Here is a 144,179-nt window from a genome sequence, read left to right on the forward strand (position 1 = left end):
GACTGGGTGTTGTACTATCATCATCATCATCATCATCATCATCATCATTATCATCATCGACTGCAGGTCGGCGAAATGGCGTCCAATTGAAAAACCGACTCTCGGCAAACGGCCTGCCCGGCGGCAGGCCCTAGCCATACGATTAAGTAAATGAAAACCACAAAATCTCAATAATGTTGAGATCTGATGAGTCTGTTGGCCAGAAGACATGTGACAATTCATCCTCGTGCTCACAAAATCAGTCCTGAACGACGGGATCTTTATGACACAGCGTCATCATGGGGCAACGAACATTCAACAATGGGATGGATGTGACCTCCCAAAACGTCAGATAATCCATGACAGTAATGCTACCTTGCAAATTAACCATGAGGCCTACGGGACACGATGCTATGGTTGCCAAAATCATGTTCCAACCCTCGCCACGTTTCTCTCTTGGTGGCAAGCATACGCGGAAGTTGTAACCAATGCACAACAAATCTCATCCGACCAAATTACTTCCTACCATGACTTCACAGTCCAGTTTGTGTACCACGTTTTCCCGTGCACAGTGACGAACATTTAATTTGTTATGAATCGTAGATTAAAACTGAGGAAATTGCAAAAAGGTGAGAATTTAAGGGTGTGGGACATGGATAAACTGAAAGAAGCAGAGGTTGTAGAGTGTTTCAGATAGATCATTAGGAGACAATTGACAAGAATGGGGAAAAATGCATTACAAGAAGAATGGGTAGCTTTGAGAGATGAAATAGTAAAGGCCGCAGAGGATCAAGTAGGTAAATAGACGAGGGCTAGTAGAAATCCTTGGATAACAAGAGAGATATTGAATTTAGTTGCTGAAAGGAGAAAATATTAAAATGCAGTAAATGAAGCACGCAAAAAGGAATACAGACGTCTCATAAATGAGATTGACATGAAGCGCAAAATGACTAAGCAAGGATGGCTAGAGGACACATGTAAGGATGTACAGGCGTATACCACTAGGGATAAGACAGATACAGCCTACAGGAAAATTAAAGAGATCTTTGGAGAAAAGGGAACCACTTGTATGAATATCAAGAGCACAGACGGAAAACCAGCAAAAGCAAAGAAGGGAAGGCAGAAAGATGGAAAGAGTATATAGAGGGCCTATGCAAGGGCGATGTAGTTGAGGGCAATATTATGAAAATGGAAGAGGACGTAGATGAAGATGAAACTGGAGACATTATACTCCGTGAAGAGTTTGACAGAGCACTGAAAGACCTCAATCGAAATTAGGTCCTGGGAGCAGACAACATTCCATTAGAACTACTGACAGTCTTGGGAGAGCCAGGCGTAACAAAACTCTACCATCTAGTGAGCAAGATGTATGAGACAGGCGAAATATCCTCAGACTTCAAGAAGAATATAATAATTCCAATCCCAAAGAAAGCAGATGATGACAGGTGTGAAAATTACCGAACTATCAGTTTAATAAGTCATGGCTGCAAAATACTAACACGAATTCTTTATAGACGAATGGAAAAACTAGTAAAAGCCGAACTTGGGGAAGACCAGTTTGGCTTCCGTGGAAATGTTGGAACACGTGAGGCAATACTGACCATATGACTTATCTTAGTAGATAGCTTAAGGAAAAGCAAACCTATGTTGCCAGCATTTGTAGACTAAGAAAAAGATTTTGACAGTGCTGACTGAAATACTCTCTTTCAAATTCTGAAGGTGGCACGGGTAAAATACAGGGAGCGAAAAGCTATTTACAATTTGTACAGAAACCAGATGGCAGTTATATGAATCGAGGGGCATGAAAGTGAACCAGTGGTTGTAGCCTATCCCCGACGATATTCAATCTGTATATTGAGCAAGCAGTGAAGGATACAAAAGAAAAATTGGGAATAGGAGTCAAAATCCACAGAGAAGAAATAAAAACTTTGAGGGTCGACGTTGACACTGTAATTCTGTCAGAGACAGCAAAGGACCTGGAAGAGCAGTTGAACTGAAGGGGCAGTGTCTTGAAAGGAGGATATAAGACGAACATCACGAAAGTAAAATGAGGATAATGAAATGGAGTCAATTTAAATCAGGTGACGCTGAGGGAATTAGATTAGAAAATGAGACACTTGAAAAGGTAGATGAGTTTTGCTATTTGGGGAGCAAAATAACTGATGATGGTCGAAGTAGAGAGGATATATAATGTAGACTGGCAATGGCAAGGAAAGCGTTTCTGAAGAAGAGAAATTTGTTAACATCGAGTATAGATTTAAGTGTAAGGAAGTCGTTTCTGAAAGTATTTGTATGGAGTGTAGCCATGTATGGAAGTGAAACGTGGACTATAAATAGTTTAGACAAGAAGAGAATAGAAGCTTTCGAAATGTGGTGCCACAGAAGACTGCTGAAGACTAGATGGGTAGATCACGTAACTAATGAGGAGGTATTGAATAGAATTGGGCAGAAGAGAAATTTGTGGCACAACTTGACTAGAAGAAGGGATCGGTTGGTAGGGCATATTCTGAGGCATCAAGGGATCACCAATTTAGCATTGGAGGGCAGCGTGGAGGGTAAAAATCGTAGAGGAAGATCTAGAGATGAATACATTAAGTAGGTTCAGTAGAGTCTAGGTTGTAGTTGTTACTCGAAGATGATGAAGCTTGCACAGGATAGGTTAGCATGGAGAGCTGCATCAAAGTAGTCTCCGGTCTGAAGACCACAGCAGCAGCAGCAGCAGCAGCAGCAGCAACCGTCGTAACTATGATGACGTTCGACACGGGTGGCAAAGTCAGGCCTGTTTATAGCTAGTGTGTGTGCTGCTGAGCTAGCTGGCCCAGACGGTTTTCTTAATAAGTTTCCATAACTACTTCACAAGAATGTCCGTACCACCTGCAATGAACCCATAGAGGTCGCAGTCTTAATCGGTAAGTTCAAGTCGCCATAAACTACAGGAATACTGCATGATTTGGTCATTTCTGTGCTACTGAACGCAGGCTATCTCTGAAAGATTCTGAAACTGTTCTGGTGGAATGTGGTGGCTGGTAATCCATCTATGCATTACGAACCACAGTCCTACCTGAGGCGGTATGCCCTGATCATCCTACCGTCTCTGAAATGACTAACCCAGCTATTTATAAGGAGGCGAACACTTTAGCGGTGAGACAAGACGAGGAGTATCTCCAGGGATTTGGCATTATCCACGTAAACAAACGTTGCCAGAGATGAAGTAAGTGACGAGTGACAGACGAAAATCATGGCACTGACAGATAGAACCCGAGAGATTTTGTTCCTTGTCGTGGCCCTTAACCGTACATATACACTGAAGCGCCAGAGAAACTGGTATACGCATACATATTCACATACAGAGATGTGTGAATAGGCAGAATACGGCCCCGGGGCTATTACAAATGATTGAATCGATTTCATAAATTCACTGTAGCTCCATTCATTGACATATGGTCACGACACACTACAGATACGCAGAAAAACGCATAAAGTTTTGTTCGGCTGAAGCCGCACTTCAGGTTTCAGCTGCCGGAGCGCTCGAGAGCGCAGTGAGACAAAATGGCGACAGGAGCCGAGAAAGCGTATGTCGTGCTTGAAATGCACTCACATCAGTCAGTCGTAACAGTGCAACGACACTTCAGGACGAAGTTAAACAAATATCCACCAACTGCTAACTCCATTCGGCGATGGTATGCGCAGTTTAAAGCTTCTGGATGCCTCTGTAAGGGGAAATCAACGGGTCGGCCTGCAGTGAGCGAAGAAACGGTTGAACGCGTGCGGGCAAGTTTCACGCGTAGCCCGCGGAAGTCGACGAATAAAGCAAGCAGGGAGCTAAACGTACCACAGCCGACGGTTTGGAAAATCTTACGGAAAAGGCTAAAGCAGAAGCCTTACCGTTTACAATTGCTACAAGCCCTGACACCCGATGACAAAGTCAAACGCTTTGAATTTTCGCCGCGGTTGCAACAGCTCGTGGAAGAGGATGCGTTCAGTGCGAAACTTGTTTTTAGTGATGAAGCAACATTTTTTCTTCATGGTGAAGTGAACAGACACAATGTGCGAATCTGGGCGGTAGAGAACCCTCACGCATTCGTGCAGCAAATTCGCAATTCACCAAAAGTTAACGTGTTTTGTGCAATCTCACGGTTTAAAGTTTACGGCCCCTTTTTCTTCTGCGAAAAAAAAGTTACAGGACACGTGTATCTGGACATGCTGGAAAATTGGCTCATGCCACAACTGGAGACCGACAGCGCCGACTTCATCTTTCAACAGGATGGTGCTCCACCGCACTTCCATCATGATGTTCGGCATTTCTTAAACAGGAGATTGGAAAACCGATGGATCGGTCGTGGTGGAGATCATGATCAGCAATTCATGTCATGGCCTCCACGCTCTCCTGACTTAACCCCATGCGATTTCCTTCCGTGGGGTTATGTGAAAGATTCAGTGTTTAAACCTCCTCTGCCAAGAAACGTGCCAGAACTGCGAGCTCGCATCAACGATGCTTTCGAACTCATTGATGGGGACATGCTGCGCCGAGTGTGGGAGGAACTTGATTATCGGCTTGATGTCTGCCGAATCACTAAAGGGGTACATATCGAACATTTGTGAATGCTTAAAAAAACTTTTTGAGTTTTTGTATGTGTGTGCAAAGCGTTGTGAAAATATCTCAAATAATAAAGTTATCGTAGAGCTGTGAAATCGCTTCAATCATTTGTAATAACCCTGTACAGAGATGTGTGAATAGGCAGAATACGGCCCTGCGGTCGGCAGTGCCTATATAAGGCAACAAGCGTCTGGCACAGCTGTTAGATCGGTTACCGGCGTTTCAAGATTTAAGTGACTTTGAACATGGTGTTATAGTCGGCGCACGAACGATGGGACACAACATCTCCGAGGTGCCAATAAAGTGGAGATTTTCCCGCATGACCATTTCACGAATGTCCCGTGAATATCAGGAATCCGGTAAAACATCAAATCTCCGACATCGCTGCGGCCGAAAAAGATCCAGTAAGAACTAGACCGAGGACGAGTGAAGAGAATCCTTCAACGTGACAGAAGTGCTACCCCTCCGCAAATTGCTGCAGATGTAAATGCTGGCTCATCAGCTAGTGTCAGCGCGCAAATCATTCAATGATAGATCATGGGTTTTCGGAGCCGACGGCACACTGGTGTACCCTCGATAACTGCACGACACAAAGCTTTACGCCTCGCCTGGGCCCATCAACACCGATACTAGATTGTTGATGACTGGAAACATATTCCCTGGTCGGATGAGTCTCGTTTCAAATTGTATGGGGTGGAAGGACGTGTACAAATAGGGAGACAACCTCGTGAATCCATGGAGCCTGCATGTCATCAGGGGACCGTTCAAGCTGGAGGAGGCGCTGGAATGGTGTGGGGCGTGTGCAGTTGTGTTATGGGACTCTTGATACTTCTTGATACGACTCTCATGGGTGACACGCACTTAAGTATCCTGTCTGATCACCTGCATCTATTGATGTCCATTGTGCATTCAGACGGACTTTGGCAACTCCAGCAGGGTTGGGTTGGGTTGGGTTGGGTTGTTTGTGGGAAGAGACCAAACTGCGAGGTCATCGGTCTCGTCGGATCAGGGAAGGTCGGGGAAGGAAGTCGGCCGTGCCCTTTCAGAGGAACCATCCCGGCATTTGCCTGGGGCGATTTAGGGAAATCACGGAAAACCTAAATCAGGATGGCCGTACGCGGGATTGAACCGTCGTCCTCCCGAATGCGAGTCCAGTGTGCTAACCACTGCGCCACCTCGGTCGGTACTCCAGCAGGAAAATGTGGCATCACAGAAGTCCACAATGTCTGCAGAGTGCCTCCAGGAGCACTCTTGAGTGTAAACACTTCCGCTAGGCACCAGACTCCCCACACATTATTGGGCGTATATGGAATGCTTTGGAACGTGCTGTTCAGAAGAGATCTCCACCCCCTCGTACTGTTACGGATGTATGTACAGCCCTGCAGGTTTCATTGTGTCACTTCTCGACATCACCACTTCAGACATTAGTCGAGTCCATGCCAAGTCGCGTTGCAGCACTTCCGCGCTCTCGCGAGGTCCCTACACGATATTAGACAGGGGTATCAGTTTCTTATACTTTTCAGTGTATTTTGTTGAAGTCGTCAAACTTTTGAGCACGCGCATAGCTGTCATACTGTATACAGTTTCACCAACTTGACTCTACAAATATAAAATTCCTGACCTGGTCTGCGCTATGTTTACAAGATTACAAAATTTGAACGCAGCTGTTCTCCTGCCCACACAATGCTGTCTTCTGCAAACGCTGGATTTTGTTTCCTCTATCTCTCTCGTGGTGTAAAAAGCGCAAAATAATGAAACTTTTGATAACTTGTGCGATGTAACTGGAAACTGCAAAGTAGCACACCAGGGCAATCTCAGTGCAGCGTGAATCGGGCGTTGTCTGCTTCCCCCTCCACCACCACCACCCAAAACGTGCAGGGGCAGCGAGGCTGAGATGGGCGGTAGAAATGGCTGGTGAACTGCCGGCAACTTTGGGGCCTGCACGTGACAGAAATACCAGCCGAGGGTTTGTGGAGGCGCTTGTGGACGGGGGGGGGGGGGGGGGGAGACTGGAGAGGGGGGCGGGAGGGGTGCGGCAGAAATCGCGGGGGTTCATAACTGCACCCCGTGTGTCAGGGCGCAGATGGGCGAAAATAGCCCCGCCACGCCCTCCCTCGATAAGCGACGATAGCCGTTCTAACAGCGGGCGAGGTGCCAACACGTGCCGATCCTGCCAGTGCACCACGCTCAACTGGTTGACTTTTTATACACTCCTGGAAATTGAAATAAGAACACCGTGAATTCATTGTCCCAGGAAGGGGAAACTTTATTGACACATTCCTGGGGTCACATACATCACATGATCACACTGACAGAACCACAGGCACATAGACACAGGCAACAGAGCATGCACAATGTCGGCACTAGTACAGTGTATATCCACCTTTCGCAGCAATGCAGGCTGCTATTCTCCCATGGGGACGATCGTAGAGATGCTGGATGTAGTCCTGTGGAACGGCTTGCCATGCCATTTCCACCTGGCGCCTCAGTTGGACCAGCGTTCGTGCTGGACGTGCAGACCGCGTCAGACGACGCTTCATCCAGTCCCACACATGCTCAATGGGGGACAGATCCGGAGATCTTGCTGGCCAGGGTAGTTGACTTACACCTTCTAGAGCACGTTGGGTAGCACGGGATACATGCGGACGTGCATTGTCCTGTTGGAACAGCAAGTTCCCTTGCCGGTCTAGGAATGGTAGAACGATGGGTTCGATGACGGTTTGGATGTACCGTGCACTATTCAGTGTCCCCTCGACGATCACCAGTGGTGTACGGCCAGTGTAGGAGACCGCTCCCCACACCATGATGCCGGGTGTTGGCCCTGTGTGCCTCGGTCGTATGCAGTCCTGATTGTGGCGCTCACCTGCACGGCGCCAAACACGCATACGACCATCATTGGCACCAAGGCAGAAGCGACTCTCATCGCTGAAGACGACACGTCTCCATTCGTCCCTCCATTCACGCCTGTCGCGACACCACTGGAGGTGGGCTGCACGATGTTGGGGCGTGAGCGGAAGACAGCCTAACGGTGTGCGGGACCGTAGCCCAGCTTCATGGAGACGGTTGCGAATGGTCCTCGCCGATACCCCAGGAGCAACAGTGTCCCTAATTTGCTGGGAAGTGGCGGTGCGGTCCCCTACGGCACTGCGTAGGATCCTACGGTCTTGGCGTGCATCCGTGCGTCGCTGCGGTCCGTTCCCAGGTCGACGGGCACGTGCACCTTCCGCCGACCACTGGCGACAACATCGATGTACTGTGGAGACCTCACGCCCCACGTGTTGAGCAATTCGGCGGTACGTCCACCCGGCCTCCCGCATGCCCACCATACGCCCTCGCTCAAAGTCCGTCAACTGCACATACGGTTCACGTCCACGCTGTCGCGGCATGCTACCAGTGTTAAAGACTGCGATGGAGCTCCGTATGCCACGACAACTGGCTAACACTGACGGCGGCGGTGCACAAATGCTGCGCAGCTAGCGCCATTCGACGGCCAACACCGCGGTTCCTGGTGTGTCCGCTGTGCCGTGCGTGTGATCATTGTTTGTACAGCCCTCTCGCAGTGTCCGGAGCAAGTATGGTGGGTCTGACACACCGGTGTCAATGTGTTCTTTTTTCCATTTCCAGGAGTGTAGATCAACGTTTAGGATATCTCGTGAAGCTCGACATGGTCGAGGTATGGAGCACGCAGTCTGAACTTTCAATACGAATTTCATTTGTCGTGATGACAAGGCACAGTTATGATTACCAGTTTAGGTTCCTGATCAGCTGTCTTAAGGGCCTTTTGAAACTGGATTACTATTGCTAACCAAACCCAAGAATTCTTGAACTGGTAAATCCATGCGAATAGTGAAAGGCAAAGGTCCCGAGTTCGAGTCTCGGTCGGGCACACAGTTTTAATCTGCCAGGAAGTTTCATATCAGCGCACACTCCGCTGCAGAGTGAGAATATCATTCTGGAAACATGCGAATAGTGTTTGCGAACACCGAAACCGTTTGGTAAGGTAAAGCAAAAGCCTGGGGTTTCTAGAAAATGAACTGAGCCCTGACAGCAAATTCTTCTACAGAAAATCGTATCTTGAGCTCTAAATTATATTGATAATAGTGACAATAAGAGATCATTTCAGTTCATTTGTGGTAGCACATAAATAGGAAGGAGTAAGTTTAATTTAACACGTATCAGCATATTAAGAACAGAAAAGAGATCTGATAACCAACCAAGGAGAACAACGACTTATTCGAATTTTACTTATTTGATTTATTTTAATATGGATTCATTTACTCAGTTTGCTGTAAGGACAGGTCGCTTACTATAAAGAATGCATAACGACATGACTATGCCTCACCAATCTAGACACAATTAAAAGCAGGTGATAAAACATGGAGCTAGAAGAGAGAGAAATATCCTCTGTAATGTATTCTCTATTTTTTTGTATTACTCGTTTGTATTTTATTATTTTAAACGAAGAGCAACTACCGTCAAGAGGTCCAAGAATCAAATGGTTCAAATGGCTCTGAGCACTATGGGACTTAACATCTGAGGTCATCAGTCACTTAGAACTACTTAAACCTAAGTAACCTAAGGACATCACACTCATCCATGCCCGAGTCAGGAGTCGAACCTGCGACCGTAGCAGCAGCGCGGTTCAGGACTGAAGCGCCTAGAACGGCCACAACGGCCGACGTCCACAATCGATAGTCGTTGAATACCCCAGTTTTTTTTTCCTGAGATGGCAAAATCTGTATATGGTGTCCACTTAACATCGTGAAGGGAAATTAGAAGCTATATTATAAATCTAGGCAGCAGAATCGACACGCAAGCCACCAAAGCAGCATGCAATAGAATGCTTGCAGCAAGCTGGTAGCCAAGCGATATTTGTTTATTTGGTTGTTTGGTTACCAACTGAAACTTATCCACTCTCTCGTAAACCGAGCGAGGTGGCGCAGTGGTTAGCACACTGGACTCGCATTCGGGAGGACGACGGTTCAATCCCGCGTCCGGCCATTCTGATTTAGGTTTTCCGTGATTTCTCTAAATCGCTCGAGGCAAATGCCGGGATGGTTCCTTTGAAAGGGCACGGTCGACTTCCTTCCCCGTCCTTCTCTAAACCGATGAGACCGATGACCTCGCTGTTTTGTCTCTTCCCCAAACAACCCAACCCACTCTCTCGTAAAATATTCATAGTTACCGCCCACCTGCTCTTCTTCTTCTTCTTCTTCTTCTTCTTTACTACTTCACAGTATAGGCAAATTGCCCTTTCCACCTTCAGTCCAAATTATTTCGTAATTTTCACCGCTTCTTCATCTCTTCGTTTTGTACTCTTGTATTGGATTTGAATGTGATCTCTCGGCTTTTCTGTTTTTTGTGGTCTCTGAAATTCCTCCTGTTTCCTTCTACTACTTCGCCAGTTTTAACTGATTTGTTCTTTTTCAAAACATACCACAGCCCAATCAAAAAAGAAAAAGTTTTGGTGACCGCTAAAACCTTTAGGATGTAATCCGAATTGTTTTCAGCAGCGTAAGAACGTAGACGTTTTGAAACGAAACTTCCGGTGACTAATGATTTCTTTCCACGTATGCGCTGTCCGAGTCACAATGACGTCACCACCTATCAAAAACCTGGATATTCACCTTTTGCAGCGCGGATTGCTGCGAGAGGTGTAAGAAGAGTGTCAATGATGGTCTGGAAGATACGGAAAGGGACTTGGAGCAACGCCGACTCCAGTTCCGTGTCCAGGTGCGCTACGATTCTCGGTTGAGGACCGATGGCGCGAACAGCCTGATCGAGGTGGTCCCACACATTCCCGACTCTGCTTAAATCCGGGATGTTTAGTCGCCAGGGGAGTACGGTGCACTCACACTGGTAATCTTCAAACCATGCACGTACACCGCGAGCAGTGTGACGCTTTGCATTGTCCTGCTGGTAGATGCCATGGCGCCGAGGAGAACCAAATTCCGTGTAGGGGTGGATATGGTCCTCAAGGATAGATGCATACTTGTGCTGATCCTGTGTGCTATCCAGAATGACAAGATCACACAGGGAATTCCACTAAAATATTTGCCAGATCATAACACTACCTCATCTGGTCTGGACCCTTCCGGTGATTGTTGCACGGTGTTTGCTTTCAGACGTTTCACGCCGCACCCGCCAACGGCCTTTATCCAATGGAGCATAAATCGCGATTCATCTGAAAAGAAGTACTTGTCGCCATGTAAGGTGTCAGGCAAAACCAACACCTCCCATGAAAACCCTGACATGATAAGGAAATCCAGTAGTATGTCACATAGCTCCGAATAAATCGTAACATTAAATTAACCAAAGTAATACGAGTAACGAGTGAGCAAATGTAATACCACAGACTAACACAATAATGCCTAAATGCATGTCATACCTTCCCACCGTGAGACAGACGCAGTTCCGAGAGGAGAAACGAGAACAGAAGCCGAGAGCAGAACCGTGTTAAGCTGGAAGGCCCTACGATAAGGGACGGACGGACACCCACGTCGCCAGCTAACCGCTACCACCACATCACCCGAGAGTTCTTAGCGTGAGACTTTTTCGCGTCTCTGTTACGTTAGGACCACCCCCCAGCCCATGTTAAAAGATAGAGCCCTCCAGAAGAACAGTATAGATCATACGATAACGCTAAAAGGACCACACCAGCTGCAAGTTTCAGCGTGAGACGTTTCGCATCTCTGTTACGTTGCAAACTTTAAAAACATTGCCCCACCACGAAAAGTATTACGTTTCTCATTGGATAGACAGAATTTTTGTAGGCGGAGCTTACGGTTAACATTGAGACCCTGATTGGTCAGATGAAAACACACCCAGATAGTTTTTTTTTAAAGCAACTTCGGTAAATTGTAGTAACGAGAAGTTAGAGACTTGCTTCCGAGAGGGCGAGCTGGACAGAGCTGCGCCGGCCGCCGCCCCCTGACGAACACCGACAAGGTAATGAACGCACGCGATGCCACATTTTTGAGCGCATAAGGCTTCACTCAGAACTGCAGAAGTCTCATCTGTTACATCCCCTTTACGTAATACTAGTGTCGGTCGTCAATTAAAGCTCATGGTGTTCACATTTGCCACTTGAAGTAAAAATCTGAAACGCGATGATTGTTCTGTTATATAGTTAGTGAGAAGCCACATCAGCAACTGTAATATACGACAAGTTAGGTAAGTAATTAAAGATAATTGAGGGTCACTGTAGACCATTTTGATAGTTTTCTCTCTTGTGAAACTTAATTTAAACCTAGATTATAGATGTGATATGGCATAGGTCATCCTTCGATCCATTGTAGAACTTGGAAACCCATTCAGGGAATATTCATTCACATTTTTGTTGAACGCAGTTGGTTTTTACCATCCCGTATTAAAACATTTCCTTTTATCAATAGTGCAATTTATAAACGATGTTTTGTGAGTAGAATAAAATTTCCAATGGTAAACTTAACTGCTTTTTCGACGTTATTTCACCAGCTAACTAAAAATAGGAAAGCCTTGAACCCCTTCCACTAAATTTAGTTAGTATTAAGATTCTTTTACAGGGAGTGCAGTGGAGCTGACGCTGAAATCATTAAGTATTTGGTTATATCATCGCTAGTCTCACTGAACTCTTCTGAATTCTACATGTCATGTGTGGTCTGGCGTCTCCTTACCAGCAACAGGTCCCAGGTTCAAACTAGTCAATTCCCTAAAAAACACGCTCAGAGCGTCGTTGCGCGAAAGTGGTAGTGTGACACGATATAGAACAAACAGACACCACGCAGAATGTTTAGAGCCACTCCGTGGACATTAGTGGCGTGCAAATTACAGCCTTTGTCGCCAATGATCAGCAGTCAGGCGCCTGCTGCAGAGATATATACCAGCAATGTTCGCTGAACAGTTGATCAGTAGAAGCCGTTGGCAGCCCCTTGGTTCACTTGGGCGGTAGGTTGCTCAACGGCTCCACGCGTATTCACCCGTGCACATCTAGCCAGGCATCTTTCACTCATGTCATCTATCGTGTGTCGGGCACAAAGTTGCCGCAGTGCCTGTTTCGGATAGCGTCGTTTTGCCGTGCACGGTATGCTTTAACCTGGTGGTACGTTGACGGTTTACAAACTTTCACCCTTGGCCCGAAAGTCAATTATCACATCGTTTTCGGCATCAGATTAATTGCCCCGTTTCGGCATTACGAGGACGACCGCACTATTCTTCCTAGTCTCCACAACACGGTCTATGAACCCTCCACTGATGGTGTTGCCACCCGCCGTCTGTGACTGGTTATCGCACGTTGCCGCCGAAAAGAGGCAATGGTCACATTAGTGTGATGGTACTGAAACCTGATTAGTAAGTACTCAGAGAGCGCACGGGGTAAGGTTATGGTTGTGGATGGGGCCGTAAACTATTACTGTGGGTTGCCCAATCAAACACACAAGCCGGACGGGGTGGCCGACCCGTTCTAGGCGCTACAGTCTGGAACCCCGCGACCGCTACGGTCGCAGATTCCAATCCTGCCTCGGGCATGGATGTGTGTGGTGTCCTTAGGTTAGTTAGGTTTAAGTAGTTGTAAGTTCTAGGGGACTGATGATCTCAGAAGTTCAGTCCCATAGTGCTCTGAGCCATTTGAACCATTAGCCAAACACACAACTTTATTTTTCTGAGAACCACTTATTTACCCATTGCTTTAAAACATCACAATTAGACAATACGGCTGAAAGAAAACTTGAGATGCCTACTGAGATGAAGGGCCAAAACCACACCAGAAGAAGAACAGCTGAAGGCCTCAGTTAGAAATCAAATGCAATTAAAAAATAGAAGGTAAAATTAATAAAAACGTGGAATTGTAAGCAATTAGCGGCTGAAGCCCTACACTACACGTCTGAAGGACAACTACAATTAAAATGCATTAATAACCAATTTTTTAACCAAGAAATTTCTTTTTCAACTTAAAACAGAACGGCCGAAAGCCTAATTAAAGAAATATTAACTTATTGCATGGCTGAATGCCACAAACAAATTGAAACAACGGCTACAGGCATGACCAACAAGTCAGACAAAAGATTTAAAATAAACCTCTTCCTTCTTATAAAAATATTTTCCTTTAAAAATACACATGGCTGAAGGGGTTCACGTAAATCCTCGGCTGAAGGCCACATATAACACATCAAACAACTAATGGCTTAGGATCTGGATTACAAACAATAAAAATACACATGGCTGAAGGGGTTCACGTAAATCCTCGGCTGAAGGCCACATATAACACATCAAACAACTAATGGCTTAGGATCTGGATTACAAACAATTTCAGATAGAAAAAATTTTAGGGAAAAACTATACATTTTTTTCTTATAGTTGAAGTTTCATAACAGGTTAACTGATCACTCAACTTCAGCGTCCAGGTTCGGTGGGCAACGAACTTTGTTGCTCATGAAGCTAGTGGTTCACGATCCGACAGCGCGTGCACGCCGCCAGTGGTACCAGCCTGGCCTCGCGCCACGGAGACTTTCTCGCTGCTCCGTCCCAACCGACTGATAACCACCACCACCACCACCACCACCACCACCACCACCCGGAAATACGAGGTGCATTCAAGTTCTAAATCCTCCGATTTTTTTTCTAATTAACTACTCACCCGAAATCGATGAAACTGGCGTTACTTCTCGACGTAATCGCCCTGCAGACGTACACATTTTTCACAGCGCTGACGTCATGATTCCATGGCAGCGGCGAAGGCTTCTTTAGGAGTCTGTTTTGACCACTGGAAAATAGCTGAGGCAATAGCAGCACGGCTCGTGAATGTGCGGCCACGGAGAGTGTCTTTCACTGTTGGAAAAAGCCAAAAGTCACTAGGAGCCAGGTCAGGTGAGTAGGGAGCATGAGGAATCACTTCAGAGTTGTTATCACGAAGAAACTGTTGCGTAACGTTAACTCGATGTGCGGGTGAGTTGTCTTGGTGAAACAGCACACGCGCAGCCCTTCCCGGACGTTTTTGTTGCAGTGCACGAATGAATTTGTTCTTCAAAACATTTTCGTAGGATGCACCTGTTACCGTAGTGCCCTTTGGAACGCAATGGGTAAGGATTACGCCCTCGCTGTCCCAGAACATGGACACCATCACTTTTTCAGCACTGGCGGTTACCCGAAATTTTTTTGGTGGCGGTGAATCTGTGTGCTTCCATTGAGCTGACTGGCGCTTTGTTTCTGGATTGAAAAATGGCATCCACGTCTCATCCATTGTCACAACCGACGAAAAGAAAGTCCCAATCGTCCTGTCGTTATGCATCAACATTGCTCGGCAACAAGCCACACGGGCAGCCGTGTGGTCGTCCGTCAGCATTCGTGGCATCCACCTGGATGACACTTTTCGCATTTTCAGGTCGTCATGCAGGATTGTGTGCACAGAACCCACAGAAATGCCAACTCTGGAGGCGATCTGTTCAACAGTTATTCGGCGATGCCCCAAAACAATTCTCTCCACTTTCTCGATCGTGTCGTCAGACCAGCTTGTGCGAGCCCGAGGTTGTTTCGGTTTGTTGTCACACGATGTTCTGCCTTCATTAAACTGTCGCACCCACGAACGCACTTTCGACACATCCATAACTCCATCACCACATGTCTCCTTCGACTGTCGATGAATTTCAATTGGTTTCACACCACGCAAATTCAGAAAACGAATGATTACACGCTGTTCAAGTAAGGAAAACGTCGCAATTTTAAGTATTTAAAACAGTTCTCATTCTCGCCGCTGGCGGTAAAATTCCATCTGCCGTTCGGTGCTGCCATCTCTGGGACGTATTGACAATGAACGCGGCCTCATTTTAAAACAATGCGCATGTTTCTATCTCTTTCCAGTCCGGAGAAAAGAAATCGGAGGCCTTACAACTTGAATGCACCCCGTACTAGTAATCACACCAAAGATAGTACAACAGTACTAGTATCGATAAGCGCTGCTGCTGCTGCTGCTGCTGTCATTCAAGGAGGGAAGCCAGCAACTTCGTTACGCCAGTAAGTAAGGAAGAAACAAGACTCCACACGATGTGACAAAATGCCAAAGAACAAACGGCATGAACATGAGCTGCACACGGCTCAGTACCTTGTACAAAGGACGTACTAAATGTTTTTCACAGTCATCTCTAATTTTTGATATTTTTTGCAGGAGGAGGAGGAGTAAGTTGGTATATAAAAGTATTTTCTTTTATTCTCAGGTGAGCCATAATGGACCACGAAATAGATGTCAGGTTGAGAAACGGCCGGTGACGGGATGCCTCTTCAAGGCTGGCGATGACTCTGCAACATCGATTCACAGTAAGTTGCTCCCCGTTTATGGGGAGGACACAGTGGATCGCAGCAGTATCCAGCGGTGGTTGCAGAGGTTTAAAGAAGGTCATTTCTCTCTCCTCGTCAATCCACGATAACGTATACCATCGACGGCAGTGAGTGATGTGAATAAGGAAACCATTGGTCAAATCATCCAAAATGAAAAATGTGTAACGACACGACAGCCTGCTGAAATGACTCGTTTGTCATTGGGTGGTGTGGTATCACTGGTACAGTCACTAGGGTACAGGAAAGTCTGTGCACGTTGGGTGCGTAGATTACTGACAAGAGAAATGAGAACGCTGAGGAAGGATGAGTATGAGGGTCCCTTGAAGACCTTTACTGAAGAGTGGAAACAGTGTTTTGATGGCGTCATTACCCAGGATGAAACATGGTTGTTTTTGTCCGAACCTGAGAGCAAAACCCAACCCATGGAGTGGCGTCATCCGGGTTCCCCTCGGAAGTAGAAACCAAGACTTCCGCGAACAGCAGGCCAAATGGGGTTAGCCTCCTTCTTCTGGGATCAGTGTGGTGTCATTTTCATTGACTGTTTGGAACCTGGCTCCACAATTAACCGGGACCGTTACCGTTTGTCACTGGACAAGCTGCGCCATACCATCAAGACACACAGACCACAGCTCCAGGGTCAGTCCATCAGACTACACCATGACAATTCCAAACCCCAGACTGTCCTCATGACGCAGGTGAAAATCAGAAAAATGGGTTGCAAAGTTGTCCGTCATCCTTTATAGAGTCCGGACTTGGCTTCGTCTGCTTATTACCTCTTTGGTCGTCTGAAGGCCCACATGCACGGTAAAACATTTCATAGTGAGAAAGACCTTATTTCCCGTGTCAAGCGATGGTGTAAAAGTCAATCCCCAGAATTTGGCCAAAGTGCATTTATATCGTGGATAGATCGTTGAGCCACATGCGTCACAGTTGACGAAGGCTACATTGAGTAGGCTAAAGGTATAGCTAAATGTTCCAAGTATGTTCACAAAAAATTTTATTCTCCTCTTGCAAAAAATAAAAAAAAGAGACGACTGTGCAAAACGTAATTAACGCCCTTTGTATAAATGAGTCAAAAATTATGACTAGCAGTCATCACGAGATTGAATGCCGGCCTCTGGCATTGAGGCCGGGAGGAGCGGTAAGGAAAGTCAATACGAAGAGTACTTGTAAAGAGTTGAAATAAGGCGTAATTTATTTAATTTTTTCGAAATAATTTCCGCCACGTTCAACACACCTCTCCATCCTTCGAAATCATCCCCTAAAATATTTCTACCAAGTTTCTGTAAGGAGTAAGACACACTCGTTGTCCCTAGTTCTCAGGACGTTCTCGTCACTTGAAAACTGCACTCCTTCCGGCTTCATTCTGAAATGCGGGAACCGTTCAGTGTTACAAGGAGCAATGTCTGGACTGTAACGAGGGCGCTCAAGAAGTTTCGGTCCCGTACCCCGCAAATATTTGGTGCATGTTTTGGCGCGGAGAGCTGGAGCGTTTTTGTGATGGAGGAACCAAGTGTCCATTCTTGAATTCGGTCGCAGGTTCTTCAAAGATTGGATGATTTTGGGCAGCTACTGCTCAGTGTACCACACAGCTGTGACTGCCTTCTGTTTGTCCAAAACAAAACAGCTATTTTGTCCTCTTTACTGATCGGGACTTTCCGACAGCTACCCGTGTCTCATCATCTTCAAAGACCAAAGTTTTGCTCTGAGTGTTAGTCGGCATGTAATAATACACTCCTGGAAATGGAAAAAAGAACACATTGACACCGGTGTGTCAGACCCACCATACTTGCTCCGGACACTGCGAGAGGGCTGTACAAGCAATGATCACACGCACGGCACAGCGGACACACCAGGAACCGCGATGTTGGCCGTCGAATGGCGCTAGCTGCGCAGCATTTGTGCACCGCCGCCGTCAGTGTCAGCCAGTTTGCCGTGGCATACGGAGCTCCATCGCAGTCTTTAACACTGGTAGCATGCCGCGACAGCGTGGACGTGAACCGTATGTGCAGTTGACGGACTTTGAGCGAGGGCGTATAGTGGCCATGCGGGAGGCCGGGTGGACGTACCGCCGAATTGCTCAACACGTGGGGCGTGAGGTCTCCACAGTACATCGATGTTGTCGCCAGTGGTCGGCGGAAGGTGCAAGTGCCCGTCGACCTGGGACCGGACCGCAGCGACGCACGGATGCACGCCAAGACCGTAGGATCCTACGCAGTGCCGTAGGGGACCGCACCGCCACTTCCCAGCAAATTAGGGACACTGTTGCTCCTGGGGTATCGGCGAGGACCATTCGCAACCGTCTCCATGAAGCTGGGCTACGGTCCCGCACACCGTTAGGCCGTCTTCCGCTCACGCCCCAACATCGTGCAGCCCGCCTCCAGTGGTGTCACGACAGGCGTGAATGGAGGGACGAATGGAGACGTGTCGTCTTCAGCGATGAGAGTCGCTTCTGCCTTGGTGCCAATGATGGTCGTACGCGTGTTTGGCGCCGTGCAGGTGAACGCCACAATCAGGACTGCATACGACCGAGGCACACAGGGCCAACACCCGGCATCATGGTGTGGGGAGCGATCTCCTACACTGGCCGTACACCACTGGTGATCGTCGAGGGGACACTGAATAGTGCACGGTACATCCACACCGTCATCGAACCCATCGCTCTACCATTCCTAGACCGGCAAGGGAACTTGCTGTTCCAACAGGACAATGCACGTCCGCATGTATCCCGTGCCACCCAACGTGCTCTAGAAGGTGTAAGTCAACTACCCTGGCCAGCAAGATCTCCGGATCTGTCCCCCATTGAGCATGTTTGGGACTGGATGAAGCGTCGTCTCACGCGGTCTGCACGTCCAGCACGAACGCTGGTCCAACAGAGGCGCCAGGTGGAAATGGCATGGCAAGCCGTTCCACAGGACTACATCCAGCATCTCTACGATCGTCTCCATGGGAGAATAGCAGCCTGCATTGCTGCGAAAGGTGGATATACACTGTACTAGTGCCGACATTGTGCATGCTCTGTTGCCTGTGTCTATGTGCCTGTGGTTCTGTCAGTGTGATCATGTGATGTATCTGACCCCAGGAATGTGTCAATAAAGTTTCCCCTTCCTGGGACAATGAACTCACGGTGTTCTTATTTCAATTTCCAGGAGTGTAGTACAGCCAAGTCTGGTCACCTGTCACGATGTTATTCACATACTGAGGTTGTCCCTTAGAAACTGTCTTTAACATCACGTCGTGTCATCCGCTCTTCCGTCAATCTGCGCGGCGCCCCGAGACAAGAAAGTTTCCACACTTGCGAATGATTATGTAGAATGGAACGAATTACTGACGCGTTTAGCCTAGTGTATCGTTTATCTGCTTTTAGGTCACTCGCCTGTCTTTGTCGAGCGTTTTCCTCTCTGCATTAATATTAACCTCCGTAACTGATGATCGTGGCGTTCCTGTCGTCTTATCGTCCTCCAGAGTGAATTTCCTCTCTGGAATTTTCTTTACCACATGAATGTAGTTGTACGATGTGGCCGCACGTCAGCGAATGCAAGAGTCATTTCTTTAAACCACTGGTCTATCTTTAAACCACGCTTAGGGGCCAAGTTTTGAAAACTTTGTAATTTAGTCATTTATTTTTTATTTTAAAATTTCGAAAAACATTTGTTGGTTTCAATGAACTCATCTACCAAGTTCCGTAAGTATTTCAAATTTTTCAGTCAAACTTAAACCAAAAATTTAAGTTTTGAGTCTTGTATGACACTTCACTAATGATTGTCATATTACGTATTTTCAGTTTCAATACCCAAATTACAGATCAATATCTCTTTAAAAAGTATGTCGCAAGCAACAGTCAACAACAATTACCAAAATTTACATTTTTAAAATTTTTTGTTCAGTGGGCGTAAACTGAACCCTCCTTGGCAGTACACGCTACTGGAAGTGCGTTGACGTAGCTTAGAACGTGCTAAAAGATATGTTCATGTTCAAGAAACTACTATAGTTGGAGTCACGAGTGATGGGAGTCGAGTTTAGGCTTGTTCAGCGCACCTACGTCACGTGTTCCCTGGCAGCCAATGAGCGACCAGGAGTGCTCAGAGCGCTCTCCTGTGAATGCCGTTGCTAATGCGAACATTAAAAGCGATCTTAGCGAGTTGCTTAGTGAATTTCGATTCCATTTGTTGCGAGTTTTCATCTGTGATCGTGGTAGTAAGTAAAACTATAATTTCTGCATAAGCAATAGGGCGCCATAATTCGCAGGATATACGCTTTTTTCAACAGAAGCAAGTGTAACTTCAGGTATGCCCCAGGGCAGCATAATAGGTCCGCTGCTTTTATGATTTACATAAACGATCTGGTTGATGGTATTGACAGCGGCATTAGACTGTTTGCCAATGATGCTGAAGTCTGCAGGAAAGTAGTATCACACGAAAGTTGTGAAGAAATCAATGAGGATTTGCAGAAAATTAATGGGTGGTGTGATGACTGGCATTTATCTCTCAATATTAGTAAGTGTAACCTCTTGGCGAAAATCCCCATTAATGTACGAGTGCAAAATAAATGCCCAGACTTTGGAAGCGGTAACATCCGCCGACTATCTGGGTGTGACTATTTGAGATGATCTCGAATGGAACGATCAGATTACAGAAGTAAAGCATAAAGCTAACTGTAGATTTTGGTTTATTGGTAGAATCCTGAAGCGATGCAGTCCTTCAACAAAGAAAATTGCTTACAATACGTTACTTCGTCCAGTCTTAATGTTCGTCTGTGTGGGACCCTTACCAGTTGGGTCTCATTCAAAAGATTGAGAAGGTCCAATGAAGAGCGGCAATATTCGTGACTGGTACATTTAGCAATAGCGAGAGCATTACAAATGTCATACAAAGTTTTAAGTGGGACACACTTGCAGAAAGACGAGGCGCTAAACGGCTGCTTAGTAGGTTTCGAAATCCGATCTTCGCCGAGGATGTAGAGCATATATTATTACCACCAACTTTCAAATCGCGCAATGATCACCATTCAAAGAAAAGGAAAATTAGAGCTCGTACTGAGCCGTTCAGACAGTCGTTTTTCCCTCGCGCGATCCGCGAGTGGAACAGAGGGGGAAATTATGACTTTGGCGCTAATTGTGCCCTCCGCCACACACTGATTGATGGCTAGCGGAGTATATATGTAGATGTAGACGCGGAAAGCACACGCTTGCACGTACCGCTTCTGTTTCTTCGAATCGTCAACAACGAAAACCCGTCCGTTTCTCGACATCCGCGAACCGCCATAGTTCAAAAAATGTTTCATATCGCTCTGAGCACTATCGGACTTAACATCTGAGGTCATCAGTCCCCTAGATTTACGAGGTGCATTCAAGTTCTAAGGCCTCCGATTTTTTTTCTAATTAACTACTCACCCGAAATCGATGAAACTGGCGTTACTTCTCGATGTAAATGCCCTGCAGACGTACACATTTTTCACAACGCTCACGCCATGATTCCATGGCAGCGGCGAAGGCTTCTTTAGGAGTCTATTTTGACCACTGGAAAATAGCTGAGGCAATAGCAGCACGGCTGCTGTATGTGCCGCCACGGAGAGTGTCTTTCATTGCTGGAAAAAGCCAAAGTCACTAGGTGCCAGGGCAGGTGAGTAAGGAGCATGAGGAATCACTTCAAAGTTGTTATCACGAAGAAACTGTTGCGTAACGTTAGCTCGATGTGCGGGTGCATTGTCTTGGTGAAACAGCACACACGCAGCCCTTCCCGGACAATTTTGTTGCAGTGCAGGAAGGAATTTGTTCTTCAAAACATTTTCGTAGGATGCACATGTTCCGTAGTGCCCTTTGGAACGCAATGGCTAAGGATTACGCCCTCGCTGTCCCAGAACATGGACACCATCATTTTTTCAGCACTGGCGGTTACCCGAAATTTTTTTGGTGGCGGTGAATCTGTGTGCTTCCATTGAGCTGACTGGCGCTTTGTTTCTGGATTGAAAAATGGCATCCACGTCTCATCCATTGTCACAACCGACGAAAAGAAAGTCCCATTCATGCTGTCGTTGCGTTGCGCGTCAACATTGCTTGGCAACATGCCACACGGGCAGCCATGTGGTCGTCCGTCAGCATTCGTGGCACCCACCTGGATGACACTTTTCGCATTTTCAGGTCGTCATGCAGGATTGTGTGCACAGAACCCACAGAAATGCCAACTCTGGAGGCGATCTGTTCAACAGTCATTCGGCGATCCCCCAAAACAATTCTCTCCACTTTCTCGATCGTGTCGTCAGACCGGATTGTGCGAGCCCGAGGTTGTTTCGGTTTGTTGTCACACGATATTCTGCCTTCATTAAACTGTCGCACCCACGAACGTACTTTCGACACATCCATAACTCCATCACCACATGTCTCCTTCAACTGTCGATGAATTTCAATTGGTTTCACACCACGCAAATTCAGAAAACGAATGATTGCACGCTGTTGAAGTAAGGAAAACGTCACCATTTTAAGTATTTAAAACAGTTCTCATTCGGGCCGCTGGCAGTAAAATTCCATCTGCCGTACGGTGCAGCCATCTCTGGGACGTATTGACAATGAACGTGGCCTTTTAAAACAATGCGCATGTTTCTATCTTTTTCCAGTCCGGAGAAAAAAAATCGGAGCTCCTAGAACTTGAATGCACCTCGTAGAACTAAGTAACCTGAGGGCATGACACACATCCATGCCCAAGGCAGGATTCGTACCTGGAACCGTAGCGGTCGTGCAGTTCTAGACTGTAGCGCCTAGAGCCGCTCGGCCACAGTGGCCGGCCCTCCATAGTTCGTTAATCAGACAATAACGCATCTATACATCTTTAGAAAGTATGTTCTTTATGTAAGTCAACAACAAGTAACTAATTTTGTATTTTTCCTTAATTTCTTAGGGTGGGCATTAAGTACCCCTCCTTGACTGACCCTTGGTAATGCACGTTATGGAAAATACATTGGTATCGCTAGAGCGAATATATCGCTTCGCATTCACGGGTTGAGCATGTTCTCAAAGTGTACGCATCTTCAGCCCCATTTGGTGATGAAGTGGGCGAATCCCTTACTATCCGCGCACTTGTGCAAAGTAAGGGAAGCAACAACAGACACTGTTGAGCACAATGGCCGTGTAATAGCCGCGTCAGGTGATACGCAAGTGCGGCGTCGGAGCGCGCTGCAAAAAGCCAGCCCCCTCAGGCCTCCTCCGCGCTGTGAACTTTCGCCACAGGATTGTCGCCGTGAATGGGCTAATAATTACGGTCTGCGGGGGCGGGCGCCTGCCCCCTGGGGGCGGCGGGGGCGGCAGCACAAACAGCGCCAAATGAGCGCCCGCCGCCTCCCGGGGTCCCGACTTCGTTAGGCGGTGTTTTCAGCGCGCCTTTTGTCCGCCATATTTCTCTCCCCTCCCCCTCAACCCCTAGACACCCCGGGGGGTTTTGCGGCGCCCTCCCCTCTCGCCGCCTCTGTTGTTCCCGTTCCTCCACTCCACTCCGCCCTAAGTGGAAGACAATACGGCGGAGTGCTGCAGAGAATTCTCCAGCAGCCCTTTTCCATTCGGCGGCGACACCGAACAAGTGTTTCTGAGAGACGGAATCGCGCCGCCCGCACGCCGATGACTTACTCACCTACTTTCCGGCTCTCCACTGTGTTAGCCGACGACTTATGCCGTGATCCTGGTTGGCATGTCGTGTCTAGTCTACATAATGGAGCGTTCAGATAGGACGTTCGAGTATTTTATGGCAATATTTGGCCCCTACAACGTTGCTGTCAATATTGCTGCAGTGTGACTGCAACAGTCTGTAATTTTGTGGTATGCTTAGGCAATATTGCTGATGTTGCAGCCGAGGGGTTGCCGTTGTTTTCCGCCAAAAATATATCTTATTGCAGGGCAGTATGTGTCGCTTCCATTGCCTGTAAATGCCCCCCTCTCGCTTCCACCTTTGTTTTCTTACTTCTCTCAGTGACAGCGCTGAGGTCACTTCACTCAGAGACAAACAACATTGTTTCCCTTATGTTCGCAAGTCTGTGTGACCAAATACTGTGGTGTCACCGCCAGACACCACACTTGCTAGGTGGTAGCCTTTAAATCGGCCGCGGTCCGTTAGTATACGTCGGACCCGCGTGTCGCCACTGTCAGTGATTGCAGACCGAGCGCCGCCACACGGCAGGTCTAGTCTAGAGAGACTCCCTAGCACTCGCCCCAGTTGTATAGCCGACTTTGATAGCGATGGTTCACTGTCCACTTACACACTCATTTGCATAGCCTTCAGCTACGTCATTTGCTACGACCTAGCAAGGCGCCATATTCAGTTACTATAATTACTATCTTCAAGAATGTATTCTGAACAGATAATACTGTGAATCATGTACCGTCAAGAGCGACGTTCATCATTAATGAATTAAAGTTGAGTATCAAACTTGTTACGTCCGCTTTCTGTCCTGTTCCAGACCTCACATCAGTATAGTTCTTCCTTCCTCACGCCAGCCTGCGTGAGCTAAGACGCGTGCATTTCTGCCTCCTCTAGTAACACGGTATTGGCTCTTCTGCCAACACAACAAATATAGCCAAAAGTTTTAAAGTTGTTTGTTAAGCAGACAAACGAGCGAACTATATCGGCCGCTGTGGCCTAGCGGCTCTAGGAGCTTCAAGCCGGAATCGCGCTGCTGCTGCTGCTGCTGCTACGGTCGCAGGTTCAAATCTTGCCTCGGGCATGGATGTGTGTGATGTCCTTAGGTTAGTTAGGTTTAAGAATTTCTGAGTCTAGGGGACTGATGACCTCAGATGTTAAGTCCCATAATGCTTAGATCGAATTGAACCATTTTGAGCGAACTATGAATTTTATAAATGCGATTTCATCTGCGATTAGACCCATGGTACGAAGTAAGTAATGTTTACAAACTCACGCTTGATGAAGCATACAAAACATTCCGATGTCTTCGAGGCTCTGAGCACTATGGAACTAAACATCTATGGTCATCAGTCCCCTAGAACTTAGAACTACTTAAACCTAACTAACCTAAGGACAGCACTCAACACCCAGTCATCACGAGGCAGAGAAAATCCCTGACCCCGCCGGGAATCGAACCCGGGAACCCGGGCGTGGGAAGCGAGAACGCTACCGCACGACCACGAGCTGCGGACTCCGATGTCTTCGAACCTGTGCCAAACGTGAAGTAAATAACTGCACAGGAAGAGTGGAAGCGTAGGTCGTTCTTGATCCACAGGGTTTGCATTTGATGCCACGAGTTTCATATTGTCGAGGCGTACCTGAAGCCGGAATTCAGGGGTCAGCAGTTGTGTGTGCTGGTCGACAAAATTAAGGACCAAAATTGTATTCTTATTTCAGACTTCCTGTTATAAAATCATTCAGTCCTACCAACGTACTGCATTCTTCTTGTACAATGAGGCTTATTAGTGAATAATGAACTTTAAACACGTACTGTTCATCGAACTTCTGCACGAATAACCAGTAGCTAAAAACCGAAGTGTGATCGCCATTCGGGTTTGAAATTGTATCTCTCTCTCATATCTGTATCGGTTTTAGCAGCACTCGAGCCGACAGCTTGTACAAGATGTTCGGTATCATGTTTCGACATTCTAGTAAAATTGTGGTAGAGATTTGGTTTGTATCCAGAATAAGGCCACGAGTTAAATTTTATGAAGCATTCTGATTAATTAAAAAACGGCACTTTTTCTATCTAACTTAACTAACAGCTGCATTCACTTCCACTGACTCGTATTGGTCCATTTTGTGCCAACACGGCGGCCCCTTGTAAACACTTCTAGACTGGAAATTTATTGCTGCAAACACTGCCGGACAACAGTGGCTGTTTTAGTACATGTGGGCACAGTTCGTGTAACGTTGCCAGACAGCATTGTCGAGATATATTGTCAGCAGTATGCAATTTTTATGGGTCATGTAAATGTGCCTTAAACCTAGTACTACAAAAGCACCTTCCACAATGTTCGTTACCAATGGAGCGTACTTTATATGCTCGTCCTCAAAATTAAAAAAAAATTAAATAAAATTCGTGAATTGTTGATGACATACTATAACAACATTCTGTTTTAAAGAGAGACTGATGTGTAAGTAGCGTACAGAACCTTAAAATATAGGGGCACTTTCAGTAACGTGCACTACCTACTCTACTATCACCACCAAAACTTCTTTTAATTCAAATTTTGTTAATTGTTGGTGACTTTTACTAGCAACGTACTTTTTTAAGAATTGTTGATGTGAAAGTACAGCCTGAATCTAAAAATATTGAATATGAAATTCACTGGGAAAAGTGACATCTACTATTAAAACTTCAATTTTTGGGCTAAGTTTAACTGAAAAATTTCAAAAATTTCTAGAATCCAGTAGAAAAATATATTGAAAAAATGAATACTTTTTTAGAATTTTGAAATATAAAAGACTGAGTAGATTACAATATTTTCAAATGGTGGCCATCAAATACCCCCTCTACACTTCCCCCTCTACCGTTGGCATTGTGTGGCGTAAGAGAACGACGGAGGCGGAAAGGCAGGTGCACCTGTTGCGAAAACCATACGATTGTTTCAGATCTTGTGGAAGACTTGCTCCTCTTCAAGCAGTAGTTTGACTTACGTCGCTGTAGTGTTGGAAGCGACTTGTGAATGCGCAGGTGATTCATTTGTTCTTGAATGTCATAGAACAGGTAAACGTAGCTACCGTACAGGCCTGTATCACTAACGTCAATGCCTTGCAGGATTATGAGGCATATATCGTGATCGTACGTCGTAGCCCTCTTTGAAGACGAGAATTTCCAACAAACACTACTCGTCGTAAAGACAACAACACCGGAAACGACAGTAAATTATTAAATTTTATTTATTGCGCCTATACAATATGGTAGGAAGATATATAATCGAATTTTTGGGCGATTAGAGGTATAAAAGGTGTTAAATTTACTACAGGAAAGAACATCATGAAGACCCCTACGGGAGTGATGCTTAAAGGGTTGCAGTATATTCCTAGAGTCATCATTTAAAGCTGTTTCTTGAATCTTTTTAAGTAGTCTTTCTCGAGACATTTTACGCTTATCTTCAAGAGTTTCCCAGTTCAGTTTCTTCAGCATTTCCGTGACACTCCCCCAATCCTGTGACCATTCGCGCTGTCTTCTGTGTATACATTCAGTATCTGACGTTAGTGCTACTTTGAATGAGTCCCAAACACTTCAGCAATATTCTAGAGTGCGTCACGTGAGCGATTTGAAGCAGTCTCCTTTGTAGACTGATTGCGTTTCCCCAGTACACTAACAATAAACCGAAGTCTACCACCTGCTTCACTAAAGACTATGTCTACGTGATTTCTCTATTTCATGTCCGTGCAAACTATTAGACCGAGGTATTTGTACGAACTGGCCGATTCCAACTATGCCTCGTCAACGTAATAGTCACAGGATACAACATTTTTTCGTTTTGCGAAGTTCAGTTTTAGATCTCTGAACATTTAAAGCAAGTTGCCAATCTTTGTAACACTCTGAGGCCTTGTCAAGATCTGACTGAATACGAGTATATATTTTTAGACATTACTTCATTGTAGACAACTGCAACATTTGCAAATAGTCTAAAGTTACCATTGATGTTGCCTGCAATGTACAAGACAAACAGCATGGGTCCAAACACACTTTCTACGGCACACCTGAAGTTATTTCTACATTTGTCTATGAATCTCCATCCAAGTTAACATGCTGCCTCCTCCTTACCAAAAAAGTCTTCAAAGCTGTCACAAATTTCGCATGATATCCTGTACAATCAGACGTCTGACAATACGCACACCGAGTCCAGTCAAATCCATTCCGGAAATCAAGAAATACTGCTTATACCTGGCTGTCTTGATCCAAAGCTCTCAGTAGGTCACAGAACAAATGTGCAAGTCGGTTTAACATGATCAGTAGGTTGATATTTGGGCTGGAGAAGGTTTTGAGCTCTGAATTTGTTGTAAAACTAGAGGGTACGCTTGTATCTTCGAAGGATCTACAATAGATTGTAGTCAGAACAGCGGCTCACTCAGCCTCAAACTTGGTCAAATGAATTCCATGGGGCCCTGGAGCTTTGTTCAGTTTTAACAATTTCCGCTCATTCGGAACACCAGTGCCACTGAGAGTTATTTCACGCAGCTTTTCAGTGGTATGAGGATTAAATTGCGGTAATTCTCATTGGTTTTTCTTGGTAAAATTATCTTCAATGGATTCTTCTTCTTCCTCCTCCTCCTCCTCCTCCTCCTCCTACCACCACCACCACCACCACTACTGTTGTTACACTCCTGGAAATTGAAATAAGAACACCGTGAATTCATTGTCCCAGGAAGGGGAAACTTTATTGACTCATTCCTGGGGTCAGATACATCACATGATCACACTGACAGAACCACAGGCACATAGACACAGGCAACAGAGCATGCACAATGTCGGCACTAGTACAGTGTATATCCACCTTTCGCAGCAATGCAGGCTGCTTTCTCCCATGGAGACGATCGTAGAGATGCTGGATGTAGTCCTGTGGAACGGCTTGCCATGCCATTTCCACCTGGCGCCTCAGTTGGACCAGCGTTCGTGCTGGACGTGCAGACCGCGTGAGACGACGCTTCATCCAGTCCCAAACATGCTCAATGGGGGACAGATCCGGAGATCTTGCTGGCCAGAGTAGTTGGCTTACACCTTCTAGAGCACGTTGGGTGGCACGGGATACATGCGGACGTGCATTGTCCTGTTGGAACAGCAAGTTCCCTTGCCGGTCTAGGAATGGTGGAACGATGGGTTCGATGACGGTTTGGATGTACCGTGCACTATTCAGTGTCCCCTCGACGATCACCAGTGGTGTACGGCCAGTGTAGGAGATCGCTCCCCACACCATGATGCCGGGTGTTGGGCCTGTGTGCCTCGGTCGTATGCAGTCCTGATTGTGGCGCTCACCTGCACGGCGCCAAACACGCATACGACCATCATTGGCACCAAGGCAGAAGCGACTCTCATCGCTGAAGACGACACGTCTCCATTCGTCCCTCCATTCACGCCTGTCGCGACACCACTGGAGGCGGGCTGCACGATGTTGGGGCGTGGGCGGAAGACGGCCTAACGGTGTGCGGGACCGTAGCCCAGCTTCATGGAGACGGTTGCGAATGGTCCTCGCCGATACCGCAGGAGCAACAGTGTCCCTAATTTGCTGGGAAGTGGCGGTGCGGTCCCCTACGGCACTGCGTAGGATCCTACGGTCTTCGCGTGCATCCATGCGTCGCTGCGGTCCGGTCCCAGGTCGACGGGCACGTGCACCTTCCGCCGACCACTGGCGACAACATCGATGTACTGTGGAGACCTCACGCCCCACGTGTTGAGCAATTCGGCGGTACGTCCACCCGGCCTCCTGCATGACCACTATACGCCCTCGCTCAAAGTCCGTCAACTGCACATACGGTTCACGTCCACGCTGTCGCGGCATGCTACCAGTGTTAAAGACTGCGATGGAGCTCCGTATGCCACGGCAAACTGGCTGACACTGACGGCGGCGGTGCACAAATGCTGCGCAGCTAGCGCCATTCGACGGCCAACACCGCGGTTCCTGGTGTGTCCGCTGTGCCGTGCGTGTGATCATTGCTTGTACAGCCCTCTCGCAGTGTCCCGAGCAAGTATGGTGGGTCTGACACACCGGTGTCAATGTGGTCTTTTTTCCATTTCCAGGAGTGTATGTGGTAAGGGACAAAACTTGTTCACAGCAGTTCCTTCCCACACGGAACCCTGCTTGATAATCCGCCACTTCCCAGCAAATTAGGGACACTGTTGCTCCTGGGGTATCGGCGAGGACCATTCGCAACCGTCTCCATGAAGCTGGGCTACGGTCCCGCGCTCCGTTAGGCCGTCTTCCGCTCACGCCCCAACATCGTGCAGCCCGCCTCCAGTGGTGTCGCGACAGGCGTAAATGGAGGGACGAATGGAGACGTGTCGTCTTCAGCGATGAGAGTCGCTTCTGCCTTGGTGCCAATGATGGTCGTATGCGTGTTTGGCGCCGTGCAGGTGAGCGCCACAATCAGGACTGCATACGACCGAGGCACACAGGGCCAACACCCGGCATCATGGTGTGGGGAGCGATCTCCTACACTGGCCGTACACCACTGGTGATCGTCGAGGGGACACTGAATAGTGCACGGTACATCCAAACCGTCATCGAACCCATCGTTCCACCATTCCTAGACCGGCAAGGGAACTTGCTGTTCCAACAGGACAATGCACGTCCGCATGTATCCCGTGCCACCCAACGTGCTCTAGAAGGTGTAAGTCAACTACCCTGGCCAGCAAGATCTCCGGATCTGTCCCCCATTGAGCATGTTTGGGACTGGATGAAGCGTCGTCTCACGCGGTCTGCACGTCCAGCACGAACGCTGGTCCAACTGAGGCGCCAGGTGGAAATGGCATGGCAAGCCGTTCCACAGGACTACATCCAGCATCTCTACGATCGTCTCCATGGGAGAATAGCAGCCTGCATTGCTGCGAAAGGTGGATATACACTGTACTAGTGCCGACATTGTGCATGCTCTGTTGCCTGTGTCTATGTGCCTGTGGTTCTGTCAGTGTGATCATGTGATGTATCTGACCCCAGGAATGTGTCAATAAAGTTTCCCCTTCCTGGGACAATGAATTCTCGGTGTTCTTATTTCAATTTCCAGGAGTGTATATAGAGAAAGGCTGTCAGAACAAGTTGAAAACGGGCCTGGTATTAATAGATCTTACATCAGCCTGTGACACTGTCTGGACCGAAGGACTACTGCTCAAGCTTACTCGAAATATCAAATGCAATCAGACGTACACATTACTGAAAAATATGCTGACAGGCAGGAGGATCAAGGTCAATCTCCATGAAAAGAGCAGCAAAAGCACAGTCATAAACAATGGCCTGCCGCAGAGGTCAGTCCTGGCGCCGACCCTTTTAATTTATACATATCTGATATGCCGAGCGCCAGGTCGCGTAATTTTGCGTATGCGGATGATCTGGCCATCGCATACCAAAGCAAAAATTTCGAATATCTTGAAAAAACATTGAATGCGGACCTTTAAGCGCTGAACACCTACTACCTTAAGTGGCATTTGCATCCCAACCCCAATAAAACGACCAGTACCATAATGCACCTTAATAACAGAGCTTCAAGCAGGAAACTACAGCTTTCCCTGGATGACCGGCAGATCAGACATGAAGATAAGCCCAAATATCTGGGAGTAGAATTAGACCGCACACTAACGTTTAGCTCCCATCTGGAAGACACCAAACAGAAATTAAAATCTCGAAATGCCATTGTGTCTAAACTGGCCGGAACATCATGGGGGGTGCGGAGCTAATACACTAAGGACGTCAGCATTAGCCCTCGTGTACAGCGTGGCTGAATATTGTTCACCAGTCTGGGCGAAAAGTGCGCATGTAAATAAAGTAGACACCCAATTGAAAGAGACGATGAGAATTATCCCAGGCACACTTAGGGCTACCCCATGTGACTGGCTCCCAGTCCTTGCCAACATAGAGCCCCCTGATATAAGGCGCTCCATGGCGACCTCAAGAACATATAGGAAGATCGTACACAATCCAGAACTCCCTATACACCAAGACTTATCACCCATCAACAGGCTAAAATCTAGGTCCCCCTTTTGGAAGATTGGCAGGGAATTACAGGACTTCGACCCAAAGCTAGCCTGGGGGGAATCGTGGCGCAAAGGGACACACAAGAACCAAAAGGTTATCGATGACCCCGGCAAGAAGATAAATAGTTTTGATCTCCCTCGGAAGCTCTGGGTTGCCTTAAATCGCCTTAGAACAAGCGTGGGAAGATGCAAACATCTAATGAATAAGTGGGGACTTGCGGAGAGTCCCGTGTGTGAATGTGGTGAAATCCAGACAATGGACCACCTACTGGTGTGTGAAGTGGTAGGATATAGTGGTGAACTGAAGGACATACATTACCTGCCTGACCTAGCCATAGATTGGCTCAAAACTACAAGTAGCATTGTGTAGTGTCGTAATTTCCTGGTGGATTGTAATGACACTGTAATATTTGCCTTGTATATGCCGAACGAATAAATAAAAAACCAGTCACCACAATTTGCTCCGACGGCCAGATCATTTACTTCATCTGTCGATTTAAGCCATGGCTGCCAATGTAGTCAGTGCCTTTCCTATAAAGTTCACGATTTACTTCCAGCAAATGTAATGACGTTTTCCAAAAGTACCACTGTCGTCACTTCTCTTCTCGTACAGCTCTATCACTCTCCACCTGCAGTGACCTCGATGTTGGTGGACGGTCTGCCCAAAACATACTTCACGTCCGCCCTACTTTCCTTTTTCAGAACCAATTGCGACGCGTAAGCTTGCAACTCCTAGCAGAGTTAGAAAAAAAATTTGCAAACCAGCCGTCCACGCTCATTTCGCGGCGCCTCGTACACGACTGAAAACTGCGTCTGGTGAACCTCCACTCTGAGGTGCGGGCGAGACAGCGGATTTGTGTGCGTGAACCGCCGGCGCGGAAATATTTAAGAGGGTGTCCTGAGGACGGCGCGCCTCTGCCATACAGAAACGACGCATTAGGCCGGGCTGCCTTAATACCTCTCAGGCGTGCTGCCTGTCTCCCCACTCCCAACCTCTGCTCTCTGCTCCCCCCACCACCACCTCACTTCTAACCTCCCCCACACGCCACGTACAGCAGGCCGTGTCTCACCCCTCCCACTTCCAGCGCTGTGAGCAAACCACCTCATTCCAAGTTTGTGCGAAGTTGGCGCCCCGCGCCTGTGTGCAAGGAGCCACGGACGTGTCGGGTTTTCATTTGTTACCATAGCTACAGCCCCCACCATACACAGGGCGGCGAAAGACGCCACCGAGCACTCGTGTACAGTGCGTAGCTACAACACGCTGAATTCTTACCGAAATCTGAGTCGTCATAAAAGGCGGAGGAGATGAAAGGGGAGCAGCAGTTAAGAAGCGACTGAGGGACGCCTAGAGCCTATCCAATAGTTTTATTTACACTACTGGCCATTAAAATTGCTACACCACGAAGGTGATGTCCTACAGACGCGAAATTTAACCGACAGGAAGAAGATTCTGAGATATGTAAGTGATTAGCTTTTCAGAGCATTCACACAAGGCTGCCGCCGGTGGCGACACCAACAACGTCATGAGGAAAGTTTCCAACCGATTTCTCATACACAAACAGCAGTTGACCGGCGTTGCCTGGTGAAACGTTGTTGTGATGCCTCGTGTAAGGAGGAGAAATGCGTACCATCTCGTTTCCGACTTTGATAAAGGTCGGATTGTAGCCTATCGCGATTGCGGTTTATCGTATCGCGACATGGCTGCTCGCGTTGGTCGAGATCCAATGACTGTTAGCAGAATATGGAATCGGTGGGTTCAGGAGGGTAATACGGAACGCCGTGCTGGATTCCAACGGCCTCGTATCACTAGCAGTCGAGATGACAGGCATCTTATCCGCAAGGCTGTAGCGGATCGTGCAGCCACGTCTGAATCCCTGAGTCAACAGATGGGGACGTTTGACAGGCAACAACCACCTGCACGAACAGTTCGACGACGTTTACAGCAGCATGGACTATCAGCTCGGAGACCGTGGCTGCGGTTACCCTTGACGCTGCATCACAGACAGGAGCGCCTGCGATGGTGTACTCAACGACGAACATGGGTGCACGAATGACAAAACGTCATTTTCTCTGATGAATCCAGGTTCTGTTTACAGCATTAAGAAGGTCGCATCCGTGTTTGGCGATATCGCGGTGAACCCACATTGGAAGTGTGTATTGGTCATCGCCATACTATCGTATCACCCGGCGTGATGGTATGGGCTGCCATTGGTTACACGTCTCGGTCACCTCTTGTTCGCATTGACGGCACTTTGAAGTGTGGACGTTAAATTTCAGATGTGTTATGAACCGTGGCTCTACCCTTCATTCGATCCCTGCGAAACCCTACATTTCAGCAGGATAATGCACGACCGCATGTTGCAGGTCCTGTATGGGCCTTTCTGGCCAGCACATTCTCCAGATCTCTCACCAATTGAAAACGTCTGGTCAATGGTGGCCGAGCAACTGGTTCGTCACAATACGCCAGTCACTACTCGTGATGAACTGTGGTATCGTGTTGAAGCTGCATGGGCAGCTGTACCTGTACACGCCATCCAAGCTCTGTTTGAGTCAACGCCCAGGCGTATCAAGACGATTATTACGACCAGAGGTGGTTGTTTTGGGTACTGATTTCTCAGGATCTATGCACCCGAAATGCGTGAAAATGTAATCACATGTCAGTTCTAGTATAATATATTTGTCCAATGAATACCCATTTATCATCTTCATTTCTTCTTGTTGTAGCAATTATAATGGCCAGTAGTGTAAATATCTTAGCTGTCCACAAAATTAAATTCTTGTGTCACTATTCGACCACCCATTTGAAGTCTGTAGTGGCCATAATTTAGTGTTCGTAAAATATCCTTGTGTAACAGGTAATAATGAACAGTCTTCATCCAGTGTCTGCGGGGTCGGATCTCCGACAGCAAATTGAGGAAAAATGGCCTTATGGACATGTGTCGCGTAATGCATCGTTGTCACGGCAAACGGCGCTGATGAATGAACGTTCCTCTGACCGAGCGCCGTGTCTTCCACGTGTTTTGCAGGCTGTGTAACTGACGCAGCGAACTGTATGCAGCAGGAAGGTTCGGTATTCATGTCGGGGAACAGGCCGAGATTGTGTGTGCGTACGGTCAAGCAGACGGGAAAAACCGACATACCCAGTCATACCTGGCGCGTAATACATATCTTAAATGGTTCAAATGGCTCTGAGCACTATGCGACTTAACTTCTGGGGTCATCAGTCGCCTAGAACTTAGAACTAATTAAACCTAACTAACCTAAGGACATCACACACATTCATGGCCGAGGCAGGATTCGAACCTGCAACCGTAGCGGTCGCTCGGTTCCAGACTGTAGCGCCTAGAACCGCACGGCCACTCCGGCCGGCCAGAAAGGTGGCTCTGATGTCACTGCCCGAGGGCGAGAAAAACGTCTGTCCACGAATCAGCCAGAACACGGAAGGCATCGCTCGCCTTGTTGGCCTTCCTTCATCGTTAACGAGTACGCCGACTGCGAAACCTAGCATTAGGGAGAAAACTCGTCATTTCATACTTCTCCATGAACAGTGCTGCCGGCTGCTGAGTAATGGTCAGACTAGTGTAATACGCAACGTCATTGCGGTCACTGAGTTTGACGGACGAAGGTTGAATCCGTCACTTTTTAGTGAAAGCTTTTCGGATTTTCAATTATCTGACGTAATACATGGTATTTTCCTTGTTTTCGGACTCTTTCTCCGCAGTCGAAGTTATACAATGTATAGTATACACACTCATGCTCATAAATTAAGAATAATTGCAGAATGTGGTTCAAATGGTTCAAATGCCTCTGAGCACTATGGGACTCAACTGCTGAGGTCATTAGTCCCCTAGAACTTAGAACTAGTTAAACCTAACTAACCTAAGGACATCACAAACATCCATGCCCGAGGCAGGATTCGAACCTGCGACCGTAGCGGTCCCGCGGTTCCAGACTACAGCGCCTTTAACCGCACGGCCACTTCGGTCGGCGCAGAATGTGGTGCCACACAACGTGGCACTACACAAAACTGGCTCTAATAGCATAGGTACATAGGGAACACACACGACACAAATCTCTAAGTCCACGGTATTGGAGATAAGCTGAGAAAACCGTCCCGAAACACATGTCCTACAAAACGCCACTGTTTCCCGCGCGTGTACTCCGGCATCAATATGGCATATTATAACCATTCACACGTACACAGGCCGCACAACGGCTTGGCATACTTTGGATCAGGTGGTCGAGCAGCTGCTGGGGTATAGCTTCCCATTCTTGCACCAGTGCCTGTCGGAGCTCCTGAAGTGTCCTAGGGGTTTGAAGAAGTGCAGCGATACGTCGACCCAGAGCGTCCCAGACGTGCTCGATGGGGTTTAAGTCTGGAGATCTGGCAGGCCACTCCATTCGCCTGATATCTTCTGTTTCAAGGCAGCTCGGTGGGGCCGCGCGTTATTATCTATCAGGAGGAAGGAGGGACCCACTGAACCCCTGAAAAGGCGGACATGCAGGTGCAAAATGACGTCCCGGTACGCCAGACCTGTTACAGTTCCTCTGTCAAAGACATAAAGGGGTGTACGTGCACCAATCATAATCCCACCGCACACAATCAAACCACGACCTCCATACAGGTCCCTTTCAAGGGGTGGTATCTGGTTCCTGGTTCACGCCAGATGAAAACCCGGCCAGAATCACTGTTCAGACTACTATACCTGGACGCGTCCGTGAACATAACAGGGGACCACTGTTCCAATGACCATGTACTGTGCTGTTGACACCAGGTTTTACAGGCTCTCCTGTGACCAGGGGTCAGTGGAATGCATCTTGCAGGTCTCTGGACGAATAAACCGTGTCTGTTCAGTCGTCTGTAGACTGCGTGTCTGGAGACAGCTGTTCCGGTGGCTGCGGTAAGGTCCCGAGCAAGGCTACCTGCAGTACTCTGTGGCTGTCTGCGTGCAGTGATGGCAAGATGTCACTCTTCTTGTGGTGTTGTACCGTGTGGACGTCCCGTACTGTGGCGCCTAGACACGTTTCCTGTCTGATGGAATCGTTGCCATGATCTTGAGATCACACTTTGTGGCACACGGAAGGCCCGTGCTACGACCTGCTGTGTTTGACCAGCCTCCAGTCGCCCTAGTATTCTACCCCTCATAACGTCATCAATATGTGTTCTTTGAGCCATTTTTCAACTCATTGTCACCATTAGCACGTCTGAAAACGTCTGCACATTTACTCGCTGCACCGTACTCTGACATGCACCAACACACTTCTGCGTATGTGGACTGCTGCCAGCGCCACTGTGCGACGACCGCAGGTCAAATGCACCGCATGGTCATACCCCGAGGTGATTTAAATTCGCAAACCGCCCACCAGAGCGTTGTTTCACCGTGTTATCCTTAATTTATGAGCATGAGTGTAAATCACTTTGCAATTCGTTTTGGTCATGTGACCCTACAGATTATGAGCGACTTTGCGAGTTTCAAAACTGCCGAATCTTTTCATCACATTAACTTACAAGTTTGAATGTTTCAGGCCGCCAAGGGACCATAGACTCTAATATGTTACATAAATCTGAAGATTATAGTTCACCCAATACCAGAGAGGTCTTAACAGACTAACGTATGGATAAAAAATGACAAAACATTTTTTCGTGTGATGTAATTACAGAGTAACAGTTTTTGGATTCTTTCCTTGACTTGTAGCGTCAAATACTGATTCTTGCCATATTTCATGATTCTAGATCAACGGGAAGTACCCTTGTAGATTTTTATGAATGAGTTTTTGAGCATCAATACATTTGAGATGAATGCCCTCATCTTTTGTTTTCCAGAGAAAAAGGACCTCAGCGGAAGGACGGACAAAAACCGATCCTATAAGCGTTCCTTCCGTTCATACATATTGAGACTCGGAATCCTACCGAGTATTAAAGTATTATTTATTACTCGTCATTTCTCTGTTTCTCACTTGGGGCTCCACAGCATCAACCTTAAGAATATCCGCACTTGGCTTGGTGTATCCAGTGGCAGAATACTGTGCCCCAGTGTGGCTCAACAGCAAATACACACACATGGTAGATAGCCAGCTTAATGCAACAATGCGTATTATATCAGGCACAATCAGGCCAACTCCTACAGTGTAGCTGCCCGTTCTCAGTAATATAGCCCCTCCAAACCTGCGCCGAGAACACGCTCTGGTTAGAGAATTTCAAAAAATCATGACCAACCCTCAATTACAAATCCATGAAGATACTCACGACATCCTAGGAAACCGACTCCGGTCTAGGCATCCTCCACTAAAGACTGCACAGGCGCTGCACCAAACCAACTTTAAAATAAATGACCGATGGAAAGAGGAATGGGAGAGCAGAACAGCAGTAAACTGCCACAGTATGCCATTCATCGTTAGTAAACCGAAAGGATTTGATTGCCCTCGCAAAGTTTGGTCAACTCTAGTTCCCATCAGAACCAACTGTGGGAGATGCGCCGACTCCTTACACAGATGGGGTAAACTTCTTTCGGCCACTTGCGACTGTGGCGCTGAGAGACAGACGGTCAAACACATCGTGCAGGAATGCCCACTAAGGGCATACGAGGGTGACCCACAGGATTTCCTAATGGCGATCCAAGAGGCAATCGACTATTTATTATCTAAGCTGGACGTTTGCTTGGGATTGCTGTTCTGTGAGTGTAAATTTACAATTGGTGGTGTCATTACATACAAACTGTTACTTATTGTTGTGTTTATACATATGTGACTTTTTTTTAAATCGTGTTGTTCTGTAATTGTTACTGTGTTGTTATGAGCGATACGCTAAATAAATAAATAAATAAATAATCTGTTTCTCAACGTGATTCTTAACACGCATATGCTAAAATTTTATACGGAGCAGTTTTGCTGACGCAAATATATTTACTTATTTATGATGCGTAGGTTTCGCGGCATCTCAGAGATGTAACAAGCAGAGGGAACTAGTATGGCTGTGTGCAGTTTCGGCACGTGTGCAACAAATCATCACCGAGTCATTACCGCGGAACTGTTTGTTCAATAGTGGTACGTTCCTAGGTAGTATTTCAGGCTCTTCCATCAGATCCGACAAGTATTAATTCATTTTGTGAAATATTACTTCATGTGAATATCCCGATCAGAGCTGTAAAGTGGGTCAGCTGGTTTCTCTGGAGCTGTGTAGCGAGAGTAGTTTTTGTAATGGATTTTCAGGGTGGATTTTGTGCGCCTAGCTGCGTGGGTGGAACAGTAGGGGAGAATAGGTGGTGGAGGGGAAGGGGAGGAGAGGGAGAGGAGGTAGGAAGCAGGAAATTGCGGTCCAGAAAGAAACCCCTGAGAGCAATCGCAAGCCAACGACTGGGAGCCTTCTCAGCAGTCGAGAACAACTCTGGGAAAACTTGTCGACACGAACCGAGGTCGCCCAGTGGTGTGGTACTGGCGGTGAGGCAGGGTGGAGGTGTGTGTGTGTGTGTGTGTGTGTGTGTGTGTGTGTGTGTGTGTGTGTGCGCGCGCGCAGCCGGGGGAGGGGGGGAGTGGATGAAAGGGGGGAGGAAAGAGAGGGGAGCCTGTCATGCCCGGTTGTGTGGCGAGTGGTGTCGGTAATGGTGGCACCCCTGCCAGAGAACGTGGACGGGGGGGGGGGGGGGGGCGAGCCATAGCCCGCGGTTTATAAAATTCAATTAGAGCGGGGAATCCCGGGGATTTGGGCTGGGCTAGCGCGCTCTGGCGGCAGATTGAGGAAGTTGGCCCGGCGCGCACCCTGCAGACCATCAAGGCCAACATTAGGACAGCGGGTGGGGGTGGGGATGGGTGGAAGGGGTGGGGGTGATGAGAACGGAATACGAGAAGATTGGGGGGAGGGAGGGGGGTCGGCGAGCCGTGGGACGGCCGATGCTCTCCGCAAACTCTGCGACTACAAGCGAAAGGGTAGCTCGCGAAGGAATCCGGTGGTGGAGGGGCTGTGTTTCGTGGAGAGGGATGGAACTGCGTCAGTCGCCGGTGGGTTTAGCGCACATGTGTGCTGATAGGATGGGCGTTGCCGCAGACACGCGTTGTGCGGCCGTGTTTGCCGCTTCCCGCGCGGATTATTGCGGATTTGGCGATCGGTACAGCAGGCGTGGCGTAGCGTGGGATAGCGCTTTGAGGAGGGAGGGCAGTGGAAGGCACATACCGCCCGCAGTAGCGTATGGACTATAGAGCATTGGTAGACAGCCCGCTGTAGGGACCACACGCCACAGCAGCAGGTAAGCAAACGGTAGATAACATTCTTGGTCTTGTTTAAAGAGTCATCTTTTTCTTGTAGAAAAATCGGTAACTGATAGTTTACAGCAAGATAAATAGGAAGACAAAACATAACCGTGCACATACGGACCACGTACAACTCAAGGAGTTTTCAGAATGAGATTTTCACTCTGCAGCGGAGTGTGCGCTAGTAAGAAACTTCCTGGCGGATTAAAACTGTGTGCCGTACCGAGACTCGAACTTGATACCTTTGCCTTTCGCGGGCAAGTGCTCTACCAACTGAGCTACCCAAGCACGACTCACGCCCCGTCCTCGCAGCTTTACTTCTGCCAGTATCTCGTCTCCTACCTTCCAAACTTTACAGAAGCGCAGGAGAGCTCAGTTGGTAGAGCACTTGTCCGCGAAAGGCAAAGGTCTCGAGTTCGAGTCTCGTTCCGGCACACAGTTGTAATCTGCCAGGAAGTTTCAACTCAACGAATGGTTGGTGCGTACCTTGAAAGGAACATGCGGCTCGGCACACGATTCATACCTTAAGGCGCAGGTCCAAGAGGTGACAGGAGTCTCGACACCATCTCCATGAAAAAGGAACACTTTACTAGAAGTAATTTTCCTTTTACACACATCAATTTTGATTATTCTCAGCTTACTTTCGGAGAATATAATAGAACCGGCCTCTAAGCAAACGGCCCGGCTATACATTATCGTCTCAGTTGTGCAACTGGATTCGTGATTTCGTATCCGGAACGTCTCAGTTTGCAGTAATTGACGGACAGTAATCAAGAAAAACAAAAGTGCTTTCTGGTGTTCCCCAAGGTAGTGTTGTAGGTCCTCTGCTGTTCCTCATTTATATAAATGACTCACGAGACATTGTGAGCAATCGTCTCAAATTGTCTGCAGGATGATGATGTCAAAAATGGCTCTGAGCACTATGGGACTTAACATCTATGGTCATCAGTCCCCTATAACTTAGAACTATTTAAACCTAACTAACCTAAGGACATCACACAACACCCAGTCATCACGAGGCAGAGAAAATCCCTGACCCCGCCGGGAATCGAACCCGGGAATGATGATGTCATCTGCCGTCTAGCAAAGTCACAAGGAGATTAGAACCAATTGCAAAGTGATTCAGAGGTGATATCTCTATGGTGTGGAAAGTGACAATTGGCGCTAAATAACGAAAATAGTGCAGTCATCCACGTGAGTACTAGAAGGAATTTACCAAATTTTTGTTGCATAAATCTAAGACTATAAATTCAACAAAATACTTGCGGGTTACAATCACACAGATGAAATCATGCTTTAGGCGAATCGAAATCTGCATGTTATTGGCAGAACACACAGAAAATGTGACAGATCTACCAAAGAGACTGCCTATGCTACGCTCGTCCACCTTCTTCTGGACTACTACAGTGCGGATGGAGCTCTTTACCAGATAAAGTTGACAGTGTATATCGAGAAACTTCAAAGAAGCGCTCTTCGTTTTGCCCTGTCGAGAATATGATAACAGAGTTGGTGTGCCCGTCATTAAAACAAGAGACCTTTTCGTTGCGGCGAGATCTTTTCACGAAATAACAATCAACAACTTTCTCCTCCGAATTAGAAAATGTTTTGTTGCCGCCCACCTAGATGAAGAGAAATACTGAACATAATGAAGTAAGAGAAATTACAGCTCGTACGGGAACAGTTCGTCTCTCCTGCCCGCTGTTGGTGAATGCGACCATAGAAAAAGTGTGGAAGTGAAGCCCATGCCAGGTACTTGAGTGTGAACTGCACACAAGTCATGTACCTGTAGAAGTAGACACTTAGGTGTACAATAAAAACATCGAGTTTAGAAAATGCGAAAGAATTCTAAAAAATCAGAAGTTAGTTTGCATGAAATATTATGAGACCTGTTACTTAGGGAAAGGCAGCATTCGGTGTGCATGGGGCCGTACTCAGTTACCGTTGGTTTCTCAGTTTTTTTTTTTTAATCACGTATACTTTGTTTGGAAACAATTGCTAATAAGGTTTACAATAAGAAACAATTACCAAATTTGACTGTTAAGACACAATGTCCAAAAAAAAAAATTCTTAAGCAAGTTGCACTTACGGCTGAAGGCCTTATTGATCAGAAATTCAAATTATTTGTCAGCTGAAGGCCCCACTAGTAGTAACTCAAAACAACAATTTGACAGATGAAGGCCTGGATAGCAAATTCTTAAGAAGCAATTAAACTTCTTAGAGCGATATTTAAAGAACAATCATGAACATTTCAGTGTTAAGATATCTGTCTAAGTGGAGGGTGGCTAATTAATTTCGCCAGCTCCAAACAATCCACTTGTTGCTCTTCATCTCGGCAACCCTGTGAGCAGCAACGCGTAAACAAACGGCGTGATCAAAAAAAATAGTGGAGGTTTCACTACCGGGTTAATGTTCACTCAACTCAAACGTCCTGGGTCCGAGGATGTGGCCCTCGCAACTACAGCCCCTCGATCCGGCAGTGCCTGCATGGCGCGAGCAGTCCCGCCATGTATGCGTGATGCCGAACCTCACTGCTGCTCTCTCCCAAGTGGCCTCGCCGACACACTCTGCATGGGGGCTTAATTAAAAATTAATGAAAATATTTTTTAGTAGCTGTATGTCCGGTTACGCAAGTCTCGTAAACGGCTGGCCCTGACTAGTATTAGTACGCAATCTGACTGCATAGAACAACAACAAAGAATGAAATGAAAATTTTCGTTAACACAATTAATTAATTAAGTCCCCAGCAGCTATAAAACCTACGAAACCAACAAAGCACAAGTGTAGCTGTTCTGTATGTGGTAGTATGACTCAACGCACATCTGGCACGGTTCTTCTTCAACAAGACAAGAATTTTTAAATACCAATTATACTGACGTGATAAAAGGAAATTAGAAATACTATAATTGTGCAAGAAAACCAAAATTACACTCTAATACAAGAACACAAGCCAGATGCTTTGTTGACTAAACCTGTGATGATGCATTATTTAGGTCACTGAAATAATGAGAGAGAAAAATAAAAGTAGTTTGTTACCTTAATTTATATTGACGAAATGCACTCTGATATTACAATGTCTCCATTAGAATAACATCTGCTATCTCTCCCATCAAATAGCTGCATAAAACATGGAACAAACACTCACTACTACCCCATCTCACTCCAACTTCAGCGACAAGCAGTGTCCACCACAACTTCTCGTCAATAAGCACACTGCCAGTGGAGGCGGCGGAACAATACTCTCTGGCGCGATCTTTGGCGCTGTGGCTCACTGTAGCCACCTTTCAACTCCGACCCGAAAAACACTTGATGTCCTTTCAAAGATAGTAACATGGTACTAGATATCGATAACCACTGCTGCTGCCACTCGCAGACAGACAGCGCTAGCAAACGTAGTGGCGCCAGTAAACACAAAAAGGAAACTAGAAGCCACTATCCCTATTTCACGACGCCATCCTACCAACGGCACCAACCCGAGACGCAACACGGCTCATATTATTCGGTTTATTTAGTTTGGAGGCGGCGATGATTTTCATCTTTTACAAATTTTTGGGAGACCATTGTTTGCACGCAGCTGCATAGTCGCTTTATTAAACAACAAGTTTCGGTAAGAAACGGACATCCTCCGGTATGATGCGCCGTCATTAATCAGATGCATTCATGTGCTTTGCCATATTGTCTGCTTCGTGCTATGTGTGCTCCAGTATTATTCTACATCTACATTTATACTCAGCAAGCTACGCAACGGTGTGTGGCGGAGGGCACTTTACGTGCCACAGTCATTACCTCTCTTTCCTGTTCCAGTCGCGTATGGTTCGTGGGAAGAACGACTGCCGGAAAGCCTCCGTGCGCGCTCGAATCTCTCTAATTTTACATTCGTGATCTCCTCGGGAGGTATAAGTAGGGGGAAGCAATATATACGATGCCTCATCCAGAAACGCACCCTCTCGAAACCTGGACAGCAACCTACACCGCAATGCAGAACGCCTCTCTTGCAGAGTCTGCCACTCGAGTTTGCTAAACATCTCCGTAACGCTATCACGCTTACCAAATAACCCTGTGACGAAACGCGCCGCTCTTCTTTGGATCTTCTCTATCTCCTCTGTCAACCCGACCTGGTACGTATCCCACACTGATGAGCAATACTCAAGTATAGGTTGAACGAGTGTTTTGTAAGCCACCTCTTTTGTTGATGGACTACATTTTCTAAGGACTCTCCCAATGAATCTCAACCTGGCACCCTCCTTACCAACAATTAATTTTATATGATCATTCCACTTCAAATCGTTCCGCACGCATACTCCCAGATATTTTACACAAGTAACTGCTCCCAGTGTTTGCTCCGCTATCATATAATCATACAATAAATGATCCTTCTTTCTATGTATTCGCAATACATTACATTTGTTTACGTTAAGTGTCAGTTGCCACTCCCTGCACCAAGTGACTATCCGCTGCAGATCATCCTGCATTTCGCTGCAATTTTCTAATGCTGCAACTTCTCTGTATACTACAGCATCATCCGCGAAAAGCCGCATGGAACTTCCGACACTATCTACTAGGTCTTTTATATGTATTGTGAAAAGCAATGGTCCCATAACACTCCCCTGTGGCACTCCTGAGGTCTGTAGATGTCTCTCCATTGATAACAACATGCTGTGTTCTGTTTGCTAAAACTCTTCAATCCAGCCACACAGCTGGTCTGATATTCCGTAGGCTCTTTGTTTATCAGGCGACAGTGCGGAACTGTATCGAACGCCTTCCGGAAGTCAAGGAAAATGGCATCTACCTGGGAGCCTGTATCTAATATTTTCTGGGTCTCATGAACAAATAAAGCGAGTTGGGTCTTACACGATCGCTGTTTCCGGAATCCATGTTGATTCCTACAGAGTAGATTCTGGGTTTCCAGAAATGACATGATACGCGAGCAAAAAATATGTTCTAAAATTCTACACCAGAACGTTGTCAGAGATATAGGTCTATAGTTTTTCTCATCTTCTCGACGACTCTTCTTGAAAACTGGAACTACCTGTGCTCTTTTCCAATCATTTGGAACCTTCCGTTCCTCTAGAGATTTGCGGTACACGGCTGTCAGAAGGGGGGGGGGGGGGGGGGCAAGTTCTTTCGCGTAGTCTGCGTAGAATCGAATTGGTATCCCGTCAGGTCCAGTGGAATTTGTTGAGTGATTTCAGTTGCTTTTCTATTCCTTGGACACTTATTTCGATGTCAGCTATTTTTTCGTTCGTGCGAGGATTTAGAGAAGGAACTGCGGTGCGGTCTTCCTCTGTGAAACAGCTTTGGAAAAAGGTGTTTAGCATTTCAGCTTTACGCGTGTCATCCTCTGTTTCAACGCCATCATCATCATCATCATCATCATCATCATCATCCCAGAGTTTGAATATGCTGTTTCGATCCACTTACTGATTTAACCTAAGACCAGAACTTCCTAGGATTTTCTGTCAAGTCGGTAAATAGAATTTTACTTTCGAATTCACTGAACGCTTCAAGCATAGCCCTCCTTACGCTAACTTTGACATCGTTTAGCTTCTGTTTGTCTGAGAGTTTATTGCAGGATTTAACATCTGGTTTTATGGCATGATGCTTATCAGTGGTTATGCACCTGATAAATAATGTCAAGTGACAATGTGACCTCAGTCCTCTCTCTGCGCCGGCCGATGTTGGCCGTGCGGTTCTAGGCGCTTCAGTCCGGAACCGCGTGACTGCTACGGTCGTAGGTTCGAATCCAGCCTCTGAACATAGTGTTCAGAGCCATTTCAACCATTTCCTCTCTCTGCCCAAAGGCAACGCTCCAGCTGGGTAAGGCAGAGGATTTCCCAGCTAACCACGCCTGCTGCCAACAAAAAACCCGTCACGGTTCGTGAGTCCGCAGGCAGTGTGGTGTCACCGCCAGACACCACACTTCGTAGGTGGTAGCTTTAAATCGGCCGCGGTCCAGTAGTACATGTCGGACCCGCGTGTCGCCACTGTCAGTACTTGCAGACCTAGCGCCACCACATGGCAGGTCTAGAAAGACGGACTAGCACTCGCCCCAGTTGTACGACGACTTTGCTAGCGACTACACTGACGAAGCCTTTCTCTCATTTGCCGAGAGACAGTTAGAATAGCCTTCAGCTAAGTCCATGACTACGACCTAGCAAGGCGCCATTAACCGTATCTGAAGATAGTCTAATTTGTATAGTCAAGAGCGATGTACCACAAGGATGCAATAAAGTTAAGTATCCGAGGAACTGCATATTTTTCTCTATAGCATTCACTAAGTATCCTGTTCCAGAACTCACGCCAGCCAGTGAGTTAACGCGTGCCCCTCGGAAACCTCACCCTGTGTCTAGACTGTCTTGTCTAGACACAACAGGCAGAATCCACACACAGCATGAAGTTGCGTAAGGCGACGCACGAAGTAAAGGACAGACCCACCAAAACAAGAAGTCTGAAATCAACTGAATATTATATTTATTTCTAAATTTTCGGACGAATCATTTTCAAACGCTGTTTGCTTGAATTGTAATTCCTTCGAAGTTATGTGAAAGGCATGTACTAAGAAAAAACATAAAAAAATTATTATTTTTTCTTATTATTATGGAATATTATTGGAAACAGCAGCAGCGAAAGCGTAGCTAATTATCTGGAAATCGTTGTCCATTATAAACAATGTCACTACAACACAGTCTTTCCTACAGAAGCACTCTACGCAACGGAGAAGCCATCGTTAACTACCAGCGTCGACAACATCGACATAATAGAAGGACAAATACTAAGAAACATACACCCTTTGTAAGTAGGCTGTTTTGGTCTTTTGTTGATAACACCACATAGCGCTCTGTATGAAAATCACTGACTGTGATGTGTGCAGTCTGTGGCTGGTTGGAATTGTTGGAATATTCGCTATTGTAGTGTTGGGCAGTTGGATGTGAACAGCGCGTAGCGTTGCGCAGTTGGAGATGAGCCACCAGCAGTGGTGGATGTGGGGAGAGAGATGCCAGAGTTTTGGGAGGTCACTGAAAGCGGTCGATCTGGACGTGTGTCCGCCAGGAAAAGCAAATTTGTGAAGATGTATATCATGAATTGATATAATATATTACGAGTTTTGAATGCTGTAAAGGTGAACACATTGTTTATTCTCTATCGAAATCTTTCATTTGCTAACTATGCCTATCAGTAGTTAGTGCCTTCAGTAGTTACAATCTTTTATTTAGCTGGCAGTATTGGCGCTCGCTGTATTACAGTAGTTCGAGTAACGAAGATTTTTGTGAGGTAAGTGATTCATGAAAGGTATAGGTTATTGTTAGTCAGGGCCATTCTTTTGTGGGGATTATTGAAAGTCAGACTGTATTGCGCTAAAAATACTGTGTGTCAGTTTAGTGATGATCAGAACGAGTAAAGAGAGAAATGTCTGAGTACTTTCAGTTTTGCTCAGCTGTTTGAAAATCAAATAACGTAAGAGGTTCACTATCACAGTCATCTATAAATTTTTCAAAGGGACCGTTTGACCTTAAAAAAATCACGCACTACGAAGGAGTTATCTAAATATGTCACAAATATATATTCATACAGGTATCGATGGAAAATTCAAAACTGTAAACTCTGTTGCCCCATGGATGAATGTATGACTCTGCAGCGCAACTTCACCATGTAGTGGGAAAGGATAGCAAAAACACCACGTCGAAACCTAGTGAAACGTCCCCTTGGAAAAATTATGAATTACTGTGCTGCTAAACCTCTTACGTTATTTGATTTTCAAACACCTGACCAAAACTGAACGTACTCAGACATTTCTCTCTTTACTTATTCTGATTATCACTAAACTGACACACAGTATTTTTAGCGCTACGCAATCTGACTTTCAATAACCGCTACAAAAGAATGGCCCTGGCTAAGAATAACCTTTACCTTTCATGAATCACTTACCTCACAAAAATCTTCGTTACTCTAACTACTGCAATACAGCTAGCGCCAACACTGTCAGCTAAGTAAAAGATTCTAACTACTGAAGGCACTAATATACACTCCTGGAAATTGAAATAAGAACACCGTGAATTCATTGTCCCAGGAAGGGGAAACTTTATTGACACATTCCTGGGGTCAGATACATCACATGATCACACTGACAGAACCACAGGCACATAGACACAGGCAACAGAGCATGCACAATGTCGGCACTAGTACAGTGTATATCCACCTTTCGCAGCAATGCAGGCTGCTATTCTCCCATGGAGACGATCGTAGAGATGCTGGATGTAGTCCTGTGGAACGGCTTGCCATGCCATTTCCACCTGGCGCCTCAGTTGGCCCAGCGTTCGTGCTGGACGTGCAGACCGCGTGAGACGACGCTTCATCCAGTCCCAAAAATGCTCAATGGGGGACAGATCCGGAGATCTTGCTGGCCAGGGTAGTTGACTTACACCGTCTAGAGCACGTTGGGTGGCACGGGATACATGCGGACGTGCATTGTCCTGTTGGAACAGCAAGTTCCCTTGCCGGTCTAGGAATGGTAGAACGATGGGTTCGATGACGGTTGGATGTACCGTGCACTATTCAGTGTCCCCTCGACGATCACCAGTGGTGTACGGCCAGTGTAGGAGATCGCTCCCCACACTATGATGCCGGGTGTTGGCCCTGTGTGCCTCGGTCGTATGCAGTCCTGATTGTGGCGCTCACCTGCACGGCGCCAAACACGCATACGACCATCATTGGCACCAAGGCAGAAGCGACTCTCATCGCTGAAGACGACACGTCTCCATTCGTCCCTCCATTCACGCCTGTCGCGACACCACTGGAGGCGGGCTGCACGATGTTGGGGCGTGAGCGGAATACGGCCTAACGGTGTGCGGGACCGTAGCCCAGCTTCATGGAGACGGTTGCGAATGGTCCTCGCCGATACCCCAGGAGCAACAGTGTCCCTAATTTGCTGGGAAGTGGCGGTGCGGTCCCCTACGGCACTGCGTAGGATCCTACGGTCTTGGCGTGCATCCGTGCGTCGCTGCGGTCCGGTCCCAGGTCGACGGGCACGTGCACCTTCCGCCGACCACTGGCGACAACATCGATGTACTGTGGAGACCTTACGCCCCACGTGTTGAGCAATTCGGCGGTACGTCCACCCGGCCTCCCGCATGCCCACTATACGCCCTCGCTCAAAGTCCGTCAACTGCACATACGGTTCACGTCCACGCTGTCGCGGCATGCTACCAGTGTTAAAGACTGCGATGGTGCTCCGTATGCCACGGCAAACTGGCTGACACTGACGGCGGCGGTGCACAAATGCTGCGCAGCTAGCGCCATTCGACGGCCAACACCGCGGTTCCTGGTGTGTCCGCTGTGCCGTGCGTGTGATCATTGCTTGTACAGCCCTCTCGCAGTGTCCGGAGCAAGTATGGTGGGTCTGACACACCGGTGTCAGTGTGTTCTTTTTTCCATTTCCAGGAGTGTATTTAGCGTGTGACGATAATGAATAACGAAGAAGCCTGTGCTGAGATTAGCCGTTATTAAAAGTGTATGACGAAGCCAGTGGCTGTCTCATTCTTTTTTTTGTGTTTTTGAGACGAATATAGGTCTTGATTAGTGAAGCTGTGTTGGTGTTCTTCTTGTTACCAGACATTTCATTATTACAGCATTGAGAAGGACAAAATGGAATGTAACAACTCCGTAGCAGTCCATTCCGATTGCCAGCCCCATTAGGTACACGGTCACATTAATTAATAATTATTTGGGCTGCTATGAGATCCCGATCGAACGGGAATGTAAAATAAACGGAGTGTTACATACTACAGCCTACTATGAACCATGTTTGCGTTTATTAAGGATCTGGAGGCTGTGGAGACCCACAAAATACAACATTCTAAGCAGAGGATATTGTTCGAGTCACACTGACAATAAAATATTTATTACAATATCCAAGGATTTGATTACAATTTTCTTTAGATGGTCCATCGATAGCGACATTCCCCTACTTGCTGGGCAAGTCAACGAGACATTGCTGTGAAACCTCTCAAACAGACAAATTTAAAACCGTCCAAATTGTTTCACTTTATGGCACTAAGATATTTTGATGTCCCCTCTCCATTTTTGTTGTCGCTGTTGTGTTGAGCCGTTGGGCAGTTGGATGTGAACAGCGCGTAGCGCTGCGCAGTTGGAGGTGAGCCGCCAGCAGTGGTGGATGTGGGGAGAGAGATGGCGGAGTTTTGAGAGCAGACGATCTGGTCGTGTGTCCGTCAGAAAAAGCAAATGTGTAGGACTGGATATCATGAACTGATATATTTATATATATTACGACTATTGAACACTATTAAGGTAAATACATTCTTTGTCTTGTATCAAAATCTTTCATTAGCTAACTATGCCTATCAGCAGTTAGTGCCTTCAGTAGTTTGAATCTTTTATTGAGCTGGCAGTAGTGGCGCTCGCTGTATTGCGGTAGTTCGAGTAACGAAGATTTTTGTGAGGTAAGTGATTCGTGAAAGGAATAGGTTAATGTTAGTCAGGGCCATTCTTTTGTAGGGATTATTGAAAGTCAGATTGCGCTGCGCTAAAAATATTGTGTGTCAGTTTAGTGTTGATCAGAATAGGTAAAGAGCGAAATGTCTGAGTAAGTTCAGTTCTGCTCAGCTGTTTGAAAATCAAATAACGTAAGAGGTTTATCAGCACAGTCATTTATAAATTTTTCCAAGGGGACGTTTCAGTATTAGTGTTTCCTACTCTAGGTTAATCAGGTATTGCAGTCTTCGGAACTATGTCCGTTCTTCGTTGTAACTGTTCACTTTGATGAAGGCTGAGTCCAACAATAATACCTCCAATATTTAAAATTCATTAACTCCTCGTACACTATCAGAATATCACTTCAGTTCAAGTTCTCAAGTCAGAATAACTGAGAACAAAGTCCGCGCATCTCTATCACACAATATTACTATTTTTTAAAAAAGAAACAATCTCGTAGCGTTCCATTTGTAGTACTATAACAAACGGTGCTCTCTCTCGACTAGATAGCAAGCAAGCTAGCAAGCGACTAACTTTTCCATGATCGAGCATTGTAGACGCACAGAATTTCCTTTTCGCTGCGTTTAAAACTCTCTTTCACAATCAATGTTATCTGTGACTGACATATTACTTTGGACTTAACTTTCGTCGTACTGATTTGCAGTTATTACTAAGATGTTTGATAGATAATTGAAAATAACCTTTCTTTCTTTCCAGCTTTATATCACGACATACTCAGTAATTATTGAAATTGGTGTTCATCAAAACTTTAAGATGTTAAATTATTGTCAAAGTTGTTGTACCTGTCAGGATAACACTGTTCCTTACTTTAAATTATCATGACATTCTTATTAGTGTTTTCGGGTTTCTTGGGGTGTTACAACATGCATTTCCAATTTTTAGAATAACGAAGTATGACAATGGCAAAAATTAATCTATGATTCAGCACAAGGTAAAATTAATTTTATTTTCGCCTTCTCAAAGCACGTAAATATCGTTTGAGATGGCCCTTAACATTCCTGTCATTATACTGCCGCGTAATCTTGTGTAAAATGTAGTAAGGGCCTCAACATAAATTCGTTTACTTGCTTAAGTAATTATTCACATTTACGTGTTTATTAGTAACTACTGCAACCCGTTTGCGCTTAAGAACATATTCAGTATCTTTGTCCAAAGCCGTAACCATCCGCACCATCCTTAAATTTCTACAAATTGTCTCTGCAAAGCATTTTCCTGGCGCGAACATAGCACACGTTACTACTAATGCAAACATGTGTTTCTCATTTACCACTGCCTAGGTGCAAAGTTGCCGCCAACGAGTATCTGAACTTAGAGATAGAGCTCCCATTTCTCAGCTTATCGTGGAGCTATATACTAACGAGAATAAAGTCTAATGCAGAATCTAAGATTTGGAAAGAACACTGTTTGGTTTATTTATTATACACTAGTGGCCATTAAAATTGCTACACACGAAGATGACGTGCTACAGACGCGAAATTTAACCGACAGGAAGAAGATGCTGTGATATGCAAATGATTAGCTTTTCAGAGCATTCACACAAGGTTGGCGCCGGTGGCGACACCTACAACGTGCTTACATGAGGAAAGTTTCCAACCTATTTTTCATACACAAACAGCAGTTGACCGGCGTTGCCTGGTGAAACGTTATTGTGATACCTCGTGTAAGGAGGAGAAATGCGTACCATCACGTTTCCGACTTTGATAAAGGTCGGATTGTAACCTATCGCGATTGCGCTTTATCGTATCGCGACATTGCTGCTCGCGTTGGTCGAGATCCAATGACTGTTAGCAGAATATGGAATCGGTGGGTTCAGGAGGGTAATACGGAACGCCGTGCTGGATCCCAACGGCCTCGTATCACTAGCAGTCGAGATGACAGGCATCTTATCTGCAGGACTGTAACGGATCGTGCAGCCACGTCTCGATCCCTGAGTAACACATAAGAACGTTTGCAAGACAACAACCGTCTGCAACAACAGTTCGACGACGTTTGCAGCAGCTTGAACTATCAGCTCGGAGACCGTGGCTGCGGTTACCCTTGACGCTGCATCACAGACAGGAGCGCCTGCGATGGTGTACTCAACGACGAACCTGGGTGCACGAATGGCAAAACGCCATTTTTTCGGATGAATCCAGGTTCTGTTTATAGCATCACGATGGTCGCATCCGTGTTTGGCGACATTGCGGTGAATGCACATTGGAAGCGTGTATTCGTCATCGCCATACTGGCGTGATGGTAAGGGGTGCCATTGGTTACACGTCTCTGTCACTTCTTGTTCGCATTGACGGCATTTTGAACAGTGGACGTTACATTTCAGGTGTTTTACGACCCGTGGCTCTACCCTTCATTCGATCCCTGCGAAATCCTACATTTCAGCAGGATAATGCATGACCGCATGTTGCAGTTCCTGTACGGGCCTTTCTGGATACAGAAAATGTTCGACTGCTGCCCTGGCCAGTACATTCTCTAGATCTCTCACCAATTGAAGGCGTCTGGTCAATTGTGGCCGAGCAACTGGTTCGTCACAGTACGCCAGTCACTACTCTTGATGAACTGTGGTATCGTGTTGAAGCTGCATGGGCAGCTGTACCTGTACACGCCATCCGAGCTCTGTTTGACTCAATGTCCAGGCGTATCAAGGCCGTTATTACGGCCAGAGGTGGTTGGTTCTGTGTACTGATTTTTCAGGATCTATGCATCCAAATTGCGTGAAAATGTAATCAAATGCCAGTTCTAATATAATATATTTGTCCAATGAATACCTGTTTATCATCTGCATTTCTTCTTGGTGTAGCAATCTTAATGGCCACTAATGTATGAAGACATCGACTCTAAAAAGTGGTGAGAGACAGTCGATGTGAAACAAAGTTACTGTATGTAAAACTCTGCACATACCGTACGGAGTTTTAATGCAATACCTTGGTTTCACATAGACCGGCTCTTACCGCTTTTTACAGTCGAGGTCTTCATATAATAAATAAACAATATCGTGATTTTTCCAACTGTTGGGTTCTGTATTTGCCTTAACCTACAACATGTTTGCTACAATGAATGTAATACAGAATATGTAGAATGCCTCATAATGAGTAAGCGAGCATCTGACAGTCCTAATCTTTCCAGGTAAACTAAATAAATGAACATAATTATCGTCCACTTACTGGATTTGCTGACAAGCGTGTTACGATGTCAGGTTCCTGAGCGTTTGTATCCTTCTCACGTGAATTATCACCGCGACCAGAGACGGTCTGCGCGAAACACAAAACGGATTGTGCATCCCGGAATCCTGACAGTGGCTGACAAGCCCTCACGACAGCCTGACAGATCACAAACGAATATTGCGTCGCCCGCTCAGGCAACGAGCTCTCAAGGCCGGGTGTGAGTCGCTAATTACGCCGACAAATTACTGTCAGCGTCGCTCATTTTTTTATTATGCCAGCTCTTTGCACCTAATATGACGTGGAAATAATTAAATCCCTTTGATACACATACTGGCTAGCGCAGCGTCAGAAGTATATGTCCCCATATCTAGCTCTGTAAATGCAGACAGACTCCTACTAACACCCAAAAAAAGCGTCTGGCACAGAACAGAAAAGTGAAATTCGGAAACTGGGAGCCAAAGACCCGTTAGCAGTCATAATAATACACATGAATACCTAAAGATTACATCTATACGGCTACTCTACAAATCGCACTTAAGTGCCTGGCAGAGGGTTTGAAACCTCCCCTTACAAAAATTTATGAATGACTGTGCTGATAAACCCCTTACGTTATTTGATTTTCAAAGAGCTGAGCAAAACTGAACGTGCTCAGACATTTCTCTCTTTACTTATTCTGATCAACACTAAGCTGACACATAATATTTTTAGCGCAACGCAATCTGATATTCAAAAATCCCTACAAAAGAATGGCCCTGACTAACAATACCCTATAAATTTCATGAATCACTTGCCTCACAAAAATCTTCGTTACTCGAAATACAGCAATACAGCGAGCGCCAATACTGCCAGCTAAATAAGATTCTACCTACTGAAGGCACTAACTACTGATAGGCACACTTAGCTAATGAAAGATTTTGATAGAGAACAAACAATGTATTTACCTTAATAGTGTTCAAAAGTCATAATATATACAGGGTGAGTCACCTAACGTTACCGCTGGATATATTTCGTAAACCACATCAAATACTGACGAACCGATTCCACAGACGGAATGTGAGGAGAGGGGCTAGTGTAATTGTTTAATACAAACCATAAAAAAATGCACGGAAGTATGTTTTTTAACACAAACCTACGTTTTTTTAAATGGAACCCCGTTAGTTTTCTTAGCACATCTGAACATATAAACAAATACGTAATCAGTGCCGTTTGTTGTATTGTAAAATGTTAATTACATCCGGAGATATTGTAACCTATAGTTGCGCTTGTGTACCACTCCTCCGCTGTTCGATCGTGTGTATCGGAGAGCACTCCTACATACATCGCGTTTCTACAGAATGATCTGCCAACGTTGCTTGAAAATGTCCCACTGGAAACGCGTCGACGTATGTGGTATCAGCATGATGGTGCAACTGCACATTCCGCAATTAACACTAGGCTGACCCTTGACAGGATGTTCGACGGGAGTTTCATAGGACGTGGAGGACGCATAAATTGGTCAGCCCGTTCTCCTGATCTTACACCACTGGACTTCTTTCTGTGGGGTACGTTAAAGGAGAATGTGTACCGTGATGTGCCTACAACCCCAGAGGATATGAAACAACGTATTGTGGCAGCCTGCGGCGACATTACACCAGATGTACTGCGGCGTGTACGACATTCATTACGCCAGTGATTGCAATTGTGTGCAGCAAATGATGGCCACCACATTGAACATCTATTGGCCTGACATGTCGGGACACACTCTATTCCACTCCGTAATTGAAAACGGAAACCACGTGTGTACGTGTACCTCACCCCTCATGGTAATGTACATGTGCGTCAGTGAAAAAGACCAATAAAAAGGTGTTAGCATGTGGACGCAATGTGCTGTTCCAGTCTCTTCTGTACCTAAGGTCCATCACCGTTCCCTTTGGATCCCTACGTAATTCGGTGCTCTCCGATACACTCTCTCGAACAGCGGAGGAGTGGTACTCAAGCGTCAACTTTAGGTTACAATATCTCCGGGTGTAATTAACATTTTACAATGCAACAAACGGCACTGATTACGTATTTGTTTATATGTTCAGATGTGCTAAGAAAACTAATGGGGTTCCATTTAAAAAAACGTAGGTTTGTGTTAAGAAACCTTTTTCCGTGCAATTTTGTATGGTTTGTATTAAACAATTACACTAGCCCCTCTCCTCACGTTCGGTCTGTGGAATCGGTTCGTCAGTATTTGATGTGGTTTACGAAATATATCCAGCGGTAACGTTAGGTGACTCACCCTGTATATCAGTTCATGATATCTAGTATTACAAATTTACTCTTTCTGATGGACACACGTCCAGATCGACCGCTCTCAAAATTCTGCCACTGCTGACGGTTCACTTCCAACTGCACAACGCTACGCGCTGTTCACATCCAACTGCCCAACTCTACAATAGCGATTATTCCAAGAATGCAAACCAGCCACAGACTGCACACAGCACAGCCAGTGATTTTCATACAGAGCGCTACGTGACGTTACCAACATAAAAACCTAAGCAGCCTGCTTACAGGTTGACTGAACCACCTTCACACTAATTTTCTATTATTCCATTCCTTAACAGCGGGCGGAAAGACCGAACATCTATATCTTTCCATGCGAGCTCTAATTTCCAATATTTTATTATGACGATCGTTTCTCCTTATGAAGGTGAGGGTCAACAAAATATTTTCGAATTCAGAGGATAAGGTTGTTGATTGAAATTTAGTGAGAATGAGCCGCCATAACGAGAAACGGCTTTGTTTTAAATGATGTCCACAGAGCCGGTGGGAGTGGCCGAGCGGTTTTATGTGCTTCAGGCTGGAACTGCGCTACCGCTACGGTTGCAGGTTCGAATCCTGCCTCGGGCATGTATGTGTGTGTCGTCCTTAGTCTAGTTAGGTTTAAGTAGTTCTAAGTTCTAGGGGACTGATGGCCTCAGATTTTTAGTCCCATAATACTCAGAGCCGATGTCCACAGCAGATCCTGCATCATGTCATTGACACTCTCTCCCTTATGATACAAAACATGTTGCTGTTCTTTGAACTTTCTCGGAGTCATCCGTTAATCCTGTCTGGTAAAGATCCCAACCGCGCATCAATACTCCAAAAGAGGATGGACAAGCGTAGTGTAGGCAGTCTCCTTATAAGATCTGTTGCATTTTGTAGGTGTTCTGCAATAAAACGCAATGTTTTGTTCACCTTCCCTACAAAATTTTCTGTGTGTTCTTTCCAGTTTAAGTTGTTCGCAATTGTAATTCCTAGGTATTTAGTTGAATTTAGGGCCTTTGGACTTTATTGATTTAGCGTGTAACCGGAGTTTAACTGATTCCTTGTCCGCCCCCGGTAGCTGAGTGGTCAACGTGACGGAATGTCAATCCTGAGGGCCCGGGTTCGATTCCCGGCTGGGTCGGAGATTTTCTCCGCTCAGGGACTGGATGTTGTGTTGTCCTAATCATCATCATTTCATCCCCATCGACGCGCAAGTCGCCGAAGTGGCGTCAAAAAAAAAATGGTTCAAATGGCTCTGAGCACTATGGGACTTTACATCTATGGTCATCAGTCCCCTTGAACTTAGAACTACTTAAACTTAACTAACCTAAGGACAGCACAAAACACCCAGTCATCAAGAGGCAGAGAAAGTGGCGTCAAATCGAAAGACTTGCAGTCCGCAGCTCGTGGTCGTGTGGTAGCGTTCTCGCTTCCCACGCCCGGGTTCTCGGGTTCGATTCCCGGCGGGGTCAGGGATTTTCTCTGCCTCGTGATGACTGGGTGTTGTGTGATGTCCTTAGGTTAGTTAGGTTTAAGTAGTTCTACGTTCTAGGGGACTGATGACCATAGATGTTAAGTCTCATGGTGTTCAGAGCCATTTGAACCATTTGAACTTGCACCAGGCGAACGGTCTACCCGACGGGAGGCCCTAGTCACACGACATTTTTATAACTGATTCCTTGTAGTACTCATGTGTATGATTTCACACTTTACAATATTTATGGTCAATTGCCAATTTTCGCACCATACAGATACCTTATCTAAAGCATTTTGCAATTTGTTTTGATTTTCTAATGACTTCACTAGAAGATAAACGACAGAAGACTGCTTAGATTGTCTCCTAAATCGTTGATATAGGTAAGGAACAGGAGAGGGCCTGAAACACTACCTCAGCGAAGACCAGAAATCACTTCTGTTTTACTCCACAACTCTCCGTCAGTGACTACGAACTGAGATTTCTCTGACATGAAATCACGAATCCAGTCACGTAATTGAGACGATATTTCATAAGCACGTAGTTTGACGACAAGCCACTTGTGTGGTACAGTGTCAAAAGCATTCTAGAAATACCCAATCAATTTGAAATCCCTTCGTGTGAGTAATGAACTGTGTTTCACAGGAACGATGTTTTCTAAGTCCGTGTTGACTGTGTCAACACATCCTGCGCTTCGAGCTAATCCATAATTTCGAACACAACATATTTTCCAAAATCCCGCTTCGTGTCTACAATAATGGTTGTGCTTGTAATTTAGTGGATTACTCCTATTGCCCTTCTTGAGTATTGATGTGACCTGTGCAACTTTCCAGTCTTTGGGTACGGTTCTTTCGTCTAGCGAGCGGTTATGTAAGATCCTTAAGTATAGAGCTATAGCATCAGTATACTCTGAAAGAAACCTCATTGGCACACAATCTGGCCCGGGAGACTTGCTTTTATTCAGTGATTTAAGTTTCTTCACTATTCCGAGGATATATACTTCTAAGTTACTCATACTGGCTGCTGTTCATGATTCGAATTCTGAATTATTTACTTCGTGTTCTTTGATGAGGGAATTGCGGAAGGCAGTGTTTAGTGACTCTGCTTTAGCAGAACTGTCTCATCGACAGCATTCCAATTGTCATCGTGCAGAGAAGGCATTGTCTGTGTCTTGGCACTAGAATACACTCCTGGAAATGGAAAAAAGAACACATTGACACCGGTGTGTCAGACCCACCATACTTGCTCCGGACACTGCGAGAGGGCTGTACAAGCAATGATCACACGCACGGCACAGCGGACACACCAGGAACCGCGGTGTTGGCCGTCGAATGGCGCTAGCTGCGCACCATTTGTGCACCGCCGCCGTCAGTGTCAGCCAGTTTGCCGAGGCATACGGAGCTCCATCGCAGTCTTTAACACTGGTAGCATGCCGCGACAGCGTGGACGTGAACCGTATGTGCAGTTGACGGACTTTGAGCGAGGGCGTATAGTGGGCATGCGGGAGGCCGGGTGGACGTACCGCCGAATTGCTCAACACGTGGGGCGTGAGGTCTCCACAGTACATCGATGTTGTCGCCAGTGGTCGGCGGAAGGTGCACGTGCCCGTCGACCTGGGACCGGACCGCAGCGACGCACGGATGCACGCCAAGATCGTAGGATCCTACGCAGTGCCGTAGGGGACCGCACCGCCACTTCCCAGCAAATTAGGGACACTGTTGCTCCTGGGGTATCGGCGAGGACCATTCGCAACCGTCTCCATGAAGCTGGGCTATGGTCCCGCACACCGTTAGGCCGTCTTCCGCTCACGCCCCAACATTGTGCAGCCCGCCTCCAGTGGTGTCGCGACAGGCGTGAATGGAGGGACGAATGGAGACGTGTCGTCTTCAGCGATGAGAGTCGCTTCTGCCTTGGTGCCAATGATGGTCGTATGCGTGTTTGGCGCCGTGCAGGTGAGCGCCACAATCAGGACTGCATACCACCGAGGCACACAAGGTCAACACCCGGCATCATGGTGTGGGGAGCGATCTCCTACACTGGCCGTACACCACTGGTGATCGTCGAGGGGACACTGAATAGTACACGGTACATCCAAACCGTCATCGAACCCATCGTTCTACCATTCCTAGACCGGCAAGGGAACTTGCTGTTCCAACAGGACAATGCACGTCCGCATGTATCCCGTGCCACCCAACGTGCTCTAGAAGGTGTAAGTCAACTACCCTGGCCAGCAAGATCTCCGGATCTGTCCCCCATTGAGCATGTTTGGGACTGGATGAAGCGTCGTCTCACGCGGTCTGCACGTCCAGCACGAACGCTGGTCCAGCTGAGGCGCCAGGTAGAAATGGCATGGCAAGCCGTTCCACAGGACTACATCCAGCATCTCTACGATCGTCTCCATGGGAGAATAGCAGCCTGCATTGCTGCGAAAGGTGGATATACACTGTACTAGTGCCGACATTGTGCATGCTCTGTTGCCTGTGTCTATGTGCCTGTGGTTCTGTCAGTGTGATCATGTGATGTATCTGACCCCAGGAATGTGTCAATAAAGTTTCCCCTTCCTGGGACAATGAATTCACGGTGTTCTTATTTCAATTTCCAGGAGTGTACTTCCTCACTTACGACCGGAAACGCTTTGGAATTTCAGCAAGCTTTCCATACAAAGTTTTGTTATGAAAACTATTACAAGCATCTCGCAGTGAAGTCCACGCTGAATTTGGAGCTTCTGTAAACGACCACCAATCTTGGGAGATCGCGTGTGTTTAAATTTGCCATACTGTTTTTGCAACAGTGTTCTCACCTTTTGCATAACAAGGGGGATCAGCTCCGTCGCATATTAGTTTATTTGGTATAAATCTCTCAATTGCTGTCGATGCTATTTCTCTGAATTCAAGCGACATGTGGTCTACAATTACATTGTTAATTTGGAAGGAGTACATGTTACTTCTCAAAAGGCGTCAAGAGAATTTTTAACATCTGTTTTGAACCGATGTACATACATCAAAAAGTTTTGCATCACCTCGGTTCCGAAAGTTCCGCAACCTGTACAGAAAATTGGAACAGAAATCAACGTAAACATCATTTCCGCCCTTTTCATTGCTCATGAAAACCACACAATGCATGTTGTACCACCACACAGCGAGAACTTCAGAGGTGGTGGTCCAGACTGCTGTACACACCGGTGCCTCTAATACCCAGCAGCACGTCCTCTTGCATTGCTGCATTCCTGTATTTGTCGTGGCATAATATCCACAAGTTCGTCAAGGTACTGTTGGTCCAGATTGTCCCACTCCTCACCGGCGATTCGGCGTATAACCTTCAGAGTGGTTGGTGGGTCACATCGTCCACTTCAGTTTATCCCAGGCATGGTCGATAGGGTTCGTGTCTGGAGAACATACTGGCTACTCTGGTGGAGCGATGTCGTTATCCTGAAGGAAGTCATTCACAAGATGTACACGATGGGGGGCGCGAATTGTCGTCCATGAAGACAAATGCCTCGCAAAAATTGCTGCCGATATGGTTGCACTATTGGTTGGAGGATGGCATTCACGTATCGTACATCCGTCACGGCGCCTTCCATCACCACCAGCGGTGTACGTCGGCCCCACATAATGCCACCCCAAAACCTCTGGGAACCTCCACCTTGCTGCACTCGCTGGACAGTGTGCAAAACATTGTGCGTGCACCAACATTGTGCTCTTTCGGTAGATACACCACATACCACCATCTGCCCTACTTTACAGAGCAGTTCTGTGAAGAGTCGTGGATGTCCACCTATTTAGCGCCTGGTAGTAGTTTCACTGTTCTTCTACCTCTTTCCATAGATGCTCACGACAACAGCATGTGAACATTCGAGCAGCATCGCAGTTTTAGAGTTACTCGTTCACAAGTTCTAAGTAATAATTATACGCCCTTTATCGAAGTCACTTATCTCCCCATTCGCAGTCTCTATCTTGGCTTGGGTGATCGTCGTCAGCGTCTGCTCTACTTACATAGTTTTGTTACAGCGTCGCATGTCCAGGTGGCATCCAACATCATCATTGGCAGTGGTCATGATGTTTTGGCTGATCAGTATGTATGTGGTGAAAAGTTCTTAGCAAACAGGAAAGTCGTATTTATGGCTTACCAGCTTATGATTGTACTACTACTACTACAGAATATGAATTTCCAACAACAATGAACAAGGCTCAAGGTCAGAAAGAGGAGGGGGAGGGGATGCACGGAGGCGTGGGAGGAACAGGACATAGAAAGTGAAAAGGTGGTGATGGACAGAGAGAGAGAGAGGGGGGGGGGAAGAATAAGGAGAGAGAGGGGGAAGGGGAAGATGGAGAGAGAGAGGGAGGGAAGGTGGAGCTGGACAGATAGAGTAGAAAGAAGAAGCAGATGGAGAATGAGAGGGGAAGGAATAGGTGAACAGAGACGGGGGAGGTTAGGACGTATAAGCAATTCCCATACATATTTCAAATGTGTGCTTTCTCTTTTCCTTCTTTTTCATGTAAGCAGACTGTGACACAGTATCGTGTGGCAGGGAACATCTTGTTAAACATAAAATAAATTTAAGATCGTGTCTTAGAGCAGAGAACAACAAATTATCATTCCACACAATCGCGGTTCATAAACTTACACAGTCTGGCCACAGATAGCTTTGGATTAACTGCGACACATTATAGCAGCAGCGGTGAATGCTAACAGAAGTATGGGACAAGTTTACTATCAGACTATCAGCTGGGTGTTGTCTTGCGTCCAGTGCAGCATACACTAAACATTTGTGAAAGATAAACGAAACCTTTATGACTACGAGGTGTTTCACGATGTAGCATTTCTCAGCTCATTTGTCGTTTGAAATTTGGACTGACTTCACTGTCGTAAGCTTTGCACGAATTTTGTCCAAATGAAAACTGATCCTGGAAATAGCTGTTAAAAGTTCGTCAAGATCGCATTTGCATGCATGGAATTCGAACATCTCCGTAAACTGGATGGCTTTTTTTTTTTTTTTTTTTTTTTTGAAAAATAAGAAAGCATTGTGATCCTATGTGTAAGTTAAAATTTTGCCAAAGTTTCTACGCTTATTCATGTAGAATATACAGTCTTGTGATATGGAATTGTGTATCTGATTCACTGCAGATTTGAGGTATCAAGAAACACCTTAGTAGTCCCACCGCTAATCAGAAGCAATTAAGACCTTTCAGCCACACTTACGAAGAGGTAACAATGAGGAATAGAGGAGATCAAGAAGTCACAATTAATAAGAGCACACTAAGTCAAGGAGTTCGCCAGAAGGACTCGATAGTTTTCTAATCGAGGAAGAAGTGTGGACTGGAATAACACGGCGATCAAAATCTAGGGACAGAGAGTGATTCATGTCCGATTATTCTGACGACATCGTGCTGGAAGCCCTATGAGATGGTGAATTAATCGAAAAGTTTGCATTAACAACACTTTCTTGCAGACTTCGACAATATTTCATTCTCACGTCAGAGGCAGTTCACAACCACACATGCCCAACTGCTGCATTTCACAAATCACACGTTTTACTGAAACGTTTTTGCTTTTGCTGTCGTATATTTACACGCGTGTCAGTTTTCACTAGTAAATATGAAACATATTCCGTATATTTGCATGCTGTATACAGCTAATGCCGTTTCTCGCCTCTGACATCTCGACAGATTACGGTCTACCCAGTCATTCTCTCGGAGATTCTTGGAACCCATAGTTCCGCTGACATCTGTCACCTATATTCTGGTTTCCGTTGATCTTCTGTGAGCCGTCTCCATATTCTTACAAATTTTTTTTGACTGCTTTTATCTATTCGCTCTAACCCAGTAAACACCCGACTCTTTAAAGGAATCTAACTTCCACGTACAAAACAGCTTCAAACGACTGATTACCTTACAAACTAGTTAACGTGTTAAATATCTGACTTTCACACTGTCGTGACCAATGGGATATATGAAGCCCAAATACAAATTTATTTTCCTGAATTTCTAGGGATATGAAAGCCCCATGTGTGAGTCACGCTGCGATCTAGCGTTGAATGTATCAACTGAGCAGATAGGCCCATTGTTTGGCACCTAATGACGGGAGATGTCGGTTAATTATTTCAGTTGTGCATTGTGTGCCTTGTGTTTTGGCGATTTTATCCTTTTTTTTTCAGACTGCGATAGATAAGTTCAGTAAAGGTATTTATAATCTGTATCCCACTGCTTGCTACATATGTACAGATTTGTGCGCATTTTTAGTGATAAAACACTCTTTAATTCATTTCATATATGAGACAGGTGAAATACCCTCAGACTTCAAGAAGAATATAATAATTCCAATCCCAAAGAGAGCAGGTGTTGACAGATGTGAAAATTACCGAAATATCAGTTTAATAAGTCACGGCTGCAAAATACTAACACGAATTCTTTACAGACGAATGGAAAAACTAGTAGAAGCCGACCTCGGGGAAGATCAGTTTGGATTCCGTAGAAATATTGGAACACGTGAGGCAATACTGACCCTACGACTTATCTTAGAAGCTCGATTAAGGAAAGGCAAACGTACGTTACTAGCATTTGTAGACTTAAAGAAAGTTTTTGACAATGTTGACTGGAATACTCTCTTTCAAATTCTGAAGGTGGCAGGGGTAAAATACAGGGAGCGAAAAGCTATTTACAATTTGTACAGAAACCAGATGGCAATTATAAGAGTCGAGGGACATGAAAGGGAAGCAGTGGTTGGGAAGGGAGTGAGACAGGGTTGTAGCCTCTCCCCGATGTTGTTCAATCTGTATATTGAGCAAGCAGTAAAGGAAACAAAAGAAAAAATCGGAGTAGGTATTAAAATCCATGAAGAAAAAATAAAAACTTTAAGGTTCGCCGATGACATTGTAATTCTGTCAGAGACAGCAAAGGACTTGGAAGAGCAGCTGAACGGAATGGGTAGTGTCTTGAAAGGAGGATATAAGATGAACATCAACAAAAGCAAAACAAGGATAATGGAATGTAGTCGAATTAAGTCGGGTGATGCTGAGGGAATTAGATTAGGAAATGAGACACTTAAAGTAGTAAAGGAGTTTTGCTATTTGGGGAGCAAAATAACTGATGATGGTCGGGTCGAAGTAGAGAGGGTATAAAATGTAGACTGGCAATGGCAAGGAAAGCATTTCTGAACAAGAGAAATTTGTTAACATCGAGTATAGATTTAAGTGTCAGGAAGTCGTTTCTGCAGCTGAACGGAATGGGTAGTGTCTTGAAAGGAGGATATAAGATGAACATCAACAAAAGCAAAACAAGGATAATGGAATGTAGTCGAATTAAGTCGGGTGATGCTGAGGGAATTAGATTAGGAAATGAGACACTTAAAGTAGTAAAGGAGTTTTGCTATTTGGGGAGCAAAATAACTGATGATGGTCGGGTCGAAGTAGAGAGGGTATAAAATGTAGACTGGCAATGGCAAGGAAAGCATTTCTGAACAAGAGAAATTTGTTAACATCGAGTATAGATTTAAGTGTCAGGAAGTCGTTTCTGAAAGTATTTGTATGGAGTGTAGACATGTATGAAAGTGAAACGTGGACGATAAATAGTTTGGACATGAAGAGAATAGATGCTTTCGAAATGTGGTGCAACAGAAGAATGCTGAAGATTAGATGAGTAGATCACATAACTAATGAGGAAGTATTGAATAGGATTGGGGAGAAGAGAAGTTTGTGGCACAACTTGACCAGAAGAAGGGATCGGTTGGTAGGACATGTTCTGAGGCATCAAGCGATCACCAGTTTCGTATTGGAGGGCAGCGTGGAGGGTAAAAATCGTAGAGGGAGACGAAGAGATGAATACACTAAACAGATTCAGAAGGATGTAGGTTGCAGTAGGTACTGGGAGATGAAGAAGCTTGCACAGGATAGAGTAGCATGGAGAGCTGCATCAAACCAGTCTCAGGACTGAAGACCGCAACAACAATTCACTTGGTGGTCTTTTATTGCCGGTGTGTGTAGGGAACTTCTATCAGTGCCTTTTTGTTCATATCTGTATCGAAATTTTTACGTTTATATATTTTATTCGTTGCTGTAGGCTTATAGTATTTTGCTTTATTTGATATGAAACTGAAAACTCCACGAAATCGTGGTTTGTTTTTCCCAGTTGAAAGTTTTCTTAGTAAAACAAAGCGAAAAGAAAGTTGGTCACATTTTCTTCCGTTAGTACAACTGCATATGATGAAACTGTTTACTACAGCAACGTACAAAAGAAAATGAAGACGGTGCCACCATTTGAGTTACCTGCTGCCAAGAGCGTATCTTTCTTTCCCCTGGTCCAACCAGTCTATAGCTCCCATTACAGCTGTGTGTACTCTGCTGTGGAAGTCGGGCAGGATATAACTGGTGCTGTACAATCTGCTTTTTTTTTTTTTTGTTTTGTTTTCCTTGTGGGGAATCTCATCACCTGCGGGTGGTGAGCAGTCAACAAAATTACAACTAGCTTATTATCAGGAAATTTTTTAGTCATGATAATGGTACTTGCTTTCCTCTTTTTACAAATCTAATCCCTGCAGGAGGAGTAAATTTTGTCAACTATTTATTCCTCATAGAATCCAGGGGCACATATACGTACCACTTAAAATAATCGATATTCAGAAACGGGCCTCACTCAGTATCCATCCCAAAAGCAGAAAAACCAATTTTTACAGTAATATGCGAAACTGTCAGTAATTCAGTCACGAGAGTATTTAGCACGTAAGCGAGGATATATATATTATGCACGCTGTACTACTCATCTGAACGGACGTAGAGTGTATATAATTTTAGCATGCGTAATATGTATATAATGTATGATAGCGAGAAAGTTATCGAATATGTCGAAAATATCTTCACCAAATTCCTTGAAAAGTTTTACATTACTCAAAAAAACCTTTTTTTTTTTTTTTTTTTTTTTTTTTTTTTTTTATTTTTTTTTTTATGGACTTGTAGTCCGAGCAGTTTGAACAATAATGTGGTTTTTTTTGTTAAAACCTACTGCGAGAAAGAAAACGCTGTGATGTGAAAATGTGCAGTTTAGTTTCCTTTCCGTCAGTCATTTTTAATTACAATAGCAGGGCATTTTAAACATTAGACGTATTATTTCTTCGTACATATTCTTTCACCTTACATATAATTTTGGTAACGGCCTTGCCGCAGTGGATACACCGGTTCCCGTGAGATCACCGAAGTTAAGCGCCGTCGGGCGTGGTCGGCACTTGGGTGGGTGACCATCCAGGCCGCCGTGCGCTGTTGCCGTTTTTGGGGGTGCACTCAGCCTCGTGATGCCAATTGAGGAGCTACTCGACCGAATAGTTGCGGCTTCGGTCAAGAATACCATCATAACGACCGGCAGAGCGGTGTGCTGACCCCACGCCCCTCCTATCTGCATCCTCCACTGAGGATGACACGGCGGTCGGATGGTCCCGGTAGGCCACTCGTGGCCTGAAGACGGAGTGCTTTTACATGCAATTTTAAATAAAAATTGGGTACACAGCTAGGGGACGCAGTTTAGTTTTCTTCCTGGCAGGAATGTTGTATTTACAGTTTATCGGCTTATAATTAAAATACCACTACGTAATATGGATCGTCTGGAACTTCGTAATCCTATCCGTTTGCAGATTAAAACTACGGCAAATGCTGTCATTGGAGCTACTGTCCTCACAGACCCTAGTAAGCAAGGTTTTATATATTTCAGGGATATTTCAAGAATATGTCAAAATTTAATGTTAATCGGTCAAGAACTTTTTCAGAATTTTGGCAACAACGTTAAACGACGATTTGTCTGTATGCAGCAGTGTAGATTATACCTCTTAATGATTACATTAGGACTGCATTTTAAAGTTGTAAATATGAGCGACAATTACACTAATATTGAAAAATCAGTTTTTTTATTGCTCCTGTAAGTTGTTAGAGAGACGATCTGAAACTGACAGTCTTCCATGTCACTCCGTTAGTAACACATATGGCCATACCATAGAAACCATTCTGTTTCGATATTTTCCACGACGTTCTCTCCTACTTCTACGATTTATGCGGACTTTTTTTTATTTTCCTCATTATCAAGCTATGTGTAATCAGGTATTTCCCTCAGAAATCTCATCCCACTGATGAATGTTGTGAAGTAACACGTAACAAATTCAATATAATTATGATTTTTTTCCTTCTTTTCAGAATAGGAAAGAGTGTGTGATATCAGAAAGGAAACACACAGTGTAACATGAAATAGTTTTGTGCTGATATTACGACAAACTGGGGCGACAAATCCAGACAGTAAATTCTGCAGAGCTCTTTTTTCCTTAATAACGCGCAAAAACGAAGAATCACCCAGCGAGGCAAGGATATTTTATTTCGCTGACTGCAGTGAAGCTCGATATTCTTGAGCAACGCTGTGGGCTGCACCAGCACGACGGTATAGCCGTTTGGACACCACATCCCGCGGAGCGCGTGTGGGCACAAAAACATTACGTAGAGAGCCGTGTAAGAAGAAAAAAAAAAGACCTCGGTGTGTCGGTGTGGGTGGTTGTTTTGGTGGGTGGGACGATAGGAGGCTGGGGTGTGGTAAGGGGGGGTGGAGGGGGGTTAGAGAGGCAGGTACGCCCATGTGAGACGTGGTGTGTGGCGAGCGGCAAAGGCAACAAAAGGACGACAAAGGCCGGCGCTTTGTTTTCGTGTTTGTCGGCGGCAGGCGAGGTGAGGTGAGCCGCCGAGGGTGTTGTGTACCCGACAAAAGAGGGGCGTGGGCCCCACCACAAAGCGCTCCTTTTCGGCAGCGCGCGGGTTATCTTTCAAACACCCGCTGCCACAATGACACGCATTTCAACAAGGCAGTGCCCCGTCAGCAGGAATTCCCGCCGAGAAGCTGCGTGTACACGCTTGAATTTGCATGCGCCGCTCGCTGGATGTCACCCGTGCGTCCACTGCTGGTACGTAATCAGCGTGCTGGCGGCCGAATCTACAGTACCCGGTTCGATGTCCGGCTGTGGAAGGACAATTCAACCGCCTTGATTAAGTGAAAAGGGCTGCACAGTCCCCGTTAGTTGTTGATAGGACTCGGGCAGGAATTAATAATGGGATGGTTCCTCCGTAACGTTGTACGAAGCGACAGGGAGTAAAACCTTCATCAGTTACTTAGGTCAGGTGATGAGAATGGTGGGGGCTTATCAAAATAGGAATTATAAGGGGCAGTCAAACGAAAACGAGACCCATGGAATGAAGTAATTAATAGCAGTATCAGAAACTGAGACCGCCTTGATGCAAAACACCTTCTTATTCGTTTATCTCTTTATCATCTCAAACTAGTTTCGGCGAAAAATATCACCATCATCGGTGTCTTTTTTTTATCTAAAACATGCAGAAAATGGCATGGTTGTATAAACACAGTAATACATTATTACAATTTTACAAATCGTCTTTTGAAATATAGTTTTATATTGATACTTTCATCCGCACGGTTAAAGGCGCTTCATTCTGGAACCGCGTGACCGCTACGGTCGCAGGTTCGAATCCTGCCTCGGGCATGGATGTGTGTGATGTCCTTAGGTTAGTTAGGTTTAATTAGTTCTAGGCGACTGATGACCTCAGAAGTTAAGTCGCATAGTGCTCAGAGCCATTTGAACCATTTTTGATACTTTCATACTACCTTATTTATTGTATGTTACAACATGTTTTAAGCAATTATTGGCGTTGTTTGTGACATTTTTTCAGTGCTCTTTTTTTCTGTTACAGTCTTTTTACTTAGCGAACATCAAGCCTGCTTCGGGCTTCTCCACAGGCCACATTTCAAGAAGACAATGCCGGGCCACGTATTGCGAGGAATGTACAGGCCTCCTTCGAAGAGCGACGAATACCATTGCTTCCCTGGTATGCACGTTCGCCAGACATATCGCCTATGGAACATGTCTGGGATATGGTTGGTCGGCACCTGGTGCGTCAGGGTCCTCCAGTAACTGGTGTCACGGATTTGTGGGCTCGGATACAAACCGCGTGGACGGAAATCCATCAGGAACGTATTCAGTACCTTACTGATTCAATGCCACGGCGTATAGCAGCTCTAATTGCAGCGCATGGTGGCCACACGACCGACATACTAGGGCTCAAAGGACACGTACAGATTTGAAAAGGCAATCCTTTGTTACTTGTCATGTACCTCACCTGTGGTATTAAATTAATTGAATACATGCGCTTCATTCTTGGTGCTGCAATTTCCACAAACGGTAGTGTAACTTCATTTGACTGCCCCTTATATATGGACAGGTTATGTTCGATTTACCAGTTTATTTCGCAGATATCTCCACCATTGGGAGAAATGACTACAATGGCTTGTCTCTTAGGCCAGTGAGGCGTAACTGATGTTATCTCAGACTGTTCCACTTACCCCGTGTCTCAGCTGCTAGCTGTTCCAGCTCGTCATACACATGGCCTAGTTTCCAGAATCATAACCGTGAGCGACGACTTACTTACTCCTTATAGTATTCACCCCGTTCTATGGTGCCTCAAATTATTCAAATTGAACAGCCATGACAGGGCGGAAAAAATGCAATTGTTTAATTTCTCTTCCGCGAGACACCACGTCTAACTTTCGTTTCTCCCTGTAGACACATTCCATACGAATCGTGGAAAATGTCCAACATTCCAACTGCCAAATATCACCATTGTCAGGAGACTAATTTATTTGTATTTAAAAACTGAGAAGGTAGTCTGATACCACAGAATTACGCTGCTCACTTCACACTGTGAAAAGTGAGACCAATGAAAAAAGAAGTATTATTTAAGAATATTCAAAGTGCGATAACAGGGTACTGGCTGAATGCAAGAGCCAATAAGAAAGTTTTCGTTTCAAATGCCATTAAGACTGAGGCACTACGTTTTATTTGTGATAATACAAGTACAGAAATACTGTACTTAAATTTTTAACAGTGTAACTGCTCAACAAAAAACATTTCTCAAATCTTTAAAAATTTTTAGCGGACTACAAAAAGACTGAATTCCAGAAAAGATCTGTCAGTAATGACTTCTGATCCTTACACAAACCTATCCTTGGAATAATGACGTTTATTGTAGAAGTCCCTGCACTCTCAAAAAGTAAATGGCACATCATGAATCTTTTGCAATTTTCAGGTTAAGTAGGTTGTATTCCAGAAATGAACAGCATAGAGACAGAAGTGACGATACTTTCTGCAGGACCTGACCATCATTTCGCAGGACAATGCTCAAGCACGTACAGTGCAAGCTGTTACTGATTTGTTTGACTGATAGAGCTGCTAAGTGCTATACCACCTACTGCACTCCCCTGACTTAAGACCTCGTGAGTTCAACTCGATTTCTAAACTGAAGGAAACACTTCACGGCATTCGCTTCAGAACTGCTACAAATTCGTCGGGCAATAGACCGCGCCGCTGGAACTGTCAACACAACTGGCACTGCTAAGAGTATTCTACGATTTCCACATCGCTGGCAACGGGTTATACACAATGCTGGTGACTACTCTGAAGGTCAGTATAACTTTGAAACACGTATCTATTTTGTACGAGCTGTAAATAAATAGTTGTCACTATTAAAGGTCCAACCCTCGTTTACGAGGTGCGACAATAAAGTAATGAGACTGACGTGGAAAAAAAAAATTGCTTATCGTTTAAGTCAAGTTTAGTGTTGTCTCCTTCAAAGCAGATCCCTTCTGATTGCACACACTTTTTCCAGAGCTTCTGCCACTGATGATAACATTTCCGGAACTAATCTAATGTAATATCAAAATGGCTCTGAGCACTATGGGACTTAACAGCTGTGGTCATCAGTCCCCTAGAACTTAGAACTACTTAAACCTAACTAACCTAAGGACATCAAACACATCCAAGCCCGAGGCAGGATTCGAACCTGCGACCGTAGCAGTCGCGCGGTTCCGGACTGCGCGCCTAGAAACGCGAGACCACCGCGGCCGGCAATGTAATATCCTCCAAGACCCTCGTCACAGCTTTTTGGACGTCTTCTGTTGTTTGAAAATGGTGTCCCTTGACCGCCGTTTGGACTCTTGGAAACAGAAACAAAGTCGCACGGAGCGGTATCTGGTAAATAAGGTGGCTGCGGTAGTACTGAAATTTGTTTTGAGGTTAAAAATTGCTGTACTGACAGAGCAGTATGGGATGGGGCATTATCGTGATGCAGAATCCAAATCTTTCTCATACTAAGATCTTCAGTTATTATTAGACGAACCGTTTCTCGATTGATGTTAAGTTCTTCTGCGATCAGTTTCACGGATAATGTTCGATCAGATCGTACCAGGTCACACAACCTGTCCAAGTTGATATCCGTCCGTGACGTTGATGGTCGTCCAATGCGGTCTTCAACATTCGCTCTGCCTTCCCTAACATTTTATGCCAACGAAAAACTTGAGCTCTTGACATAACCTCCTCTCCAGAAGCCTTCTCAAGCTTACCGTAAGTTGTCGTCGTGTTTTCACCCAATTTCAGCCAACATAACGTTGCGCAATATTATGCGGTTCGATTTCCGTCTTAACTTATTACAGCACAACTCACGAGAGAGCAGTTGCGTCAATGTGCCGCTTGGACTAGAAGCAACTTCTAGACCAAGGTCAAACATATTGTGCCTACACAAGACTGAAGCGGTGCCACATCTTGCAAAGAAAATCAGTCTCATCACTTTATTGTCGCACGTCGTATATTGCGGAACAAAGGCCTTGCTCTCCTTTCTTTCCACCATGCGCGATCTAGCAATGAACTTGAAGATTTTCTCTATGGTTTGGCATTTGGTACAAGTTTAGCGACATGCAACAGTGTACCGAGAACACAAGAGCACTGAATACGCGTTTTATTAGCAAATGGCACTTAGAGCGTTTGACATTTACAGTGTTCTTATACCTTCATCAGTGGGCCTCTTCCCCACAATCTTTTGCCCCCATCCCCTCTCATTCTAACCATACATTATTCTCCGTTCCCCCCAGTCTCTCTCTATATAACCCATCTCTCACTGCCTCTCTGTTTCGTGCCCCCCCCCCCTCCCTTCCCCTCTCCATCTTTCTTCTTCCCTCACTCTTTCTTTTCTCTCTCTCACTATCTTAGTTCCATACCACAAGCTTCAGCTGCTCTCCCAGGGAAGAGCATGTGGTGCGGCCACGTTTTATCATGTAAAGTGAGGTCCGAATGCACTCATGAAAAATAGATTCACAATCAAGTGACAGCGATATCGGGGGAAAAAAATGTTTTTTTTTGAGGAGATAGTGAGTGGCTTCTCAATGACAAACTTATTTTCTCTGACAGAATTACATAAAATGTTTTCTGTCATCAACTGGTATCAGCCAACATGGTCATCACAACTATACAAGGAATAGAAAGTATTATTTACTGTAATTCAACACTGTGGATAGGTTGTAACATAATATCTAAACAAAAACTACGTTTCACGACGGTTGAAAGTAAAGGCAGATGGGCACCAAGTAACGGTTGATCAAACTGGATAAATCTCGGAGTGAAAGTGTTATATGGTGAACATTACATTACAATGTATGAGAGGGTGCATAACGTTTGGAGCCAGAGCTGGCAGATATTACAGTAACGGCTCGGTTGAAAATTTCTTTGTGATTGAAAGCTCTATTAAAATGTGGCTATGTGATGAAGCTTTCAGTAATTATTATTAAAATTAATATTTTGTTTAATGTTTTTGCTATCTCCTATACACAGATGAGAAAGTGACATAGTATTCTTTTCTAGTTCTGGTGGTAAAAAGACGCAATTACTGGTTAATGGTATAAGATACTTTGTGTGACTACCTTTTTGGTTTCACACTGTCACTATCTGCACCCCTCAAATCCTCTCCCTCACCCTTTGCCTCTTTTTCTTTTTATTTCTCCCTCTCTGTTTTTCACCCACAATAAAGTGGGTACCGCAAGTCTCCAGAGGAACGGAACGTTCCAAATCATTCTTCAAGAAGGGTCGTCGAGCAGATGCGCAAAACTGTAGATCTATATATCTGACATCGATCTGTTGTAGAATTTTAGAACACGTTTTTTGCTCGCGTATCATGTCATTTCTGGAAACTCAGAATCTACTGTGTAGGAACCAACATGGATTCCGGAAACAGCGATCGTGTGAGACCCAACTTGCTTTATTTGATCATGAGACCCAGAAAATATTAGATACAGGCTCCCAGGTAGATGCTATTTTCCTTGACTTCCGGAAGACGTTCGACACAGTTCCGCACTGTCGCCTGATAAAGTAAGAGCCTACGGAATATCAGAGTAGCTGTGTGGCTAGATTGAAGAGTTGTTGGCAAACAGAACACAGCATGTTGTTATCAACGGAGAGACGTCTACAGACAAAGTAACCTCTGGCGTGCCACAGGGGAGTGTTATGGGACCACTGCTTTTCACAATATATATAAATGACCTAGTAGATAGTGTCGGAAGTTTCATGCGGCTTTTCGCGGATGATGCTGTAGTATACAGAGAAGTTGCAGCATTAGAAAATTGCAGCGAAATGCGGGAAGACCTGCAGCGGATAGGCACTCGGTGCAGGGAGTGGCAATTGACCCTCAACATAAACAAATGTAATGTATTGCGAATACATAGAAAGGAAGATACTTTATCGTATGATTATATGATAGAGCAACAAACACTGGTAGCAGTTACTTCTGTAAAATATCTGGGCGTATGCGTACGGAACGATTAAAGTGGAATGATCATATAAAATTAATTGTTGGTAAGGAGGGTGCCAGGTTGAGATTCATTGGGAGAGTCCTTAGAAAATGTAGTCCATCAACAGAGGACCTATACTTGAGTATTGCTCATCAGTGTGGGATCCGTACCAGGTCGGGTTGACAGAGGAGATGGAGAAGATCCAAAGAAGAGCGGCGCGTTTCGTCACAGGGTTATTTGGTAAGCGTGATAGCATTACGGAGGTGTTTAGCAAACTCAAGTGGCAGACTGCAAGAGAGGCGCTCTGCATCGCGGTGTAGCTTGCTGTCTAGGTTTCGAGAGGGTGCATTGCTGGATGAGGTATCGAATATGTTGCTTCCCCCTACTTATACCTCCCGAGGAGATCACGAATGTAAAATTAGAGAGATTCGAGCGCGCACGGAGGCTTTCCGGCGGTCGTTCTTGCCGAGAACGATACGCGACTGGAACAGGAAAAGGAGGTAATGACAGTGGCACGTAAAGTGCCCTCCGCCACACACCACTGGGCGGCTTGCGGAGTATAAATGTAGATGTAAAGACCACGAAATCAATACAGTCGTCTGGAAGACATCCTCGCACGAATATATCAAAATAAATGTTCAACCGGTGTTCCAGTAACGAGGCAATATGGATGTAACCACCAGACTGACTCCTTCGGTTGTTTCTATCCTGTCCTCTGCTACGCTGCCGCAGCCAAAGTCTCCGCACCCGGCTCCTGGGCTTGTCCCCTGGTGGCACTCGAGTTGCACAGACGCCGACGGTCTGTGGCGTGGCGCCTTCCTCTGCTGCTCTCAGCCCCGCGCACTCTGTCCACCCCCATCCTCACCCCTGCCGCCCCCGCCTTCCGCCGGCACACCCGAATCTTAATTGCTTGTGCGCGTCGCCGCTTCCTGCCCCTCTGGCTGTTAAACGCGGCGGCGGCGGCGCTATGGGGGTGGCAGAGCACAGAGGCTGCTGTAAGGAGACGTGGGGGTGGGGGTGGGGGTGAGACGGCGGCAGGATGGAGGTGTTAGGCGCAAGTGCTGTTCCGCGTCGCAGAGCGGCCTGCGCGAGGAATGGCGCTGCGTCGCGTCCCACACAGCGCCTACCTGCTGCTTTAACACTGCACCGCACTGCACAGCCCCTCTCTCACTCCTCAAGTTCTGCCTCTGAAACCCACACTGTCGGCTTCCCACGAACACAAGGCGAGGATATCAACATCTTGAGTTGTCTCGCAGATAACTGGAGCTAGAGGAAAACTAATATCGTATTTACATCTACATATACATCCATCATCTGCAAAACTTCTCTAAGGTGCATGGCAGATAGTGGTTTACACTACATAACATATTTGCACTACTAGCCATTCTATAAACTTACCAAACTTTAAAAAAAAAATATGGTCTGGGGCATTAGCCCGTGACTGGCCTATTGGCCTGACTGCAGGCAGTGTGTATCATTTCTTCATCACGGCACTAGGTGTGGGAAGGTGGTGAGTCCACTGCCCTTTCCATTCACCCCCGAAAGAGCCTTGATACTTATTTCATAGCAGACTGAGTGGACTTGGGGCAGTTGTGGAGGGTCTGGAATGAAGAAAAATCTCTACTCCCACTCGCATTGAACCCAGAAAAAATGGGACTTAACATCTGAGGTCATCAGTCCCCTAGAACTTAGAACTACTTAAACCTAACTAGCCTAAGGACATCACACACATCCATGCCCGAGGCAGGATTCGAACCTGCGACCGTAGCAGCAGCGCGGTTCCGGACTGAAGCGCCTAGAACCGCTCGGGCACACCGGCCGGCTGGACCCAGAACCTCGAAGGCTACAGTCAAGCGCTCTACGCCCTGCCAACGCACGAAACACAATAATAAAATTCGTGGAGATGAAAAAGCTTCTGTTCGTGTATCAGCACGGATTTCAACAGCATCGCGTGTGCAAAATTCGGCTTGCCCTTTCCTCACATGACGCCCTCCAAACGATGGATGAAGCTCAACAGGCAGATTTTAGATTTTGGGAAAGCATTTGACACGGCGCCCTGTTACAGGCTGTTAACGAAGGTACGAGCATGTGGAATTAGTCTCTGTCTGTCTGTCTGTCTGTCTGTCTCTCTCTCTCTCTCTCTCTCTCTCTCTCTCTCTCATATACAGGGTGTTTCAAAAAGACCGGTATATTTGAAACGACAATAAAAACTAAACGAGCAGCGATAGAAATACACCGTTTGTTGCAATATGCTTGGGACAAGAGTACATTTTCAGGCGGACAAACTTTCGAAATTACAGTAGTTACAATTTTCAACAACAGATGGCGCTGTATTATATATTATATATATAATGTTTTGGCGGGCATGGTGGGCAGCAATCTGCGGTTTTTTGCTGATGATGCTGTGGTGTACGGTAAGGCTGAAGTAAGATACAAGACGACTTACACAAAATTTCCAGTTGGTTTGATGACTGGCAGTTAGGCCTAAATGTAGAAAAATGTTAGTCAATACGGATGAGTAGGAAGAACAAGCCTGTAGTGTTCGGATTCAGTATTACTAGTGTCCCGCTTGACACAGTCGAGTCGTTTGGATATCTGGGCGAAGCGTTGCACAAATATTGAATGGAACGAGCATGTGAGGATTGTGGGACGAAAGGTGAATGGTCGGCTCTGGTCTGAAGGGAGTATTTTGCGAAAGCGTGTTTCATCTGTAAAGAAGACTGCATATGGGACACATGTGTGATCCGTTCTTGAGCGCAGATCGACTGTTTGGGAGTCGAACCAGGTCGGATTGAAGGAAGACATCGAATCAATTCGGAGGCGGGTGGTAGATTTATTACCGGTATGTTCGATAAATACGGTGCTATTACTCTGTAAAACACTGCCGATAAAATTTAGAGAACTAGTATTTGACGCTAACTGTAGAATTGTTGTACTGTCGGCGAACGTATATTTCGCGTAAGGCTCACGAAGATAAGATAACAGATATTTGGGCTGGTACAGAGGCAAATAGATAATTGTTCCCTTGTTCTCTTTCCCAGCGGAAAATGGTATTTAAGGCCGTGTCGCCGCGCGGGATTAGCCGAGAGGTCTTAGGCGCTGCAGTCATGAACTCTGCGGCTGGTCCCGGCGGAGGTTCAAGTCGTCCCTCGTGTGTGTGTGTGTGTGTGTGTGTGTGTGTGTGTGTGTGTGTGTGTGTGTGTGTGTGAGAGAGAGAGAGAGAGAGAGAGAGAGAGAGAGAGAGAGAGAGAGAGAGAGAGCGAGAATGAATGGTGTCGGACAGGATGCGTGTCCGGATGGCCGAGACGGTTAAAGGAGCTGCTCGCTCTAAGCAGGAGATCCGGGTTCGAGAACCGCTCCGGTATAAATTTTCAACTTTCACTATCGAAGTATTTCGATGCCAGATTCCAGCTGGGAGGATCTCTCTCCCCCCTCAAAATCTATATTTACGTCCCGACAGAACAGACACCACACATGCATATATTACATCTACTACATGAATTCGTAATAAAACGTGTTGCATTTATTTACATCATCTTTATTTCCTGTGTCTATTGTATCTGCTGGCAAACCTACGTCTCTAGCATTTGTAGACTTAGAGAAAGCTTTTGACAGTGTTGACTGGAATACTCTCTTTCCAATTCTAAAAGTGGCAGGGGTAAAATACAGGGAGCGAAAGGCTATTTACAATTTGTGCAGAAACCAGATGGCAGTTATAAGAGTCGAGGGGCATGGAAGGGAAGCAGCGGTTGGGAAGGGAGTGAGACAGGGTTGTAGCCTGTCCCCATTGTTATTCAATCTGTATATTGAGCAAGCAGTAAAGGAAACGAAAGAAAAATTCGGAGTAGGTATTAAAATCAATGGAGAAGAAATAAAAACTTTGAGGTTCGCCGATGACATTGTAATTCTGTCAGAGACAGCAAAGGACTTCGAAGAGCAGTTGAACGGAATGGATGGTGTCTTGAAGGGAGGATATAAGATGAACATCAACAAAAGCAAAACGACGATAATGGAATGTAGTCGAATTAAGTCGGGTGATGCTGAGGGAATTAGACTGGGAAATGAGACACTTAAAGTAGTAAAGGAGAAGAGAAGTTTGTGGCACAACTTGAGAAGAGGAAGGGACCGGTTGGTAGGACATGTTCTGAGGCATCAAGGGATCACAAATTTAGCATTGAAGGGCAGCGTGGAGGGTAAAAATCGTAGAGGGAGACCAAGAGATGAATACACTAAGCAGATTCAGAAGGATGTAGGTTGCAGTAGGTACTGGGAGATGAAGAAGCTTGCACAGGATAGAGTAGCATGGAGAGCTGCATCAAACCAGTCTCAGGACTGAAGACCACAACAACAACATTGTATCTGCTTATGATCCCAGACTAATGAGCAATATTTGAGTGTTCGTCTAACGAGGGCTTCGTAAGCTACCTTCTTTGTGGGTGGACTACAATTTCTGAGGATTCCAATGATTATCAGTTTGGCATTTGCCTCACGTATAACAAATTTTAAATCATTGTTCCATTTCAAATCACTCCGTATGCATAGTGCTGGATTTTCTTGAGAGGTGGCTTTTTCCAGTGATTATTTTGAAATCGCGAAATCATACGATAATGGGTCTTCTTTCAAAGTTCTTTATTTATAGACCATTTCACTGAGCTCTGGACCTAAATCATCAGACACTAAGCAATGCGGCTGTGTATGTCGGACACCACCTATTGTTTACTTCTTACCGTGTATACTACAAGCAGGGCCAACAGGTACAAGGAAGTCTGCTTTCTGCGGCGGTACTCACCTGGAACAACAGAAACAGCAATTAACCTTCGGTGAAACGAGTGGACGACCAGTACAAATTGTAAAATAGGTTTAGTATCATCTGTCTACACAATAGGTACACCGCCGTAGTTTATGTCTGTATGTGAAGGATACTGTTAGGAATTACTGTGGGGAGTTTGACACGGTACTGGTTATAGATATACTGACTCACCAAGAAGAGCAGCGGGCACGCGAGACGGGCATATGGCGGGTGCGACTGCAGCGCCATGCGGCACGAGCTGCAGCTACCGGAAAGCCGGCGCAAGCTTCTGCCTACTTCCGAAAGGACCTGCGGTGCACAATGTCGGGAAAGACCATACAGAACAGGGAACTCACACCGTACTGGCGCAGCGGTCGGAGGGACCTTGCGGGCTTAGTTCTTGCCGACTGACGTGCCAGAAGTCGGTGACCGATATAAACATCGTGGACAGGGGACGTGGTAACAGGTCACACGTGTTCCACAGGTATAATTCTTGTCAAGTGTAGAATGTAGCTATCGAAGCATCGTCTGTCGAAGATAAAACTGGTGTATGGATCCCATAGAGCGACTATCCATGTATCACTAAGTTTAAAGGCTTCTTGTCTGATGTTACGAATAGCTATTCCCAGCCATGTGGTGTTGTGGCTTCGTATGGTTTCTGATACGTACGGGAAGCGGATGTACCTTCTAATCGCATTTTCCCTCCCGTCTCTGTCCATCCCCACAGTTTTTCCATTTCCTCCTCCTCATCCACCCCGTTACTACCCCCCTCCCTCCCGCCCTACCTACCTACCTACCTACCTACCAACCTACCTCTCTCTTTCCGCCCGCCTGTCCGTCACTTTCTCCCCATTTCTATATCCTCCATCTACGTCATTTTGTTCTCCTCCCTCCCTCCCCTTTCTCTGTTCATCTCCTCTTTTCACCTCTCTCTGAACTTCACCCTTTTTTTATTGATATTGAAAATTCGGATCTGTAATGATATTCTACTGATAAGCTGATAAACCAAAATTAGATGGTAGATAATACTTTCCTATTCGCTAATAACGTTTCACAATTATGTGTGTCAACACTTTTATTATAGTAACGAGTAAAAAGTTGCAGTAAATCAGTGAAGAATATTTCGAGATTCTCGGTAATAACTACTCCTATTTATACAGGGTGGTCCATTTATCTTGACCACCCTAAATAACTCATTGTCCAAATGCAAATTACAAAATGCTTTAAGCAAATGTTCTTTAGCCGTCAGGGGAACATCAATCAGCATGATTCCTTTCGTTGTAGCTTTGTTTTATACAAAGATATGAACAGCGGCATGACTTTTTTAAATGGCACCCTGTATTTTTTATTCGGTAATTCATCTCCTCTCCTAAAGACATATTCAAAAACTTATCACTGAAACACAACGTCCTTAATTACATAACACATCACTGACGTTGACGCTCCCAGAGCTTAGTGTAGGTACTCGGGGTTATGGAACACATCCACGTGCTGACGTTGACAGAGGAGAAATGTAAACATAAGTAGAATGTTCACCCGTCATTCCGTCAACCATCGTCAGTTGAAGAGTTGTGTGAGTAGCATGTGCAACAACGAAGAGAAGATAGAAATGCTACTAATCTCTGGGGCATGTAAGTTAGCAGAACAATAATGGCAATACTGTTTTCTTTCGTAACTACTGTACATTTAGTACAGTAGTTTAGTCCTTTTAAATACCGTTGTGTAGAAAATTGAGTTTATGGCAGCATACTAAATTTTCTAAAGGCATTGATCCGTCGCATTTTTATGCGGAATTTTCTATTACTGCGAATTCTCGCATTTTCATACGATTAGGAATTAAAAATAAAGATGTTATATTTCTTGAAAAACAATGATTCAGTGTATGTTAACCTGCATTTCAATTGTTAACAACTATGGAATTGAAATAAAAATTTTAAAAGTGGCTACTAGATAAAATCTAATCAGTTACTAAGGACCACCAGAGTATTATGCGATCCACTTTTTAACTAATTTTTTTTTTTGGGAACCAAATTTCAATTAGTTACACGATTTTACCAACGTTGGTGTATAACCTTAATTATCAGTATATCCTTCAACTTATTTACACGAAACATGGAACAAATTATAATAATGAAAAATGTTAAGTCATTCACAGGAGAATTTAAAAAAATCTGCTGAATTTCGGTTACACCATAAATCATACAAATGTAGAGGCTGTAAATTCAACTAAATTCTTAGGGATTACAGTTACGAATTACTTACACTGAAATAACCACATAGATAATGTTGTGAGGAGATCAAACCAAATTGGCAGAAGATTTAGGAAATGCTACAGGTTTATTGATGTGACAGCTTATACTACGCTTGTCCGCTCTATTCTGGACTATTGCCGTACAGTGTGGGATACGCATCAGATGGGACTTACGAAAGATATCGTAGTAGTACAAAGGAGGACATCTCGTTTTGTATCATGGAGTAACAGTGCAGAAAGTGTCACGGATATGGTAAGTTAATTGGGGTGGCAATCACTAAAACATAAGCTTTCTCGTTGCGGCAGGATTATCTCGCGATATTTCAATCACCATCTTTCTCCTCAGAGTGTGAAAATGTTTTGTTAGCGCACACCTACATAGGGACAAACGATGATAATCATCATCATAATGTGAGAGAAATCGGAGCTCGCACAGAAAGTGTTCGTTTCTCCCCCGCACTTTTCGAGAGTGGAACGTTAGAGTAATAGTTTGTGGATGGTTCGATGAACCCTCTGCCAGGCAGTTAATTTTCAAGTGCAGAGTACTCATGTCGATGATGATGATGATGATGATGATGATGATGATGATGATAATATTGATGACAAAAAGGATCACTACAGCAGTGAACATTCTGTACACAAATGATAATTCTTTAAGGACGATAAATTATTCTAAGCATTGTTAGTACTTAATGGCGAATGTTTTCTTTGTGCTTCGTATGTTTTGTTTAGACTGCTTCTAGATGTAAATTACAGAAATTATGCATCAGAACTACAACAATTGTTGCAAGAAATTAGGAAAATGAACAATTGACGTTAGTGGTATGTCGTATTTTTGAGAATTAAACTTATACATGTGAAGTTTGACAAGAGAAGCTGTTAACATTTCTTGCAATGTGTTTCTTCTAATGCAGTTCGTTTATCGTGTCTTGCACGTTTCGCTTCTTTTTACTTGTGAGGCATCTTCAGTGGCCTGCAATACAGTTTGTTTGTGTGTCAAACAACAGCGTTTTATAATGATCACACAAATCTATTACTACATAGGAAAAACTGCTATTTTTTGTTGTTAGGTGAGGAACTATGTTTGTAGCAGGAAGTTTTCTGACGTTGAATTTGTTTATACTTACGATGTGTTACCTTATAATTACGGGTATAATTACGTATTTGGCGTCCTGGATCTGTACTTATAGAGTTTGCATACCCCGTATGTCTGATATTCGGCTTTCTGCGGACACATTTCGACTTAACGTCTCACTTCCACCGATCACTACAAACAGTGAACAAACCAATCCATGGCACAGTGTTCATCACAAGCGTGAAGTCAAGCCGAAAGCTACATGGTCTGTTCGTAAGGTACTCTTTTGACGTTCAAATGGTTCTAATGGCTCTGAGCACTATGGGACTTAACATATGAGGTCATCAGTCGCGTAGAACATAAGTACGAGGTGCATTCAAGTTCTAAGGCCTCCGATTTTTTTTCTCCGGACTGGAAAGAGATAGAAACATGCGCATTGTTTTAAAATGAGGCCACGTTCATTGTAAATACGTCCCAGAGATGGCAGCACCGTACGGCAGATGGAATTTTACCGCCAGCGGCGAGAATGAGAACTGTTTTAAATACTTAAAATGGCGACGTTTTCCTTACTTGAACAGCGTGCAATCTTTCGTTTTCTGAATTTGCGTGGTGTGAAACCAATTGAAATTCATCGACAGTTGGAGACATGTGGTGATGGAGTTATGGATGTGTCGAAAGTGCGTTCGTGGCTGCGACAGTTTAATGAAGGCAGAACATCGTGTCACAACAAACCGAAACAACCTCAGGCTCGCACAAGCCCTTCTGACGACACGATCGAGAAAGTGGAGAGAATTGTTTTGAGGGATCGCCGAATTACTGTTGAACAGATCGCCTCCAGAGTTGGCATTTCTGTGGGTTCTGTGCACACAATCCTGCATGACGACCTGAAAATGCGAAAAGTGTCATCCAGGTGGGTGCCACGAATGCTGACGGACGACCACTCGGCTGCCCGTGTGGCATGTTGCCGAGCAATGTTGATGCGCAACAAAAGCACGAATGGGACTTTCTTTTCGTCAGTTGTGACAATGGATGAGACGTGGATGCCATCTTTCAATCCAGAAACAAAGCTCCAGTCAGCTCAATGGAAGCACACAGATTCACCGCCACCAAAAAAATTTCGGGTAACTGCCAGTGCTGAAAAAATGATGGTGTCCATGTTCTGGGACAGCGAGGGCGTAATCCTTACCCATTGCGTTCCAAAGGGCACTACGGTAACAGGTGCATCCTACGAAAATGTTTTGAAGAACAAATTCCTTCCTGCACTGCAACAAAAACGTCCGGGAAGGGCTGCGCGTGTGCTGTTCCACCAAGACAACGCACCCGCACATCGAGCTAACGTTACGCAACAGTTTCTTCGTGATAACAACTTTGAAGTGATTCCTCATGCTCCCTACTCACCTGACCTGGCTCCTAGTGACTTTTGGCTTTTTCCAACAATGAAAGACACTCTCCGAGGCCGCACATTCAGCAGCCGTGCTGCTATTGCCTCAGCGATTTTCCAGTGGTCAAAAGAGACTCCTAAAGAAGCCTTCGCCGCTGCCATAGAATCATGGCGTGAGCGTTGTGAAAAATGTGTACGTCTGCAGGGCGATTACGTCGAGAAGTAACGACAGTTTCATCGATTTCGGGTGAGTAGTTAATTAGAAAAAAAAATCGGAGGCCTTAGAACTTGAATGCACCTTGTACTTAAACCTAACTAACCTTAGGACATCACACACATCCATTCCATGCCCGAGGCAGGATTCGAACCTGCCACCGTAAATGTCGCACGGTTCGAGACTGAAGTGCCTAGAACCGCTCGGCCACACCGGATGGCACTCTTTTGAGGAAAAGTAAAAGAAACGCGTTTGGAACCACGAATATTCGCACAATGTTAGATGCTTCACTTCAAGTGGCTAACATGTAAGCTGCTGTTTGGTTTTCTGGCTGCTGCACCACCTGCTACGTTCCAGAGAAGCAGAGCCCCAGCGCGATAAGAGACGAAGCACCGCCGCCGTGTGTAAACCGCGCTCCGCACAAAGAGATTAACAACGGGGACGATCCATCAATCATGGCCCACTTTTCTTAATAAAAGCCGGAATTTATTGCTTCGGGATAGGCGAGGCGTGGGTAAGGAGCGTACGTACACGGGGAAGAGGCGGGAGATAGGAAGATGAGGAGGGGGTGGCGGAGGGGGAGGGGGGAAGGGTAGGGGGAGGGGGCGGGAGAATGGGGAGGGGGGGGAGGTGGAGGAAAGATGATGGGAGGCAGAATGGCGGAGAGAACGGCAGAGGAAAGGAGCCTGTTGCTGACTGCAAAGCCCGTCAGATTGGCTCCACGGCGTATTTCCCTCTCTTTCGCTTTTCTTTCTTTACTTTTCCACCCCACCAGGCCAAACAAGACGTAATTTACATGCGAAAACATAGCGGCTCGGTCGGAATACCAATCAGTGGAGCCGACACGCTGTCAGAACTGCTCTCGAGATCTCTGGCTGAAGGGGTGAGCGAGCGGGGTGGGGTGGGGGAAAGAGCGGTTTAGGTGGGGGAGGTGGGTGGTATATAGAGGTGAGGGTCGGTAGGAGGTGGAGTATAGGAAGGGTGGGGGAGTCGCAGGTAGCGTGCAGAAATTACGACCGGCATGTGAAGAGAACTGCAAACAGATCTCCGCACAGAACACACACTCAGCTGGCCTTATGAGACAGACGAAACACTTAACAGTTTTCAAATGCAAATTATGTGACAAGGCGCAACCTGCATGCAATTACGCCGTCGGCATCCAGCGAGGTGGTGAATAATTTCTCACAGTGGACTCGGATTCAGGAAACATTGCCTGGCCATAACGGGGCAGGTTCTTGTTAGTTTCCCCAGTCCTACGGAACAAATGTTTGATGGATTCTCAATCAATGCCAGGACCAATTACGTTACAGTGTTCTACAAGTGACGAAGTAAGGAGACGAGTTGGAATTTTATCATAGTACCAGTGCTGTTATTTGTAATAGTTAGGCCGTAAGTCGTTAATTGTAGGAGTGTTACACACTGTTTCTAATAATACCTCTGCACATTGTTTATAATACTACAAGTGCATGTTCTTTACCAGAACTAGTAACGTTGTTTATGATAATGCCACACCATGTTCGTTGCAGCAATAGTAGAGGTTGTTAATGTAAGTACCAGTTCATTTGCTGGTGATACTACCACACCATGTTGCTCACGGTACTACCGGCCCACGTTTTGATTATACACTCCTGGAAATGGAAAAAAAGAACACATTGACACCGGTGTGTCAGACCCACCATACTTGCTCCGGACACTGCGAGAGGGCTGTACAAGCAATGATCACACGCACGGCACAGCGCACACACCAGGAACCGCGGTGTTGGCCGTCGAATGGCGCTAGCTGCGCAGCATTTGTGCACCGCCGCCGTCAGTGTCAGCCAGTTTGCCGTGGCATACGGAGCTCCATCGCAGTCTTTAACACTGGTAGCATGCCGCGACAGCGTGGACGTCAACCGTATGTGCAGTTGACGGACTTTGAGCGAGGGCGTATAGTGGGCATGCGGGAGGCCGGGTGGACGTACCGCCGAATTGCTCATCACGTGGGGCGTGAGGTCTCCACAGTACATCGATGTTGTCGCCAGTGGTCGGCGGAAGGTGCACGTGCCCGTCGACCTGGGACCGGACCGCAGCGACGCACGGATGCACGCCAAGACCGTAGGATCCTACGCAGTGCCGTAGGGGACCGCACCGCCACTTCCCAGCAAATTAGGGACACTGTTGCTCCCGGGGTATCGGCGAGGACCATTCTCAACCGTCTCCATGAAGCTGGGCTACGGTCCCGCACACCGTTAGGCCGTCTTCCGCTCACGCCCCAACATCGTGCAGCCCGCCTCCAGTGGTGTCGCGACAGGCGTGAATGGAGGGACGAATGGAGACGTGTCGTCTTCAGCGATGAGAGTCGCTTCTGCCTTGGTGCCAATGATGGTAGTATGCGTGTTTGGCGCCGTGCAGGTGAGCGCCACAATCAGGACTGCATACGACCGAGGCACACAGGGCCAACACCCGACATCATGGTGTGGGGAGCGATCTCCTACACTGGCCGTACACCACTGGTGATCGTCGAGGGGACACTGAATAGTGCACGGTACATCCAAACCGTCATCGAACCCATCGTTCTACCATTCCTAGACCGGCAAGGGAACTTGCTGTTCCAACAGGACAATGCACGTCCGCATGTATCCCGTGCCACCCAACGTGCTCTAGAAGGTGTAAGTCAACTACCCTGGCCAGCAAGATCTCCGGATCTGTCCCCCATTGAGCATGTTTGGGACTAGATGAAGCGTCGTCTCACGCGATCAGCACGTCCAGCACGAACGCTGGTCCAACTGAGGCGCCAGGTGGAAATGGCAGGGCAAGCCGTTCCACAGGACTACATCCAGCATCTCTACGATCGTCTCCATGGGAGAATAGCAGCCTGCATTGCTGCGAAAGGTGGATATACACTGTACTAGTGCCGACATTGTGCATGCTCTGTTGCCTGTGTCTATGTGCCTGTGGTTCTGTCAGTGTGATCATGTGATGTATCTGACCCCAGGAATGTGTCAATAAAGTTTCCCCTTCCTGGGACAATGAATTCACGGTGTTCTTATTTCAATTTCCAGGAGTGTAGTACCAGAACAAATATTCGTGACAGTCTGAACAGATGTTCATCGTAGTATTAGCACATGTTGTTTGCCGGCCGTGATGGCCATGCGGTTCTAGGCGCTTCAGTCTGGAACCGCGCGACCGCTACGGTCGCAGATTCGAATCCTGCCTCGGGCATGGATGTGTGCCGTGTCCTTATGTTAGTTAGGTTTAAGTAGTTCTAACAAGGGAACCTCCCCATCGCACCCCCCTCAGATTTAGTTATAATCTGGCACAGTGGATAGGCCTTGAAAAACTGAACACAGATCAATCGAGAAAACAGGAAGAAGTTGTGTAGAACTATGAAAAAATAAGCAAAATATACAAACTGATTAGTTCATGGGCAACATAGGCAACATCAGGGAGAATATGAGCCCAGGAGCGTCGTGGTCCCGTGGTTAGCGTGAGGAGCTGCGGAGCGAGAGGACCTTGGTTCAAGTCCTCCCTCGAGCGAAAAGTTTACTTACTTTATTTTTGCAAAGTTATGATCTGTCCGTTCGTTCATTGACGTCTCTGTTCACTGTAATAAGTTCGGTGTCTGTGGTTGGCGACCGCACCGCAAAACCGTGCGATTAGTAGACGAAAGGACGTGCCTCTCCAATGGGAACCGAAAAATTTGATCCAGGAAAACACGTCTGATATATTCTATACGGCACTGGTGACGGCATGTGCGTCACATGACAGGAATATGTTGTCGACCCACCTAACTTGCCCACTTGGCGAATAGGTAAAAAGATTCTTCTACCTTGCCCGATTTCGGTTTTCTTGTGGACGTGACAATCACTCCCAAAAAAGTGATGAAAACGTAAGAGTGTGTCATATAAACTCCAACAAATGAATGCAACAGTTTCACAGTCGCACAGCTTTCTCTGTGCTCTATCAAAACGTATGTTTTTAACGTTTTCAAATTTTTCCCTGTGTAGACCGTCAAATCTTGCATATGTCCAAGCAAATCTGAACATTTCATGGAATTTTGGAGAGCGAAGTTGATTATGTGTGAGTGCCTGAACTCTGATAATTGTCTGAAAATAAAAATTTAAACTTTGCACTCGAGGGAAGAATTTAACCAAGGACCTCTCGTTCCGCAGCTCCTCACGCTAACCACTGGACCACGGCGCACCTGTGCTGACATCATCCTTGATGTTGCCTATCTTGCCCATGAACTACACAGTTTGTATATTTTGCTTATTTTTTCATAGTTCCACACAACTTCTTCCTGTTTTCTCGATTGATCTGTATTCAGTTTTTCAAAGCCTATCCACTGTGCCAACTTATAACTAAATCTGAGGGGGGTGCCATGGGGAGGTTCCCTTGTAAGTTCTAGGGGACTCATGACCTCAGATGTTAAGTCCCATAGTGCTCATAGTCAAAATGTTGTTTAGCGTAGCCTCACTACACATAGTTTATGGCAGCACTTTTTTTAAAATCATGGTACAAGTGTACATGCTTTATAATAGTACGAGCACTCACCGTTCATGACATTACCAGTATTATTGTTTACGACAGCACCGCACAATTACTGTCTAGGTGAGTACCAGCCCATTTGTTTCTGATAGTACCGGTGCATGTAGTTTATGATAACAGCAATACACACAGTCTTATATCGAGAGATATCTCCTTACAACGTGTTGGACCTCCTTTCGCCCAGCATTTTGCAGCAACTCGACTCAAGTCGTTGGAAGACCCTTTCAAAAGTTTTGAGTTGTGCTGCCCCTGAAGCTGTCCATGATTGCGAAAGTGTTGGCGGTGTAAGAATTTGTGTAGGAACTGATCTCTCTATTATGTCTCATAAATGTAGGCTGGTACTGATGTCGGGCGATCTGAGTCGCTCGAATTGTCCGGAATGTTCTTCAAACCAGTTACCAACAACTGTGGCCCGACGTCATGGTGCTTTGTCATCCATAACATGAAGTCCATGAATGGCTGCAAATGGTCTCAAAATAGCCGAACATAACTATTTCTAATCAGTCATCGGGGCAGTCGCACCAGAGGATCCAGACCACTGCACGTAAACACAACCCACACCATTATGGAGCCACAACCAGCTTGCACAGTGCCTTGTTGACAACCTGGGTCCATGGATTCGTATGAGCTGTGCCACAGTCAAACCCTACCATCAGCTCTTACTAAAGGAAATCTTGACTCATCTGACATAGCCACTGTTTTCCAATCCTCTTGGGTCCAATCAGTATGGCCATCAGCAAAGGAGAAGTGCTGGAGGCAACATCGTGCTGTTAGAAAAGCCATACTGTGGTAACGGATACATTCGTCGTGCATCCCATATTGATTCCTGCGGTTACTTGACACAGTATTACTGGTCTCTTAGCACTGACAACTCTACGCAAACGACGCTGCTCTAGGTCGTTAAGTGAAAGCCTGAGAGGTTCCATGCCCTCTTTTGCGTGCCGCCTCTCATTTTCATCAATTGTATTAATGTTTTATGTCATTTCACGACGGTAACAGGCAGAATAATGTGATTCTAATGAGAGTATTTGTACTGAGAGCTCAAAATACTTTTCACTTGATTCCTATGCATGGTGGGTTACTTTCCTGGGTGGCCTGTGCGAAGCGAGCACGTAGGACGTGGCACACTGCGTTTCCAGTTGGGGGCTGCACTTCTGTGAATACTGAGAGGGTCGTGGATCAATGGGCTTGAGCACCTGGTGGAACGACTAACATTGGTCGAGTTTCGCCTATTGTATGCAGAGTGAAACGACCTGGGAGACGTCTGATTGTCGCCACAGTTTGTGTGTTTACCGTTCCGGCGCGTCCAGAACGATGACTACTGGCACTGAATGACTGCATTGTTCTCATGATTCTGTGAACACTTGTGGACCGTGACCTGTTGGGTGTGACTGTCTGGCGCCGGATGGCCGGTGGGCTAGGCACGTTGTTTTCATAGCCGGTAAAATGGCGAGTTCAGTGTCCTCAGGTGAATAGCAGAGGCATCATTGGTCAACTTAAACTGACGCTAGTTGACATCATAAAGGAAATTAGAGGGAACGGTCGCTATTGGCGGGAATGATGTTCTGAAACAGTGTGGGGGGAAACTTCCTGGCAGATTAAAACTGTGTGCCCGACCGAGACTCGAACTCGTGTTTCGGTAGCTCAGATGGTAGGGCACTTGCCCGCGAAAGGCAAAGGTCCCGAGTTCGAGTCTCGGTCGGGCACACAGTTTTAACCTGCCAGGAAGTTTCATATTAGCGCACACTCTGCTGCAGAGTGAAAATCTCATTCCAGTGTGGGGGAATTTTGAAATCAGCGCTGAATGCTGATTCATGGTTTTCGAGGATATTAGGGAGTTGAGCAATGTTGGCTTCGCTCTTGCATTGCACGGGCGCAGGTATTCGGGATCTTATCGTCGTCGAAGTCGGACGGTCTTGCGACTTAGTCGCACTTTTTTCGGCAGAACTTAGAATTCTCGGACAGCCTTCGAAGCCAGGGGTTGAGAGAGTTGCTGCACAGCAGAAGTCGGCGCCTACATCATCAGGTCGCTGCCTACCGACGACCTGCTACACATTTCAGGATTGGTACAGTAGTTTGTGGTTCCGGCATGGTAGGACCTATGAATTTTATACTGAAGTCCTCAACAGCATGCGCGCTCGCTTTGCCACAAGTCCACCTTGTTTGTTTCTCCGTATGATCCCACTTGAACTCTCACTACTAATCGCGACGGTGCAATATAGTCAGGAGAGTAGTATTTGATTCATTAGGACCCCCTGTCATTACCATCAGTCTACTGCATCACAGAGAGTAGGAGCCCCTGGTTCTCGAGCCAACTCTTATTCTCATAATAGTTCACTATACACTATCCTTCAACCTACTGTTTGTGTCGATAATCATATGCCTTTATGTTCTGATGTATAATAAATCTCATTGTAATAATCAATCTGCATATAATTTCTTAGATATGTGCAGAATCTCATTTCCTGTTGTTTAGTCCGCAGCTCGTGGTCGTGCGGTAGCGTTCTCGCTTCTCGCACCCGGGTTCGATTCCCGGCGGGGTCAGGGATTTTCTCTGCCTCGTGATGACTGGGTGTTGTGTGATGTCCTTAGGTTAGTTAGCTTTAAGTAGTTCTACGTTCTAGCGGACTGATGACCACAGATGTTAAATCCCATAGTGCTCAGAGCCATTTGAACCATTTTGAACCTGTTGTTTATCATGATAAAGTTGTCTTTTTGTTTGGTCAGAGTAGATTACGATTTTATTAAATTATTGTGTTCATAATTAATTACGCGGTAACTAAGGAGGGTAGTCGAGTGCATGTCTCGTTCTCATGCAAAATTTGTCAGAAGTAAAGAGGTTCAAACTCCTCTCCATCGCAGCACCACTCAAGCCGTCAGCCACTGCGTTGTCCGTGATGAGAGGTAATGCCCGAAATTAGGTGTTCTTGATATACTGAGTTTCCTAGCGATGTCCGAGATGATATGTCCCTTGCGTCTAATTCCTACTACCAAACCGCGTTCGAAGTCTGTTAATTCGCATTGTGAGGCCGTAATCACGTCAGAAACCTTTTCACATGAATCAACTGAGTTCAAATTTCAGCTCCGCCAATCCAGTGCTCTTTTACACCTTGCGTGCACGATACTGCCGACATCGATATATGTTTATACAGGTATCTCATGCCTTTTGCCCTTTCAGTATAGTATTAACTGCACACATTGTTTATAATAGTGAAAATACATACTGTTCATTATAATAGCATCACGTTTTCCTTGTGATAGCACCAGTGCATCGTTTTTGTGATAGTAGCGGTATACGAGGTGCATTCAAGTTCTAAGGCCTCCAATTTTTTTTCTCCGGACTGGAAAGAGATAGAAACATGCGCACTGTTTTAAAATGAGGCCGCGTTCACTGTCAATACGTCCCAGAGATGGCAGCACCGTACGCCAGATGGAATTTTACCGCCAGCGGCGAGAATGAGAACTGTTTTAAATACTTAAAATGGCGACGTTTTCCTTACTTGAACAGCGTGCAATCATTTGTTTTCTGCATTTGCGTGGTGTGAAACCAATTGAAATTCATCGACAGTTGAAGGAGACATGTGGTGATGGAGTTATGGATGTGTCGAAAGTGCGTTCGTGGGTGCGACGGTTTAATGAAGGCAGATCATCGTGTGACAACAAACCGAAACAACCTCGGGCTCGCACAAGCCTGTCTGACGACATGATCGAGAAAGTGGAGAGAATTGTTTTGGGGGATCGCCGAATGACTGTTGAACAGATCGCCTCCAGAGTTGACATTTCTGTGGGTTTTGTGCACACAATCCTGCATGACGACCTGAAAATGCGAAAAGTGTCATCCAGGTGGGTGCCACGAATGCTGATGGACGACCACACGGCTGCCCATGTGGCACGTTGCCAAGCAATGTTGACGCGCAACGACAGTATGAATGGGACTTTCTTTTCGTCGGTTGTGACAATGGATGAGACGTGCATGCCATTTTCCAATCCAGAAACAAGGCGCCAGTCAGCTCAATGGAAGCACACAGATTCACCGCCATCAAAAAAATTTCGGGTAACCACCAGTGCTGAAAAATGATGGTGTCCACGTTCTGGGACAGCGAGGTCGTAATCCCTACACATTGCGTTCGAAAGGGCACTACGGTAACAGGTGCATCCTACGAAAATGTTTTGAAGAACAAATTCCTTCCTGGACTGCAACAAAAACGTCCGGGAAGGGCTGCGCGTGTGCTGTTTCACCAAGACAACGCACCCGCACATCGAGCTAACGTTACGCAACAGTTTCTTCGTGATAACTTTGAAGTGATTCCTCATGCTCCCTACTCACCTGACCTTGGCTCCTAGTGACTTTTGGCTTTTTCCAACAATGAAAGACACTCTCCGTGGCCGCACATTCACCAGCGGTGCTGCTATTGCCTCAGCGATTTTCCAATGGTCAAAACAGACTCCTAAAGAATCCTTCGCCGCTGCCATGGAATCATGGCGTGAGCGTTGTGAAAAATGTGTACGTCTGCAGGGCGATTACGTCGAGAAGTAACGCCAGTTTCATCGATTTCGGGTGAGTAGTTAATTAGAAAAATAATCGGAGGGCTTAGAATTTGAATGCACCTCGTACATTGTGTATTAACGTACTACAACATATAATTCACGATAGTGACAGTACAAGTTTTGGTAACAGTGACAATAGTCTCTACAAGGTTTTGTACGGGATCAGCATTTCATAGGTAAGATGACAGATCTTTCTCGATGAATCTTCACCCACATTGTCCAGTAGCATCTTTTCAAATTGTACCATGCGATCATTTCACTGTTCAGAAACCTTTGGCAGTGTTTGTTGCATGAACTACTCACTCTGTTCTAAGCTTCCATTCTTGACGGAAAATTATTTCCCTTTACGAAGTTTTCGGTTGCGAAAATTCAGTCCGTAAACTAGTTCGCATTTGCGGGCAATATGTCTTACTGTCCAAACGGAAAACACTATGTCTGCTAGCCCCTGTCACGAGTAATGCTGTATCTTCATCAACCAACCGCAACCTGTAAACAGCGGCTGACCGCGGGGTGGAAATATCACAGGGGGCTGCTTTCTGTTTTTGTTGGTAGCCCAATGAGTCTCATTGCAGCGCGAATTTGTTTGTTACAACACAAGTGCAGTTTATGAACACGTGACCCTACCAGTTCGCTTCTTCAAAAAACTCACGCCTCCTCCAGTATTCCTGGTCTCCTCACTGGTTCCGTTTCTTGAAACACTCTGTTAAGGGTCCCTTTTCTTAACTTAATTGTTTTTCAACTATTTTTATGATAACCACCTCTTTTCCTTTTTTGTGCTATTTTTTTCATCTCTACGTAATTACTAGACCTATTAGCCTCTGCAATAAATTTTGCAAATTCCATCTGTTGTCTACCCATGCTACACTTTCCCTATCTATATTTACATCAACACTTTGCAAGCCACTTTACGGTGTGTGGTGGAGGGTACTTTGTGTACAAACATCACTTCCCCTTTGACTATTCCGGTCGCGAATGTTTCGCGGATAGAACGATAGCTGGTAAGCCTTCGCTTGGGTTCTGATCTCTCTTAAATTATCTTCTCAGCTTTTACGCGAGATATATCTAGGAAGAAGCAGTATATTGTTTGACTCTTCCAGGACCATGCCCTCTTCGAATTTTAACAATAAATCAAGTCGTGCTGCAGAACGCCACTCTTGCAGCGTCTGCCGCTGGATTTGGCTGATCATCTCCGTGATACTTTCGCGCTTACTAAATCTGTAACAAAACGTGCTGCTCTTCTTTGGATCTTCTCTATTTCCTCCATCAATCCTGCCTGGTACGGATTCCATACTAAAGAGCAATATTCAAGTATTGCCACTCGACGCGTAAATGGTAGCGAAAGCATACTTGGCCTCTTAGCAACAAATCATCCTGGATAAATAGTGAGTATCGTAACGAATACAGGGTTTAGCGACAACAAGGCAGTTGCCGTTAGGCTGAATACCGTAACACCTACAACCATCAGAAAGAAATGCAAGGTATATCTATATAAAAAAGCTGGTAGAAATGCTCTTAACGCCGTTTTAAGAGACAGTCTTCACTCCTTCCGATCTGGTCACGTAAGCGTAGAAAAGTTGTGGAACGATTTCAAACAGATAGTATCGACAGTAATTGAATGATTTATACCACATAAATTAAAAAGTGATGGTACTGATCCCTCATAGTACACAAAATGGGTCAGATCGCTGTTGCACAAGCTGCGAAAAAAGCATGCTAAATTTAAAAGAACGCTAAATCCCCAAGATTGTCAAAGTTTTACAGAAGTTCGAAATATAGCGCGTACTTAAATGAGAGATGCTTTTAATAATTTCCATAACGAAACTATGTCTCGAATTCTGGCAAATAGACCAAAGAGATACTAATGATATATAAAGCACACCAGTGGGAAGGCGGAATCAATACTTTCGCTGCACGATAACAACGGTAAAGTCACTGATGACAGTGCTACTAAAGCAGCGTTATTAAACACGGTTTTCCGAAACTCCTTCACCAAAGAAGACGAAGTAAATATTCCTGAATTCCAATCAAGAACAACTTGCAAGATGAGAAACATAGAAGTAGATATCCCCGATGTAACAAAGCAGCTTAAATCACTTAATAAAGGCAAGGCCTCCGGTCCAGATTGTATACCAGTCAAGTTCCTCTCAGAGTATGCTGCTACAATCGCTCGATATTTAACAATTTTATACAACCGCACGCTCACAGAAAGATGCGTGCCTAAAGACAGGAAAATTGCTCAAGTCACACCAATCCCCAAAAAGGGAAATAGAAGTAATCCGTTGAATTACAGGCCCATAGCACTAACGGTGATTTGAAGTAGGGTTTTGGAATATACATGGTATTCGAACATTAGGAAGTACCTCGAAGAAAGCGATTTATTGACACATAGCACGGACTCATAAAATATTGTTCTTGCGAAACACAACTAGCTATTTATACTCCTGACAAAATGAGTGCTATCGACAGGTAATGTCAAATTGATTCCATATTTTTAGATTTCCAGAAGGCTTTCGACACCGTTCCTCACAAGCGTTCTCTAACCAAACTGCGTGCCTATGGAATATCGCCTCAGTTGTGCGACTGGATTCGTGATTTCCTCTCAGAAAGACCACAGTTCATAGTAATAGACGGAAAATCATCGGGTAAAACAGAAGTAATATCCGGTGTTCCCAAAGTAAGTGTTATAGGCCCTCTATTGTTCCTGATCTATATTAACGATATATGAATTATCTGAGTTAGATTGTTTGCAGATCTTCAAGCTGTCTTTGTACCGTTCCTCCCTCGAACGGCGCGCGGGAGAAACGAGCACTTAAATTTTTGTGTGCGATCCCTGACTTGTTTTATCGTTAACATCGTTTCTTCCTGTGTAGGTGGGCGCCAACAGAATGTTTTCGCAATCAGAGGAGAAACTGGTGATTGAAATTTCATAATATCCCGTCGCAACGAAAAATTCCTTTGCTTTAATGATTGCCAATCAAATTCACGTATCATGTCTGTAGTACTACAGCAATATTCCAGAATAAAGCGGACAAGCGTGGTGTAAGCAGTCTCTTTAGTAGACCTGTTGCGCCTTCTAAGTGTTCTGCCAATGAATCGCAATCTTTGGTGGTCTCTACCCACAACACCATCTATGTGATCGTTCCAATTTAGGTTATTTGTAATTTTAATCCCTAAGTATTTAGTTGAATTTACAACCTTCAGATTTGCGTGATTTTCTTTTGGTACTCAGTGAGTAAATTCACGCTTTTCTTTATTCAGGGTCAAATGGCACGTTTCGCACCATACGGATATCTTATCTAAATCGTTTTGCAATTCGTTTTGGTCATCCGATGGCTTTACAAGACGGTAAATGAGAGCATCATCTGCCATCAATCGTTAAAATAGATCAGGAACCACAGAAGGTCTATAACACATCATTGCCGGCCCCTTTGGTCTAGCGGTTCTAGGCGCTTCAGTACGCAACCGCGCTGCTGCTACGGTCGCAGATTCGAATCCTGCCTCGGGTATCAATGTGTGTGATGTCCTTAGGTTAGTTAGGTTTAAGTAGTTCTAAGTCTAGGGGACAGATGACCTTAGGTGTTAAGTCCCATAGCACTTAGAGCCATTTTTTTCCATAATACTTCATTGAGCTTCGATCCGTATACTGATTTAGCGGAAGACCAAAACTCCTAAGGATTTTCTGGTAAGACCGCAACAGAGTTTTAATTTCGATTCGTTGAACTCTTTCCCCTCCTTATGGCAATTTTCGCTTCGTTTACCTTTTGTTTGTGTTAGAGGCTGTGGCCACGTTTTAATTTAAAGTGAAGCACTCTTTATTTTCGTAGCAGCTTTCTAACACTGTTGTCGATAGCCAGCTGGTCTTTTCCATCACTCACAGCTTTGCTTGGCACGAACCTGTCTAAAGCGATTTGTCCATTGTTGCTCAACAGCGTTAGTGCTGAAGATGAAATTTACTGTTTACGTGTCACCAATAAACTTAATGCTTGAGAATATATGAATATAGATCTCTATAGCCATTCAGGGCGGCCTGAAATGTCATTTTCTGGATAGAATCTGTACATCTACAACTTTAGGTGCATGACAGAGGGGGCGTCCCATTGTATCAGTTATTACGGTTTCTTCATGTTGGATTCACGTATGGAGAGCGGGAAGAATGGTTGATTGAACGCTTTTGTGCGTGGAGTAATTACTCAGATGTTACGCTCACGATCCCTATGTGGTTATGCTACATTCCGAGGGTAATCATGTAAAGCCGATTCATGAAACTTTGTCGGAATAGTTTACGTGTCTTCATGTGTCTTCCAGTTCAGTCTCTTCAGTGTCTCTGAGACAGTCTCCCACGGTTCAAATAAACCCGTGACCATTCGTGCTGTCCTGCTCTGTAAACGTTCAATATCCCCTGTTAGTCCTATCTGGTTACAGACCCACACACTTCAGCAGTATTCTAAGATGGGTCATACGAGCCATTTGTAAGCAATCTCCTTTGTAAACTAATTGGACTTCCCCATTATTCTACCAATAAACCGAAGCCTACCACCTGCCTTACCCACGACTGAGCTTATCTGCTCATTGCACCCAGCTATTTGTATGAGTGGGCCAATTTCAATGGTGACTCATTGGTGTTACAGTCTTAGGACACTACGTTAATTTTTTTTTCCTTTTGTGAATCGCAGTATTTTATATTTCTGAACATTTAGAGCAAGCTGCCAATCTCTGCACCACGTTGAAATCTCATCAAGATCTGACTGGATATTTATGCAGATAGTACTTCATTACAGATAACGGCATCATATGCAAAACGCCTGATTTTACTATTAATATTGTCAGCAATGTCATTAATATACTACACGAACAACAAGGGTCCCAACACACTTCCGTGGGGCACACCCGAAGCTACTGCTACATCTGACGATGACACTCTAACCAAGATCACAACCTGTTACCTGTTACCTCCCTACTAAAAACTCCTCAACCCATTAGATTGCAATAATCGCACGCCTAAATACCCCACAGATCGTTAGTTTATCCAGTCCTCCGGACTGTGTTGTCCATTATAGACAAGGTCTTTAGCTTCTCTCTCTCTCTCTCTCTCTCTCTCTCTCTCTCTCTCTCTCTCACACACACACACACACACACACACACACACACACACACACACACAGAGAGAGAGAGAGAGAGAGAGAGAACGATACAGCCTGCGTCACCTCACCACACAGTTGATTCGACTGGTTGTTGTTGTTGTTGTTGTTGTTGTTGGTGTTGTTGTGGTCTTCAGTCCTGAGACTGGTTTGATGCAGCTCTCCATGCTACTCTATCCTGTCCAAGCTTCTTCATCTCCCAGTACCTACTGCAACCTACATCCTTCTGAATTACCTCCGGAATATTTTACCCAAGAGAACGCCATCATCATTTAACCATACGAGGTGCATTCAAGCTCTAAGGCCTCCGATTTTTTTTTTCTAATTAGCTACTGACCCGAAATCGATGAAACTGGCGTTACTTCTCGATGTAATCGCCGTGCAGACGTACACATTTTTCACAACGCTGACGCCATGATTCCATGGCAGCGGCGAAGGCTTCTTTAGGAGTCTGTTTTGACCACTGGAAAATCGCTGAGGCAATAGCAGCACGGCTGGTGAATGTGCGGCCACGGAGAGTGTCTTTCATTGTTGGAAAAAGCCAAAAGTCACTAGGTGCCGGGTCAGGTGAGTAGGGAGCATGAGGAATTACTTCAAAGTTGTTATCACGAAGAAACTGTTGCGTAACGTTAGCTCGATGTGCGGGTGCGTTGTCTTGGTGAAACAGCACACGCGCAGCCCTTCCCGGACGTTTTTGTTGCAGTGCAGGAAGAAATTTGTTCTTCAAAACATTTTCGTAGGGTGCACCTGTTACCGTAGTGCCCTTTGGAACGCAATGGGTAAGGATTACACCCTCGCTGTCCCAGAACATGGACACCATCATTTTTTCGGCACTGGCGGTTACCCGAAATTTTTTTGGTGGCGGTGAATCTGTGTGCTTGCATTGAGCTGACTGGCGCTTTGTTTCTGGATTGAAAAATGGCATCCACGTCTCATCCATTGTCACAACCGACGAAAAGAAAGTCCCATTCGTGCTGTCGTTGCGCGTCAACATTGCTGGGCAACATGCCACACGGGCAGCCATGTGGTCGTCCGTCAGCATTCGTCGCACCCACCTGGATGACACTTTTCGCATTTTCAGGTCGTCATGCAGGATTGTGTGCACAGAACCCACAGAAATGCCAACTCTGGAGGCGATCTGTTCAACAGTCATTCTGCGATCCCGCAAAACAATTCTCTCCACTTTCCCGATCATGTCGTCAGACCGGCTTGTGCGAGCCCGAGGTTATTTCGGTTTGTTGTCACACGATGTTCTGCCGTCATTAAACTGTCGCACCCACGAACGCACTTTCGACACATCCATAACTCCATCACCACATGTCTCCTTCAACTGTCGATGAATTTCAATTGGTTTCACACCACGCAAATTCAGAAAACGAATGATTGCACGCTGTTCAAGTAAGGAAAACGTCGCAATTTTAAGTATTTAAAACAGTTCTCATTCTCGCCGCTGGCGGTAAAATTCCATCTGCCATACGGTGCTGCCATCTCTGGAACGTATTGACAATGAACGCGGCCTCATTTTAAAACAATGCGCATGTTTCTACCTCTTTCCAGTCCGGAGAAAAAAGATCGGATGCCTTAGAACTTGAATGCACCTCGTACAGTAAAGCTGCATGCTCTCGGGAAAAATTACGGCTGTAGTTTCCCCTTGCTTTCAGCCGTTCGTAGTACCAGCACAGCAAGGCCGTTTTGGTTAGTGTTATAAGGCCAGATCAGCCAATCATCCAGACTGTTGCCCCTGCAACTACTGAAAAGGCTCCTGCCCCTCTTCAGGAACCACACCACTGGTATAGGTGTCATTTCTGAACTGACATTTCCGCTACCGAATGCAGCTGGTGCTTTCTTTTCCGCTCTTGACTAAGTGCGGGTGTTACGCCATTTTGAAGCGGTGCTGGAAATTGACAAGGACGAGCTGGTAACATACGCAAGCAACTAGCGTAGGTAGTCTCTCTGTCTGCGTAATTTTGGCTTTGCTACGGTAGGGCGGTCAGTAGTCAGCTTCAGAAAATGTGACATAACCTCACTATTTCGCCCCAGCGGCCTCTCGCGCTCGCTCCGAAACACCGCAGTGCCCACTGCCTAACTCGCCCTTCTCCAGTGCTGCCGCCTCCAGAGCGTATCTGCGGGACCAGCGCTTCCAGAGCTCGCCTCCAGGCCTCCATTCGTGCTCCTCTGGAGGGACAGAGGCCGGCTAAGCCACAAACACGGGCCGTCTCTGCAAACAGAGGAACCGACCGCCCCTTAGAGAGGAATAAGCCGCGCTTCAGGGCATCACTGGAGGCTCCAGAAGCTGGGCGGCCCTTCTCTTCAGCAGCATCTCCTCATAGCTTACAAGGTTATATATTACCCATGATATCTACAAGAAATTAACAAAGGTTTCTCAGAGTTGTTCTATGACTGTTACATTTTTTCTTGAAGTTTGTGACCTCAACCTTCACCTCGGAGCAGTACCTACACCAACCATCTTCGGTCAGATGTGTACAAGGTCAACCGTAAATTCATTAAGAGATTTCAGAGGTCGATTGAAAACATTTTCGTGGCCTAATGTTGTTCCTTATAGGGAAATAATTAAGTTACATTTTATAGCCTTTCTCATTGTGAAAATACACTGATGGGTCAAAATGTTATTTCCTCTGGCTACAGCGAAACTGAAAGCCATCTGGTGATGGTATGGCGATGTAGTGTGAAAGTGAAGTGTGAAAGTGAAGTGTGAAAGTGAAGTGTGAAAGTGAAGTGTGAAAGTGAAGTGTGAAAGTGAAGTGTGAAAGTGAAGTGTGAAAGTGAAGTGTGAAAGTGAAGTGTGAAAGTGAAGTGTGAAAGTGAAGTGTGAAAGTGAAGTGTGAAAACGAAGTGTGAAAGCGAAGTGGTATGGCTTTTAATGCAGTCATGGCAGGGTGACCTAGCGAACAGTTCGCTACTCTTATTTTGCTTGATGTGTCAGTCAAGGACATATCATGACATGAAAGTTGTTAACAGAAACTATGCTGTAGTTAGTCATCCAAAACATACTAAAAAATAAATAAAAAGAAGAACTGCACCACGAATGAATGAACTGAATGGTGTAGAAATCGGTAGATGTGATGTCCATGTACAGATAAACTAATGATTATCATTTCAAAAAAAAGTGGATCACTTATTCAAGAGTGTTTCACAAATTGAGCTAATCAATAACGTGTTGGTCTACGTCTGGGTCTTACACACCCAGTTATTTGGCTTGGCACTGAATGATAGACTTTTTGTCGGCCACTGCGGCTGAGTGGTTCTAGACGCTTCACTCCAGAACAGCGCTGCTGCTACAGTCGCAGGTTCGAATCCTGCCTCGGGCATGGATACGTGTGATGTCCTTAGGTTAGTTAGGTTTAAGTAGTTCTATGTCTAGGGGACTGATGACCTCAGATGTTAAGTCCCACTGTGCTTAGAGCCATTTGAACCATTTTGATAGACTTTTTGGATGTCCTCCTGAGGAATATCGTGCCATATTCTGTGCAACTGGCGCGTTAGGTCCTCAAAATCCCTAGCCAGTTGGTGGGCCCTGCCAATAATTCTCCAAACGTTCTCAACTGGGGAGAGATCCGGTAACCTCGCCGGCCAAAGCAGGGTTTTACAAGCATGAAGATAAGCAGTGGAAACACTCCACATGTGCTGTCGAGCATTACCTTGCTGAAATTTAACCCCAGGATGGCTTGCCATGAAGGGCAACAAAACGTGGCGTTGAATATCGCCGACGTCCCGCTGTGCTGTAAGGATGGCGTGGATGACAACCAAAGAGGCTTCGCTATGGAATGAAATGGCAACAGAGAATGCGAAGTGTGAACGTGAAGCGTGAACGTGAAGTGCGAACGTGAAGTGCGAACGTGAAGTGCGAACGTGAAGTGCGAACGTGAAGTGCGAACGTGAAGTGCGAACGTGAAGTGCGAACGTGAAGTGCGAACGTGAAGTGCGAACGTGAAGTGCGAACGTGAAGTGCGAACGTGAAGTGCGAACGTGAAGTGTGAACGTGAAGTGTGAATGTGAAGTGGTATGGCTTTTAATGCACCTCATGACAGGGTAACTTAGCAGACAGTTCACTACTGTTATTTTGCTTGATATGTATTTCGAGGACATATCATGCCATGGAAGTTGGTTGTCGAACCATATTGCGGGAAGACAGATTGGTATCCCAACGCTGTGCAGGGCGTCTCCAGCCATATGTTCGCTGGTCACCAGGGACCAATTCGAAGCAGGACTCACCACTGAAGACAACTCTACTCCGGTCAATGAGATTCCAGGACGAAAGCAGTTCAGGAGATACCCCGTGGTTGTCATCTGCAACACCTCATAAGTCAGCAGAGTTACTGCCTGTGGATTCAAAACGGAGTGTACACTGGATGCCTCCTGAGCGGCACCTCATCGCCGATGATCGTGGCAAATAAATCATTAACACTACAGCCACTCAGTATACTTATAGTATAGTCTTGTACCATTGACCACAGTCCTTGAGAGTTTTGCACTTTTTTTTTCCCTGCAGTGTGGAATTTTACAATCATCTTAGTGAGGTCCAGTCACCGTTCCATCTTTCGCAGCAGTACTTCTGTTTAGTGTTGGCAGCTCTTGGTGGTATAAATAGAGCGGGTTTGGTCAGTTCGGCAGGTTGCACGAACCGCAATGGCAGACGGCATTCCGGGCAATATACCGTCCGCTTTCCCTAAGGAGAGGGGAGAGGTCCCGAGACTAGCTGTGTTGCACCGCCCACGCTGTTACTGCTGGGTAGAGTGCTAGGTGGTGGTGGGGGGAGGGGGCGTGGAAGTGGTTGGGAGGGGGGGGAGGGAGGTTGCCCCAAGCGGATGTGTCAACAGGGCAGTCCGCCCTCGGGACGTCGGGACCAAACACTGCGGCTGCAGCGGAGGCCAGTCAGAACGGAGAGCGGGCACTGCACGGCCTCCAAGTAACAGACCCACTGGCCGGGGTCAGCAAACACAGTGCGTCTAGGCGAAATTCTGCTACAGCCCTGTTAACTGTATTCTATATCAAATAACGCGTCCGCGTAGGTCTGTAAGAATTTTTATTTGCCCTTTAACTAAGTTACCATTTTTTAAGGTCCCCTAATTAGCTCAAGTGCATGTTTATTCACACACGTCACGGGTACGCACAGGAATCAAACGCCGACGGCGAAGTTGCGAGGGAGCTCTGTAAGTGATGTTAAGCCGTCCTCGGCACGGGACGTGGTCGATAAAGTTTGCCTGGAGCCGTACGAGGTTTGTGACTTCATACTACACTCCTGGAAATGGAAAAAAGAACACATTGACACCGGTGTGTCAGACCCACCATACTTGCTCCGGACACTGCGAGAGGGCTGTACAAGCAATGATCACACGCACGGCACAGCGGACACACCAGGAACCGCGGTGGTGGCAGTCGAATGGCGCTAGCTGCGCAGCATTTGTGCACCGCCGCCGTCAGTGTCAGCCAGTTTGCCGTGGCATACGGAGCTCCATCGCAGTCTTTAACACTGGTAGCATGCCGCGACAGCGTGGACGTGAACCGTATGTGCAGTTAACGGACTTTGAGCGAGGGCGTATAGTGGGCATGCGGGAGGCCGGGTGGACGTACCGCCGAATTGCTCAATACGTGGGGCGTGAGGTCTCCACAGTACATCGATGTTGTCGCCAGTGGTCGGCGGAAGGTGCACGTGCCCGTCGACCTGGGACCGGACCGCAGCGACGCACGGATGCACGCCAAGACCGTAGGATCCTACGCAGTGCCGTAGGGGACCACACCGCCACTTCCCAGCAAATTAGGGACACTGTTGCTCCTGGGGTATCGGCGAGGACCATTCGCAACCGTCTCCATGAAGCTGGGCTACGGTCCCGCACACCGTTAGGCCGTCTTCCGCTCACGCCCCAACATCGTGCAGCCCGCCTCCAGTGGTGTCGCGACAGGCGTGAATGGAGGGACGAATGGAGACGTGTCGTCTTCAGCGATGAGAGTCGCTTCTGCCTTGGTGCCAATGATGGTCGTATGCGTGTTTGGCGCCGTGCAGGTGAGCGCCACAGTCAGGACTGCATACGACCGAGGCGCACAGGGCCAACACCCGGCATCATGGTGTTGGGAGCGATCTCCTACACTGGCCGTACACCACTGGTGATCGTCGAGGGGACACTGAATAGTGCACGGTACATCCAAACCGTCATCGAACCCATCGTTCTACCATTCCTAGACCGGCAAGGGAACTTGCTGTTCCAACAGGACAATGCACGTCCGCATGTATCCCGTGCCACCCAATGTGCTCTAGAAGGTGTAAGTCAACTACCCTGGCCAGCAAGATCTCCGGATCTGTCCCCCATTGAGCATGTTTGGGACTGGATGAAGCGTCGTCTCACGCGGTCTGCACGTCCAGCACGAACGCTGGTCCAACTGAGGCGCCAGGTGGAAATGGCATGGCAAGCCGTTCCACAGGACTACATCCAGCATCTCTACGATCGTCTCCATGGGAGAATAGCAGCCTGCATTGCTGCGAAAGGTGGATATACACTGTACTAGTGCCGACATTGTGCATGCTCTGTTGCCTGTGTCTATGTGCCTGTGGTTCTGTCAGTGTGATCATGTGATGTATCTGACCCCAGGAATGTGTCAATAAAGTTTCCCCTTCCTGGGACAATGAATTCACGGTGTTCTTATTTCAATTTCCAGGAGTGTATTTCATGTTGAGGAGTTTTGTTCGTGAGATTTGAGATATCACTTCGTGTTATTTGACGATAAAGAGCCATTGCTTCCCGTGAAAACACAGAAATAAATTCTCCGATATTTCGGCTACGTGTTTTGAAAGGTTTGGAAGTAGGCTGTTTAAGTTTTTATGTTGCTAACGCCACGTAGCGATATGTATGAAAATCAGCGACTGTGCTGTGTGCAGTCTGTGGCTGGTTGGCATTGTTGGAATATTTGCTATTGTAGTGTTGGGCAGTTGGATGTGAATAGCGCGTAGCGTGTGGCAGTTGGAGGTGAGCCGCCAGCAGTGGTTGATGTGGGTGGGAGAGATGGCAGAATTTTGAGAGCGGACAATCTGGACGTGTGTCCGTCAGAAAAAGGAAATTTGTAAGACTGGATGCCATGAACTGATACATATTTTGACTTTTCAACACTATGAAGGTAAATACATTGTTTATTCTCTACCAAAATCTTTCATTTGCTAACTATGCCTATCAGTAGTTAGTGCCTTCAGTAGTTAGAATCTTTTATTTAGCTGGCAGTATTGGCGCTCGCTGTATTGCAGTAGTTCGAGTAACAAAGATTTTTGTGAGGTGATTAATGAAAGGTGTAGGTTAATGTTAGTCAGGGCCATTCTTTTGTGGGGATTAATGAAAGTCAGAATGCGTTGTGCTAAAAATATTGTGTGTCAGTTTAGTCATGATCCGAATAAGTAAAGAGAGAATTGACTGAGTACATTCAGTTTTGATCAGCTGTTTGAAAATGAAATAATGGAAGAGGTTTTATCAGCACAGTAATTAACAATTTTCCAAAGGGACGTTTCAGGTTAAACCAATGAGAGGCGAAAGCGCTCTCTACGTCGCAAGCGGCATTTGCGAGACGCCATATTGCATTCGTCGTTTTGAATTGAAGCCCATATTTGGCGGGTTTTATACTATAACATACATACTAGGAATATACGCTGTTTCTAGACACCAGCACACGGAGCATCTCGCGACAACGCGTTGTTATTGGTACGATTTGTTGTAATAAAGTGATAGGAAGAATCGTATTGCTGGTTAAGGAATTTTCGCATGTAGTTATTTTCATGTTATAACTCGCTTATTGTGGAAGTACGTAGATATAATACATTGGATGATTGAAGAAACGTGTGTTGTTGGTAGGATTTGTTACAATTAAATTTCAATTAATAGCGTAGCACTGCTAAAAGCCTTAACATAAAATACGAGGTCGGCCAACTTCAGCGTGGCGGAGCAGGTAGAGGTGTTTAATTACAAAGCGATGTGTAGCAGATTCGGTTGTAGCTATATAGAAATTCTTTTTTTTTTCTCTCCTTCACGTCTTTACTGCAGCATTCAATGTTCTGTAAACGTAAGTGCGGTCTAAATGGCTCTGAGCACTATGGGACTTAACATCTGAGGTCATCAGTCCCCTAGAACTTAGAACTACTTAAACCTAACTAACCTAAGGACATCACACACATCCATGCCCGAGGCAGGAGTCGAAGCTGCGACCGTAGCAGAAGCACGGCTCCGGACTGAATCGCCTCAGAACCGCTCGGTCACAGCGGCCGGCTAGTGCGGTCTGTCTCAGGAATAAGTTTATCCGGTTTTGTTAAGTTTTATTATCTGACGTCTTTACTGACTGGACATTGAAGTTCACTTTTTGTCGTAGGACATGTTCATAGATATCTAAATCTTGATATGTGTACACTATAGTCAGAAGAATACAATTAGCACATGGACAAGGAAGAAAATGAGCGTTTTAATAGAGCTAAAGTAGGAGTATTATGAGCGTCCATTTCCGGAAACAAAGTGTGTGGTTTGCGAACCGAATACGAGCGACAGCTGCCGCTTGAGACAACTACAGTCGGAGATCGCTGTGACTATGACGTCCCATGTGAAGAGGCCGAGTGTCTCGTGCAGGTGGATTTCTCTTCCGCTTCCGCATCAGCGTCAGTTGCCTCACTACTTTTGAGTACGCCTTTAGTTTTGGCTTCCGAGGTTGTTGCTGACAAGGGAACCTCCCCATCACACCCCCCTCAGATTTAGTTATAAGTTGGAACAGTGGATAGGCCTTGAAAAATTGAACACAGATCAATCGAGAAAACAGGAAGAAGTTGTGTGGAACTACGAAAAAACTATGCAAAATATACAAACTGAGTAGTCCTTGCGCAACATATGCAACAACATGGAGGACAGAAGTTCAGGAGCGCGGTGGTCCCGTGGTTAGCGTGAGCAGCTGCGGAACCAGTGGTCCGTGGTTCAAGTCTTTCCTCGAGTGAAAAATTTACTTTCTTTATTTTCGCAGAGTTATGATCTGTCCGTTCGTTCATTGACGTCTCTGTTCACTGTAATAAGTTTAGTGTCTGTGTTTTGCGACCGCACCGCAAAACCGTGCGATTAGTAGACGAAAGGACGTGCCTCTCCAATGGGAACCGAAAACATTTGATCGCAAGGTCATAGGTCAACCGGTTCCTCCACACGAAAACATGTCTGATGTATTCTATACGATACTGGTGACGGCATGTGCGTCATATGACAGTAATATGTTGTCGACCCACTTAACTTGTACACTTGGCGAATGGGTAAAAAGTTTCTTCTACCTTGCCCGATTTACGTTTTCTTGTGGATGTGATTATCACTCCTAAAAAAGTGATCGCATCGGACGGACAGACAGACAGATATAATTGTCTGAAAACAAAAAATTAAAATTTTCACTCGAGGGAAGACTTGAACCAAGGACTTCTCGTTTCACAGCTGCTCACTCTAACGATGGGACCAAGGCGCTCCTACTCTCACACTCTCCTTGATATTGCTTATCTCACATGGACTACTCAGTTTGTGTATTTTGCTTATTTTTTTCATAGTTCCACATAACTTCTTCTTGTTTTCTCGATTGATCTGTGTTCAGTTTTTCAAGGCCTATCCACTGTGCCAACTTATAACTAAATCTGAGGGGGGTGCGATGGGGAGGTTCTCTTGTGAGAAGTAGCGGTTGAGCATGTTCCGTTCGCAACGAGCAGATCCTCAACAATAGCAAGAATAGCAACCATTAGCCATAATGTAATCAAAATTCAACGGCTTATTAATAAACTGGCAAATTTAAGAGTATGTCTGCAGTTTTGGAGGTGCTAACCTGAATCGTAACAATCATCCTACTGCAGTCACGGACTATGTGGCTGATCCCGGCGGAGGTTGGAGTCCTCCCTCGGGCATGCGTGTGTGTGTTTGTCCATAGGATAATTTAGGTTAAGTAGTATGTAAGCTTAGGGACTGATGACCTTAGCAGTTAAGTCCCATAAGAATTTAAAAAAAAGTCATCCTAAGTACCTAGGGATGACACTTGACAGGACCCTTAAACACAAAAAACACTTTGAGAATACCTCAGCAGAAATATCAGTTGCAAATGACGTAATTTGCGGAACTGCTTGCGGACCAAGTCCCGAAACTCTTAGCACCTCATCGCTTGCTCTAGTGTTCTCCATTGCCACGGCTGGTCTTCATGCCATTTATTGTTTTGTCATCATCTATTGCCTCGTTTTCTTATTCCATTTACTGGCGCCACTAACTTCGTGCCTGACTCGCCCGTGAGTGGCAGTAGCAGCTGCTATCGATAAGTGCACTGTCGTACCATCTCTGGAGCGATCGATAGTATTTCCGGGTCGTCGTGTGTGCGGATCGCCGGTGAGGCGGCGACAGCCAGTGCTCGCCGACCGCTGGCGACACACATGGACTGTCCGACGGACGGAGGTTGGAACGGGCCGACCGTTGGTTGGTCGTTCGGTTGGTCGTCTCATCGGCCGACGTATATTTGGTCCTTTCACCGTTTCCGGGCCTCGGCAGTCGGTCGGTTGGCGTGGAGCAGCAAGGAAGTCGCGCGAAATCGGGCCGGAGCAGCTGGCGGCGTGCACGCGAGGTTGGAATGTGAGATGCTGCTTGCGAGTGCCACGAAGTTCGTCGCCCATCGATCTTGGACATGAAAGTTGAGTCCTCACTTAACCTACTATCGAACCTCAACTGTTTACATTTCCTTGTTTGATCCTGGTTGTCACTTTCGGACAGGGTGCGATTTGTGCTTTTACCAGTGGGGGGGGGGGGGGGGGGGGGATGTCTTAGGGGTTAGTAGAATTATATATGTCACTAGCTTGGACCGTGGCATTACGCATGGTTAAACAACTATTTATAAATAGATGTTAATGCCGAAACTCACTATTGACGCGTATGCACTATCAGAAAAGCCATCCCTTGTTATATCTTTAAAAGCACATTATAGGTAAAGCTTATTTACAAAATCATCTACATACGGGTACAGGTATACGAGGGGAATTCAAAAAGTAGAGGCACATTTGTGAAAAGTTGTATTTATTATGATGATAGAAAAATGAAAAATATTAATAGTAAGACTTATTAAAAACTTTCAGTGTTCGGTTCCACAAATTTAAATTGTATGTAAAGTTTTACTCCAGTGCGTGGGAAATAAACATCCCCGGTTGGGATGCATAAACTAAAACCAGAGGAGAGGATGGTCTGATGCAGAGGGGGAGAAATCCCCCCCCCCAATCCCCCCCTGCAAATCGCACACTGCTTTGGGACATTCCCGCCAACAACAACGTGTGTGTATTCAAGTCGGCTATTTTTCCAGCCGTCTTCCCATGGAGTTTAACTTTAGTTTATTCCCTGTTATTGAAGTAAACCAGCGGTATCTTCTGCCTTGTGGCTGTTGACGTTCCAGTTACCTGCCCCGGTCGTTGATGTGATTTTAGGCAGTGTATTTTCCTCGTCGTGTTGTTGCTGTCAAGTGCGGCGTGTAGTTCGACAGCTGAGGTGTTGTTGGTCGTTGTGAGCGCCTATATTCTGTGTGTCGTCGTATTGAAATCTTGTGGTCGTTTTGCTGCTTGCATGGACCAGAACTGATTTCGTTGATTGGTCGGTCGGCTGTCTGTCGGTTGGGTGCCTTCAGATTAAGATGTCATTGGACAGACTGCCTGTCTCACCTAAGCCGGCCGGGGTGGCCGAGCGGTTCTAGGCGCTATAGTCTGGAACCGCGAGACCGCTACGGTTGCAGGTTCGAATCCTGCCTCGGGCATGGATGTGTGTGATGTCCTTAGGTTAGTTAGGTTTAAGTAGTTCTAAGTTCTAGGGGACTGATGACCTTAGAAGTTAAGTCCCATAGTGCTCAGAGCCATTTGAACCATTTGTCTCACCTAAACGGGGGTTAGTGTTAAAATCCCAGGCTGATCCCTGCAAACTTCTGAGCACCGTTCCTTGTGTGCTACATAGTAATTTACCTGTTTGGGTTTTAGTTACTTCGTTGATGCGTGGCCTTCAGCCATGCTGTAATATTTCTTAAATTAATGTTCTTGTCTCGTCCTTTTACATGAAATGTTTTAAGATAAGGCCTTCTGCCTTTCGATTGTGACTCTTCTTATTGCTTAATATGCGGCCTCTAGCCAAGTTCCATTAAAATTAAATTGCTAATGCCTTCAGCCTTTTCAAATTGAAGACTTGGAAAATATTTTTGGGTGAAACCTCCAGAAGAAACTTGTATTCCAATTTCTTGCTTAGGCATTGTGTCTTGGACTTTGTGTGTGGCCTTCAGCCGATCTAAAGTTAACCGAAGAAGGCCGATTAAGCTTTTGAGTATTTTGCATCATTCTTGTAATACTATGTGTTTATGAATAAAGTTTGTATGTTGAGTGAAACTGACAGCAACCCTAGCGCAGGCGTTTCAGTTCTGTCCTGGTCTGGATCAATACTTGTTGCTCTAAGCTTGTTGTCACAAGAAAACTAACCACCGCCGGAAGACTGATCTCTAGGACTACCAAATCCACACCCACTTACTGACTTCCTGCGTGGTATAGCTTGTTGCCTCCGGAGAGGCGCAGAAAAGAGGCTCTCCTACGTTAATATAGGAGACTTGTTGAAAATCTGAGTATACTAGTACACCGATGACCTCCTACAGCTAAATCGAAGACGTATAAAATCGCGACCGACCGTCCCTGCATCTGGCTGAACACCTGGAAAGCGACGTGTACAAACTAAGAGACTAGAATCAAGAAAACAAAGGGATCGTCACAGCAGTGGTCGCAGTGGGTCAACCCCAGAAGACAGTGGCCGGCACTAAACCAGGTGCGCGCGGCACAAGGCAGGCGTGTAGATTGACAACACAAATGTCGAAAAAAGCACATCTCCGGACTGTCTACATCTACATCTACATCTACATTTATACTCCGCAAGCCACCCAACGGTGTGTGGCGGAGGGCACTTTACGTGCCACTGTCATTACCTCCCTTTCCTGTTCCAGTCGCGTATGGTTCGCGGGAAGAATGACTGTCTGAAAGCCTCCGTGCGCGCTCTAATCTCTCTAATTTTACATTCGTGATCTCCTCGGGAGGTGTAAGTAGGGGGAAGCAAAATATTCGATACCTCATCCAGAAACGCACCCTCTCGAAACCTGGACAGCAAGCTACACCGCGATGCAGAGCGCCTCTCTTGCAGAGTCTGCCACTTGAGTTTGTTAAACATCTCCGTAACGCTATCACGGTTACCAAATAACCCTGTGACGAAACGCGCCGCTCTTCTTTGGATCTTCTCTATCTCCTCCGTCAACCCGATCTGGTACGGATCCCACACTGATGAGCAATACTCAAGTATAGGTCGAACGAGTGCTTTGTAAGCCACCTCTTTTGTTGATGGACTACATTTTCTAAGGACTCTCCCAAAGAATCTCAACCTGGTACCCGCCTTACCAACAATTAATTTTATATGATCATTCCACATCAAATCGTTCCGCACGCATACTCCCAGATATTTTACAGAAGTAACTGCTACCAGTGTTTGTTCCGCTATCATATAATCATACAATAAAGGATCCTTCTTTCTATGTATTCGCAATACATTACATTTGTCTATGTTAAGGGGCAGTTGCCACTCCCTGCACCAAGTGCCTATCCGCTGCAGATCTTCCTGCATTTCGCTACAATTTTCTAATGCTGCAACTTCTCTATATACTACAGCATCATCCGCGAAAAGCCGCATGGAACTTCCGACACTATCTACTAGGTCATTTATATATAATGTGAAAAGCAATGGTCCCATAACACTCCCCTGTGGCACGCCAGAAGTTACTTTAACGTCTGTAGACGTCTCTCCATTGATAACAACACGCTGTGTTCTGTTTGCTAAAAACTCTTCAATCCAGCCACACAGCTGGTCTGATATTCCGTAGGCTCTTACTTTGTTTATCAGGCGACAGTGCGGAACTGTATAGAACGCCTTCCGGAAGTCAAGAAAAATAGCATCTACCTGGGAGCCTGTATCTAATATTTTCTGGGTCTCATGAACAAATAAGGCGAGTTGGGTTTCACACGATTGCTGTTTCCGGAATCCATGTTGATTCCTGCATAGTAGATTCTGGGTTTCCAAAAACGACGTGATACTCGAGCAAAAAAGATGTTCTAAAATTCTACAACAGATCGATGTCAGAGATATAGGTCTAAAGTTTTGCGCATCTGCTCGACGATCCTTCTTGAAGACTGGGACTACCTGTGCTCGGTGGTGCACCGAGACAGTCAATCCATTTATCTCCCCACCGAGTTTCAGTTGCGCGCTTGTATGGAGAACTTGACTCAGGGAGACATTTGAATCGGCTATGGAATTAATTGAGCGTCTTGATATTGACATATTGTTTCTTCTATGTCTCTACTGTTTGTGGAAACCGAAAAATCTTTTAGACTTTTGTGCACTTTCAGCCTATTACGTCTGCACGGAGTAACTCGGTGCATAGGCCCTGACGGGCTCATCCGTGTCGACCGACCGCCGTGTCCTCCTGCGCCAATGACGTCATCCAATACGGGACGGAGGGACGTGGGCTGAGCACAGTGCTGCAGCCGCTGCTACTCCGTCGAGCATCTCGGCTGTTGGACTCATGAGGCTGAGTGAAGCCCATTCTAGTCCTTCCACTGAAGACAAAAAAATCTCTGGCAGTACCGAGAATCGAACCCAGGTCCTGAGCATGGTAGTGAAACCAGCTCACCTCTGAACTATGCAGTTGGAAATTTAAATGGAATTTCCTGCGGTAAATAAATAAGGCAATGAACTCTATTTTTATTCCAAAATGAGATTTTCACTCTGCCGCGGAGTGTGCGCTGATATGAAACTTCCTGGCAGATTAAAACTGTGTGCCCGACCGAGACTCGAACTCGTGACCTTTGCCTTTCGCGGGCAAGTGCTCTACCATCTGAGCTACCGAAGCACAACTCACGCCCGCTTTACTTCTGCCAGTATCTCGTCTCCTACCTTCCAAACTTTACAGAAGCTCTCCTGCGAACCTTGCAGAACTAGCACTCCTGAAAGAAAGGATATTGCGGAGACACGGCTTAGCCACAGCCTGGGGGATGTTTCCAGAATGAGATTTTCACTCTGCAGCGGAGTGTGCGCTGATATGAATACTGGCAGAAGTGAAGCTGGGAGGACCGGGCGTGAGTCGTGCTTCGGTAGCTCAGCGTGATCGGTCAGAAGGTCACGTACCCTCTGTAATAAAAAACTGAGTTAATCGATCATCAACGAACTTCATCGGATGTCTTACGACGTCCGCTCCGAGCAGATACAACGAACAATAAGCGAACAAAATGAGATAAAAAAAAGTGTAATGAGTAACGTCAGTGTCCCGTGTAGAATTAATGGTAAATGTTAAAAAAAAAAAGTTGGTATAGCACTTGCCCGCGAAAGGCAACGCGAGGTCGAGTCTCGATCGGGCACACAGTTTTAATCTGCCAGGAAGTTTTATATTTTTATTATCAGTGATTACAAAATCTGAATTACGCGCATATTATGTGAGTGAATATTATAGCAGTGTTCTTGTCCAATGCGCTGATCAATCTTTACTGCTGTGTTGGATACTGAAATCGACTATCTGTTTACGCATGCGCAACTACTTCCCTTTCCCCTCCGTGAACAATGCCGCGGCAGCCTTGCAATCAGTTACGAACGCCAAGGCACTATGGACAGAAGTTACACCAATTAACAGTACGCTGAGATGCTTTTGATGTATGGCAAAGCGAATGGCCCTTTGACGCTGCGCGACTGTACGAGGACGCTTTTCCTCTCCGCATGGAGACCGACAGGCGTACAGGTTACATCAGCGCCTTAGAGACGGGTAGTTTCGCATGCCATGTACGAGAAGGTCGATCCAAATCCATAACACCCTATGTTCAGGAAAGGCTGTTACGCATTGTACACGAACGCTCGAGTACTCCAACAGGGAGGATCGCTACCCATGGGATGTAAGTGAGGGAGAACAGGCAGGCCAGTCCAGTCCATTCGTTGAATATTCTCTGGGCCTAACAGGTCCTCTACCTGCGCTGTTCGAAGCGGTCGCGCACTGTCATCCATAAAAATGATGTCAGGGCCCAATGGACTCCCGAAAACACGCATTTAGGGTAGGAGTACAGTGTCACAATAACACTGACCGGTGATAATACCGTGTTCAAAGATTTAGAGGTCAGTTCGCAGACACAACGTTGGGCCTCCCCATAGCCTGGGCCACGAAAACAACCTGTTGGACGATGTTCCTGAGCGCATTACGTGTTGCCACCTCTCGCCACGTGAAAACACTTCCAGAATCACTACGCAGACGGAATCTGCTCTCATAAAAGATTATCAAACGATCCCACTCCCGATCGGTCCAGTTCCTCTGCTCTTGGCACCATCGCAAATCTTCCAACACGTTACACCCACCAGTCAATATTATTTGGACACTGTACTTCTTCACCATGTCCGTCTTTTCAGAGAAGCCTTCGGCCACCAACTTAAGTCCCGTATTGAGAGAGGTGGCGTCCGCAGCTCGTGGTCGTGCGGTAGCGTTCTCGCTTCCCACGCCCGGGTTCCCGGGTTCGATTCCCGGCGGGGTCAGGGATTTTTCTCTGCTGTGTGATGTCCTCAGGTTAGTTAGGTTTAAGTAGTTCTAAGTTCTAGGGGACTGATGACCATAGACGTTAAGTCCCATAGTGCTCAGAGCCATTTGAACCATTTTTGAGAGAGGTGGCGCAGTGGTTAGCACACTGGACTCGCATACGGGAGGGCGACGGTACAAACCCACGTCCGGCCATCCAGATTTAGGTTTCTGCGTGATATCCCTAAATGGCTTCAGGCAAATGCCGGGATGGTTCATGTGAAAGTGTACGGCCGATTTTCTTTCCCATCCTTCCCTAATCTGAGCCTGTGTTCAGTCTCCAATGACCTTGTTGTCGACGGGACGTTAAACACTGATCTCCTCTTCCTCAAATCCCGTCGAGCACGATTGGGATATGTTTGGGGAGACGTGCAGCTCGTCCACACATGGAGGAACTACCATCCAACACTGGTCAACCACGCTGGTGGAAGAATGGAATGCCGTACCACAAGAACTCCTTACCAACCTCGTGGCCAGCTAGGAAGCTCGTTGCGAAGTATCCACTAACGTTCGTGGTGATCATACACACTATTTACACTTTGCCATCCAGCGAGACCACAGCGGTGCCGTGCGCGAAATAGCGGACATCGGCCGGCGACACCACAGTGGTGTCGTGTGCATAGTATCGCTCAGTGGCTGGCGACACCATAGTGATGTACTGACAAGGGAACCTCCCCATCGCACCCCCCTCAGATTTAGTTATAAGTTGGCACAGTGGATAGGCCTTGAAAAACTGAACACAGATCAATCGAAAAAAACAGGAAGAAGTTGTGTGGAACTATGGAAAAAATAAGCAGAATATACAAATTGAGTAGTCTATTCTCAACATAGGCAATACCAAGGATAACGTGAGCTGAGTAGTGCCGTGGTCCCGCGGCTAGCGTGAGCAGCTGCGAAACGATAGGTCCTTGGTTCAAGTCTTCCCTCCAGTGAAAAATTTAAATTTTTATTTTCAGACAATTATCAGAGTTCAGGCACTCACACATAATCAACTTCGTTCTCCAAAATGCCAGGACATGTTCAGATTTGCTTCGACATATGCAGGATTTGACGGTCTACACAAGGAAAAATTTGAAAACGTTAAAAACATGTTTTGACAGAGCAAAGGGAAAACTGTGCGACTGTGAAACTGTTGCATTCATCACTTTTTTGGGAGTGATTATCACATCCACAAGAAAACCTAAATCGGGCAAGGGAGAAGAATCTTTTTACCCATTCGCCAAATGTACAAGTTAGGTGGGTCGACAACATATTCCTGTCATGTGACGCACATGCCGTCACCAGTGTCGTATAGCATATATCAGACGTGTTTTCCTGTGGATGAATCGGTTGACCTATGACCTTGCATCAAATGTTTTCGGTTCCCATTGGAGAGGCACGACCTTTCGTCTACTAACCGCACGGTTTTGCGGTGCGGTCGCAAAACACAGACACTAAGCTTATTACAGAGAACAGAGACGTCAATGAACGAACGGCGTAATATAACTTTGCGAAAATAAAGGAAGTAAACTTTTCACTCGAGGGAAGACTTAAACCGAGGACCTCTCGTTCCGCAGCTGCTCACGCTAACCACGGGACCACGGCGCTCCTCAGCGCAGACTCTCCTTGATGTTGCCTATCTTGCGTATGGACTACTCAGTTTGTATATTTTGTTTATTTTTTTCATAGCTCCACACAACTTCTTCCTGTTTTCTCGGTTGATCTGTGTTCAGTTTTTCAAGGCCTATCCACTGTTTCAACTTATAACTAAATCTGAGGGGGGTGCGAAGGGGAGGTTCTCTTGAGAGCATAGTATCGCTTAGTGGCCGGAGACCCCATAGTGGTGTCGTGTGCATAGTATCGCTCAGAGACCGGCGACACCACAGTGCTGTCGTGTGCATAGTATCGCTCAGTGGCCGGTGACACCACAGTGGTGTCCTGTGCGTAATATCGCTCAGTGGCCGGCGACACCACAGTGGTGTCCTGTGCGTAATATTGCTCAGTGGCCGGAGACACCATAGTGGTGTCGTGAGCATAGTATCGCTCAGAGACCGGCGACACCATAGTGCTGTCGTGTGCATAGTATCGCTTAGAGACCGGCGACACCACAGTGCTGTCGTGTGCATAGTATCGCTCAGTGGCCGGAGACACCACAGTGGTGTCGTAAGCATAGTATCGCTCAGTGGCCGGAGACACCACAGTGGTGTCGTAAGCATAGTATCGCTCAGAGACCGGCGACACCACAGTGGTGTCGTGTGCATAGTATCGCTCAGTGGCCGGCGACACCACAGTGGTGTCGTGTGCATAGTATCGCTCAGTGGCCGGCGACACCACAGTGGTGTCCTGTGCGTAGTATTGCTCAGTGGCCGGAGACACCATAGTGGTGTCATGTGCAATAGTATCGCTCAGAGACCAGTGACACCACAGTGGTGTCGTGTGCATACTATCGCCCATTGGCCAGAGACGCCATAGTGGTGTCGCGTGCATAGTATCGCTCAGTGGCCAGAGACACCATGGTTCTGTCGTGTGCATAGTATCGCTCAGAGACTGGCGACCCCACAGTGGTGTCAGGTGCATAGTATCACTCAGAGACCGAAGTTGTGTTATGTGCATAGTATCACTCAGTGGCCAGAGACATCATAGTGGTGTCGTGTGCATGGTATCGCTCAGAGACCGGCGACACCATAGTGGTGTCGTGAGCATAGTATCGCTCAGAGACCGGCGACACCATAGTGCTGTCGTGTGCATAGTATCGCTTAGAGACCGGCGACACCACAGTGCTGTCGTGTGCATAGTATCGCTCAGAGACCGGCGACACCACAGTGGTGTCGGGTGCATAGTATCGCTCAGTGGCCGGAGGCACCATAGTGGTGTCGTGTGCATAGTATCGCTCAGAGACCGGCGACACCACAGTGGTGTCGGGTGCATAGTATCGCTCAGTGGCCGGAGACACCATAGTGGTGTCGGGTGCATAGTATCGCTCAGAGACCGGCGACACCACAGTGGTGTCGGGTGCATAGTATCGCTCAGTGGCCGGAGGCACCATAGTGGTGTCGTGTGCATAGTATCGCTCAGAGACCGGCGACACCACAGTGGTGTCGGGTGCATAGTATCGCTCAGTGGCCGGAGACACCATAGTGGTGTCGGGTGCATAGTATCGCTCAGAGACCGGCGACACCACAGTGGTGTCGGGTGCATAGTATCGCTCAGTGGCCGGAGACACCATAGTGGTGTCGTGTGCATATTATCGCTCAGAGACCGACGACACCACAGTGGTGTCGGGTGCATAGTATCGCTCAGTGGCCGGAGACACCATAGTGGTGTCATGTGCATAGAATCGCTCAGTGGCCGGAGACACCATAGTGGTGTCATGTGCATAGAATCGCTCAGAGACCGGCGACACCACAGTGGTGTCGGGTGCATAGTATCGCTCAGTGGCCGGAGACACCATAGTGGTGTCGTGTGCATATTATCGCTCAGAGACCGGCGACACCACAGAGGTGTCGTGTGCATAGTATCGCTCAGAGACCGGCGACACCACAGAGGTGTCGTGTGCATAGTATCGCTCAGAGACCGGCGACACCACAGTGGTGTCGGGTGCATAGTATCGCTCAGAGACCGGCGACACCACAGAGGTGTCGTGTGCATAGTATCGCTCAGAGACCGGCGACACCACAGTGGTGTCGAGTGCATAGTATCGCTCAGTGGCCGGAGGCACCATAGTGGTGTCGTGTGCATATTATCGCTCAGAGACCGGCGACACCACAGAGGTGTCGTGTGCATAGTATCGCTCAGTGGCCGGCGACACCACAGTGGTGTCCTGTGCGTAATATCGCTCAGTGGCCGGCGACACCACAGTGGTGTCCTGTGCGTAATATTGCTCAGTGGCCGGAGACACCATAGTGGTGTCGTGAGCATAGTATCGCTCAGAGACCGGCGACACCATAGTGCTGTCGTGTGCATAGTATCGCTTAGAGACCGGCGACACCACAGTGCTGTCGTGTGCATAGTATCGCTCAGTGGCCGGAGACACCACAGTGGTGTCGTAAGCATAGTATCGCTCAGAGACCGGCGACACCACAGTGGTGTCGTGTGCATAGTATCGCTCAGTGGCCGGCGACACCACAGTGGTGTCCTGTGCGTAGTATTGCTCAGTGGCCGGAGACACCATAGTGGTGTCATGTGCATAGTATCGCTCAGAGACTGGCGACACCACAGTGGTGTTGGGTGCATAGTATCGCTCAGTGGCCGGAGACACCATAGTGGTGTCATGTGCAATAGTATCGCTCAGAGACCAGTGACACCACAGTGGTGTCGTGTGCATACTATCGCCCATTGGCCAGAGACGCCATAGTGGTGTCGCATGCATAGTATCGCTCAGTGGCCAGAGACACCATGGTTCTGTCGTGTGCATAGTATCGCTCAGAGACTGGCGACCCCACAGTGGTGTCAGGTGCATAGTATCACTCAGAGACCGAAGTTGTGTTATGTGCATAGTATCACTCAGTGGCCAGAGACATCATAGTGGTGTCGTGTGCATAGTATCGCTCAGAGACCGGCGACACCATAGTGCTGTCGTGTGCATAGTATCGCTTAGAGACCGGCGACACCACAGTGCTGTCGTGTGCATAGTATCGCTCAGAGACCGGCGACACCACAGTGGTGTCGGGTGCATAGTATCGCTCAGTGGCCGGAGACACCATAGTGGTGTCGTGTGCATATTATCGCTCAGAGACCGACGACACCACAGTGGTGTCGGGTGCATAGTATCGCTCAGTGGCCGGAGACACCATAGTGGTGTCATGTGCATAGAATCGCTCAGAGACCGGCGACACCACAGTGGTGTCGGGTGCATAGTATCGCTCAGTGGCCGGAGACACCATAGTGGTGTCGTGTGCATAGTATCGCTCAGAGACCGGCGACACCACAGAGGTGTCGTGTGCATAGTATCGCTCAGAGACCGGCGACACCACAGAGGTGTCGTGTGCATAGTATCGCTCAGAGACCGGCGACACCACAGAGGTGTCGTGTGCATAGTATCGCTCAGAGACCGGCGACACCACAGTGGTGTCGGGTGCATAGTATCGCTCAGTGGCCGGAGGCACCATAGTGGTGTCGTGTGCATATTATCGCTCAGAGACCGGCGACACCACAGAGGTGTCGTGTGCATAGTATCGCTCAGAGACCGGCGACACCACAGTGGTGTCGAGTGCATAGTATCGCTCAGTGGCCGGAGACACCATAGTGGTGTCGTGTGCATATTATCGCTCAGAGACCGGCGACACCACAGTGGTGTCGGGTGCATAGTATCGCTCAGTGGCCGGAGACACCATAGTGGTGTCATGTGCATAGTATCGCTCAGAGACCGGCGACACCACAGTGGTGTCGGGTGCATAGTATCGCTCAGTGGCCGGAGGCACCATAGTGGTGTCGTGTGCATAGTATCGCTCAGAGACCGGCGACACCCGGGCGCTGATAACCACGCCGTTGAGCGCCCCACAAACCAAACATCACCACCGGCGACACCACAGTGGTGTCGGGTGCATAGTATCGCTCAGAGACCGGCGACACCACAGTGGTGTCGGGTGCATAGTATCGCTCAGTGGCCGGAGACACCATAGTGGTGTCGTGTGCATATTATCGCTCAGAGACCGGCAACACCACAGTGGTGTCGGGTGCATAGTATCGCTCAGTGGCCGGAGACACCATAGTGGTGTCATGTGCATAGTATCGCTCAGAGATCGGCGACACCACAGTGGTGTCGGGTGCATAGTATCGCTCAGTGGCCGGAGGCACCATAGTGGTGTCGTGTGCATATTATCACTCAGAGACCAACGACACCACAGAGGTGTCGTGTGCATAGTATCGCTCAGAGACCAGCGACACCACAGTGGTGTCGGGTGCATAGTATCGCTCAGTGGCCGGAGGCACCATAGTGGTGTCGTGTGCATATTATCGCTCAGAGACCGGCGACACCACAGAGGTGTCGTGTGCATAGTATCGCTCAGAGACCGGCGACACCCGGGCGCTGATAACCACGCCGTTGAGCGCCCCACAAACCAAACATCACCACCGGCGACACCACAGTGGTGTCGGGTGCATAGTATCGCTCAGTGGCCGGAGGCACCATAGTGGTGTCGTGTGCATATTATCGCTCAGAGACCGGCGACACCACAGAGGTGTCGTGTGCATAGTATCGCTCAGAGACCGGCGACACCACAGTGGTGTCGGGTGCATAGTATCGCTCAGTGGCCGGAGGCACCATAGTGGTGTCGTGTGCATATTATCGCTCAGAGACCGGCGACACAACATAGGTGTCGGGTGCATAGTATCGCTCAGTGGCCGGAGACACCACAGTGGTGTCGTGTGCATATTATCGCTCAGAGACCGGCGACACCACAGTGGTGTCGGGTGCATAGTATCGCTCAGTGGCCGGAGACACCACAGTGGTGTCATGTGCATAGTATCGCTCAGAGATCGGCGACACCACAGTGGTGTCGGGTGCATAGTATCGCTCAGTGGCCGGAGGCACCATAGTAGTGTCGTGTGCATGTTATCGCTCAGAGACCGGCGACACCACAGAGGTGTCGTGTGCATAGTATCGCTCAGTGGCCGGCGACACCACAGTGGTGTCCTGTGCGTAATATCGCTCAGTGGCCGGCGACACCACAGTGGTGTCCTGTGCGTAATATTGCTCAGTGGCCGGAGACACCATAGTGGTGTCGTGAGCATAGTATCGCTCAGAGACCGGCGACACCATAGTGCTGTCGTGTGCATAGTATCGCTCAGAGACCGGCGACACCACAGTGCTGTCGTGTGCATAGTATCGCTCAGTGGCCGGAGACACCACAGTGGTGTCGTAAGCATAGTATCGCTCAGAGACCGGCGACACCACAGTGGTGTCGTGTGCATAGTATCGCTCAGTGGCCGGCGACACCACAGTGGTGTCCTGTGCGTAGTATTGCTCAGTGGCCGGAGACACCATAGTGGTGTCATGTGCGTAGTATTGCTCAGTGGCCGGAGACACCATAGTGGTGTCATGTGCATAGTATCGCTCAGAGACTGGCGACACCACAGTGGTGTTGGGTGCATAGTATCGCTCAGTGGCCGGAGACACCATAGTGGTGTCATGTGCAATAGTATCGCTCAGAGACCAGTGACACCACAGTGGTGTCGTGTGCATACTATCGCCCATTGGCCAGAGACGCCATAGTGGTGTCGCGTGCATAGTATCGCTCAGTGGCCAGAGACACCATGGTTCTGTCGTGTGCATAGTATCGCTCAGAGACTGGCGACCCCACAGTGGTGTCAGGTGCATAGTATCACTCAGAGACCGAAGTTGTGTTATGTGCATAGTATCACTCAGTGGCCAGAGACATCATAGTGGTGTCGTGTGCATGGTATCGCTCAGAGACCGGCGACACCATAGTGGTGTCGTGAGCATAGTATCGCTCAGAGACCGGCGACACCATAGTGCTGTCGTGTGCATAGTATCGCTTAGAGACCGGCGACACCACAGTGCTGTCGTGTGCATAGTATCGCTCAGAGACCGGCGACACCACAGTGGTGTCGGGTGCATAGTATCGCTCAGTGGCCGGAGGCACCATAGTGGTGTCGTGTGCATAGTATCGCTCAGAGACCGGCGACACCACAGTGGTGTCGGGTGCATAGTATCGCTCAGTGGCCGGAGACACCATAGTGGTGTCGGGTGCATAGTATCGCTCAGAGACCGGCGACACCACAGTGGTGTCGGGTGCATAGTATCGCTCAGTGGCCGGAGGCACCATAGTGGTGTCGTGTGCATATTATCGCTCAGAGACCGGCGACACCACAGAGGTGTCGTGTGCATAGTATCGCTCAGAGACCGGCGACACCACAGTGGTGTCGAGTGCATAGTATCGCTCAGTGGCCGGAGACACCATAGTGGTGTCGTGTGCATATTATCGCTCAGAGACCGGCGACACCACAGTGGTGTCGGGTGCATAGTATCGCTCAGTGGCCGGAGACACCATAGTGGTGTCATGTGCATAGTATCGCTCAGAGACCGGCGACACCACAGTGGTGTCGGGTGCATAGTATCGCTCAGTGGCCGGAGGCACCATAGTGGTGTCGTGTGCATAGTATCGCTCAGAGACCGGCGACACCCGGGCGCTGATAACCACGCCGTTGAGCGCCCCACAAACCAAACATCACCACCGGCGACACCACAGTGGTGTCGGGTGCATAGTATCGCTCAGAGACCGGCGACACCACAGTGGTGTCGGGTGCATAGTATCGCTCAGTGGCCGGAGACACCATAGTGGTGTCGTGTGCATATTATCGCTCAGAGACCGGCAACACCACAGTGGTGTCGGGTGCATAGTATCGCTCAGTGGCCGGAGACACCATAGTGGTGTCATGTGCATAGTATCGCTCAGAGATCGGCGACACCACAGTGGTGTCGGGTGCATAGTATCGCTCAGTGGCCGGAGGCACCATAGTGGTGTCGTGTGCATATTATCACTCAGAGACCAACGACACCACAGAGGTGTCGTGTGCATAGTATCGCTCAGAGACCAGCGACACCACAGTGGTGTCGGGTGCATAGTATCGCTCAGTGGCCGGAGGCACCATAGTGGTGTCGTGTGCATATTATCGCTCAGAGACCGGCGACACCACAGAGGTGTCGTGTGCATAGTATCGCTCAGAGACCGGCGACACCACAGTGGTGTCGGGTGCATAGTATCGCTCAGTGGCCGGAGGCACCATAGTGGTGTCGTGTGCATATTATCGCTCAGAGACCGGCGACACAACATAGGTGTCGTGTGCATAGTATCGCTCAGAGACCGGCGACACCACAGTGGTGTCGGGTGCATAGTATCGCTCAGTGGCCGGAGACACCATAGTGGTGTCGTGTGCATATTATCGCTCAGAGACCGGCGACACCACAGTGGTGTCGGGTGCATAGTATCGCTCAGTGGCCGGAGACACCATAGTGGTGTCATGTGCATAGTATCGCTCAGAGATCGGCGACACCACAGTGGTGTCGGGTGCATAGTATCGCTCAGTGGCCGGAGGCACCATAGTGGTGTCGTGTGCATGTTATCGCTCAGAGACCGGCGACACCGCAGAGGTGTCGTGTGCATAGTATCGTTCAGAGACCGGCGACACCACAGTGGTGTCGTGTGCATAGTATCGCTCAGTGGCCGGAGGCACCATAGTGGTGTCGTGTGCATATTATCGCTCAGAGACCGGCGACACCACAGAGGTGTCGTGTGCATAGTATCGCTCAGAGACCGGCGACACCACAGTGGTGTCGGGTGCATAGTATCGCTCAGTGGCCGGAGGCACCATAGTGGTGTCGTGTGCATATTATCGCTCAGAGACCGGCGACACCACAGAGGTGTCGTGTGCATAGTATCGCTCAGAGACCGGCGACACCACAGTGGTGTCGGGTGCATAGTATCGCTCAGAGACCGGCGACACCACAGTGGTGTCGGGTGCATAGTATCGCTCAGAGACCGGCGACACCACAGTGGTGTCGGGTGCATAGTATCGCTCAGTGGCCGGAGACACCATAGTGGTGTCGTGTGCATATTATCGCTCAGAGACCGGCGACACCACAGAGGTGTCGTGTGCATAGTATCGCTCAGAGACCGGCGACACCACTGTGGTGTCGTGTGCATAGTATCGCTCAGAGACCGGCGACACCACAGTGGTGTCGGGTGCATAGTATCGCTCAGTGGCCGGAGACACCATAGTGGTGTCGTGTGCATATTATCGCTCAGAGACCGGCGACACCACAGAGGTGTCGTGTGCATAGTATCGCTCAGAGACCGGCGACACCACAGTGGTGTCGTGTGCATAGTATCGCTCAGAGACCGGCGACACCACAGTCGTGTCCTGAGCATAGTATTGCGCAGTGGCCGGTGACAACATTTTAATATCTTTTTCATTGTGTTGGTGTTTTGTTTAGGTAACAATAAGTTACACACGTGAACAAGTTTTTGTTTTGTTTTTATATGTACTTATGCACTTCCGTCATGGCAGACGGAAGAGACGATAGGATTATTTACGATGAATGTGCGGACGTCTTGGCCGATTGGGATGCCGGCATTGGATATCAAAACAATGAAAGTGAATCAGAATCGTCGGAAGATAGTGAAATACGTCCAAGAAGAATTCGGCGAACGGTTGCCAACTGATTCAGATGAATCAGATGAAGAAGACAGACTATGATTTACTGAGGACCAATAATAAATTTGAAGGATCTCCGGGGCCATACATATTTCCCATAGGTACACACAGCGTCGTGGATATCGTTGAATTATATATTGGGAAATATCTATTTGAATATATTAGCAACGAAACTAAGAAGTGTTACAGTCCAAATTGCAATAGAAGGGAACTGAATAAGAAAATGGCAAATTTGTCGACGTTAAGGGACCTGAACTTATAAAATGGTTCGAGATTGCTATCTTTATGGGAATTGTAAAAAAAATCAAGGATCGATGATTACTGATCAATCAATCCGTAAATAGACACACCGATATTTCGCAAAACGATGTCCCGCAACCGATTCAGACAAATATCATTTGTACATTTCTCCAACAACAAAAAGAAACAGGATAATACCAACCGGGTATTAGAAGTGCAATTCGTAATAGATTATTTTTTCTATAAAGTTTAAAAAAACGTTTAATGTAAGTCAAAACATTTCAATTGATGAAGGAATGATACCGTGGTGTGGACAGTTAAGTTTTAAAGTTTACAATCCGTCGAAAATGACTAAATACGGCGTACTCATTCGCATGCTGTGTGTTTCGAGTACGGGATACATTTCCTCATTCAAGATATATTCCGGCGCTGGACGACCGTTAGCAGATACATTGATGGAACTATTGACACCTTCTTATGGAAAGTGCTATCACATCTATATGGATAATTATTATTACAGTGCAGAGAAGCTACTTGAAGACAAGTTACTTGAAGAGAAAATTCGAGATTGTGAAACGATAATAGAGGATTTCCGGAAAAATTAAAGCGCGCAAAAGTCAATGTGTTTGAAGCTTGTCATCTACGGAAAGGTGACAAGCTGCTGGCGCCAAGCGAATAAACTTGTACGAGACTTGCGGACGGCAAAGTGGTAAGAACTATGTCCAGCGTTTTGCAATGTTCAAGAGACCATCTTGAATCATGGTAAATTTAGTGTGATTGTCGTCTTTGAACACAGTGTCGTTTCTGTTGGTGTAACGGTGTATTTTTTTTTCAATTACCTTCTGTATCGTACTTCAGCAGTTCTTTTTGTGTATGGTGCAAGGTGCATCGAGCTATGGTACTTGTCAGCCCGCCCGGTTGGCCATGCGGTCTAACGCACGGCTTTCCGGGCGGGAAGGAGCGCCTGGTTCCCGGCACGAATCCGCCCGGCGGATTTGTGTCGAGGTCCGGTGAACCGGCCAGTCTGTGGATGGTTTTTAGGCGGTTTTCCATCTGCCTCGGCGAATGTGGGCTGGTTCCCCTTATTCCGCCTCAGTTACACTATGTCGGCGATTGCGCAAACAAGTTCTCCACGTACGCGTACACCATCATTACCACGCAAACATAAGGGGTTACACTCTCTGGTGTGAGACGTTCCATGGGGGGGGGGGGGGGGGGGTCCACCGGGGGCCGAACCGCACAATAACCCTGTAAGAGTGGTTCTGTATGGGGCGGTGGAGGGGTGGAGTGGACTTCGGTAGACGTCGTGGGGTTGTGGACCACTGCGGCTGCGGCGGGGACGGAGCCTCTCCGTCGTTTCTAGATCCCCGGTTAACATGCAATACCATGGTACTTGTCAAATCATGCAAAAGTTACTTTTGTACTGTTTCTTGTGGGTGGACTTGGGTTTAAAAAAATGTAAACTAAATATATATGACGGTAGTATCTGTTCCCGAAAGAACAGATACCGTGAATGACCATGCAGCTTTGCTAGAAATGAAATGAAAATTAAATGGACACCCTAGCTGCAAACAGGCGTTGATGTACTTCATTGGGGACATGGCTTCCCGGCCATTGACCTTCTTGTGCGAACGCACACGCTTTGCCCGAACTCGTACGGGACTTGGTAGGTTAATCTGCCACGAGTAATGAGTATGATGGGCAAACATCTATTAGGCGCACTACGAATGTAGTGGTGTGGACATGTTGGGAATGTGGATCTTACTGGGAGCGTGCAAGGGATAAGCCCCTGCAGACGCACTATCCTCTGTGCCCGCGGTGCCTCAGATGGATAGAGCGTCTGCCATGTAAGCAGGATATCCCGGGTTCGAGCCCGGTCGGGGCACACATTTTCAACATGTCCCCAATGAAGTACATCAACGCCTGTTTGCAGCTAGGTTGTCCATTTAATTATCATTTCGTAAACTAAGTATTAAGACAAATTTTATAAATAATCGACAAGTACGCCAAACAAGAAGAGATTGAACTACAATGGACATATTCCATGGACTCTTGCGCTTCTATGAATGAGCTATCTTTGTCATTCGCTTATCTTATCTGCTTGGATTTGGACCTAAGGGCACATTCTTGTGTTAAGCTCATCTTGTTGTACCAGCTGATAATGTAAGTTGTACTTAAAACCCGAAAAATATAATGGTTTTTTGTCAAAAGAATTTGCATATGTGGTCAATCTATCGTAAATCTGATACTTTTATTGTCTTAAGTAGATATGGGCCTTAACAAAGAATTTTCATTTTTAGGCGCCATCTTAGAAAAAGCTTTAACTTTTTTTTTAAACTCATTTACGAGACGTGCCGTCGGTTAGGACAATTAACTTTACTTCAGATACCATGAGACCGGAAGCAGCTACTAATACTTTAACAATTTTATTTACAGATTTTCTTTATATCATGAGATAACATCCCAGGCAGAAAAGGTCTCGTCACAGGATTCCAGTTCCATTATAGGATTTCATTTGTAGATTCTACTCTTGTTATCTTATATTGGGGAATCGAGACGTAACTACGATATTAAGTTACGTACTACAGTAGTGTACACCGAACCGACTTGACACATATTCTCTGGCGCAATAAGCACACGACTTCTCACAAGCCTAGAGTTGGATAAATGAGAAAAGGACAATTAATTATCGACGATTACATAACTACCCTGAGAACTTGAGAGGTGGCATGAGCCCCCTCTCCGCTCACCAATTACAATCTGAAATGGCGTAGGGGCTATGAGAGGTGGCATGAGCCCCCTCTCTTATTTCTATCTTACGATTTTCCTCTCTAATTGCATGCAGTGAAAAGACGCTATTCCTTCACACGCGGACTTCCCACACAGCGTCTCTCATCACCCGGGTGGTCCGGTGACAGGCGGGCTCTGCTGATCTGGAAAGCGTTAAGCCGACGAGTGTGAGGAAGTCGAGTGAATGCTTTGCAGACGCCGACATTGTCAAAAGACACGCCTGGAGGGGTCTGAAGTAGCGGCTGGGCTAGAGGTTCCGTTACTTCGCAGAAACTTAGCGAAAACACTTTCTGGCGGGCTACCAGCGAGGCGTGGGAATGACTTGTGTACCCAGGCAGTTGTGGCGGGAAAATTCCCGCGCTTTCTGCAAAATAGTAACTGTGATTGGCTTGCTCAGGGCATAGCTCCGTGACGTGGCAAAATCAGCGCAGAAATTGGCGCCAAGAATCTCCATTGGTGGAATGGTAGTGCTCTGGCAATAGAATGGAATTTTCCGCCGGTTTTCGAGTTGCTGATTGGAACGTTTAACCACGGCCACTGTTGTGGGGGCGGGAATGTTGTGTGTTCGGCCTGTACGGGTGCTCTAGGCAGTCGTCTCTCGCCTTTCGGTCGAGGACGTCGAAGCAACCAGCCATCGCCTCCGGTACGCCAGATCGTGTTCTGGCAGTTAAGAAGACAGTTTGGTAATGTATGTCCGCAGCACCGGCAGATATGGATTTTCCTAGGTGATAATCAGAGCTCAGCAGAGCGCCCCTGTTCGCCTTTTTCTAACTTTGTTCTGTCTTGAGTAGCAGCAATTAATGTTGGGTTAGCTGTGTGTCTCTCTTAAGATTTGAGTGGTAAGGAATTGGCTCCACATACCACTTCGTCTTAAACCTCACAATCTAGTTTAGGGACAACTTCACCTTCATAGCGTTTGTTTGAGTATCCAATTTGATGTATTATAAATGTTTCATGTGTTTTTGTTTATTATTTTGTGTTTAGTCTTAATAAATCATATTGTTATTTTGGACAGAACTTTCATTGTGTTAATCGGTAGAGCAATCCATCATTTCTCACTACGTTAATGAAACCTTCCTTTATTTAACTTATTTATCAAATTAAATTATTGCAGGTGCCAAACTCTTTTCTACTCCGCTTGCAGGGTTGATTACAGTCAGTTCGCATATATTCTTTAATCCATGTGCAACAGCAAAAAGTCGGAGTTAGAATAGGGGGGGCTTAGAGCATCACTTACATATGGAGGTTCTAGAAGAATTTAGTGTTAAATACACTGCTTGCCCCGGCACCTCGCAAACTGAGCTAGTTTACTGAGTGCTTATACACGTCGGGCTAAATTAAACAACATATTGCACTGCTAATAATATTCCTACATTTCTTATTTCTCTTTTATTCTGAACCATTGCATTAATTTGTGTTTCCTTTTTATGTAAGTCACGGTTCATATTTTATTTTATTTCATTACGCTTTCCCCTTTTAGTTTCGCATGCCAGTCTATATAATTATGAATTTTGTAAAATCCGTCACTACGCTTTCGTCCAACATTATGACTAGCCTACGTAGGGTGAAAAACTACCTTTTCACAGAAAATCAAAGCAAAAGAAAGACAATAACACCAACAGGTGTCATACGTTGCGTCATTTGGTGCTGATAAAACACCAGCGCTCAATAGAAGAAAAAAATGCGAGAGCCGCACGCAGTGTTGGCGAAAGAGGTTTCTTTTAATCTCCGTTGCGACGCGAAAGAAATGAATTTTTTAATTTTTTTTTATTTTCACGAAGTGCCAGACGGAGAAACCGTCCCTCGCTGTCTCTGATGTTCATTCTCGGAAATCGCCTAATTTGCATTTCGGCTCCCTTAACGCCTGCCCGCACCGCTGCAGAAGTGTGTCAGTGAGAGAAAATTGCCCATTAAAACATTAATTTAGAATTTGTTTCCTCCCTGCTGGCCGTTAATAAAAGAGGAGAAGTTTTTTTTCCAGGCGGCGGTGTAATTATGTATTCATTCCTGCAACTGGCTGGAGAGCTGTGATTCCCTTCTTCTTCTTCCGCGGCTCTTGCAGCCGTAAAGAGAACCGCCTCCGCAAAAGTTGGACATTAATAGCTAATATTTGCCAAGTGCAAACGCCCACGTCCATGCACACGCACACGCCCACGCACTGTATGTACAAATGGCTGTAACATAATCGTTGTCCTTTTACTTCATTTATACGAGACCCTAGAAAGCATGTTTTGAAATTTACTGTAGAAAACCTAAGTCTGGAATTGCCTTGTTACGCTTAGCACTGAAAAATAAGGGGCAGTGCATACATTTTGAGTACAGATTGAAATCTCCTGTAGCAGAAGACACACGGTATTTGAAAGCCTAATTTTGCCCACGTTAATACCTCGCTCTACAGACCAGGTCTCCACTTACGCTAACCCAGTAGGTAATGCAGATACCGAAACATTTCGTTTTCTTCTATATATCTATAGATATAAGTTCCTTAAGGATGTAGAACACATCACAAAATAGTACTTTATCTCCTTGTTCTGTATACAGGCCAATTCAGCTGCCCCTACCTATGGTGTTTTAGGCAACGTGCAACGCCTTCAAGAACCACACGCGAAACTTCCGTATTTTCTCGCTCGTTATGCCCAGACTATTAGTCCTACAGAAACAACGAACAGTACCTTTTGTAGGAAATTCAATGTAGCTAAATTACTTAATGAGGTACGTTTTCATTGAAGGCCAAAGTTCTCGAGTTATTCAAGGAAACCGCTTTTGGAAGTCACTACTGTACATTTTTCTTGGATAATTAAAAAAAAAAATTACCCCTATTGCAAAATTATCCCAGTACAGAATTCAACTACATTAAACTTCCTTCATTTTTTTTTCTGTAGGACTAACAGTTTGGACGTAGCGATTGAGAGTATATGAAAATCCTGCACTTCTTATTTGAAAGCGTTGCAATTTTGTTAAAACCCATAGTAAGGGGCAGCTGATTCACAATTTATACTGTAAATGCTCGTCTCAGGAACTACTACAAGGATTTTGATCGGTTCTCAGTAATAGACTGATCCACGAGGAAAGTCTAAAAAATGGCTCAAATGGCTCTGAGCACTATGGGACTCAACATCTGAGGTCATCATTCCCCTAGACTTAGAACTACTTAAATCTAACCAACACACATTCATGCCCTAGCCAGGATTCGAACCTGCGACCGTAGCGGTCGCGCGGTTCCAGGCTGGAGCGCCTAGAACCGCTCGGCCACACGGGCCGGCAAGGAAAGTGTGTGCCTAAGATTCATTACCGTTACGCCAGACATGTCGCCTGGCTGTAGGTAATGAGTGTTACCTCTGTGAAACCGGAGCGAATCGCAGGAGTAAGTACATACGGAAAGAAAAATTAACTAGTCCCTCTCCCTAAGTAAAATGTCCATCCTGGATGTGGAATTAATAAAAAACAGTAACACATTTTTATCGAAGTGGGATTAAGTTCCGGTAAATAGAGCAGATATAAATGTCGATGTGATCTGACAAGGAAGCATCATCACGAATTCGACCTCAAATTTTAAGGACAAAACAGCAAACTAGCAAGATCTCAGCCCAATAATCGATCCCGCGTGCAAAATTTCGGTCATAATTCTAATAGAACACACGTATGACTTTGCGAATGCCTTTCTTTTAAAACTTCGCGTGCACCGGTTGTCTGTAATTCTCTCCGTCCCACTGCACCCGCCTGATGCCTGATCAACCTGTGTTGATATCTTGTTCGAGCATTCGTTATTCTACGGCGAAAAACAGTTCAGTAACGTGTGTATACGGTACAAAATATGTCAAGCTCACGAACAGATACGTTCGATATTATTTATCAGTATTTTCGTACTGAAATTTTGCAGCTATATATTCGCCTCAGAAGTAAAACGAGAAACCTGAGAACTTGAAGAATAATTATTAAATTAATTGGGTGTAGAAAAATTTCCACTACCATTCACAATAAAAGGTTATTTATTTGTCACACGACCGGTTTCGGGATTGCGCCATCCTCAGGTTGTTATACATTCAGGTACATGTTTATATTGCTGGAGATCACTGTATAAATACAAAAAAAATTATTTGATGGTGACTAAACAGATACAAGTGGGACAATTGTAAGTGACAAGACAGCATTTGTCAAAAGCATATCTGCACTTACACAAAGATGAAGCATAATTATTATAGCTACGGTGTGGTGACAGTGAAATATGCAGCACAACTTTATAAAACTGAAATATGGACGTGAAAATGGTAAGTGTGTAACTATGTGGAAAAGCTGTCACCACAGACAACCTATAATAATAATGCTTCATTTTTATTAAGTACAGATATATTTTCGACAAATGCTGCCTTGCCACTTACAATTGACCCACTTGTATCTGTTTAGACACCAACAAATAATTTTTTTTTTTATACAGTGATCACCAGCAATATAAACATGTACCTCAATGTATGAACACCTGAGGATGGCGCAGCTCGAAACCGGTCGTATGACAAATAAATAACCTTTTATTGTGACTTGTAGCAGAAATTTTTCTACACCCTGTAGAGGAACAGTCACGGAGTTCAACAGCATCCACTATAGATAAAATTCAGTTAATCAATTTATACTTACAATTTAACCATGCCAAAGACACTGCAGAAGACTGCATGTTCCGATTATGTACTTCACTTTAACATAGCCAATGGTTCAAATGGCTCTGAGCACTATGGGACTTCTGAGATCATCAGTCCCCTAGAACTTAGAACTACTTAAACCTAACTAACCTAAGGACATCACACACATCCGTGCCCGAGGCAGGATTCGAACCTGCGACCGTAGCGGTCGCGCGGCTCCAGACTGTAGCGCCTAGAACCGCTCGGCCACAGCGGGCAGCTTAACATAGCCAGCTTCAAAACCCAAATAAAGAAAAGTAACGCCCAACAGCGACACTAATAATTAAATAGTGCTTCCAACGTCCTTAATGACACACTGAATCGATTTATTCATTTATACAGGATTTGTGGATCGCAATATAAAAATTCTCAGAGCAAGTCTACGGGTTATAATGCGCGCAAACGCAATGAACGAAGTATGTTACCAATGTCACGGCAGTATTTCAGAACGATGTTATACACTGCACTGTACAGTACATCGCGGTCGGGCACGGGGGGCCTTAGCCACACGACATTTGAAACGTCCCCTTAGAACAATTATACACGACTGTGCTGATAAACCTCTTACACTATTTGCTTTTCAAACAGCTGAGCAAAACTGAACGTACTCAAACATTCACTAAAGTGACACACAATATTTTTAGCGCAACGCAATCTGACTCTCAATAATCCCTACAAAACAATGGCCCTGACTAACTTTAACCTATACCTTTCACAAATCACTTACCTCACAAAAATCTTCGTTACTGGAACTACTGCAATACAGCGAGCGCCACTACTGCCAGCTTAATATCATCAAAAGTCATAATATATGTAATTTCAGAACTCCGCCATCTCTCTCCTCACATCCACCACTGCTGGCGGCTCACCTCTAACTGCGCAAAGCTACGCGCTGTTCACATCCAGCTGCCGCTGCCTAACACTACAATGGCAGACAACAATGCAAACTAGCCACAGAATGCACACAGCACAGCCAGTGATTTTCATATAGAGAGCGCTACGTGGCGGCGGCGTTACCAATATAAGAACCTAAACAGCCTACTTACATAAAGAAAACATAAACAGCATACTTACACATTTCGTTTCATTAGAAGGCTGCAGTACGGCGGTGAGAGCCACAAACAACCGGTGCGCGCGAAAGTTTAAATGCCGTTCTTACAGGAGGTCGTAACTGTGTACTATCAGAACAATGGTCAAAACAGAAATTTTCAGGCAGGGTCGAATGCTGGGACTGACATCTTGTAACTCCGCATTTTTCTCCGTAAAAATGAGGCCAACTTGTTGCCGTTTGCTTGGAAAGACGGCCTGAGGTTAGTGGCTGTGGGACAGGTTGTTCCTACAAACACACACACACACACACACACACACACACACGCACACACACACGCACACACAGGGAGAGAGAGAGAGAGAGAGAGAGAGACTTTCTTTGGAGGTTAGACTAGCGGCTGGAGTCTGTCGTGGTTTGCCGTAGTGGGGATGGGGGAAGGAAGGTTGCGATGCGGGGGGGGGGGGGGGGGTGCATGAAGCTCGGTGAGACCACGGCAGTGCAGGGCGCAGTATTTGCAAACCAAATTGATAACGCCTGCCTCCAGCGGCGTCCTTTTTACACCCGACGCCACCCCCGCAGGCTGGGGCAGGGGACGGACTCAATTTGAATATCCCCGGCAGGGCTTCTTTCGGCCTGCGCCTCGCCTCCACGCTGCTCTCGTCTCGTGTTTTTTGGTCGAGGCCTCGTCTTGTCTTGACTTTTGCCGCTTCATGTCAATTCACCCCTTGTGACCGCCGGTACGTTAGACTCTCCAAAATTGTCACCTGCCCCTGCGCTTCCGCAGGCGTTTCATTAGGAGTCGAAGCTATCTCACAAGCTTCGTAGGCGTAAGGCTTCACAACGTACGTGCTCGCGGAGCAAGCTGTGAGCAGCAAGGTGTGAGCACGGAGCAGCTCGAGCACGCTACCCCCACTACCGGACCAGAGCGGAGAGTGGGGAAAGTCACGTGGGGCACACAACAGCTGCCGCCAGTCAATGTAAATCCGCGGCCACCTGCAGGGATCTCACTCACGAATTATTACTGCGACAAATGACACAAATAAAGCAGAATGTACACATGCCACATAATTTTATTAGCTTAGTGTATGCCTCTACATTCGCATTAATCTGTGAACTGTTACACAATAAAAGGTGTCACTGAAGTGTGGGATCCTCGGTTATCTTGTACTTTTTGCCCTTTACAATTGCGTCTATGTTCGGAGTAATTGTTCTTGTGCATTTTAGGTGCAGCGTGCATTTTAAATTTCGATCAGACAATGCGTTTCTCAGGCGCGTCTTGTTACATTTCATTGCAGAGAACAGTTGTTCACAAACATACGTGGAACCAAACACTGATATTATTGTAGCCGCCAGTTTGTGCAAACGAGGAAATCTATCCTGAGGGAAGTGTCTGTAAAATTCCAAAATGGTTTTCTTGTTCTGAAATTTGTCTCTGTATTCTCTGTCACACTGCAGGTCAATAATTTCTTGCTGCAGCTCAGGACGAATCTCTTAAATATTCGCCGAATATGGAGAGAACAGATCAAAATCACTGTCTAGTGCTGTCAGATCTTGAAAGCGCTGATCAACTAAACTATGTGAATAACGTTCACAGTCTTTGTGAACATCTTGCATGGATGATAATTTAGGAAAATGAGCTAGGTTTCCTGTTTCCAGCTGACTCACCCAAAGTGTCAATTTCATTTTAAAAGCTTGTATTCGATCTATGAAATGAGTAATTAGCAGATCTTTACCTTGTAGTAAAATGTTCAAAGCATTCAGATGGCTAGTTAAATCTGCTAAGAACGCGAGATCACATTCAAACGTGCGCGCGCATTTCCCCTCCCTCCCCTCCCTCCCTACTCCGCGACCTTGCACCTGCTCGCGAGCACGTGCCTAGCAGACGCGAGTTCTCGCGCTCAAAACAGGCCAATTGTTAAGCCTTGCGTTAAATTATTAATCTTTAACAATCACAGGAGTGGACCATCATCGATCCGTGTGGTACAGCTGGGACGACCGTTCTCCGCTCGGAACCTCCGGCTTCGTTGACTACACTACGCGCGTTTGTTAATGGAGCACTACGCATTATTTTGTTTAGACAAGACGAAAACCAACCACATCTGTGATACAATAATAATTAAATTTTTGAACAGCAATACTGAGAACAACACAATTTAAGACCTCGGATGTAAACAATGTTAAGGGACAGTCCATGAGGAACACTTACTACATGTCGAATGTGGTACTTGAGATGCTTTGCCCATATTGTAGTTCCACGATAAACCGAGAAACGGCAGCTCGGTTTCTAATTTAGGATTCTCACTAATACAGACTGGCCATTAAAATTGCTACACCGAGAAGAAATGCAGCTGATAAACGGGTATTCATTGGACAGATATATTATACTAGAACTAACATGTGATTACCTATCACGCAATTTTGGGTGCATAGATCCTGCTAAATCAGTACCCAGAATAACGGCCTTGATACGCCTGGGCATTGAGTCAAACAGAGCTTGGATGGCGTGCACAGGTACAGCTGCCCATGCAGCTTCAACACGATACCACAGTTCATCAAGAGTAGTGACTGGCGTATTGTGACGAGCCAGTTGCTCGGCCACCATTGACCAGGCGTTTTCAATTGGTGAGAGATCTGGAGACTGTGCTGGCCATGGCAGCAGTCGAACATTTTCTGTATCCAGGAAGGCCCGTACAGGACCTGCAACATGCGGTCGTGCATTATCCTGCTGAAATGTAGGGTTTCGCAGGGATTGAACGAAGGGTAGAGCCACGGGTCGTAACACATCTGAAATGGAACGCCCACTGTTCAAAGTGCCGTCAATGCGAACAAGAGGTGACAGAGACGTGTAACCAATGGCACCCCATACCATCACGCCGGGTGATACGCCAGTATGGCAGTGACGAATACACGCTTCCAATGTGCGTTCACCGCGATGTCTAAAAACACGGATGCGACCATCATGATGGTGTAAATAGAACCTGGATCCATCCGATAAAATGACGTTTTGCCATTCGTGCACCCAGGTTCGTCGTTGAGTACACCATCGCAGGCGCTCCTGCCTGTGATGCAGCGTCAAGGGTAACTGCACCCATGGTCTCCGAGCTGATAGTCCATGCTGCTGCAAACGTCGTCGAACTGTTCGTGCAGATGGTTGTTGTCTTGTAATCGTCCCCATCTGTTGACTCAGGGATCGAGACGTGGCTGCACGATCCGTAACAGTCATGAGGATAAGATGCCTGTCATCTCGACCGCTAGTGATACGAGGCCGTTGGGATCCTGCACGGCGTTCCGCATTACCATCCTGAACCCACCGATTCCATATTCTGCTAACAGTCATTGGATCTCGAGCAACGAGAGCAGCAATGTCGCGATCCGATAAACCGCAATCGCGATAGGCTATAATTCGACCTTTATGAAAGTCGGAAATGTGATGGTTCGTATTTCTCCTCCTTATACGAGGCATCACAACAATGTTTCACCAGTCAACGCCGGCGAACTGCTGTTTGTGTATGAGAAATCGGTTGGAAACTTTCCTCGTGTCAGCGCGTTGTAGGTGTCGCCACCGGCGCCAACCTTTTGTGAATGCTCTGAAAAGCTAATCATTTTCATATCGCAGCATCTTCTTCCTGTCGGTTAAATTTCGCGTCTGTAGCACGTCATCTTCGTGGTGTAGCAATTTTAATGGCTAGTAGTGTAGTATCTTTGTCACGACGTGTGCAGATAAACAGTGTTAAGTGCCTAAAAACAGGACTGGCAGTAATACTATCATATGCAATGTTCGTGCTAGGAAAATGTTTTGAGGGACTATTTGCACGAGTATTACTGTTTATATAGCAGAAGTAGTACAAAATTTGTAGGAAGAATTGAGGGTGTATGTCAAAGCATCTCTGAGAAAATCAGTTACTATTTTGTGATGTTGACAACAATATTAGTAAAAGGCTACCGCTCAGAAGAACAGCCAGGCTACTGACAACATTCAGCGAAGTATGTTATGCCTCCAATTTCATCTTCTGATGCTATTTTGTGTAGACTATTCAAAATTTGACTGCATGAATTATTATGAAATTTTAGATGAACAATCACACTTATCGTCGTCATATCTTTAGAATTTTCGGAAAATAGTAGGCGAGGAAGATAGAGAAGGACATTCTAGATAGATGTACCAATTTTGGTGAATCGGTCATTTAGGAGAAATGTGTACCTGAATGATAAAAATTCAGGCTTCCAATAAATTGCAGAAGCTGATTTGCAAACTTATTTCCACATTCTTGTTATTCACGTCTTTCTTTATCGTCAATCCTCTCTCTCTTCTATTTAACTTAGCGTCCTTTGTAACAGCTTCTGCAGCTCTCTCTGCTTCTCTTACTCGCCGCCGATCAATGACAGAGCTGAAATTATATTCCTCCCAGTCTGTCTACCTAATTTTTTTCAGACGATCTATCCCGAAAATTGCACCATCATTGCAGATTATTACTGCATTCATTACACTTCTCTTGAACAGTGCCTGCCATACAAATACAGCTTTCGGTCAATTTTAAACATGACTCACTGCAGCAACTGTAAATAAATTTACAATTCATAAACTTTACAGCAAACCGGTAGCGTAAACCTTAAGCAGGTTTCGATATCACCAAGCGTATCATCTTCAGAAGGAAGTCACCTATAATGTTTAAAAGTATTATAAAATAAACATCTCAAAGACTTAATACTTCACCACATTGAAAAGGAAATGTTTATGTAATTACCAGTTTTATTCCATGTTCTCTTTTTCGGTGTGGCCGAGTATTAAGTATTTTAGACGTTTCCTTTGTAATTTGTTTAGACATTATAGGTGACTTTCTTCTGAAGACGATATCCTTACTGGTTTCGAAACTTGGTTAAGGATTTTACATTAACCTTACGCAACCGGTTGCCTGTAGACTTAATATATTGACTGTTTTCGGTATTCTCTCCCCTATACAGTGAAACGTCCCCTTTGAACATTTATACATGACTGTGCTTAAACTGACACACAATATTTTTAGCGCAACGCAATCTGACTTTCAGAAATCCCTACAAAAGAATGGCCCTGACTAACATTAACCTATACCTTTCACAAATCACTTACCTCACAAAAATCTTCATTACTCGAACAACTGCAATACAGCGAGCGCCACTACTGCCAGCTAAATGAAAGATTCAAACTACTGAAGGCACTAACTACTGATAGGCATAGTTAGCAAATGAAAGATTTTAATAGAGAACAAACAATGTATTTACCTTAATAGTCATAATATATATAGCAGTTCATGACATCCAGTATAACAAATTTCAAAACTCCGCCATCTCTCTCCCCACATCCACCACTGCTGGCGGCTCACCTTCAACTGCGCAACGCTACGCGCTGTTCACATCCAGCTGCCGCTGCCCAACACTACAATGGCAGACAACAATGCAAACTAGCCACAGACTGCACACAGCACAGCCAGTGATTTTCATACAGAGCGTTACGTAACACTGCCAATAAGAAAACATAAACAGCCTACTTACAACAGTTCTTGAAGGTTTCGTTCAGATTCTGTCAGAGAGCATGGCGATATCTCCTAAGATAATTTGTATTGGCCAGATCCATTTCCTTAGGCTTAAAGGCTTCAATAACAGCAAGGAATACATGTGAGTGTATTGTATGCCCGGCCACTCAATTTCTGCTCGTTGTTGTTGAACCAAATGGTGTTTATTATTCGATGCTGCTTTGAACTGGTTGCCTCGAAGCCTCCGTTTGGTGATAAATTTCTTTAGTTTCGGCATTTCGAACACATAAAACACATGCACCGAAACAAAATGAAATGATCGTATGGCATTGTTGGCCAGGAGGCCCGATGCGGGGAAGTTCGGCCGCCGTATTTCAGTTGACGCCACTTCGGCGACTTGCGAGTCAATGATGATGAAATGATGATGAAAGACACACAACACCCAGTCATCACGAGGCAAAGAAAATCCCTGACCCCGCCGGGAATCGCATCCGGGACGCCGTGCGCGACATGCACTGAAATACAACAACACAGCAGTAACTACGAAGGAAACATATTTAAGGTTCTGAATGCTAGAAGTAAACAAATATATGCTAAGATCCTTGGATGCAGCTAAGCCACAGACTTATATATGTGCCTGTACTGAGCTTCTACAAGCCGGAGCCTTCTAGAATACACTTGTGTTCGTAGTCCATATCTAAAAGCTGAAACAGTAAGGAAAAGAAAAATACATCACCCATTCTGAAGCACTTTAAAATGACTTGGAGGCTTGGTACAAGTGAAACATTACGATCAAACAGAATTTTCGTACAGTCGAAGAATGAAACTGTTCAAAACAACACATTATTGAAATTGGCATAAAATGTTGCTTCCTATGGAGCAGATTTTCAGTCGTTTCTCACGAGCTGGTCCCCTTAAGCAAGTAAACTATATTAAGCTGTCTTTCTTACAATAATTTATGGGAATTTACGTAACAGTGCGATCGCAGAAGTGTCAAGGGACATCATCATCGTCATCATCATCATCATCATCATCATCATCATCGGTTACATGCTTTAGTAAAGCACCATTAAAAATCAGTTTTCGATTGTGCTGAATCATGGACTCACTTTTGAGTCCTGTTGATCAGCCACCGTAAACTCACAATGGAGGCAGGTAGTAACAGGCGTCCCCCATGTTTCGACATTGGGTCCTCTGTTCCTTTCATTGTACGTAAATAATATGTCATCAGTTTTTTTCTACTGCAAATACGATATGTACGGTGATAACATCCAGTTGTATCTGAGTGCAAAGCCAATAAAACTCAAAATATTTACCGAGAATCTCAGTACCGACTGATGTGCACTATCAAAATGAGCGCAGGGTATAGGGTTGAAACTTAACCCACCAAAAACCCGTGCAGTATTGGTTGGTCATTCTAAGCTTATTAGCACGAAATATAGGGAATCCGTATCATTTTTAACCCTACATAGGACAATATCAACATCCCTCATTCAGTAAGGAGACTGGGAGTAAGAACACATGGAAATCTAAATTGGGCTGAGCACGTAATTACAATGTGCAAGAAGACATCAGCATCACTCCATGTCCTACAGAAATACAAAATAGTACTTCCATCTTGATCTCAAAAAGGAACCTGTACAAACACACTTCCAGTTATTGATTACAGCAATGTTATACTGCATGATCTTTCTTAGGAAATCTCCCAGTCCCTGGAACTCCACATGTATGACTGTTCGTTGTATCTGCGATGTTGGACTCACATCAGATTTCACAATCATATGCACAGCTAACCTGGCTGCTCGCACACCAGAGCGTAATTTCCGTACCCTCTGTCTTCTGTACTCTCTTATCAATGAACACTGTAACTCATCTCTTTCCTCGACATCGACCCTCTTGTCTGAACAACATGGCAGAAATACCATCTCCCATTACAGTAAAATCATTTTCATCACACTCCATCATTCAGACACTTTCTGTAAGTCCTTCTCAGTAGCAGGAACCGACTCGGGAATAGCCTCCCGCATTATATTAGACAACTGAAAAGCATATCCAGCGTCACTTGGCAATTAATGACATACGTACTAAGGAAACAATAAAGATTACCATTGCCCCTGTATGCTGTATGCTGTACTACTCCTTTTGAACCACGTCTTTTCATTTCCCAGTATTCGTAGCTCATGCAGTCCCCCTAAATTTCCTTGTCGTCTTCATCATCACAGTCATCATTATTATCATTAATATTTTCATCATTATTTTATTATTATTATATTATAGTTTTATTATTATTGTTTATTATATTATCATTATTATTGTTTATTATATTATCATTATTATTGTTTATTATTATATCATTATTATTATTTATTATATTATCATTATTATTATTTATTATATTATCATTATTATTATTATTTTTATTTCTTTCCTTTCTCAGACGTTACGTCTGGTTAAGAATGGAAAGTGTCGTGGACCTTGATCAAGCATGACTTCCTTTTAACTGTACAGTATATGTTACATTGCATTTAGGAACTTTCGGGTAACTGAACATGTATCAATAGTTACAGGTTTCTGTAGGTGTATATATACGTTTGGATGTAGCTGTATTGCGTTGATGTACTGGTGGATATTGTGTGGTATGACTCCTGTAGTTGATCGTATAATTGGTATAATGTCAGCTTTATCCTGATGCCACATGTCCTTGACTTCCTCAGCCAGTTGGATGTATTTTTCAATTTTTTCTCCTGTTTTCTTCTGTATATTTGTTGTATTGGGTATGGATATTTCGATTAGTTGTGTTAATTTCTTCTTTTTATTGGTGAGTATGTCAGGTTTGTTGTGTGGTGTTGTTTTATCTGTTATAATCGTTCTGTTCCAGTATAATTTGTATTCATCATTCTCCAGTACATTTTGTGGTGTGTACTTGTATGTGGGAACGTGTTGTTTTATTAGTTTATGTTTTATGGCAAGTTGTTGATGTATTATTTTTGCTACATTGTCATGTCTTCTGAGGTATTCTGTATTTGCTAGTATTGTACATCCGCTTGTGATGTGATCTACTGTTTCTATTTGTTGTTTGCAAAGTCTGCATTTATCTGTTGTGGTATTGGGATCTTTAATAATATGCTTGCTGTAATATCTGGTGTTTATTGTTTGATCCTGTGTTGCAATCATGAATCCTTCCATCTCACTGTATATATTGCCGTTTCTTAGCCATGTGTTGGATGCGTCTTGATCTATGTGTGGCTGTGTTAGATGATACGGGTGCTTGCCGTGTAGTGTTTTCTTTTTCCAATTTACTTTCTTTGTATCTGTTGATGTTATGTGATCTAAAGGGTTGTAGAAGTGGTTATGAAATTGCACAACCTTATTATTATTATTATTATTATTATTATTATTATTATTATTATTATTACTATTATTTACATTATTATTATTGTTATTTCTTTCCTTTCTCATACGTTACGTCTGGTTAAGAATGGAAAGTGTCATGGACCTTGATGAAGCATGACTTCCTTTTAACTGTACAGTATATGTTACATTGCATTTAGGAACTTTCGGGTAACTGAACATGTATCAATAGTTACAGATTTCTGTAGGTGTATATATACGTCTGGATGTAGCTGTATTGCGTTGATGTACTGGTGGGTATTGTGTGGTATGACTCCTGTAGTTGATAGTATAATTGGTATAATGTCAACTTTATCCTGATGCCACATGTCCTTGACTTCCTCAGCTAATTGGATGTATTTTTCAATTTTTTCTCTTGGTTTTTTCTGTATATTTGTTGTATTTGGGTATGGATGCTTCGATTAGTTGTGTTAATTTCTTCTTTTTATTGGTGAGTATGATGTCAGGTTTGTTATGTGGTGTTGTTTTATCTGTTATAATGGTTCTTATCCAGTATAATTTGTATTCATCATTCTCCTGTACATTTTGTGGTGCATACTTGTATGTGGGAACGTGTTGTTTTATTAGTTTATGTTGTATGGCAAGTCGTGGATGTATTATTTTTGCTACATTGTCATGTCTTCTGTGGTATTCTGTATTTGCTAGTATTGTACATCCGCTTGTGATGTGATCTACTGTTTCTATTTGTTGTTTGCAGATTCTGCATTTATCTGTTGTGGTATTGGGATCTTTAATAATATGCTTGCTGTAATATATGGTGTTTACTGTTTGATCCTGTATTATTATTATTTCTTCTTCGATATTTCGATTAGTTGTGTTAATTTCTTCTTTTTATTGGTGAGTATGATGTCAGGTTTGTTATGTGGTGGTGTTTTATCTGTTATAATGGTTCTGCTCCAGTATAATTTGTATTCATCATTCTCCAGTACATTTTGTAGTGCATGCTTGTATGTGGGAACGTGTTGTTTTATTAGTTAATGTTGTATGGCAAGTTGTGGATGTATTTTTTGTGCTACATTGTCACTATTAGTGAACACGCTGAGGCGTAGCGCCGTATACCGATCCTGCCTTGGAGGCGGCTAAGTGGCAGATGTGTTTCAGAGCTGGATAGTGACAGATGGTGACACGAGCCTGGACGCGAACGTAGTTTATGGATCAGCCGAAAGAGAACAATATTGGATAGAGGGACTGATTTTAGTTTCGATTGTGCCCACTAGAGTGCACTAAAGTAATAGAATGTTTTTCACAAACTGTTCTAGTATTTTCATGAAGTGTTATGTATTTTTGCGTATGTAAAATGTTATAAATGTGTTTTAGCAGTATGACTGATGCGTGAGTGTGGTTTAAGGTTAATATTAAGATAATTGTTTAACGAGTTATGTAGTAGGATTTAGTGTGGCAACATTTCGAAGAAGTATGGACATGGACGAAGGGGATTTTTGTGGAATAGATTTGTAAAGTAAGTTTATGGTAAAGGAAAAGTTAATTCATGTACAAATAAAAATAGCAAATAACTACATGCATAAGCAAATCTTCAGCATATTAGATAATTACGTCGGTAAAAAGTGCAGTGGTTAGGTTTACTATTTTGCAACTGGTTATTGGTGAAAAGGGCGGATTGACGCGGGAGAATGTTGTCTTGCTATTGGCTGTTGAGTAAACTGACCAATGGTAAACCAAATATTCTTCGCGAGCCTCTCTCTGCTGGCAGAGAAGACAGTATTCTAGAGAGGAGTCGGAGCCTAGCAATGAAACAGTACGGACGTGTGTAGCAGTAGTTCCGATGGAAATGATAAGTTGCCTCATCTAGCAGGGTTTCATACATCAAAAGTGTTGTAAAGTGATGGCATAATTATTCCGATGGGTGTGTAGAAATTTCGGAATTTTTAAGTGAATTTTGTGACGAGGAAAGACATATATACCGCATGGCGTATTGAGCAGGTCGGTGGCTAAAAACTGTGACT

The 144,179-nt window shown here is 45.9% G+C and overlaps 1 pseudogene; it reads left to right on the top strand.

The window, feature by feature from the left end:
* Positions 1-66,316: 66,316 nt before the first annotated feature.
* LOC126110038 (5S ribosomal RNA) lies at positions 66,317-66,434 on the top strand (annotated as a pseudogene).
* Positions 66,435-144,179: the final 77,745 nt, after the last annotated feature.

The sequence above is a fragment of the Schistocerca cancellata genome, chromosome 12, assembly GCF_023864275.1.
Source record: "Schistocerca cancellata isolate TAMUIC-IGC-003103 chromosome 12, iqSchCanc2.1, whole genome shotgun sequence".
Lineage (NCBI taxonomy): Eukaryota > Metazoa > Arthropoda > Insecta > Orthoptera > Acrididae > Schistocerca > Schistocerca cancellata.